Source organism: Phodopus roborovskii, unplaced genomic scaffold, assembly GCF_943737965.1.
Source record: "Phodopus roborovskii unplaced genomic scaffold, PHOROB, whole genome shotgun sequence".
NCBI lineage: Eukaryota > Metazoa > Chordata > Mammalia > Rodentia > Cricetidae > Phodopus > Phodopus roborovskii.
The window spans coordinates 2,600,092-2,722,320 of NW_026126433.1; the positions used below are offsets into that span (position 1 = coordinate 2,600,092).

A 122,229-nucleotide genomic window follows, 5' to 3' on the forward strand; every position below is an offset into this window, starting at 1 on the left:
GTATCTCTCCCTGCTTCAAGGAGGCCAGAGGAAGCCCCTGGGCCTGGGCATGGTGGTCTGGGGAGGCATGGAAGGTTGGATCTAATATGCTTCATGAGATATGTAATTGAAGAGTGTCTGTATTGCTCTTACAATTTAGGAATTTGAGAACCATGACCATGAGACATTGATGGTATGTATAGTTGAGTCAAAACAAAAGTCTCAAAAAACATCTGTTGATGGGAGATGTCATTCTGTATATGTTTCTCATACTGGTTAATGAATAAATCACTGTTGGCCAATAGGAAAGGAAGATAGGAGGGACTAGGAGACAAGGAGGAAATAGGAAGGAGGAAGGAGGAGTCAGTAAGAAGGAGCCAAGATGGAGAGTCGGGAGAAAGCAGTATGCCGGCCGGCTCCCTGGTAAGAGAAATACATAGATCAGCAGAAATGGGTTAATAATTAAGGCAGAGCTAGCCGATAAGAAACAAGTAACCGGGTCAACAGAATTATATCTAATACAGAGTCTCAGTGTGTTAATTGGGGCAGGCGCGACGGAGGGACAAGACCAGGCGGCGGGCAGAAAAACCATACTCGTTACAATCTGTAGTTTCACCCACAGGAGGAGCCTGCTTTCTGGTGCTATGCTCGAGCCTTCTGAGGACTGGGGACTGACCACAGGGTAACCTGTCCCAGCAGAGCAGCCCATCCAGAGTCTGCCTGAACCCTAGTCCCACCTTCACCCACTGGAAGAGGAGAACCACTGGAACTTTGGACCTGTTTGCATCCATCAAACGAGAACCGTGGCCCTATGCCCACCAGGAGAGGGAGAGACCCCACCAGTACACACTGGAAGAAGGGATGAGTGGATGACAGTATAAGAACACAGTCAACAACAGAAAAGTCAATATGATGCCATCACAGACTAGGGACTCCACACCAGCAAGACCTCAACATTCCAACACAGATGAAGCAGAAGAGAACAACCCTAAAAACAACTTTATGATGATGACAGAGACCCACAAAGAGGTAATGAGAAAATCCCTTAAGGAAATGGAAGAAAAAAATTTCAAGAAATGGAAGAAAAGACAAACTAAAAATTCAAAGAAACAATTCAAACATTGCAAGGTTTGAAAGATGAAATAGAGACAATTAATAAAACACAAGTCTGAGGGAAGAAAACTTTCCCAGCCTTACGAAGGACATGCCAATGAAAGCACAAGAAGCTTACAGAACACCAAATAGAGTAGACCACGAAAAAGAGTGCCCTTGCATCATAATAATCAAAACACCAAACATACATACAGATAAAGAATATTAAGAGAAGCAAAGGAGAACTCCCTGGGTTGGCCCCTGATCCTGCTGCTCCTGTCTCCTGTCCCATCGAGAGCACCCTTGGAGCTCTGATACACCCCCACCCATCCCCACCGCCAGCTTACTCCCCCCTACCCTGTGCCCTACCATACCCACGGTCCTGCCACTCTGGTTGAGCACCGGGACAGAGGGTGGAGCCAACAGTCCACCCTACTTCGGAGACTTCTTGGAGCAACTCTGAACAAAGGAGACCTGACTATCCACGCGGGACCACCCGTAATTTCTACCTGCTTGGTCTCTGACCCCGCCTCCAGTCCTCTGCTGGAGTCCCGGGCCCCTCCCAGAGATCCGCCTATCTCTGCGGGTCCACTCGGAGTTCCTGTGGGCAAGATCATTGACCCCCAAATCCTGGCCTCTGCCAAAGAACAAAGTCTCAGCTGGAGAGCACCAGTTTCCAGTGAGATCCCACTACCCAGCAAAACCTTCTCAAGTTCCAGCTCAGCCCTAGTCCTCTTCCGCCAGCTATTGGCCAGAGCTATTGGCCAGAGCTATTGCCCAGAGGACCACTGTGAGTACCTGCTGGCATCTTCTTCTGGATCCTCATCCTTGACCCCAACCCTGGATCCCTGTCTGCGGAGAAACCTCCTAGAAAGCTTGGACCACAGAGAGCTACAGATATTGAATCTCAGACCCACATAAGCCCATCGGGGAAGTACCATAGAGAGAGGGGGGAAACTCCACCAACATCTACTGGAAGAAACTATGGGAAGAAGGCAATACAAGAGAACACCTAACAACAGAAAGACAAACATGACACCACCAGAATCTAGGGAATCTACACCAACTAGAATGGAACACAACAACAAAGCAGAGGAAGCAGAAGGGTACGACTTAAAAATTACCATCATAAAAATGATAGAGGCCCTCAAAGAAGATGTGAGAAAATCCCTTAAAGAAATGGAGGAAAAAACAAACAAAAAAGTGGAAGAAATGAACAAATTCCTTAAGGAAAGTACAGAAAGCCAAGAAAATAAAATTAACCAGGTGAAGGAAACATTTCAAGACTTGAAAACTGAAATTGAGAAAATAAAGGCAACACAAACTGAAGGAATGCTGGAAATTGAAAAGCTGGGCAAAAAATTGGCAACTACGGACACAAGCATAACCAATAGAATTCAAGAGATGGAAGAGAGAATCTCAGGCACAGAAGATAAACTAGAAGAAATAGTTTCATCGACCAAAGAAAATCATAATTCCAACAAATCCTTAACACAATACATCCAGGAAATGTGGGACACCATGAAAAGGCCAAACCTAAGAATAATAGGCATAGAGGAAGGTGAGGAAGCCCAGCTCAAAGGTGCCGAAAACATATTCAACAAAATCATTGAGGAAAACTTTCCAAATCTGAAGAAGGACATGCCCATGAAAGTACAAGAAGCATACCGAACCCCAAATAGGCTGGACCGAAGAAAAAAGACCCCTTGACATATAATAATCAAAACACCTAGCATACAGAATAAAGAAAGAATATTAAGAGCAGCGAAGGAAAAAGGACAGGTAACATATAAAGGCAGACCTATCAAAATTACACTGGACTTCTCCATGGAAACCCTCAAGGCCAGAAGGTCCTGGATAGATGTTCTAAAAGTATTAAGAGAACACGGATGCCAGCCTAGGCTACTATATCCAGCAAAACTCTCAATTAATATAGATGGAGAGAACAAGATATTTAATGACAAAACCAGATTTTCCCAATACGTATCTACAAATCCAGCCCTACAGAAAGTATTGGAAGGAAAACTCCAACCCAAGGAAGGTAACTACGCCCACAAAAATGTAGGCAACAGATAATCCAACTACACCAGAAACCTAGGGTGAAGCAGAACAAATATATTCACAATACCACTGCCAACAACAAACCTAAAACAAACAAGCATCAACAATCAATGGTCCTTACTCACCCTCAACATTGATGGTCTTAACTTACCTATAAAAAGACACAGGCTAACAGAATGGATATGGAGACAGAATCCATCCTTCTGCTGCATACAAGAAACACATCTTAGCTTCAAAGATAGACATTACCTCAGGGTAAAGGGTTGGGAAAAGATTTTCCAATCAAATGGAAATAAGAAGCAAGCAGGCGTAGCTATCCTAATATCTAACAAGTTAGACTTCAAACCAAAATTAGTCAAAAGAGATGAAGACGGTTATTTCATATTCATCTCAGGAGAAATCCATCAACACAAAGTCTCAGTTCTGAACATTTATGACCCTAATACAAAGGCACCCACATTTGTAAAAGAAACACTACTAAAACTCAAAGCTCATATAAAACCTCACACACTTATAGTGGGAGACTTCAATACACCACTCTCAACACTAGACAGGACCACAAATCAGAAACTCAACAAAGAAACAAAAGAATTAACAGAAGTTATGTCTCAACTGGGGTTAACAGACATCTATAGAACATTCCATCCAAAGATAAAAGAATATACCTTCTTCTCTGCTTCACATGGAACCTTCTCTAAAATCGACCACATACTAGGTGACATAACAAACCTCAACAGATACAAGAGGATAGGAATAGTCCCCTGTACCTTATCGGATCACCATGCTTTAAAATTGGAATTCAACAACAACACAAATAGCAGAAAACCTGCAAACTCATGGAAACTGAACAATGTGCAATTGCACCACTCCTGGGTCAAAGAAGAAGTAAAGAAAGAAATTAAAGACTTTCTAATATTCAACGAGAATGACGATACAACATACACGAACTTATGGGACACCTTGAAAGCAGTCCTACGAGGGAAGTTCATTGCACTAAGTTCCCATATGAAGAAAACAGAGGATAGTCACATAAGAGAATTAACAGCCCAAATGAAAACCTTAGAACAGAGAGAAGCGAATTCACCCCGCAGGAGTAGACACCAGGAAACAATCAACTTGAGGGCTGAAATCAACAAAATAGAAACCAGGAAAACAATACAAAAAATCAGTGCAACAAAGAGTTGGTTTTTTTAAGAAAATCAACAAGATAGACAAACCTTTATCCAAATTAACGAAAAAGCAGAGACAGGACATGCAAATTAACAAAATCAGAAACGAAATGGGGAGCATAATAACAGACACAGAGGAAATCCAGACAATTTTCAGGTCATACTTTGAAAATCTGTATTCCACAAAAATTGAAAATTCAAAGGAAATGGACAAGTTTCTGGATAACTATCACTTACCAAAATTAAATCAAGAACAGACAAACAACTTAAATAGACCTATAACCCGCAATGAAATAGAAGCAGTCATCGAAAGCCTTCCAACGAAAAAAAAGTCCAGGGCCAGATGGATTCAGTGCAGAATTCTACCAGACATTCAAGGAAGAACTAATACCACTACTCCTCAAACTGTTCCACAAGATAGAAACAGAAGGTTCATTGCCAAACTCTTTTTATGAGGCCACAATAACTTTGGTACCCAAACCTCACAAAGACACAACTAAGAAAGAAAACTACAGACCAATATCCCTGATGAACATCGATGCAAAAATACTCAATAAAATACTGGCAAACCGAATTCAAGAATACATCAGAGAAATCATCCACCATGACCAAGTAGGCTTCATCCCTGGAATGCAGGGATGGTTTAACATACGAAAATCTATCAACGTGATCCACCATATAAACAGAAAAAGAAAAACCATATGATCATCTCCCTAGATGCGGAAAAAGCCTTCAACAAAATTCAGCACCCTTTCATGATAAAGGTATTAGAGAGGTCAGGGATAACAGGAACATATCTAAACATAATAAGAGCAATATACAGCAAACCAACTGCCAACATCAAACTGAATGGAGAGAAACTTAAGCCAATTCCTCTAAAATCAGGAACAAGACAAGGCTGTCCTCTCTCTCCATATCTCTTCAATATCGTACTAGAAGTTCTAGCTAATGCTATAAGACAACAAAAGGAGATCAAGGGGATCCAAATTGGAAAGGAAGAAGTCAAACTGTCTCTATTTGCAGATGATATGATAGTTTACATAAGTGACCCAATAAACTCTACCAGGGAACTCCTACAGCTGATAAACACCTTCAGCAAACTAGCAGGATACAAAATAAACTCAAAAAAATCAGTAGCCCTATTTTTTTCAGATGACAAAGAGGCAGAGAAAGAAATCAGAGAAACATCACCCTTTACAATAGCCACAAGCAACATAAAGTATCTTGGTGTAACGCTTACCAAACAAGTAAAAGACCTATATAATAAGAACTTTGTGACTATAAAGAAAGAAATTAAAGAAGACACCAGAAAATGGAAAGATCTCCCATGCTCTTGGTTAGGTAGGATTAACATAGTAAAAATGGCAATCTTACCAAAAGCAATCTACAGATTCAATGCAATCCCCATTAAAATCCCACCACAATTCTTCACCGACATTGAAAGGATAATAATCAACTTTATATGGAAAAACAAAAGACCCAGGATAGCCAAAACAACCCTATACAATAAAATAACTTCAGGAGGCATCACCATTCCTGACTGCTCTACTACAGAGCTATAGTTCTGAAAACAGCCTGGTATTGGCATAAAAATAGACAGGTAGACCAATGGAATCGAATTGAAAATCCTTATATTAATCCACGCACCTGAACACCTGATTTTCGACAAAACAGCTAAAAGTACACAATGGGGGGGTGGGAGGAAACCATCTTCAACAAACGGTACTGGCACAATTGGATGAGGGTGTGTAGAAGACTGCAGATAGACCCATGTCTGTCCTGTCGCCAAGCACAAAACACATGTCCAAATGGATCAAAGACCTCAACATCAATCCAGCCACATTGAACCTCTTAGAAGACAAATTGGTATAGGAGACCGCTTCTTGAACATAACTCCAGGGGCACAGACACTGAAAGAAACAATTAATAAATGGGACCTCTTCAAACATAAAAGCTTCTGTAAGGCAAAGGACACAGTTGACAAGACCAAACGGCAGCCCACAGACTGGGAAGAGATTTTCACCAATCCTACATCTGACAAAGGGCTGATCTCCAAAATACACAAAGAACTCGGGAAACTAGTCAACAAAACACCAAATAACCCTATTTAAAAATGGGGTACAGAACTGAAGAAAGAATTCTCAATGGAGGAAATCAAAAAGGCTGAAAGACACTTAAGAAAATGCTCCACATCCTTAGCTATCAGGGAAATGCAAATCAAAACAACTTTGAGATACCATCTTACCCCTGCCAGAATGGCTAAAATTAGAAACACCAGTGATGACTTATGTTGGAGAGGATGTGGAGAAAGTGGAACACTCCTCCACTGCTGGTGGGAGTGCAAACTCATACAGCCATTTTGGAGATCAGTATGGCGGTTCCTCAGGAAAATGGAAATTAGTTTACCACAGGACCCGGCAATCCCCCTCTTAGGCATATACCCAAAGGATTCACATCCATGCAACAAAGACATCTGTTCAACTATGTTCATAGCAGCACTATCTGTAATAGCAAGAAACTGGAAGCAACCTAGATGCCCCTCAATTGAAGAATGGTTAATGAAGATGTGGCATATCTACACAATGGAATACTACTCTGCAGAAAAAAATAATGGTATCTTGAAATTCGCAGGCAAGTGGATGGCACTTGAAGAAACCATCCTGAATGAGGTAACCCAGTCACAAAAAGAGGAACACAGTATGTACTCACTCATATATGGATTTTAGACCTAGATCAAATGATCACCAGCCTATAATTCACATCACCAGACGAACTAGGATACAAGGTGTATTCTAAGGGATTCATATAAAGTCCCTCACAGAACTGGGAAGGGAAAAGTCCCCCAGAGCTCAGGTGAATTGGGGGAGGACAGTGAATGGAGAGAGAAGTAGGAGAAAATGAGGGGGAGGAGAGGAAGGCATGTGCGACCAGGAGGATTGAGCCTGGTTAGGAATGGAAGATAGGAAAGAGAGAGAGAGAGACAGAGACAGAGAGAGAGAACATAAAAGAGGGAGCCAATATTGGTTTGAAGATAAAATTGAACACAAAGAAAGGTCGAGAGAACTACAAGACTGCTCCCAACTAACAATCTCAGCTTCCGTGGAAAGGCTATCATAAATGCCCTTCCCGGATAGTGAGATCAACAACTAACTTCTCCATGGAGCTCTCAACTAATGCCTGTTGAAAATAGGAGCAAACACCCATACATAAACACTGAGTCGAACTAGAACCCAGAAACAGATGGAGAGGACAAGACCATGTGGCAGAAGCACATAGAGACAGCATACCTGAACAAGGAGGAGCTAAGGGCCACTAGACTGATAGCTGGGAAGCCAGCATGGGACTGACTCGGGCCCCCCTGAATATGGGTCTCAGCCAGAAGGACTGAGCAGTCTAAGAGACCTCAGACAGTGGAGCCAGGATGTATCCCTGGTGCACAAAAGGACTTTGCAAACATATCCCCCATGGAGGGATAACTGCCTTAATCTAGAGACAGGAGAGAAGCCCTAGTCCCTACTTCACAGGACCTGTCAGATCTACATGACCCCAACTGGATGGCATTCCCCTACATATGGAATTGGGGTGGGGGGGATGGGAGGGGAGGGTGTTTAGAGTGCATGTGAGAGGGCAGAGAGGGTAAAAGTGAGGGAAGGAGGGAGGGAGCGTTGGGGGGAGGGAGGAAGGGAGGGAGGGCCGGGGGAAGGGAGGTAGAGGGAACTGGGATCGACATGTAAAATAATAAATTAAAAAAAATGCTTTGACTCCAAAATTTAAGTTGAAGGACAAGTTACTGGGGAAAAGGATTTCTAGTTTTGTTTCCACAGAAAATGAAAAGATGTGGATTCCTCCCCGACTAATGTGGTTTGATCACGCCAGACCGCCTGAAACAGAGTACAAGCTGATCCTACATTCAAAACAGCTGGACAAAACAGCCCTACAGACTACAGCCAGGATATCTGAATCTTCTTCGAATCCCCCAAGACAGCGCCCCTTACCAGCAGGAAGTAGTTTGGAAAGAACGACGCCCAAATTCCCAAATATTGTGTATAAATATTTGTTTTCATTTAATTGGACTTTGTTATATAAAATTAAATTTAAAAAAGAGAAGCAAAGGAAAAAGCTAGAATTAACTGAGAAGAGGAACCTCAATTGAGAAAATACCTCCATCAGATTGTTTGTAGGCCAGAGGTGATGGATGGTTCCACAAAAAGGTTGTCTTACAAACACAACAGGACTGATATATGTCTGAGCAAAGATTGCAGCAATGCATGCAAGGCCTACAAAAATTCAAGCCAGATGGAATATCAGCACTGAGAGGGGGAGCAGACACAGGCTCCCACACCTAACCAAGAAGCTATCAGCAAGCAATACTCACTTGTAAAGGAAAAATCATTTTTATCTAATAACATCTCACTGAATATATTAATCACATTTCATGGTGTGTCTCGTGCCCAGAACTAGTTGGTCAACACAAAATGAAATTGTTTTAAATAGAGAGAAAAAGAACATAAAATTGGGTAGGTAGGGACTGACATCTGGGGAACCTGCATGGGACCAAACTAGACCCTTTGAAAGTGGGTGACAGTTATGTGACTTGATCTGTTGTGCTGTGGGTGGGTGAGGGGCGGGGGAGTGCTGGCAATGGCACCAGGACCTATCCCAAGAGCATGAACAGGCTTTTTGGAGCCCATTCCCTTGCTCTGTCTTGACATAGGAGGAGGGGTTCAGGCCTGTCTCAACTTGGTATGCAAGACTCCCCAAGGAAGGCCATACCACCTCTGAGGAGTGGATGAGGAGAGGCAGAGGATGGGAGAAGGATCAGAAGAGGGAACTGGGATTGGCATGTAAAATGAAAAATAACATTTTTTTAAATAAAAAAAAATGGTAGGGTAGGAAGATGCAGATCTTGAAGAAATTCTGGGAGGGAAAACATGATCAAGATTTATGAAAAAACTGATTTCAATTAAACTGAACAAAATGAAACAATATTTAGTAGTAAATTTAATGAAGGACAAAGCTTCCTACATATCACTAATAAATTTATGTATCATAAAAAAGAGAGACTGGTTTTTTAAAGATATTTTCTATACTATAAAGAAACTTGTAAGGAGTAGGTTTTTCCTCCTGCTGCTAATCTTGTCCCGCCGCCACGCCTGCCCCCATTAACACACAGAGACTCTGTATTTGATATAATGCTGTTGGCCAGGCACTAGTTTCTTATTGGCTAGCTCTGTCTTAAGTATTAACCCATTTTTGTTAATCTATGTATTTTCACGTGCTTTCATCTTACCGGGGAATGGGGCCTGCGTCTGGTCTCCCCAGTCTCTCCATGCTGACTCCTCCTTACTACTTTCTCTTTCCTCCTTGTCTCCTAGTTCTGCCTATCTTGCTTTCTTATTGGCCAACAGTGCTTTATTCATTAACCAGTATGAGAAACATATTTACAGAATGAAATCTCCCATTAGAGACTAAATGTCTCAGGGTTTTCACTGCTGTGATAAAATACCATGACCAAAAGCACTTTAAGGAGGAAAGGATTTATTCCATACTTACTCCATCTCCCAGGAAAGTCAGGGCAGGAAGTTAAGGTAGGATCCTCTAGGCAGGAACTGATGCAGAGGCTATGGATGCTGCTTACTGGCTTGTCCAATTCTCATTCTATCCAGAGCCACCTGCCCTTGGGAGCATGACCTCCTATGAGCTGGAACCACCCACATCAGTCAACCATCCAGAAAATGCCTCACAGGCTTAAATACAGACCTATCTTGGGAAGGCATTTTCTCAATTGTAGTTCTCTCTTCTCACATAATTCTAACTTGTGTCAAGTTGAAAAAAACAACTCTAGATTTCACTAATATTTCTCTTGGTGTTACTGTTTTCATATCTAATTTTATTTTAATGGATCTTTACCTCTTTTAATTTGATAAAGGCTTTCTCAATCTTTTTTCCTCAAAGAACCAAATCTATGTTTTGTTTGACCCTTTGATATTGTTCTTTTCATTTCCATTACATTAATTTCTGCCCTAATCTTTACTGCTTTCTTTCTGCTAGCTTGTTTTTCCTTAGGGTTCTTCTGATGCTTGTTTCCTTGTTGTTTTTGATGCAGCCTCTCACATAGCTCAGCTTGGCTTCAAAATCACTACATAATCAAGGAAAGGATAGCCTTGAACACTTGGTTCTCTTGCTTGTGCCTTACAAGTGTTGTCTTGTGTTTGTAAGATCTGCTGATGCTGCCATCCTCTAACATTCCCTCATGTTATAGAGGCACCCAACCACAAAAGTATTTTCATTGCTACTTCATAACTATAATTTTGCTATTGTTATGAGTTTATAATGTAAATATCTGTGTTTTCTGATGATCGTAGGTGATTCCTATGAAAGGGTCATCATTCAACCCCCAAAGAGGTCTCAACCCACAGGTTTAAAACCACTGACCTGGAAATGTGACTTTTTTCCCCAATATGGGCAATCACAGCTATGAGCTGACTTAGAATTGACTTTTCTATGTCAACTTCTGTTTTCATTAAATTTAACTCTAGAATTTTCTCGAAGACCTACTATTTATTCTGAATATATTGTTCTGGTTCATGTTTTCAAGTTTCTGTAGCTAATATTGTTGCTAATTTCTAGATGTATTCCATTATATCTTGCCAAAAATGGAATTATTTCAATTAGTTTGTTTTTGTTTAAAAAAAAATCACACTAAGAATCTAGCAAAGAACACTCATACCACTTGGCGCTAAAAAAGTTAATAATCTAACAAATTCACACACAAAACTCAAGTAAACACAGAATTTTCACAAATTTCCTATATTTAATCTTCTCGCAACACAGGAAGCAACAATCATCAAGGACCACAGGACAAACCTTGCCTGGGACTCCCAGAAGCCTCTGCAACCAACCGTATCCCCGGGGTCCCATCCCCCCTTCCCCCAGCCATTACAGGACCGTTGAACCTTCCTGGCAGGAGGACAAGGCTAGAGACCACTTTTGGCTCTTGTATTTTTGGTGAGAAGATGAGAAGTATGGGATGCTATATGGTTTTGGAAAAACTTATAAAGTGCGCTGAAATGAATTCAAAGTTGTGATTTTGTAAGTGACTCTAAAATCCAGATGTATTCGTTTAACCATTGTTCATACTCCAGGGAAATGGGAGGATTTTATTTATGTGAATCAAAAAGTGAAGTTTAGTCAACCATGAGATCCAAAGGACCAACGGTGCCCTTAACTTGGATTATACGATGAGTGTTTGTAGGTGTGTGTGTAAACAGCTAAAAACGTACCCGTCTGGGAATTTCTTTGGGGTGAGGGAGAAAGTGAACTTGCACAAATTGCCTATTTTATTGTTACTTTATTTTTAAAATATTTTCAAGATTCTGTGATGAGGATTCTACTCAGTGGGTAAAGTGTTTGCTTCTCAAACATAAAGACCCGAGTTTGGGTTCCCAGAACTCGGATGAAAATGCCAGGCATGGGGTTGTTGTCGTCCCAGCGCTAGAAGGCTTAGGCAGGAGGACCTTAGACTTTTAAGTCTAGCCATGGTGCACTCCAGGTTCAGGAGACAGTGTCTTTAAAAATAGTGAAAGGTTCAGCAAGATCAGCAGTTAGGAGCGCTCAGTGCTGTTGCCACAGAGAACCAGGCTTTGGTTCCCAGCATTCACTTGTTGGTTCACAACTGCCTGTAACTCCAGCTTCAGCAGAGTTACAGTTACAACACTCTGTTATCTCCAGGCCACCAAGCATGCACGTGGTACAAAGACCTCCATCCAGGCATTCACACTGCATGTAAGATTTAAAAATAGAGAGCTGATGTGGTGTTAACAGCACTTGCTCTTCCAGGAGGCACACATTGGGTTCTCAGCACTGACATGGTCATTCACAATCATCCTTAACTCCAGTTCCAGAGAATTCGACACCTTCTTCTGTTTCTGCAGGCACCAGGCACACGTAATGCCTACACTACATACAGGTGAAACACGCATACACATACACAAAATAAATTTTTTAAGCGATTAAGGTAGGGAACAATATATAAAAACATCAGGCTGACCTTTAACCTTTACATGTGCTCATACATGTGTATACACCACATGTATACATGGACACACAGATATCTGCAAGATACAAAAATTATCCATTTTAACAAGAAATGGAATGATAGATCACATGGATTCATCTGCCGTTATATGACTTAGACACAGTTGGGGCTACTACATCCACAGCATATCATGAAACATATGCTGTGGAGTCAGAATTCCTGGGTTGAAATTCTCATTTAGCCACTGATCCACTGAGTGGCTTGGGTAAGTGATCTGGGCTCTTTAATTTTTTATTGCACTGATTGATTGGGAGGGGGCATGAGCTTGCCACATACCACATGTATGGAGTTCTTGGTGCTTCAACTCAGGTCCTCAGTTTGGCAGCAAGTGAGTGCATTTACATGCTAAGCCATCTTGCTAGCCCAGGACCCCAGGAATTTTTCTAATTTCTTTCTTCATAATGTAACTAGTGTTACCTATCTCACAGTTCTTTGAGGAGTGAAATGAACTCAACATATGCCCAGTGCTTAGGATAATACATAATAATTGCATAGCAGGTCCTGAGAAAGCCAACTATCAGTTAAAAAAAAAAGTTTCCCTTGCATAAGATTTAAGTAATATTTTCCAAATTGAGTTGAATCCTCATAAAAGCTTATTTTTTATTAAAAATGACAATAACAACAAAATACTTGATTTATGTCTAGTGAAGGTAACGTTCTTTTCCTCTTACTTATACTGAAAGTTTTATCTAAATTAGTTATATTATTAGTAATGCTAGCCTTTATCCCTCAATGTTGCTCTTTCTATTACAGGCATATAACCCTTGCATTGTTTTTCAGTAGTTTGTAAATATTACCAATGGAGCAAATAAACAAATCAGCCTTTTATGGAGTTACTTTTAAATGGTTTGCAAACTTTATGAACAAGATAAATAACAAATGTGATTTTATATAAAGTGATACAGGTACAGACACGCTTCTGTTTTACAGATTTACTCTTAAAAGGATTTTACACTTTGGGGATCCAAAAGGGCAACATTGAAGGCAACAGTGTACGCTGCTGTAACAATAACAAAGAAATATTTCATTACAATACTTTATAAAGTGCAAAGTCATGCATTCTTTTTTTCAAATAAAGGGAAGCTTCCATGGATGTGGAAGGCAAAGAAGAAAAGGGAGGATAAAAAAATTGTAGATTAGATGAATATATATATATATATGTATATATATATGCATATTATGGAAATGCCATGATTAGCCCCTTTATTTTATATTGCTAATATACACTAATATAATAATATTAAAAGATACATTATAAAAGATAAAGTAAAAATAGAGAACCTTGTTATGTGAAGTCCTTTAACTTTTAAAATGAGATTGAGAAACATTGTCACATGGGTAGTTTCCTTCTGTCTAGTCATCAGTTCTTTTCAGTAATCCCTGTGCTTCTAATTATATAAAAGAATGGACATTCACTTCTTCTGTACTGATACCATGTGGTAAAAATATTGCATTGAGTTCATGTGACTTATTTTAAAGGTCAAAAGGAAAACCCACCTGCTATGGAAGATTTTGATGACTTAACTCAGTCATCTGAAACATCCTCAGAGTATGGCAAGTTTCCTTGCCCTAATTATGAAGCTATATTAAAGCTCATTGAACATCTTAGCCTGGAATGCAAAGGTAAGCCCACTGGGTGCAGAAGAGCGGCAGCTGTACCCATTGCTCAGCACTGCACCCCAGAGCACTGCTGTGTCTTAGTGCATGGCATGCTATATAATTTAAGGTGGATGGGAATCATACACAGTTAGCCAAAAGTTTCATTATTCCTGCTGTATTTTCCTTAGTGTGATTACTATGCTTGCATTTTTAAAGACACTATTTTTCTCTTGAGTGTTTGCAATGATTAGGTCAGGTTATCTTTGACTCTACCTGGAAAACCTTGGAAAGCTTTGGAATTGTTTCTCTGCTAACCTCTCCCATTCTTAAAACCATGATCTACTTCACAACCCTAATCATAAATTGTTACTGATTAAAGTACAATCATGTCAACTTCTTGCTTAAGATCCAGCAATTACTCCAATTTCATTATACTGCAAGTCTGTATGTTCATCCTGTGCCTTAGAAGTTTGTTCTTGTAATGGAGCTTTTTGTTTTCTATAGATTTAGTGATATATACATGTATATATCTACATAAATATTTGATGTATATAGAGCTGCATATATGCAAAGTATATCATTTGAGAAGTTAAGACACATTGTTAAACATGTTAAACACATGTGTAGTCACCATATCAAGATAGTAACAAATCCACCACTTACAAACCTTTTCACGTGCTTCCTTTATAATCACTTAAGAGATTACAAAATTGTCTCCATGTTTGTACCATCTTGCATCCCCTCCCTTCACAAGTATAGATACTGTCAGCTGATTTTAAATTTTGCCATGGATTTTAATTCATGTAACACAAATTACACATAATACAAATCAATATCAATGCTTATTTTCATTTGTATGTTTTCTTTGGGAAACCCATCCCGTCCTTAAAAATCTAGATTGTTTGTTTGGTTTTTAGGTTTGTTGCATATGCTCTTGACACCTTTCCTTCATCAGCTGTGCTTTTTGGTGGACCCACACAGTCTAGGCAAGCATTCTAACATTGAACTACATTCTTCAACTTAGTAAGATATTTTGAAAGAGCAAGAGTTTAAATTTATAAAATTCAATTTGTGTTTTGTTCAGTTATAAATTTTGATTTGGGATCATATGTAATAAGTTATCTAGGCCAGTCTTTGAAGTTTTAGGTCCATTTTGAGTTTATTTTCATACCAAGTTCATTTTGTGGCTGTGGGTATCGTGTTGTTCTTGGTCCACATATAGGAAAGTCTGTCCTTTCTCCCCAGTACTCTTGTTGAGCCCTTCCAAAGTCGCTTGATTTTTCTTTTAAATTTTCAATCTATTCCTGTAGGTTCTATTGTTCTTCAAGGATATATTTGGCTTTCTTTATATTGGTGTCACACTGTTTTGATTACTACATGTTTGTTATATTTTAAATGAACCCTGTTCTTGTTGTTTTTCAGGGTAATTTTTTATGTCTAGATCTTTTGCATTTCCATGTAGTTTTTTGGTTGATTGATTTTATTTGCATTTGGTTTTGTATAATGGTAAGGATTAAATACAAGCCTTTGAACATATTCCTTCGATCCCCAGCTATTGATGTTGATGTGGATTTTAAAATCATCCTGTTGATTAAAAATAATTGACAATTTTAATTAAAATAAAAAAACCCACTTTGTGGTCTGGCTGATCATTAGACTGCCAAGCATTAACATCTTAGCAGATCTTCAAACTACTAGGCAATCAATTGCATTTATTTTCATGGGTAACATTTTATATTTTCATGTTATTAATATTTCCATGTCTTTGTGTAATATGTATATATATATGTATATATTACGCACACACACACACACACACATATATATATATATACATGTATATATATATATATATAAAAATAAAATTGTGGCCTATCTATCTCTACCATCACTCTCTATATATGTATGTGTCCATGAGTGTAGATATTTCTATATTTTTCAGTTTTATCTGTATTTTAGATATTGTGATAAAATAATATTCACCTTGTAAAATAGCATTTTATTTTAACTAATAGGAAAGTATCTTTACTTATATTTTCGGGGCTCACATAGCATTTTAATACACATGCACAATGTATAATTATCAAAACATTGCTTTTATATATCTATGACTTCAAGCATTTGTCACTTTTTTGCTGTCTGAACAGTGAAATTTCTCTCTACTGGCTATTTTGAAATAGTTAAAATTAGGCATTGTTATTCTATTGTGCTATGTGAGCACAAAAGTGACCCTTTTCATTCAGCTGCTTCATGCCCCTTTATATGCCTTTATATTTGTTCAGCGTAAGAATGAGTGAATGTGAAAACCATATACAAAATGTACTCATCTACATTTCCATATTGGTTTTCCCCTTGATTCAGATTCTGAAAGCTTATTGAAAATCCAAGATACAATTCATTCATATAAAAGGCTAATACAATTTAAAAATAGTCACTGCAAAGCACTGGTAGGAAAACTTAGAACTATGGAAAATGAAGTGACTGGACTACATAAGAAGCTCTCAGAAGCAGAACATGAAAAAATAAAGCAGGAACAAGAGCTCTGCAATCTAAGGTATGGCATCTCAATGTTAAAGATGTCTGAGGGCATAAAGCAAAAGACACTCAGCCTACAATCCATAATCCCAGAGAAGTTAGAAAACTCTCCCAGAAACAGATCTAAGCAGATGCAGAAATCCACAAATAACCAATGGGCCAAGCTCCTGGAGTACAATCAAAGTGAGGGAGGAACGATAACATGAACAAAGGAGTCAGGACCATGATGAGGAAATCCTCAGAATCAGCTGACCCAAGCTAGTGAGAGATCACTGACTCAGATCTGACAAATGCGGAACCTGCATATGACTGAACTAGACACCCTTAATATAGGTGACAATGGTGCAGCTGGGATAATATATGAGGCCACTGGCAGTTGGTCCAAGATCTAACGCTAATGCACAAACTGACTTAGTGGAGTCCATTCTATTCAGAGAGATACCTTGCCCAGCCTAGACACAGAGATATGGGGATGGAGAGGTGCCCTGGTCCTGCCTCAACTAGATGATGGGACTGACTTAGTAGACTTCCTAGGGGAGGTCTTACCCTCTCTGAGGAGCAGATGGGAGGTGGATTGAGGGGAATAGGGGAAGCAGGAGGAGAGGAGGGAGGGGAAACTGGGATTGGAATGCAAAAATTCAATTAATAAAATGTCTGAGGGTTAGGGGATACAGCTTAGTGGGAGAATACTTTGCCTAACATACGTAAGGCCTTAATTTTTTTTACCCATGGCTGCAGCTGGGGGGACTATAGCAGAGGAGACTACAATAGGGGGGAATCAAATTTGAGCTGTAGGGTGTGTAATCCCAGCACTTGGGGGAGCAGAGGAAGTCAATCTCAAATTCAAGGCCAAAGGTAGTCTGGGCTACAAAGGGAAATACTGTTGAAGAAGATGAGGAAGAGAAGAAAGGTGGGGGGGAGGGAGAGGAGGAGGAGGAAAGCAAGGAGGGGAGAGGAAAAGAAAGAAGAAAAAAAGCAGCAGAGTCAGCTCTCTCACTCAGTCTTGTGAAATACAAAATTTTTGCATTGACAATCACCTCAAAGGGAGTTTAATCTGGAGCCAGTGTAAGTAGGCATGACCCAAAATACCAACATGATCACAATTTTGTGGACTTTTTAGAGTAAAAGGAAAGAGAAAGTCATAAATTAAAGTATTTTATTTATTCTCTTTTCATGCAACACATCCAGACTGCAGCCACCCCTCCCTCCACTCCCCGCAGTTCTCCCTCAATTTCTCTCCCCCTGACCCATCAGAAAAGAACAGGTCTAGGCACAAACTCTCATATTAAGGCTGGACAAGACAACTCACTAGGAGGAAAGGGATCCTAAGAGCAGGTAAAAGAGTAGGGACACTCCACCCAATTGGTGGGGGACACTAAATATCTAGATATGTAAAGCATAGAAGTGTCTGCTATAGACTAAGATGCTATCTGCTAACATACTTAGCCTTTGGATTAAAGTCCACGGGTACCTTTTGAAAAGGATCTCATCTGATAGTCAGGGATGTTCACTCAAACAGATGGACAATACATGACTGACAAGGAAGTAGAAGCACACTACCTCCAACCTCTCCACAATTGCAGACTTATAAGTCAGTCAGATGTGGTTTGGGGTGGGAGACTTCAGGTCATAGTTCAACTTTTGGACAAGAATCACATTTTGTGTTAAATATGCAAATATTGTATATTTCACTATACTTGGAAGGTTCATTCCTAGGATCTTTTATAGAAAAGGCTGAATTAAGAGAAAGGCAATGAGAGAGAGTCAGAGACAGAGAGACAGAGGCAGAGAGACAGAGAGAGAGAGTTAAGACATTAAAGAAGAAATCCCTGAGTTATAACACATAAGGTAGCCATGGTGATTCTGATTATTTCTTCTCTTCTTTGTTTTTGTCTTCTGTATCTAACATAGCATATGGCATATAATGAGAGTATCATACTCAAAGTTAAAACCAAGAACACAGTATGGCCCCACAAAGTAAAGACAGATGAGAGAAACAGGAATTTAAACTAACCAAAATTACATTTATTTAGATCAATCATATGTTTCCCCTGTATATAGTTACCTGTACTTTATGAAATGTTTATTTGATATTTAGTGTATTTGAAATGCTTTTTAATTTTTTAATTTTTGTTTGTCTTTTATCCAGTTTGATTTTGTAGTTATAATTTCATGAGTAGTGGCTATTTTTACTTTTAGAAAATACTGATCTTTGATATATAAATTATTATAATTTGACCTATCCAATTATTTAGGTGAAGTAGATTTCAGTTTGTGAATGTACATGGAAAGTTCAATCCCCAGAACTCTCATGAGGGAAGAAAAGAACTAAGCAATGTGAATTCCTCTGAATTCCACACACATGATATAGCACATGAGCCCACACATACACAAAATAAGTAACTAAAAATGTTTGAACATATAAAAGGAGCAAAAAAAGTAATAGTGGAAAGGTTGTTAGAGAAGTTTTGAGTTTAGTCATTTGGGATGCTCTGTTGTCAATGTAGAAAAGACTCACGTAGTTTTGCTGAAGTGCTGGTGGACAAGCCTTTAGAAGTTGAGATGTTTGAGGTGAGAAACTAAGAGTTTGAGGTGAGAAATTCACCTCTTCACGGTCTGTATCAAAGAGGTGGTTAGAGATCTTAAGTAGAGAACCCCTGAGCTGAACATAATGGAGTCTTTGTTTGATGTTTCCCCCCAATTGATGAAATAATCTGGTTTTAGTTCTTATTTCTCTGGTTATCCAACTCCTATGAGCTCACTGTGGAAACTCGGTACCCAATTCTGAATTTTTTAGTAAACATGTTTATAACAATGTGTACTGTCTCCCTTAGCAGATGGCTCATATACCTCATTTTTCATTTCATTCATTATTATTGTGGGGTACATGTGTGTATGTTTGTATGTGCACACAGGTTTGCATGGCCCTCCCCCATGTGTATAGGCATGTGTTGCAACAGCTGTAGAGATCCCAGGACACCTTCAAGTAATTGTTCTCTCCCCCCCATTGTAAGTTCTGTGAAACAAATTCAGCCATCTAATTTACTTGGCAAAACTCACCTGTCCACCTCACTATAACTAGTTATTCAGTAATTTTTTTCTTTCAATTCTAACATAAAACATACAATAAGTTTTATTGGCTCATCATATTCTGGGATTCACAATAATAAGATCTTACAATTTCCAGGTTTGAATTTTTTATTTTACTTTTTTTGGCCTAAATATCAGTCATTTATTAGTTGAAATTAATCCTTTTCATTTTTATATATTACCTAATTGGGTTAAAATCTATGAAGCTACAGCTAGTAAAGCCAGCACTCTGATATTTGTGGCATTTCCAATTTGGTAATGTTCCTTCTTTGGAAGCAAGAAGTCAATGCAATGTGACCTCATTTGGAAGTGTTCCAAGTTCCCATCTGTGCACTTTGTTACAGACATTAGGTTTCCTTGGTGATGATCTGAGGAATTAGTCCAGAGGCTCTAGTCTGCTCCCTGGATGAGAGAACATTGATCTGGTCCATTCCTTTACAGCTTCACGTGTGAGAGTCCCTGTTATCTTGCTCTCGAAGAACTCTGTGACCCAGAGCTGACTTTAATTTTTCAAAAATTATTTACTTTTAAAAGTTGTCGGAGATGCTCCTGAACTTTTTTCTCACCAACTCACCACATTTTTTTTTACTTGTTCACTGGGGCTCAACAGTCTAAAAATGCTTGGTACAGGGCCTTAACATTACATTCCTTAAAATTAATATAGTATAGTCAGGTGATGATGGTGCACATCTTTAATCCTGGCACTTGGGAGGCAGAGGCAGGAGGACCTCTGAGATTAAGACCAGCCTGGTCTACAGAGCAAGTTAACAGCCAGGGCTGTTACACAGAGAAATCCTGTCTCAAAAAAATTAATATAGTATAAGAGGTAAACAATATTTCACTCAGGGCTCTAAGTCTTTGAATTTTGAGCTTCTGACAGAATTTTCTCATTTCTATAGCTTTTAAATATGGTACAATTATAGATACTTTGTGCAACTATAATATAAAGCAGCACCGTTTTTTTCTTTTAGTTTTTGAGATTGTCATATATGAATACAGTATTTTCCTCCTCCCTCTCCTTCCTCCAAACCCCCTATGCCCCACTTCTCAAATACATAGCCTCTATTCTTTATTATTGTTATACACACACCCATATATACACATACATATACATACATACATACATACATACATACATACATACATAGTTTCACACACATAAACTTGTTTGGTCCCTTTATATGTGCATTTTGTGTGGACTACTTGAGATTTGATAGTCTACCAGCGGTATCATCCCTGAAGTATTCTAGTTCTTTTACTAAGGGTGAGACCTTGTGGCACTTCCCCCATCCATGGTGCCATGCCAACTGGTGATATTATTATGTGGGTCTTGTTTAGGCAACCCTGTTATTGAGACTTCATGGGTGCAGTCTCTCTGTCATATAAAGAGGATATTATCTCACAGTAGACTTTCTGGCCAAACATTTTATGCCCCTTTCCTATGATGTACCCTATACCTTCATTATAGGAATTGTGTTGAAGATATATCAATTGGGGATAGGCACCCCCGTGGTTCTCTGCATTTTGACCAGTGGTGGATTTTGTGATGGCCTCATCTGCTACAAAAAGAAGTTTCTTTGGTGAAAGTTATACTTATCTGTGGATAAAAGGATAAGTATTTAGAATGAAGATAGAAATTATATTGGTTTAGAGAACTTCCTGGCTAGTCTCATGTTTCCTTGATAAAAGCTAGAGTCAGCAGGGAAGAGGGACCTTCAGTTGAGAGAATGGTTCCATAAGATCAGGCTGTAGGCAGTTTGTTGACTCGTCATGGGAGCAGTGGACTGGGAATGGGCTGGTTGGGGGGGAGAGGGTGTGAGAGGGCATGGGAGGACGGGTGTATGTAAAATGTAAAATGAAATTCAATAAAACAGATAGATAGATAGACAGACAGACAGATTGGTCTGTAGGCAAGCCTGTGGGAGATTTTTTTTTTAATTAGATATTGATGTGAGAGAACTCATCCCATTATGGGAGTACATAATATCCTGCACTTGACTTTGGGTAAAACCCGCAGTCTGGCTTCCACCTGGCTCATCTCCACATTAGGATGGTGTGGTATCCTCCACCGTGACCCACACAGCACTTTCCACTCCTACTGTGAAACCACCCCTCATTCCCAAGGACCACTTGCAGAAGTGAAGGATTTTCCACAAACCTGTGAAGATACAAAGTGAAAAATCTAACCCTAAAGAAAGTTTACTCTTAAGTACAGAAGTTCCATATTTACCTAGCTGTTTTGGGAACACCTCTGGCATTCCATTTGCACATAGCACAGAGTACCCTCAATACTGAACTTCAAGCATCATTCAGATTATTGGTAACAGGACGAGTTACCAATCCAAACAATCAACAAAGGCAAGGCCTGGTACCCACACCAAGAAACACTAACAATGGCCTGACTCCAGAAACCTAGCTCTCATCACCCCCCCAAAAAGAATATGAACAACAAAAATAATATATGTGTCCTCTAGAAATTAGAACCTTCATTGCACTCCAATGATTTCAAAACTGCAATTACAAATATGTACAATGAAAGTACAGTGGTTTGTGTGTTCATGATCTCCTTCTCTGTGTATTTGTTGTTGATGTATAGAAAAGCTATCAATTTGTGCAAAATGACTCTTTATCCTATCACATTGCTGAATTTATTTATTGTTTCTAGAAAATTTCTGGTAGAATCATTCAGATCTCTAGCAGTATAGTATCATATCATCTGCAACTAAGGATACTTTGACTTCTCTCTGTTTTGTGGCCCTTTAGTTTCTTTCCTTCTCTTGCCTCATTGCTCCAGCTAGAACTTCAAGAATAACATTGAAAAGGAGTGGGATAGTGCACATTCCTGTCTCATTCCTGACTGCAGTATTGCTTCAAACTTTTATCCATTTAGGATGACGTTGAATGTGTGTTTCTCATATGAAGATTTTATTATGTATGTTCCCTCTAGTCCTACACTCTCTAAGACTTTTATGATGAAGAGATGTTGGATTTTGTCAAAGGCTTTTTCTGTATATATTGAGATGGTCATATGATTTTTGTAAGAGTCTATTTACGTGGTTCATAACATTTAGTGACCTGTGTATGTTAAACCATACTTGCATTTCAGGCATAAAGGCAACTTGTTCATTGTGCATAATATTTTGATGTACACCTTTCTTCTGTATGAAAGTATTTTACTAAACAATTTTGAGTTTAGCATAAAATCAGGGATATTGGCCTACAATCTTTTTTGCTGTGTCTTTACATGGTTTGGATAATGGATCAATACTGGCTTCATAGAGGGCTTTTGGGAGTGTTCCTTCTGTTTTTTTATTGTGAATAGTTTAAGAAGGACTGTTGGTAGATCTTTGAATACCTGGTAGAAGTCTATTGTGAATGCATCTGTTTCTGAACTGTTATTAGCTGGAAGACATTTATAATTATTTCAGTTTCTTCATTTGTTAAGGGCCTGTTTAGATTTTTGCCTTCTTTTTTATTGAATTTTGGTGATTTTTATCATTTCTTTTAGATTTTCTAGCTTCGTGGAATACAGGTTTAAAAAATATTCACATATAAAATAGTCTGAATTTCTTTGTGTCTGTTGTAATGTTTCCATGTTCATTTCTGAGTGTTAATTTGTGTCTTCTCTTCCTTTTTGGTTATTTGGGCCAAGAGTGTCAGTTTTGTTTATCTTCCCAAAGAACCAGCTCTTAGATTTGTTGGTTCTTTATATTGTTTTCTTTGTTTTATTTCATTAATTTCAGCTCTGGTTCTTGTTACTTCTTGCAATGCACTAGGTTTGGACTTGGTTTGTTCTTGGTTTTCCATTTCCTTTTGTTACACCACTAAGTTTTTTATTTGTGCTCTTTCTGATTTTCTAATGTAGGCACTTAGAGTTATAAATTTTCCTTGTATGGCTGTTTTTAAGGTGTCCCTGAGGTTTACATTTTCCCTCAGTTCCAGAAAGGATTTTTGATTTCTTTTCTGATTTCTTCTTTGCAACATTCATTATTTCATGATGAATGTTATAATATCCATGGGGTTGTGTATTTACTAAAGGTGTTTTGTTTTCCTTTTGTTTTTGCTGTCATCTCTAAGATTGTTGCACTGTGGGAAGATAGGACACACGCAGTGATTCCGATTTTTTTTTGAATATGTAAATATTTGTTCTGTATCCTAGTTTGCAGTCTGTTTTATAACAGCTTCCATGTACTGCTGGGGAGAATGAGAATTCTTTGGTGTTTGGATAGAATATGCTGTAGATATCTGTTATGTCCTTCTGATGTATGAAGTCAATTAATTTTTATGTTTTTCTGGGTTTTTGTTTTTTCCAGGTTACCTGTATATTGGAGAAAGTGGAATGTTGAAACAATTATTAATGGATCGATGTTTATCTGTGTCTTTGATTCCAGTTGTAGATTTTTTTTTTCTGAGATTGGGCACTTCTTGAGTTTGGTGCATATATATTTAGAATAGTAATGTCTTTATGCTTATTGGTTCCATTGATTTGAATAAAGTTTCTGTAATCTTTACCTCTTCTTATTGGTTTCATTTGAAGTTCATTTTGTCAGGTATTAGGATAGTGACATCTACTTGTTTCCCAATCTCATTTGATTGGAATACGTTGGTCCAGTCTTTTATGCCATCTTTAAAGGCAATGGCTGCCTTTAAAACTAAGACATGTTTCTTATAGGCAGAAGGTAGGTGGGTTTTGTTTCTTCATGCATTCAGTCAGTCTGTGTCTTTTGACTGGAGAATTAATACCATTGACATTTCAAGTTAATAATGAAATGTGTGTGTGTTAGTTGTGATCATGTTGATTTTTGGTCTTGTTCTTTGTATTCTCAGCAGTTTTTGTTTTAGCAATTATGGCTTTGTATTCCTTCCCACAGTGTCTCTCCTATGTTCATCCTCTTCAGCCTGAAATAGTGCTTCCTCTATTTTCTTCAGGTTTGGTTTGTTGGGTATACATTTATAGGCTGTTTATCTCATGGAAAGTTTTCTTTCTCTTCCATTCATGGTAGATTTGATAAATATATTAGTCTAGGTTTTTTTGTCATTGTTTTTTTAAGACTTGGTGTGCATTGCTCTAGACTCTTTTGGCTTTCAAAGTTTTCATAAAGAAAATGGCTGTATTCTAATGGGTATAATTTATGTGTGACTTGCATTTTTTCTCTTGTACACTTCAGTACACTTTCTTTGTTCTTTAATGTTTTAACAATGACATGCTGTCGAAATTTTTTTTCTGGCCTTGTCTATTTTGTGTTCTGAGTGCTTCTTATATTCATGAGGGTGTGTGTCTTCTTAGTTTGGGGACATTTTCTTCTATGAGCTTGTTGAAGATATGGTCTATGCCATTGACTTGGGAGTCTTCTCCCTCAATTGTGCCTGTTATTCGAAGGGTTTTTTAATGGTACCCCACATTTCCTGTTGTGTTCCTTTTCTGTGTTTTTAAACTTTTTTCATGTATGTTGCTTATTTGGTTTAGAACCTGTATTTTATTTTCCAAACTTGATGTCTGTCTTCTGATTGATTCATTCTGTTTATAAACTCTCCTTTGAGTCTTCTAGTAGGGCTATTTGGTTTTCAATCCCATCTTCATTTCAGCTCGTGTTATCTTCAGTTTTTCTATTTCTTTACTTAATTACATTTTCACATCCTGGATTGCCCTGTCATTTCCACCAGCCTTTTATGTTTGTGTTTTCTTGGGCATCATTCAGGTGTTTATCCTCAAGTTCTTTCTCCCTGAATTCATTGAATTAATCCTTTGTGTTTCCCTAAAATGCTTGCATTCTCTGAGGAGGTTCATAATTTTTCTTTTAATGTCTGTGTCCTGGAGTTCATCTAGGTAATTCTCATGGGCAATCATTTCTAAAGGACAGATAAATTTTGGAGAGAAGATACAAGTCTGATCTTTCATACTCTTAGTGGTCCTTAGGTGAGATCTGAAAACATATACTTCCTTTCTTTGTTTTAAGTTTGTTCCAGATGGAACAGGGTTGGGGAGAGAGAAGATATTGGAGGCAGGTAGGGTCTAGAGATTGGAAATGGCAGCCAGGTGGGTAGAGGAGACTGACCTGGTATACAGTATATATTACTTGTTCCAAGCTGTGAGTGTGGGGATAGATCGGTCTGAGTAAGAAGCTTAGCCATGACTTGGGAAAGTTTTGTTGTGTGGCAGATAGGTATAGAGGATACTGGACCAAGTCTAGAGCTCCACTGCCTTGAAAACAGGCCAGACATGACTAGGTTGGTGCACTCTTTCTGGAAGCAAGGCTAAATCTAGTAGACTGTAGGAAAGGTGTGGGTGAGGAGGTGAGGGGTGCTCACAAGGATAGACTCTGGAGGAGGACATGGGTAGTCTGCATGTGGAATGAGGTTATGAAGGCTGCATGAAGGGTCCAGAGGTGGATGATGGTAGAGTGGGTCTTGGTGGAAATCTAGATGTCGGCTTTAGTACAGGAGGTAGTGCACTAGGAGCTCAGGGATTGGGGACCCTGCGGAACCCTAGAGTTCTATACTACCAGGCATGGACCATCAGATTTGGCTAGGGCACTGACTGTAGGACCAAGGCTATATGGCTATATCTGAGAGGATGTGGAAAACAAGTATTGGATGGTCTCATAAGGCTAGAGTAGGAGGAGGATGTGGGAAATCTAGACATGGAGTGAGGTTGTGTAGGCAGTGCAAAGGTTTCTGGGAGTGGATCTGAATAGTCGTTTTCCTTTTACCTATCCTGCGGTTTTATTTATTAAGTAATTAATGCTGTTACTTACTATATGCTTGTATTATTCATTCTTTGTTGCTGTGACAATATAGAGCATGCCATGAGGGATTTCTACCATTTATTATATGGAACATAGCTACTTTCTTCTATAGGCATTCTTTTGCAATGGCAGTAATCTCTGTCGGGAATGGATTACTCCTTAGCTCTTCTTGAGGACACATGAACTTTACTTCTGGCCTGCTTTGCTGTTCTCTTTTTCTTTATCACAGTCAAGGGACAGCCTGACCCAGGGTAGGAAATAGGAGGAAAGACTGAGACATGTGTCTGAGTGGGAAAGCCAGTTCATCTCCAAAGCAGGCTTCTTGGTGAGCTTTAACATGTATGTAGGCAGAGTTTTCCCACAGTTATCCAGTAAGAATTATAGTTACTATATCTAGTCTATTTGTAATTGGTAAAATTAGGGAAAATACTATATTTTGTGACTGTAAAGTTTTACATCTAATTTACCTATTTATCTTAATTAAGGAAAACTATAATTATAGCTATCTAGTCTTTAACTCCTTCAAAGAACCCATAAGGGTGAAATGTTACCTTATGACAGGGACATCAGGCTACCTGGATGTGTGTGTGTGTGTGTGTGTGTGTGTGTGTGTGTGTGTGTGTGTGTGATTTGCTTTTGTGTAGAACTAAACTCAGCAGTTTACATTGGACAGGAAGCTTGCTGTGGAGTCCAGTGAAAACTGACAGGGACCAAAGCACTTCTTCCTTATGACCTACATAAAGTTGTTCAAATGAGCCATGTATTCTGAGTTGTGCATTGTGAAAAGGCTAACAAGGGACAGAAATCACCTCCCCACCCCTTTTTTTGATGACCTACAGGAGACAGAACACCTGATTTAGAGTCCTCTCTGATTTCTTTAAATTTTGTAAGGTGGCAAGTGTGTTCCAGTCTATACTCAAGGTAAGCAAGTCACCATCATCAAGGTGACAACACTATCTGCTTTTGCTGGTGTCTAACTTGATATTCTACCTTACTAGCCTTGGGGTGACCAATTGCTTAAAAACCAGTGTCTAGTTTGCGTGTGTTTGAAAATGGAGGAGTGACATCAGAAGGGGCAGCAATAAGTCAGAGTGCTTCAGAGGGGTGTTAAAACCCCTCTATAACAAAGGCATGCCAGCATTAAAAACTCAACATGTGACAAGCCCAGCAATATGAACTTCCTAACAAAATGCATTCCAAACATAAGCATTCTTAAACTGCAGATTTGTTTTAAAACAAGAAGAGGAGAAGAGAAAAAATGCTGACTGGGTTTATGAAAAAATTAAGGAGCAGCTAAGAGAAAAAGAAGAGCAATATAATAAAGAAGTTAAAATGAAACAAAAACTTGAAATCCGTGTTAGGGAACTGGATTTGGAATTGAAGACTGCAAGGAATAATATTAATAAAGTAAGTTAATCATACATTTAAGATTATATCTTTTTATTTTGCTTTTATTTTATCAATTTTGCTTATCACTTTGAATATACTAAATATAAACATACACAATCATATGTTACATACACAATCATATGGGGTCATAATCTGAGAAATATGCTTGGCATATTGATCTACAATCATCAAAGTGTACACTCACACAAGTGTAGCACACCTAACTCATCACTCATAAGGCAATGCAATCTTATCCTTATGGTGTCTTTGAGTGGAATGGAGACTTTGTTGACTCTCTTTTTATGCTTACTAAGGAGGCTTGGGTCATGCACACTCAGTTGTGTTCAAAGCCACCCCGAGCCAACAGCTTCCAGGTTCTTCGTTTCATGTCCACAAAGAATAAGAAAATGTGGACACAGAAAAATAAGGGAAATGCAGGTTCATTGAGGAAAATTGAGAATGAATTCACAAGAATATGACAGGCTCCAAAAGAGAAATACTCTTGTGTTTCTCTGACCATTTGTGTTACCCCTTCTATGATAGCGTTATAGAGAGATTCAATTGAGCCTGAGGTAGGCTCTATAAGGATTGGTCATTTTTGTGCACATAATGTACCCAGTTAGGGAGAAGTCTAAATGCCCTATGTATGATGTCTTTGTTCTACCAAAGAGCTTTTCATCCATTCAGGGAAGGTGGTCACATGTAGTACATGACTATCTGGTGATCCACCATGGGTCTTGCCCACACTCTTAAAGGGTAGCTAGCTCCTGTTTCATTATAGGACCACTGTGTGTTCTTATGTGGTCCATGACTAACTGTGTTGTTTAGGCTTTAAATAAAAATAGTGTTGTAAGAGTGCTGGTAGTTATCTAGGGAATAGCAAGTTCATTTCCTGAGATGAACAAAGAATTGAGTGATCATCTAGGAAAAAGCAAAAGGCCAAGAAATAGAGAAAGCAAGAAAGAAAAGGCAACCCCTTGGGGTGGGAGGGGAACTAAGGCTGGGAGTGTGCTAAATAAGCTCTGGACTGGATATTCTACAGGGCCTTTAAGTCTTCCCTGCCCCTTATTTGTTATACAAGGTCCAAGTAGAAGGTGTAGTAAGACTAACAAAATAATGTTACTTATCTAGGACTTAAATGGCTATTTTATGAAGTACTTGCAGCCTGAGGATCTCTTTTGGGTCCATGCAGAGCTAAGTTTGCATCTTTCTTGCTTCAATATCATCTTCAAGTATTTTACTTGAGACTGACATTCTTGAACTCACCATGAAGCCTAAAATGACCTTGAATCCTAATCCCTCTGCCTCTACCCTCTGAGTTCTTGTAACACCAGCATGTGCCACAATTCCCAACTTTACAATGTATTCTGGATGGAACCCAGGGCCTCATGCCAGCACTCTACCAACTGAGCTATATTCCCAGCACCAAGGTTTTGTTTTTATTGTTGAAAGGCTGAGTATCATTCAATTAAATGCTGTGTAATTCATGAGAGAGGCAGGTTCTTGTGGGTTTTATCTGTTCTTTGAAAATTATCTTGAAGTTTGTCTCAATATGGTTTATTCTTCCCCCTTATCTTACCAAGTGATATAAGAATAAAACCTTTTCTAAATGTGTCTAGGCTATAGAGGAACGAAATGGCATTGAGAGGCAGCTTTTGCAAGAACAGAATGCCAGAATCTTACAGGATGGGATTCTGGCGAATCAGCTTCACAAACAAAAGGAACTAAAAATGGCACAAGAGAAAATTAGCTCTCAGGTATTTTCTTTAGTCACTTTCAAGTCTCTATGTATGTATTTGTATGTTACATGATTTTTAAAAACAACTAAAGGGCTCATGAAGAATACAAAGCACTTTTTCAAAATCCTATGTGGATACACTTACTATGCATACTTTGATGTGGGAATGGATTTTTTTTTTAGTAAGTTGAATAAAGTAATGTTAATTCAAGTCCAGTTGTCTTACAAGATACTAATGACATCCACAGTGGCTTCATCCAAATGTTCATTGACGTCCAATTTTAGACATCATGGAGTAATGTCTTTCAAGGTGGCCCTCATCTGAAGAAGGGGTTTTAGTATTTCCCATAAGAATTCATTTTTATATGGTCACAAAAGCCTTGCTGGTAACAATGTATCCTCTGCTTTGGGACTATGACATCTCCCTGTCCATATGCTAATGGAGAGATTTGCTTATTTGTTCCAACATTTAGTAAAGGGGTAAAGCACAGTCAGCAGAGATCATAGTTTAGATGTCACTTCCTTCTTTTCCATAAGAGAAACAATTCTCTTCAATTCTTTATTTTAGGACAAAGATCTTTTGACTGCAATGATACATTGTAATGTAGATAGAGAACCATGGTACTGCTGTTTAACTCAGAACAAAGGCTTTTGTTTCCGTGCTGTGACTTTATAGTGTGGTGGTTAGAGTCAAGGTGCTTGCTGTATGTACAGTTTCTCTCACAGTGAAGCATATCCCTAACCTCAGAACTGGACATATTTATTTCATATACACATTTCAAGATAACTCTATGGAAATGCCATTATATCCCAGCAATTGGGAGGCAGAGGCAGGTGTATCTCTGTGAGTTCGAGGCCAGCCTGGTCTATAGAGTGAGTTCCAGGACAGGCTCCAAAGTTACTTGGAGAAACCCTGTTTTGAAACACCAAATCAAAACAAATAAAAATGCCACTATACATTTTTCAAAATACACTTAAAGTATTTGAAAGATGAGGCATTTCCTTTTCATTTTAGGTATATTTTAAAGCACAGAAATAGTAGGAACAGGTATACTACTTATATGCAAAGTAAATAAATGAGAATATTATATAGATCTTTTATGGGAGTGTTAAGAAGCAACTTTATTTAGATATTTAGATATAACAAACATACTAAATGGTTTATACATTTAACATAAAGAATTCACTGTTTCTTAATATACACATAGAGTTTCATAACCATTTCCAGCACCACAGGCAATTTTAAAATATTTTCATTACTTTGAAAAATAAACCATACACATTTATCTGGGAAACCCCTAGTAACTACTCCCTCTCTCTTCTGTTCTACAAACTCGCCAATCTGTTCCTTGTCTCTTTAGTTACACATTTCTTGGCAAATAGAGTCCTTTGGGTGGTTCATTTCTCTTAAAATAATGTAACTTGTGTTAATGCAAGTGTCAGTCCCTTCTTCCTTCTGTTTACTGTGTTTCTGGACCACTTATTCATTCACCAGCTGATAGATGTAAAGGTACCACTTGCTGACTGTCTTTTGCTGGGAAGAGGCACTATGACTGAGGCAACTTACAGAAGGAAGACTTTATTGGGGCTTACAGCTTCAGAGGCCGAGTCCACAACCAACCTGTTGGGGAGCACAGTTGCAGACATGGTGCTGAAGTAATAGCTGAGAACTTAATCGCTATCCACAAGAAGAAGGGGGAGAGGGTAGGGAGGAGAGAGAACACTGACAGTAATGTTTTGCCTAATCCTTCCCAAACAGTTCTGCCAACTGGGGACCAGGCATATGAGTCCCTGGCTATTACTGAAAATGCTGCCAGGAACTCACCTTTATAAAGTATAACATTTATATCTCCCTACTCAGGGATTTTATTCTCAGAGTTTCCAAGGCTGGTTTTACTTTTCACTTCTTTTGATCTTGCTGACCTATTATGTTTTTTGCTTGCTTGAGAGCACTAGGGTCTCAGCCAAGATAGATCTGAAACTCAATATATAGGTTGAGTAGGCCTGGAACTTGTGGTGATTCTCCTGCCCCTTCCTCCCAAATGCTTGAACTCCAGGCATAAGCCACCACAAAAAGGGGATGTGTCATTGTTAAATACATTGTAAACATGTGCTCTTTTTTATTTATTTATTTATTTTTTAAATTTAATTTTATATAACAAAGTCCAATTAAATGAAAACAAATATTTATACACAATATTTGGGAATTTGGGCGTCGTTCTTTCCAAACTACTTCCTGCTGGTAAGGGGCGCTGTCTTGGGGGATTCGAAGAAGATTCAGATATCCTGGCTGTAGTCTGTAGGGCTGTTTTGTCCAGCTGTTTGGAATGTTGGATCAGCTTGTACTCTGTTTCAGGCAGTCTGGTGTGATCAAACCACATTAGTCTGGAAGGAATCCACATCTTTTCATTTTCTGTGGAAACAAAAATAGAAATACTTTTCCCCAGTAACTTGTTCTTCAACTTAAATTTTGGAGTCAAAGCGTTTTTTTTTTTTTTTTTTTTAAATTTATTATTTTACATGTCGATCCCAGTTCCCTCTCCCTCCCTCTCTCCCTCCCCTCCAGCCCTCCCTCCCTCCTTCCCTCACTTTTGCCCTCTCTGCCCTCTACCATGCACTCTAAACACCCTCCCCTCCCAACCCCCCACCACAATTCCATATGTAGGGGAATGCCATCCAGTTGGGGTCATGTAGATCTGACAGGTCCTGTGAAGTAGGGACTAGGGCTTCTCTCCTATCTCTAGAATAAGGCAGTTATCCCTCCATGGGGGATATGTTTGCAAAGTCCTTTTGTGCACCAGGGATACATCCTGGCTCCACTGTCTGAAGTCTCTTAGACTGCTCAGACCTTCTGGCTGAGACCCATATTCAGGGGGGTCCGAGTCAGTCCCCTGTTGGCTTCCCAGCTATCAGTCTACTGGCCCTTAGCTCCTCCTTGTTCAGGTAAGCTGTCTCTATGTACTTCTACCGCATGGTCTTGTCCTCTCCATCTGCTTCTGGGTTCTAGTTCAACTCAGTGTTTATGTATGGGTGTTTGCTCCTGTTTTCAACAGGCATTAGTTGAGGACTCCATGGAGAAGTTAGTTGTTGATCTCACTCTCCGGGAAGGGCATTTATGATAGCCTTTCCACGGAAGCTGAGATTGTTAGTTGGGAGCAGTCTTGTAGTTCCCTCGACCTTTCTTTGTGTTCAACTTTATCTTCAAACCAATTTTGGCTCCCTCTTTTATGTTCTCTCTCTCTGTCTCTGTCTCTCTCTCTCTCTTTCCTATTTTCCGTTCCTAACCAGGCTCAATCCTCCTGGTCGCACATGCCTTCCTCTCCTCCCTCTCATTTTCTCCTACTTCTCTCTCCATTAGCTGTCCTCCCCCACGTAAACATGTGCTCTTAACGGTTGTTAGGATAAGATAAACTCTTCTTATCTAAATCAGCAGACTACACAGAAGCCTGCACAGCCATATTTACTGTGGCATTATTCACAGCAGTCAACTTAAGGAGCCAACTTAGATGTTCATCAACAGATCAATGGATAAAAGGAAAATGGCATGTTACACACTGGAATTTTATTATACCATAAAAGAACAAAATTATATATATATATATATATATATATATATATATATATATATATATTAATGTGGTGCCTATGTGGGGAAATGAAGGAAATAGTCTAACCTAAAAGGGAAACAGAAAGATAGAAAAGGATGGTGTTGTCTGAGGTTAATATTGTGAAAGCATATAGTATATACAGATAAACATGTATTTTTGAAAGTCATCACTATACATAGTGAAAACATGCTAATAAATAAAAGAAAAATGAAAAATAATATTCATACTATAGCAATAATTTATTTAAGACACTGGCATAATAAGGCTCTCATTTAATTTTGTATTTTTTAATTTAATTTAATTTAATTTTGATCCCAGTTCCCTCTCCCTCCCTCTTTCACTCTCTCTCCCCTCACATGCACCCCAACCACCTTCCCTTCCAACCCCCCCCACTCCACATGTAGGGTGATGCCCTCTAGGAGGGGTCATCTAAATCTGTCAAGTCATTTGAAGTAGGGACTAGGACTTCTTTCCTGTCTCTAGGTTAAGGCAGTATCCCTCCATGGGGGATGTGTCTGCAAGGTCCTTTTGTGCACCAGGAATACATCCTGGTTCCACTGTCTGAGGTCCCTTAGACTGCTCAGTCCTTCTAGCTGAGACCCATGTTCAGGGGATCTGAGTCAGTCCCATGCTGGATTCCCAGCTATCAGTCTGGGGGCCCGTTAGCGCCTCTTTGTTCAGGTCAGCTGTCTCTATGTGTTTCTGCAGCATGGCCTTTTCCTCCTTCTCTGCATCTGGATTTTAGTTCGGCTCAGTGTTTAGTTGTGGGTGTTTGCTTCTGTTTCCAACAGGTACTAGATGAGGGCTCCATGATGGTGGATAAGTTAGTTGTTGATCTCATTATCAGGGAAGGGCTTTCCACTGTTGCTCAAATTGTTAGTTGGAGTCAGTTTTGTAGGTCTCTGGACATTTCTTTAGGTTCAGTTTTCTCTTCAATCCTATAATGGCTCCCTCTCTTATTCTCTCTCTCTCTCTCTCTCTCTCTCTCTCTCTCTCTCTCTCTCTCTCTCTCTCTCCTGTCTTCTATTCTTCCCCTGACTTAATCTTCCTAGTCCCACATGCATTCCTCTCCCCCCCTTCTCTTTCTCCTAGTTCCCTCTCCCATCACTACTCACACCCCCCCCACTTCCCATGTGCTCTAGAGAACTTGTCCCTTCCCCCTTCTGTGAGGGACCTTTTATGAATCTCTTAGAATCCACCTTGTATCCTAGTTCCTCTGGTGGTGTGAATTATAGGCTGGTGATCTTTTGCTCTAGGTCTAAAACCATATATGAGCGAGTACATACCATGTTCCTCTTTTTTGTGACTGGGTTACCTCATTCAGGATGGTTTCTTCAAGTTCCATCCACTTGCCTGCAAATTTCAAGATTCCATTGTTTTTTTTTTACCCAGAGTAGTATTCCATTGTGTAGATGTGCCACATCTTCTTTATCCATTCTTCAGTTGTGGGGCATCTAGGTTGCTTCCAGGTTCTTGCTATTACAAATAATGCTGCTATGAACATAGTTGAGCATATGTTTTTGTTGCATGGATGAGGATCATTTGGGTATATACCTAAGAGGGGGATTGCCGGGTCCTGTGGTAAACTAATTCCCATTTTCCCGAGGAACCTCCATACTGATCTCCAAAATGGCTGTATGAGTTTGCACTCCCACCAGCAGTGTAGGAGTGTTCCCCTTTCTCCACATCCTCTCCAGCATAATTTGTCATTGGTGTTTCTAATATTAGCCATTCCAGCAGGAGTAAGATGGTATCTTAAAATTATTTTGATTTGCATTTCCCTGATAGCTAAGGATGTTGAGTACTTTCTTAAGTGTCTTTTAGCCTTTTTGATATCCTCTATTGAGAATTCTCTCTTCAGTCCTGTACCCCATTTTAATAGAGTTATTTGGTGTTTCGGTGACTAGTTGAGTATATTTTGGAGATCATCCCTTTGTCAGATGTAGGATTGGTGAAAATCTCTTCCCAGTCTGTGGGCTGCCATGTGGTCTTGTCCACTGTGTCCTTTGCCTTACAGAAGCTTCTCAGTTTGAGGAGGTCCCATTTATTAATTGTCGATCTCAGTGTCTGTGCTTCTAGTGTTATGTTCAGGAAACGGTCTCCTGTACCAATTTGTTCAAGGGTACTTCCCACTTTCTCTTCTAAGAGTTTCAGTGTGGCTGGATTTATGTTGAGGTCTTTGATACATTTGGACTTGAGTTTTGTGCATGGCGACAGACATGGGTCTCTCTGCAGTCTTCTACACACCATCATCCAATTGTGCCAGCACTGTTTGTTGAAGATGCTTCCCCCCCCCATTGTGTACTTTTAGTTGTTTTGTCAAAAATCAGGTGTTCATAGGTGTGTGGATTAATATAAGGATTTTCAATTTGATTCCATTGGTCTACCTGTCTATTTTTGTGCCAATACCAGGCTGTTTTCATGACTATAGCTCTGTAGTAGAGCTTAAAGTCAGGAATGGTGATGCCTCCTGCAGTTCTAAATATAGAACTAAATATAAAATTAGTAGCACTTACTTTAACAATGAAGAATTGTTTGCATTTTTCTTACTGTGAATAAAGAATGAGAGTCACCATTTTTGTTCATTATTTAACTGGAGCTGGGATTTATAGCTGTATAGTAATTTACTGACTAAAATGTTCTGGACACAGCTTTTCTGATATGCCATCATTCTGTATAATCTTCAGTATTCATCAGAGTGCACGCTAAAGCGTCCCAGGATTAACAGTGACTGGGAATGAATTGATTGCAGTCCAACATTTTTAGGCCATTGGCTCTAGCCTGCCTCTGACAGTCCTGCCCCTTGCATGCTACCTGTCCCCAGAGGAAGCATTTGCATTGTGTTTCATCATCACTGCCCACCACAGAGCCCCAAGAACAAATGGGTTGTAAATAATGAAAAGTGGATGAAGGCACTGTTGGTCAGTGATGTTAGTGGCTTCATGGAGTATTAAAAATGCATCTGGGCATTTTGCCCGATGTGTTGCACCCTCTAGAAGGAAAGAATGACCCGGCCACATCACATAGCTTAATTCTTCCCCTGTTATGGCACTTACCTAGAATATCAAGTTTTAATGAACATAGAGTAATAATAATACCAATGATGGTATAATTTATACTATTGATCTATTTAAGTTCTTTTTGTATACCCTATAATTTACTCTTCCATACAGATACTGAATCTATCATTTAAATTACTACCATCATTGGAACCACTATAGTCATTTACATAAGTATGGACATTTCAGATCACACTTGAGGTAGCCCTTGGAATACAACTATTTAAATTTTCACCATGGGGAATTGTTTTCCTCTACTTTATCAGTTTCATTGTTTTCAGTTGTTATTATGGCTTGAATACAAAAATGTCTCCCATTGGCTCATGTGTTTAAATACTTGGTCTGTTGTGGTAAGTGAGGAAGTGAGGTCTGGATGAAAGATGTGGGCTACAAGGAGATAGGTCTTGAGGTATATGGGCTGGCCCTGCTTCATTGCCAGTCTCTGCTTCCTGAGGTGTACAAGCATATAGCAAGCTGTGCTGCGAGTTCTTGCACCAGGTACTGAGCCCTGATGCTATGCTTTCCCCACCATAAAACTGACAATAATTAAATTTTTCTTCTCTTGAGTCACTTCTTGGCAGGTTTGATATCATGGCAATTAGGAAACACTAGCGCTGGAAAATGGAACCCCAAAGTGGGGCTATGGCTGTAACAAACCTGCTCATGTGGTTCACGGGCCTTTGGAACTGGTTTGCTTGAAGAATATGGCAGAATTTGCAGGTCAGGGTTAAAGAAGCCTTAGAATGTTGTAAATAGGGTTTCTTTTTGCAGCAGATGATGACATTTAATACAGAGATGCACAGCCAGTCAAATGCAGCGTGTAAGGGATTGTGGGTGTTCAGCTATAAATGGGACATCTATGTCACATTCCTTCCTCAAAGGTTCAGAATTCACTGCAGAAAGGGAGACCGAAAAACTGTAAGAGCAAAGGTAAAAAGCGCCTGCTGCAAAACATTGTTTTCCAGACATGATGGAATGTATTCCTCAAACATTTCACGAGCCAGAATTAATCTTCATTATTTCAATAAGCATTCTGCTACAGTGACATGAAAAGTAACTGATATGACAATATATAAGTCAAAAACAATATTTCTTTGCAGTCCTACTACAGGTTCAACAAGTGTTTTAAAGGACGCCTAGCATCATTTAGGCTCTGTGAACCTTAAGATCCTTGTGTTTTGTTGTGAGAAATTCTTTCAGATTTGCCTGTAAAAATTTGGATAATTTCTCAGTTTTAACAATTGAGCTTCACTGTCTTCAGGTGAAGGACTACTGTGTCCACTGAAATTTTAGCACAAATCCCAGAAAGGGCATATTTACACCTGATGATTAGTAAAGGATGTTTTCCTTTATTTTAGTTTCAAGAACTGGACCAATACAAAGAGCCTACAGAATGCGTTAAGAAGATGCAAGACTGCATACAGAAGTACACAGCAGCATGCAAAATGGCTTGAGTATTTTCAAAGCAAATAAGTAGTGTGCTTCCTGACTTATAGCAATTATGACTGTCCATGAGATTTGTTCTCAATTTACCTGAAATGCACAATTGAGGCTTGGGGTGCAGTTCAGCAGCATGATAATTTTTGCACATTTTACCTAAATATCTCATGTTACCTACAAAATATAGCTAAAACAATATATTTATTTTACTTTTTTGTTTTGTTTTGTTTTTTTTTTTTGTTTTTTTTTTTTTTTGATTGGTTTTGGTTTTTTGAGAAAGGGTTTCTCTATGTAATTGTCCTGGCTGCCCTGGAAAGTAGACCAGGCTGGCCTCAAACTCATAGAGATCTGACTGCCTCTGCCTCCCGTACTTTTTAATTTTTTAAGAATTTAAATAATTGTTGTGCAAGATTTGTTGAGAAATTATGAGATGTTTCTAAAATTGGCACGTGACTAACTATTTTAAAATGTACATTATAATAGACTGGAACTTGAAAATTGCAAATTAAAAGCTACAGCAAGAAAGCAAGCAGAGAAAATTGAACACTTAAAAGAAAACATACTGAGTGAAATATTGGTAAGTTATCCTCTTATTTCTTGTTATAATGAAAAGAAAATTCTATTTCTTTAGTATTCAGAATATATTAGGTACTAGGACATTTACATTGATAAACACTTGTATTCATACAAGTACTTATAACTACATTAGTAACAAAAATAGTACTACTTTATAAAATTAATTATCTAGGTAGTAAATTTTAAGTAAAATGTTGTGAGAATCTAAAGCTTAAATTTTTAGCCACTCACCCATGAAGGACATGTAGTTGTCTTCCATGTTTTGATTACTGTGAATAATGCTGCTTTTACCAGATTGTTTTGTAAATACTATGTAAAGTTTAGGTATAATGTACAAAAAAAGAAATACATTTCTTTTTAGTGTAGCTATTATTGCTATGACTATTATATTTTTTGTAGCACATGGATTGAACTTGGGACCTGGCAGATGTAAAGCAAGCATTCTAAGTATGTGGTTAAATCTCTACTTGGATTTTAGAAGAACTTTTAAATTATAATACAGTAATTATTTGATCTAGAATTTGTATATCTATTTTAATTTAATCCTTTCCCAGAAGATATTGGATTTCTTATAACTTACATATCTCACCAGGAATGAGTACTAGGTCATTATAAAAACATTTTTTTTCCTAGAGGGCAATGGTTTGATCTTTGGATTTCAGAAGAGATTTTTTTATATTTATCTGTGATCATTAGCCAAAGACTTAACTGTCTAATCTTTGGGGGGGTGTTTCTCAGTATGTCAATATAATCATACATGTTAAAACTCTATAAAATAGTTTCCTGAGTAGAACAAAATCCTGTCATTCGTGGTCTCCCTTATAGAACTTTTAAGATTGTAAATTTGCAAATATAATCACTAAATTGGAACAATGAAGTTGTTGTTCTCAGTAGATTTTGTTAAGTCACAACTACTAAATTTTTACAATTCTATTATAAAACTACAGTTTATCACAGTGGGTTTTGTTGTTGTTGTTTTGGTTTTTTGGCTATAGAGTTTTCTTTTCTTTCTTTTTCTTATTTTACATGTCGATCTCAGTTCCCTCTCTGTCCCTCCCTCCCTCACTTCCACCCTCCCATGCCCCCTGACCACCCTCTAATCCACACACACCACAGAGAGGGTGATGACTTCCTGGAGGGGACATCTAAATCTGTCAAGTCATTTGGAGTAGGGACTAGACCTTTCCTCCTGCTTCTAGGTTAAGAGAGTATACCTCCATGGGGAATGTGCTCCCAAAGTCCTTTTGTGCACCAGCAATACATCCTGGTTCCACTGTCAGAGGTCCCATAGACTGCTCAGGCCTTCTAGCTGAGACCCATGTTCAGGGGGTCTGAGTCATTTCCATGCTGGATTCCCAACTATCAGTCTGGGGGCCCATTAGCTCCTCCTTGTTCAGGTCAGCTGTCTCTGTGGGTTTCTGTAACCTAGTCTTGTCCTCCCTCTCTGCATTTGGATTCCAGTTCGGCTCAGTGTTTAGTTGTATGTGTCTGCTTCTGTTTCCATCAGCTACTAGACGAGGGCTCTATGATAGTGGATAAGTTAGTCATCAATCTCATTATAAGGTAAGGGCATTTATGGTAGCCTTTCCAATGTTGCTCAAATTGTTGGTTGGAGTCAGGCTTGTAAGTCTCTGGACATTTCTCTGAAGTCAGTTTTCTCTTGAAACCTATAATTGCTCCCTCTTTTATGGTCTCTCTGTCTCTGTCTCTCTCTCTCCCTCTCTCTCTCTTTTCTGTCCCCTGACTCAATCTTCCTAGTCCCACATGCTTTCCTCTCCTCCCCTTCTCATTCTCCTAGCTCCCTCTCCACTCACTGCCTCCCCTACTCCCAATATGCTCAGGAGATCTTTTTCCTTTCCCTTTCTGTGTGGGACCTTGTATGAATCTCTTAGAATCCTCTTCGTATCTCTTCGTATCCTAGTTTCTCTGGTAGTGTGAATTATAGGCTGGTGATCCTTTGCTCTGTGTCTAAAATCCATATATGAGTTAACACATATCATGTTCCTCTTTTGCAACTGGTTTACCTCATTCACTATGCTTTCTTCAAGTTCTATCCATTTGCCTGCAAATTTCAAGATTCCATTGTCCCCCCCCCCCCTTGCAGAGTAGTATTCCATTGTGTAAATGTGCCACATCTTCTTTATCCATTCTTCTGTTGAGGGGCATCTAGGTTGCTTCCAGGTTCTTGCTATTCCAAATAATGCTGCTACAAACATTGAACAGATGTCTTTGTTGCATGGATACCTAAGAGGGGGATTGCCCGGTCTTGTAGTAGACTGATTCCCATTTTCCTGAGGAACTGCCATACTGACCTCCAAAATGGCTGCACAAGTTTGCACTTCCACCAGCAGTGTAGGAGTGTTCCCCTTTCTCCACATCCTCTCCAGCATAAGTTGTCATTGGTGTTCCTAATTTTAGACATTCTGGCAGGGGTAAGATGGTATCTCAGAGTTGTTTTAATTTGCATTTCCATGATAGCTAAGGATGTTGAACATTTTCTTAAAAGTCTTTCAGCCCTTTTGATATCCTCTATTGAGAATTTTCCAGTCCTGTACCCCAGTTTTTAATAGGGTTATTTGATGTTTTGGTGACTAGTTTGACTACTTCCTTTTCAATTTGTATCCCCTTGATCTCCTTTTGTTGTCTTATTGCTTTAGCTAGAACTTCAAGTACAATATTGAAGAGATATGGAGAGAGAGAGGGCAGCCTTATCTTGTTCCTGATTTTAGAGGAATCACCTTAAGCTTCTCTCCATTCAGTTTGATGTTGGCTGTTGGTTTACTGTATATTGCTTTTATTATATTTAGGTATGTTCCTGTTATTCCTGATCTATCCAAGACCTTTGTCATGAAAGGGTGTTGAATTTTGTCAATTGTTTTCTTAACATCTAGGGAGATGATCGTGTGGTTTTTCTTTTTCAGTTTGCTGATGGACTGCATTGATAGATTTTCATATGTTGAACCATCCCTGCAACCCAGGGATGAAGCATACTTGGTCATAGTGGATGATTTCTCTGATGTGTTCTTGGATTCGATTTGCCAGTATTTTATTGAGTATTTTTGCATCAATGTTCATGAGGGATATTGGTGTGTAGTTCTCTTTCTTAGTTGTGTCTTTGTGTGCCTTGGGTACCATGGTAATTATGGCCTCATAAAAAGAGTTTGCTAATGAACCTTCTGCTTCTATTGTGTGGAACAATTTGAGGAGTATTGGTATTAGCTCTTCTTTGAATTTCTGGTAGAACTCTGCACTGAAGCTGTTTGGCCCTGAGCTTTTTTTTTTTTTCTTTTTTTTTCTTTTTTTTGGGGAGGCTTTTGATGAGTGCCTCTATTTCATTAGCGGTTATATGTCTATTTAGATTGCTTATCTGTTCTTGATTTAATTTTTGTAAGTGTTATTTATCCAGAAATTTGTTCATTTCCTTTGAATTTTCAAATTTTGTGGAGTACAGGTTTTCAAAGCATGACCTGAAAATCGTCTGGATTTCTTTAGTGTCGGTTGTTATGTCCCCTTTTCATTTCTAATTTTGTTAATTTGCGTGTTCTCTCTCTGCTTTTTGGTTAGTGTGGATAAAGGTTTGTCCGTTCTGTTGATTTTCTCAAAAAACCAACTCTTTGTTGCATTATTTTTTTTGTATTGTTTTCCTGGTTTCTACTTTGTTGATTTCAGCCCTCAAATTATTTAACACCATATAATATCCTTATGTCTTTTTTAATGGGACTATAGATGGCACAGGAGGTTTCCTTCTGAGGGATAACTTCATGTTAAGACAAAAGTATAGAAAGATAACATTTTGTAACAAAATAATGAACATGAAAGCCATGTTTTTGTGACTTTGGTGAATTTTTCCTTGTTGACTTTCTGAGTAGCAACCATATTGTAAGAATCAATGAGAAATATACTTTGTTGCAACTAAAATTATGTCAGATTTTACTTTTTCTGTTAAACTAGTTTCAGCTAGCTTTTCTCAGAACCAAAGTATATGATTTTATATCTGCAGAATGATGATGTTGCTGCAAAATTGGAAACTGCATCTTCCAAATGTCTACATCTACATAAAGAAAACCAGCTGCTTCAGCAGGAGTTACTGTCTATGAAAACCATACAAAAGAAATGTGAAAAATTAAAGAAGCATAAAAAGAAGTTAGAACAAGAAATAGTTAACCTCAAAAGTCATATGGAAAAGAATATGATAGAATGTGGTGAAATAGAACAGTATAAACTGGAAATTGAAGAGAAAACAAAGCAGGCCTTAGTGGAAAAATTAAAACAAGTCAACCTATTTTTGCAGGTTAATTACATACAATATGTCTTAATTCTTTTCACTGAAAATTATAGTTTGGGCATATATGTTGTATGTGTCACTTCTACTTCTTTTGTAGTAATCATTTTCAAAGTAAATTTTAAGAACTAGTGGGAAAGGCTAGAGATTATGGAGGACCAGATTGAAACAGTATCTTCTGGATACAACCAGATGACTGAACCTAGAAACTCACAGCAGAAGACGTGGACAAGATGGAGCCAGTCTTCATTTAGCAAGAAGTTGGATGGGCATCATGAGCTCCTTTTCTAAATAAGGAACTGTGGACAGTCAATGGCTTCTAGGGAAGAAAGAGTACGTTTTTAGAGGGTATATTCCCGTAAGTCAACCATGCCCCAGTGTATAGCCCCACACCCAGGAGTGTAGGAATAGCACAAATGGGTACGTTATTATTTTTAAGAAGAAAGATAACAAGAAATTAGATGTAAGGGGACTTGAAAGGAGGAGAGGGGATGAACATGATAAAGAAAAAATATGTTAAAATATATTCTATGAAACTCTCAAAGTATACACATTATATTAGAAAGTTTGTAAGGCAGATATTTTCCCTTGAAATAGTTCCACCAGCATAATTGAACTGACCACAAAAAAACTGTTTTTCTTAGGGAATCATTTGATATTTAAGAGTAGCTGGCGTAAAACATGACTTAGGAAGAAAAAAATTAAAATATGGTACTGAAATTGCACTTTGAATTGTGCTTCTTACCTTGTTAAACTTTTAAAATTGTTAAACTGTGAGAGTATGAACATAGAATAACATTGATGTAAGGCTGTAGTTCATTGTTAGGGCACATGTAGTCAACACTCGGCACAAAAATTATAATGTAACAAATAAATTAATTTCATTTTAAATTTCACATTTACTGTAATGCATATTAATGAAAATAATTGTAATTTAGCATCATTTTACACATTTAAAGTGTGTCTTGAAATAATTGGTCAAAGCTAAAGGAAACATGTATAATAACTGTTTGAGCTATAGTTATTTTTAGATCATTTCCTTTCCATTTGCTGTAGACACAAGCAGCGTATGAAGACAAGCTAGAGAAGTTAAGGCATGAACAGACCGCTTCAGTTCGAACTGAGATGGAGCTCAGAATAAGGGACCTGGAATCTGAATTCTCTAAAATGAAGAGTCAAGTAGATTGCAATCAAATAGAAATGGAAAACTATAAGCAGCTCTACCTAGAAGAGGTCAAAATTAGAAAATTATTATCAAATAAACTAAGCATGTAAGTTAGAACATCACAGAAGACAAATCAAGCTGGCTAACTTGTCCCTAGGACATGTGTAGGATGGGGAAAGTTAACTCTAGGTTGTAAATTTGTAAGCTGGTGGTGCTGCCTAATCAGAGTACAGTTCTAGCACGTGCAGTTCCCCTCCCCCACAAAAGTTACAAAGGAAAAGAAAACAACATCTTATAAAATAAAATCTACAACCTAAGTTGTCCTTAACGGTCCAGAGAGATGGCTCCATGTCTAAGAAGGCATTCTGCACAGCACCCAAGGTCAGTTTCCAGCATCCTCACCAGGCAACTCACATCACCTGTAATTCCAGCTCCAGGGGATCTAATGCTCAGACTGCCAGCACCTGCAGTCATATGAGCACACACATGCTCCATTTATTTATTTATTTATTTATTTATTTATTTATTTATTTATTTATTTATTTATAATAGCCTAGTCCATGTCAACTTCTATCTCCTCCTCTTCTTTCTCCATGGCTTTTTATCCTGCTTTATGCTCTCCTGTAGTTAACCTGGTATAGTCTAAAACTGTGAGTTCCATACACTCTTGTTAACAAAAAGAAACATTGACAAGGTTGGAAAATTACAGTTTAAGCCCATGGGTCATGGGGTACTATTGTGGTTGTACTGGGTACATTCTAGCCACTGGGAAAATAGGTTTCATTGATTAGTTTCTTCCTATTACCACTTGAAGGTTCCTAGACACAGATCGTTCTTTAGAGTTTTCTATTGTGCCTAAAAGCATGGCTTGTCACAGGAAAACATTAACATAAAACTTAAGTACAGAATAATTTGGAATACGAGAAGACATAATTTCTGATTCAGTGTAGGGTTGAGTGGACATAGAAAGGGCAGAACCAACTCTTTAGGTCTATGTAAGTGTGTAATGAATGCTTCGTCTTTCAAGGTGTTTGAGCTGTTTGGGGTCTCTGTGTCAGCCATCTCTTCTCTTTCTAAAAGTTATTTCTCTGAGTTATTTTTCACTGTCACACACTTAAAGTGGGCAGAATGTATATATGATGATAGAAAAATGCCTTTAAATGGTAGTTTTTAAAAATCCTTATATTGATTTGCTAAATACATATATTTCTAACTTTCTCAGTCTTACTCTCAATATTCTTACAAAGCAGATTGGTGGTTAAAGCCAGGCAAACTACCATATTCATCACTTCACAATTTCCCTTTCATGTATTTTTAGTGACATCAGGAATCATATGCATAGGGCTTTTCCAGACATCTGTAGTGTTGCTCCTTGAGCCATGTGTCATGACAGACATCTCTCTCTTCTACGCTGTTTGAATTGCTTGCTAGTTAGAAATTCCCCTAGAAATGCATACACATCTTTAGAGCAGTTTAAACCCTGTGTTTAGATGCAATGCATATGCTCTGACACAGTTTGATTACTAAGATACTGCTTAATGAGGAATTTCACTAACTGTTTTAAAATGTAGATTATTTAGGATCCACTCAGGAAAATGAGGTGTGAGTAATTTGTCTTTGCACTCTTCATAGAACAGATGAAAGGCTAGCAAAAGTTAAGACCAAACTTCTCCTGGAGAGAAAACAGAACAGAGCTTCACAATACAGCACCATCGACACAAGATCTGTCCTGGAGTCCACTTGTCAGAGAGACCTTAGTAACAGATTTTTCATTCCAAGAAGTTTCTCTGGAGAAAACGTAATGGTTCCTACCTCAAATCTCTGGCATTCCATTGAGACCACGGAAAACTGCAAAACCAAGGTTGGTTTTATCTTTTCTTTAGATTCTGTTTCTGGTGTAATTCCTTTTCATTTCAGATAATGCTAAGTTGTTTAATTGGTTTGTACATATTGAGTGAATAACATAATGTATGCTCATAAAAAAAGAAAGCAGAAATTAGATCATTTTCTAAAGTTCAGAAGCTCTTGTTCACAAGCAACACTCACTTGTTAACTTTAATTTTCAGTTGTAACTAAGTGGTAGATTTTGCAGCTTCTTTAAAAGCTTATTAGTTCACTATTTTAGAAAATGAATGTGACAGCCCAAAACTAAAGTTTTGTTTTGAAATTCTTGCTTTGTAAATGATTTTACCTTGTGATTCTATATTAGTTTTAGTTTTTCCCTAGTTAAGTGAAAATACCATTTTAATTGTAATGGAATTGCATGCATTGGCTCATCATCTGCTTTCTATCACATGAACAAATTCACAACATTATTTATGATGTCCTATAAGCACTGTGACATCTTTTCAGCACCTATTGCCTCCACTAGCTGTTTTCTTTGCTTTTTTAAATGTTTCACTATAAACTTTCCACTGTCACCTTCCTTACCCACTCTACTTTTGTAGCACTCCCCGCCCCACACACTTTACTCATCCATAAAGTCCAATTTTAATGTCCATGTATTCATGAATGTGTAGTGTGGTGAATCTATCGGTGGTAACAACATTAAAGAAAACTTATCTTTCTCAACAGCCATCAACTGCAATATAAATAGTTTCTATTACAGGGATGGAACTTCATGCCCATCTACCACTGCCATGATGCTATTTCTTCTGGCTTGAGAGTGCACAAAGCTTGTGTATGCTGTCACAACCACTGTCATTTAATATGTGTAGCGGGCTGCTCTGTCTAGGAAATACTGGTTCCTTGTATTCATTCAACCCTTTTTCCTTTTACAGTCTTTATGCCCGTCTGCCATGATCCCTTAGCCTTGGCAGGAAAGGGTGCTGTATAAATGTGTCATTGAGGGCTGAGCATTCTGCAGGCTCTTATTCCCTGAACATTGGCTTGTTATGGGTTAATGTGTTAATCACTATCTGCAGCAAATAGAAAGCTTTTTTTGTGAGGGCTGAGGAGATGCATAATCTATGGATATAATGGTAAGTCTGTGGAAGTCAGTTTAACATGGTGTTCATTTATCAGAAAAATAATAGTAGGCTCTCTCCTAGGATCCAGGACAAGTCTAGCTACAGCTTCTTGGACCAATAATGGTGGTATATTTGGGTTTTATCTTGTTGAACATTACTTAAATCGAATTTTTAAAAAGTGGTTGGTTACCCCCATGTCTGTGCCATGATTGCACCAATGCATAATATCTTGTCAGTCTGATTACTATTGTACATCGAAGGTTTTCACAGTCAGGTAAGATTGATGACTACCTTGCTCTTCTAGTAGCATACAAAGCACATTCTAGCGCTATGAAAGCTAGCCAGTGTGAGTAGTTTCCTGGTCACTTGCAGCTTAGTTTCTCCGTGTTATATGACTGAAGTATGTGGTGTCTTCAGCATTAGAGTCTACCATCAAGTTCTGGGGATAACCAAGATCATTATCAAAACCCTTAATGTTAGGTTCTTTGGAAACTTAATGACCAACAACTCATAGAGAAGTAACCCATTCCTGGGACTGGGTTTTTATTTGTTAAACTGTGGTGTCAAGTAGGGCATTGTTGCCCTGTTACAGAATAACTCCCCATTTTGACTTTTTTCTGTACATGTATAGATACACTTTAGTATCTGCATTAGTAGGCTTCCATGTAACTTCTTTGAAGCCTTTAGTGTTATTTATCCTTCCCAATTTCTTTCTTTTATCCTACTTTGTTTCTTCACCCAAAATTAACCCCCTCCTGTCCCATAATCCCCTCTTAACCATTCATAAGCCTGAATTACATATCCCCTCTGTCGAAAGCCACTCCATGGGCCCTAGTAATTTTCTCACCTTGATGGGTATTCCAAATGAAACCCATATAGTGAAAGATTCAAGGTGACATCCATAAATAAGGGAAAACAACATGTGGTGTTTGTCTTTCTGGGCCTGGGTTACCTCACACAAGATGACTGCTCCATTTCCACCCACCTACCTATGAATTTCATTTGAAAAAAAGAAGCCAATAAAAAAGTCACACATTTTTAAAAGTTACATTTTTATCTTTCTTAATAGCTGATTCATATTAATTATGTAAATTATGTACATTTTCATTATTCACACATCACCCAATGGGCAACTTGGCAGTTTCCATATCCTGGCTATTGTGAATAGAGCAACAGTGAACATGAACACATGAATATCTCCGGAGAATATATGTTCTGGAGACGTCTAGCTGGGCTATGTGGTAGATCTATTTTCAGCTTTTTGAACAACCCCCACATTCATTTATATACCAATTGCATCAATTTGCACTCTGAACAACTGTGAATAATTGTTCCCATTTCACTACATCCATCCCACCATTTATTAACATTTGGGTTTGGGGTCTTAGCCATTCAATATTTCCCTGATGGCTAAGGATATTAACTATTTTAAGTGTTGCTTGGCCATTTGTGTTTTATCTTTTAAGAAGTTAGCCTATCATTTTCCCTTTCTGTTTAGTCTTTGTTTTTGATAGGACTATTATTCTTCCTTCATTAGAAAATGGAAATGTTTTCTCATTTATTCTTTTGTGAAATAATTTGAGGAATGTTGGTATTAATGCACAGGGATACAGCAGGTGTGATAATAGGTGTGATGGCTGGAGACATAAGCTGAGAGCTCACATCATGAATTGTGAGCAGGAAACAGAGAGAGTGAACTAGAAATGGTAAGAGTCTTTGAAACTTCAAAGCTCACTCCCAGTGACATACTTCCTCTAACAAGGCCATACCTCCAAACAATGTCACCAACTTGAGACCAAGGATTCATATGCCCAAGACTATGAAGATAGCTCATTCAATCTGTCACAAGGTCTAATAGTAGCACTTATATCCTAGGAGTAATATCAATGGTCCTCTAATTGGACTTTAAGGTCCACAAAATAGGAGAAAATTCATGTTTGATAATGGAAACCTAGCCCACTACTCATGGATGATGACGTTTAGTTTTTAAGTGCATTCTAAACCCTTATATCTATAGATACATGTAGCTCTTACTGCTTCATCAAAGAAGATTCATTTTTCAGCAGAGACCATTGTAGAAACTCACACCTGTAGAGAATAACTGACCTCCAGCACAAATCTCTACATCAACGCCTCAGGGATCATAACAGAAGAGAGAGCAAAGATTCTAAGAGCCAGGGAACAGGGGCATCCATTGTGAGGCCATCTTCTCCATGAAATCTCAACAGTATGGTTGCCTAAACAAGTTCCGAAAAGGGATACCAGTTAGAATGCCAATGAGGCTATGGAAAATTTCACAAGGCCTTAACTCTAGCTAAAGAGCTATAGGTAATTAAAGGCTGAGGAAAGGAAGAAAGAATGTTTTCCAGGGACAAGCCTCCTGTTAAGCAAGCCAAGTCTAAGTGGTCAGCTCTAAACACACACACACACACACACACACACACACACACACACACACACACACACGAGCAACAGTAAAGGAATCCAACAGATTGTGTTTATAAATTTATGTGTAAATATATATGTAAAAATAATAAAGAATAACAAGCCATGAATTCAAGAGAAAAGGGGAGTTGGAATGAGGAGAAAGATGGAGGAAATACATAATTATTTTAAATATGTGTGGCATATTTGTCACTTTTGAATAAATTTTGGCTTGAAGACTATTTTATCAGCCACAATTATAGATGCTCCCATTAGTTTGGGGTTTACATTTCTTTGGTTTACATCTTTACACATTTACTCTAATTCTTTACTCTCAGCCTGTCTTTGCCAGAAAGATGTTTTTCTTGTAGACAACAGTTAAAAGAGTTTTTGAACCAATAATACTGTGTATATAATTGATGGGTTAAGACCATTCACACTCAAGATTATTACTGAAAGAGGCTTTTCTTGATTCCTGTAATATTATGCTTTCATTAATTGGTTTGATGTTTCGGGGTTTGTTGTTGTTGATCAGTCCCATATTGCTATCAAGAGTTTTCTGGCTTAATATATGTGGTAATTTGAGTAAGAATGTCCCCATAGGCTCATATATTTGAATGCTTAGTCACTAGGGAGTAGTACCATTTGAAAGGATTAGGAGTTGTTGTAGTGAGATAGTCCTTCTGTGGCACTGACCATGTCCATTGGGGGGTGGAGCCATGGGCTGAAGTGACCTGTGGAAGGAGGTCGGAGGAAGAGCAGGGAAAAGCTCTCTTGCTGGCGGGACTCGGACAGGAGAGCGTCCGGTGGAATTTGCTGGTGTTCATCTGTCTAGGTTGTAAGTTATTTCTCCCTGAATAAACATCTATTCGGCCTATTTGTTTATCCTGATCCTTATTTAACCGCATTAAGTTGTAACCTTGTTAGAGGAAGTGTGTCACTGGGGGAGCCATGTTCTATCCCCAGCAAGCAGCAGAACTTGGCAGCTTCTGCAATGTGATTCTAGGTTTAGAGTCAAGATACAGGAAAGGGTTTTGGAATCTTCCACCACAATTAAAGAAAGCTTGTGAGGTCAGGTGTGTATCAGGGGTGTCCCTACATGGAAGCTCAGAGAGACCATTTGTGAAGCTATGATGGTGAAGCCTGGATTGTATTGGAGACACCAAGATATTGAAGATGCCAGCATCATGGGATACCTGTCAAGGAACGCTGCAGACTAGGTGTAGAAACAACCCAACAGACAGAAGTGTGTTGTGGTCAACAAAGCTGAAAGGTGTTGAAGATCTGAAGAGCACTTAGACATCAGACATGGAGTTGGAGTTTGCCCAACTAGTTTCATGTCTTGTTTGACCCAGTATTTCCTCACTGTGCTCCATTTAGAATAGTAATGTATGTTCTGTGCCATTGTATGTTGGAAGCATATGACTTGCATTATGATTTTGATTTTTACAAGATTTTACAGTTAAGAAATTGCTGTGAGTCACCAAAGAGACCTTGGACTTTAGACTTGTAAACAGTATTGAGACTGTGAAAGGCTATGGGGACTTTTGAAGTTGGGCTGAATGCATGGGGGGAAGGGGTTAAAACAGGGTTTCTCTGTGTAGAGCTGGCTGTCCTAGAACTTGCTCTATAGACCAGACTGGCCTCAAACTCACGAAGGTCCACCTGCCTCTGCCTCAAGTGCTGAGATTAAAGGCATGTGCTACCAGAGCCCAGCTAGGCTGAATGCATTTTTGCATTATGATATGGCTACAAGATTCTGGGGGCCAGGAGGTGGAATGTGATGGTCTGAATAGGAATGGCCCCCATAAATTCATATATTTGAATGCTTAGTCACCAGGGAGTGATACTATTTGAAAGGATTATAAGGATTAGGAAGCATGTTGTAGGAAGCTTGTTGTAGGAAGCATGTCACTGGGGTGGGCTTTGAGGTTTTAAAAGCCTATATCAGCCTTCCTCTCTCTCCCTCCCTCCCTCCGTGTGTGTGTGTGTGTGTGTGTGTGTGTGTGTGTGTGTGTGTGTGTGTCTATGGATCAGGATATAGCTCTCAGCTACTGCTTCAGCACCTTCCTGCTGGCAATCATGCTTCCCACATGATGACAATGGATCACACCTCTGAAACGGTAAACAAGGCCCCTGTTAAGTGCTTTCTCTTACAAGAGTTTCCTTGGTCATAGTGTCTCTTCACAGCAATAGAACATTGATCTATTCTTCTCATGAAATTTTATTCTTTCCTATGCTCTCATGATCAATACAGTCTTTCTCCCCATGTGTCTAAAATATTTTTAAATATATTCTGCAGCACTGGCTTGGTGGTCATGAATCACCTTACTTTGTATTTGTCTTTAAATATCTTTTTTTTCTGTGAATTTCCTATTCTTCTGGCTATATTGACCTTAATTAGCAATTGTTTACTTATTTTATGATTAATTGAATTTCCATTTACATAATTTTTGAAAATATTTCATTGATGAATTTTTCAACCATGTTATTGTCTTTTCTACTTCGTTATTTTCTTTTCTACATCTCAATTTCCTTACTTCATCCCATTGCTTGTATGTTTCCTCTTAGAAGTCACTAGTCATTTTTAAATATACGCTTGGAACATTAGAGACCTCTAAAAGTTAAGTCTTCCAAACTTGGGGTGTGTAGAGAAACTGGAGATTCTTATATTTTCTCACATCTAGGCTTATGTTGACCCCAAAATATCAAGTGTCAGACATCTGTCAGACCAACCTTTCTTTTATGAGCTTCTGTGCTTTCCAAAAGCCTGTGCTGAGCACCCATCACTTTGGAGATTGAGTAGGGTCTCTCATACTCTTGAGATTTCTTGGTTGATAGTTGTGAGGATGGCTAGAATCCTAGATGGTGGGAAGTGTTGGATTGTCTCAAAATCATTGTGAGTGGGAGCATCAAGAAACCCAGATCTGTACCAAAACACTGGTCACCATGCTTTCAAACCCCACTCAGCATTAAATACTGCTGTTAAGACAAGACTGTTGGGTCCTTGTATAGCCTCAAGTCAGGGACTTGACCTGACTAGGAGTAGTTAAGAAATGAAAAAAGACATACAAATAAACACCCAGACAGACAGAATAGCTGGGGTAGGGTGGACTTGGTTCTCTGTTGGAGAAATTGAAGCTCCCTGGAAACTCAGCCTGTTTATTACATAGAGTTGAACAGAAAGGCAGTGTTATTTCAAACAGCTAAACATGAACACATGGTTGTTGCATACTTACAAACAAGGAGGCAGGGTTTATGGTATATGACTGGGTAAAGGGGATAAGCTTAGGTAGGAACAATCTCTGTAGGGAAGCAGTCTAACAGCCATCATTATTCAGAAGGAGAAAGCTATGGTGGACATTTTCTGTACACACTGGCAACACTCACACTAAGCCCTCCAAGGAAGGCTTTCATCCCTCTGAATCTGCAGGTATGGAGTCCTTGACATGTTAATAGCACACATTCTTTCAGGAATCATTCACTCAGGACTCCCCACCCTCCACCCCATTCCCCACACAAAACAGCAAGCAGAGCTTCGATTCCACTGAAACTTCAGAGTTTTCAGTTGGACCACCTATGAATCTCAAGTGATAGGTGGAAGATCTTATGACCTCAGGCTTCACTGATGAGACTCTGTAGACACTTTCAAATGGCAGGCTTGTCTCAGCCTCAGAGAGCATGTCAGAGTCCTACCCAGATTGTCTCCATGACTGCCTCCTGCAGCTGTATCTTACATTTTGGCTGTGGTAGGTTGGCTCTGGGATTCTGCACATGTAATTATACCCTTATACAAGAACCCCAGGAAATTTCAGTCTTAAAAAAATTATATTCCCTCTCAAAATGATGGCTTACCCCAGCTCTCTTAGACTTGGGAATAACAAATAGACCTCTTCTTGACTGATGAACAAACATATGAAGACTGATTGTCTCTTCTAAACTTTTTAAGGGCAAAAACACTAAAGTAAAAAACAGGTTAAACATTCTTCTTTTTTTAAGAGTAACATTTTGGTAAGAGTCACAAAGTAATGCAATCAGCCTAAAAAGTGAGTTGATTTGTTTAACCTTTGTATTAAAAACACAACTTTTGAGCCAGGTGGTGGTGGCCCATGCCTATAATCCCAGCGTTTGAGAAGCAGAGGCAGGCCTGATCTACAGATCAAGTGCCAGGATAGGCTCCAAAGCTACATAGAGAAACCCTGTCTCAAAAAACCAAAGGGGGTGGTGGAAAAGAGTCACCCCCCAAAAGAACAAAAACATAACTCTTTTGAAATATGGATATGAGCTAGCTGAAGAGTTGAAGTGTGAATCTAATTAATCTTAATGAATAAAAAAAATCTCCTTCCTCTATCCAAAATCTGAGATCCTGTCTCCATCCTACCTTATAATTTCCTATCCCTACCTCCCAAGTGCTGGGATTGGAGGTGTGTGCCACCACTGCCCAGTTTCTATGGTTAAGTAGTGGCTAGCTCTGCCCTCTGATCTCCAGGCAAGCTTTATAGTTAGAACACAAACAAAATATCACACAACCAAGAGTAATAATTATACAATAGTTAAGCATGTAGTCCCTATTACTTAATTCGGAACAATGAAATTTTCTTCTAGCTAAGTATACCTCTAAAAGTCTTAATTAAGTGTAATGTTTTCCTTTTGTTTCATTATAAACATTTTAAAATTAATGAATGAGTGATACATAGTGTAATTACTTTTTATTTAAAGACAGAGTTTCACTATGTAATCAATTGACCTTTGTATTCTTATGAATTCCAGGTTTCATGGCTCCCTCTTACATTAGCCTCCTCTAAGTAGGGATTGCAGGCATCTGTTATTACAATCCTTAAAAGCCACCTGTTAATGGTATATAATCCCCATCATAATTTCTCTTATTTAATTTAAATATTACAAATAATATTTGACTGATTTCAGGTGCTGCAGGAGTGGGAACAAAGTATAACTAGAGAATTAAGACAAGGTAGGTGTCAAATTTTATCATTTAATATGGATTAATTAACTGATTCCTGCAATAAGCACACATAGCTAATATTTTGTCTTTCATTGGTAGTTACTACATTGCTACTTGTTCTTACAAAATCAAGGGAAAGGTATGAAAAACACAAGCATTCCTAGTGAGAAGTGCATTTATCCATTGTTTATTCCTTCCCTATCACTTTAAATTCTTCAAAGTCTCTGTAGCTCACCACCTGGTTCCCACTCTCTTCACTTCTCCCATCCTGTGAAACAATGGCATAGCTCCCAAGACCCTTGGGGTTACAGACAGCTAAGGAATTCTGAGAGCAGGAGAGGATTCTGCCCCAGGGAAAAGCACACCAATTGGTTATCCAATGCCAAATGGTCAGCCCTGCAGACATACATACAAGTAACATCATACATGAGGAGCAGGTTGTATTTAAGTATTTAGTAGTGTGTGTGTATGCGTAACAATAATTAATTAAAAAGTGGCCATGAATTTGAAAAAGAGTGGTTAGGGGTGTGTGGGGTAGGTTTGGAGAGAGGAAGGGGGAGGGAGAAATAACACAATCATATTACAATATAAAAACAACAAAAAATTTAAAAATAAAACTGCAATGGCATGGTAATTTTCCTCAATTTATAACCAAGAAACCAAGGTTTGTTTACTAAAATTTAGTCAAAAAACAAACAAAACAAAAAGCCCCACACTTCATAAATTCTCACTTGACAAGTGCCATTTCAAATCTCTCAGAATTTATTCCCTTATTTGTCTACCTTCCATCCTCAGAGAAAGCTTAAATTTCCTTAACATGAACTGAAAATACCCGTCTCCCTTATTCTCCGCGGAATCTCAGACTTGTCTCTGCACAGGGTCCTGCTCTGCCTGTTTGCTCTTACAATCTAGCCAAGCCAGTCTGCTCACACTTCCACTTCCTCACCTGCTTCCAGGGATTTGACTCATTCTGCTGTGCTCACTTTCTTCTTATCCTTCAGATCTCAACTCTTTCACCTCCACCAAGAGCCAAACTGACAGAAAAGGGTGCAAGTTCCCTCTTTGTTCTAGAAGCGTTCTGTTTTGTACCTGTCAGCGTATCTGTGACTCCGTGGAAATTGTAGACTCACCTATTTTTGTTTTTTTTTTTTTTCTTGTTTGCTTGTTTGTTTTTTGCATTATATTGTAGAAGAATGGACTATATAACCCTCACCTGTCTCACCAGTGCTTGTCACAAAACCTTACTAAATGGCTCTTGAAAAATCCATGAGGGCTGGGAAAAACAGATGTACTGATATTTAATCACACAGACAATTAACTGTGTTACTACTGTGTTATGAGCATGTTTTCCCACCAGCCTAGTCCCACAGCTGCACCAGCCCCAAATAACACACAGAGCCGCAGAATTAGATATAAAGCTGTTGGCCTGTTATTAGCATTTCTTATTGGCTAGCTCTGTCTTAAATATTAACCCATTTTGATTAATCTAAATGTTTCCACGTGGTCTTATCTTACTGGAGAGAGGGTCCAGAATTCTGCTCTCTCGGGCCTCATCTTGAATATTCCTACTACCTCTCCCTGAATTCTCCTGGTCTCCTAGTCCCACCTATCTTGCTTTTCTATTGACCAACAGTGCTTTATTCATTAACCAATAAAAGAAACATATTTACAGAATGACATCTCCCATCACTACTGCCAAATTATATTTAATAGTTTGTACTGTACTATTTTTTAATTTTTCTTTATTCTTGAGAATTTCATACAGATATATAAGAAATATAATATATACACTTTATTCCCCCTTTTATCTAACCACTGGAGCCTAAGACTCCTACTAGTGACTACATTCTCCCAATGAATGGTTCTTCTCCTTCTGCAGCTATTAACTGTTAGTTGGGGTGGAGTCTAGGAAACCATCAGCCCCAACTGGGCTGGATGCTGCTGTTGTGTGTGTCTTGTGCAGGTGACCACATATGCTGTGAGATCATGAGCATTATAGGCATTTAATGTCCATAAGACAGTTTTACTCTCCATCCTCTCATTTTTATATTCTTTCTACCTCATTTTCTGCATAATTCCCCAAGTCTTGGCTGGGTAACTGTCCTGTTTAGAGCTGAGCACTCAGTCTTATTCTCAGCACTCTGACCAGATCTGCATTTCCATTGACTCCTGCCCACTGCAAAAAGAAACTTCTCTGATGAATGCTGAGGCCAGCCCAGGTCTGTGGGTACAAACATAATTATTTAGAAGGTGATAAAGATCATGATAATAGAAGGTTCTGTCCTCCAGGCTATTACCTACCTAGCTGTGACACAGAGAAGGAATCATCAATTGAGAAAATGCTTCTATAAGATCAGGCTTTATGCAAGCCTGTAGGGAATTTTCTTAGTTAGTGATTGACAAGAGAGGGCCTAGCCCATTGTGGGTGGTGTCAATGACAGGCTGGTGGTCTGGGTTTTCTATAGGAAATATAAGATTAAAACATGGGGAGCAAGCCAGTAATTACCATTCCTCTATGTCCTCTGCATCAGCTCCTGCCTCTGCTTTTCTGCCCTGTTTGAGTTCCTTCCCTGACTTCTTTCAATGATAAACAGTGATATGGAAGCATAAGACAAGATGCTGTGGTCATGATGTCATCACAGCAATAGTAAACAATAGCAAGCTACCAACCAAAGGCTTTTGACCAGGTAGAATTTCTGCCTATGGACAGGCCTCAGGCCAATCAGAAAGCAGCTAGTTACTCCATAGCAGCCATGCCAGTATGGCACCAATGGGACATAATAGTTCTCTCTTCATTAACATTGATGTTTTTTTAAATTTTAAAGGCTAATTCATTGTTGATTTATAGTATTTGACGTTGAAATTTTTTTCTTTGCAGCTACTGCTGAATCTGGACTTCATAAAACATCTTCTCTAGAATTTACTCATATGTGAAGTTAGAGTCTTCCTAAAGGACCTACCAGAAGAGTGTGTAGAGATTTTAATAAATATATGTGTACACACACACACACACACACACACACACACACACACACACACACATCTAATTTGAAATATAGCATTTTACCTTTAATAAATTATTTGGCATTTCTTTTGTTTTGTTTTTGAGACAGGGTTTCTCTGTATTGCTTTGGAACCTGTCTTGGAACTAGCTCTGAAGACCAGGCTGGCCTTAAACTCACAGAGATCTGACTGTCTCTGCCTCCTGAGTACTTGGATTAAAGGCTTGTGTCACCAACACCCAGCCTATTTGGCAGTTCTTATAACATTTGGGCTATTTTCCAATATGTGCAAAACATTAAAGAATATTTTGTATCAGAGATTAGTAGTAAAAATTAAATATTTTAAATTATTTTGGGGATCTGTAGCTATTTTTTAAGTAAACATTGCAAGTTAACACATGTATCATGGATTTTTATGCACTCAAACTTCTTCAATGTTAGTTGTTACAGTAGTACACAAAGAGTCACCTTAGTGATGCTTATTTGCCAATTTTTATCAATCCATGGATATACTAATGTTTAAATATCATTTTGATATACTGGTATCATAGCCATTGCCAACACATTTTAATCCAATTTAACAAAATTAAGGATAAAAAGGCAGACATTTCAGCATACACTGTAAAAATTCAGACAGTCATAATGACATGATTTTAAAATCTTTATCCCACTGAACCAGAGCATCTAACAGAAACTGATTGATTACTAGAGATCTATGGGATACCAAAGCTAAATCAAGATGAAAAGTAATAATTAAATAGATCCAATAGACATAATACCCAACTAAAAAATGCCCAGGGCCTGATGGATTCAGCACAAAATTACACTACATATTCAAAATCGAATTAACACTAACAATCCTTAAGGTATTCCATAAAGCAGAAAATTAGAAGCATTTCCAACTTCTTTTTGTAAAAGCTAGCATTATTCCAATAACAAAATGAAAAATTTTAGTTTGCAGAGCAAAGATGTGGGAAAGAGGCAAGAGAATAATTCTTGCAAGCAGAATATAGAAAATCATAAAGAATGGATGTTGACATGGGAAGAAAAGACAGAAATTATGAGAACAAGAAAGGTTACTGTGGTGATGGGGCTAGTGGTCATGCTAGGCTGATCTTATTAAATAGGGCTAGTTACTAAATCATCAAACCTCTGTGGAATAACTGAAGGCTCTAAATGTACAGCCAAGAGAAAGCCAGAGTACGAAAAAAGTTTCTCACAGGTCTTGGCCCACAACAAGGAAATAGGCCCCAACCCCAACCCTGTTTGGGTCACTCCTGGCCAAAGGACAGTCTGGGGACTTTCCAAGCCATTCTATGGTTTATCCTTATAGAAACAGGGCATACCTGGGTGATCTCTCAAACATGAGATCATACTTTGTAATCAATCACCTTGTGCCCCATGCATGTATGCTGACTGCGGTCTTTCTCTATAAAAAGACCTTTGAGGTGTGTGCAGCTTTCCCCGAGATTGCTGTCACCTGAGTGCACTCGTTCAATAAACGCCTCTTGCTTGTTGCATCTCCTGGTTTTGGTGTTTGTGTCACAGGGCTCTCCCATAGGCCCATCAGGACCCCAGAATTAGGGTCTAACAAAACCAGACAAACACCCTACCAAAAAAAAGAAGAAAGAGAAAAAGAAAATTATGGACTAATATCTTTAATGAACATGGATGCAAGAGTTTTCAATAAGGTTTGGGTCGTCCAAGTCCCACACCTACTGGTTAAGGACCACAACTTCCTCTCAATAGTCAGTCTTCCTGACTTTCAAATTCACCCCATCCCAGTCTGCTTGCTGCCAGGGAGCCTCTAGCTATCACAATTAGTGCACACCCAGTTAGGCTGCCTCTGCTCTCTTTCTCTAGCCGCCCCTTGCCAGTTACCTGACTATGTGACTGCTTGCCCGGTACCACACCATGGCCTCCTTTGGGGTACTTCCCCTTTGGGATCAGCCTGATGAACCTGTCCACTACCAGGGACACTCTAGTTCCTACACTTGGCATGGACCCAGCCTACCTCACCTCCTGTCACAGATCCCCTGTATGAGAAGGGACAGCCACCTCCTATGTCTTAGCCCACTCCCCTTCTGAGCACCACTGCTGGAAAAAGAAAGTAACTTGAACAAAGAAGAGAGAAAAATTCAACCAACAAACTAAAGTTGTGTAAATCCCAAAACAAATAAACACAAGAAAAATATATCACTTCTAAAAATGCAGGTTCCATATGAAAAAGCATATCACCTCTAAAATATAGGCCCTATAGTAATGGCCAGAATGAAAATGGCATGAAAGAACTTTCAGACAAAGAATTCAAAAAAATTATGACCATGGCCAAATAATTCAAATATGACAAAAGAGCAAAATGAAGTAAGTTAATCCAATACATGAAAATAAAGTTTGAATTATTAATGAAAACTGAAACTGTTACAAATCTAATACTCAATAAACCAATTACAGACCTCAGTGGAAAGCCTTACCAAGAAAACTGATCATATCATAAACAGAGAGTTGGGAGTGGAAGACAAAATTGAGGAATTGGCCCATTCTGTAAAGGTCAGTGTGAAACGTTTAAAACCATATGATTGGAACATGGGAGGGCCTGTAAACACCAGGAAAAGGCAGGAGACTCTTAGTCCTGCCAACTGTCTGGGCTACTGGCACAGAAGAATAACAAGGAAAGCATCACGAAGGCATACCCAGAGAAAGAGATGCCCATCCACGTGCAGGAAGCCTACAGAACACCAAACAGACACTGCCAGAAAGAAACTCTCACAGCACACTGTATTTTAAACATTAAAAACACAGGATAATGAAAGGGAATTGGAAGCTACAGGGAGAAAGGTCAAGACTTTTAATGTCAGGACTATTTCAACTAACACCTGGTTATTTGGAAGAAAACTTTAAAGCCAGAAGGGTCGGGAAAGATTCAGCCCAAGTTGTTAAAGACCACACTATTAGTCACCCCAGACTATTATACTCAGCAAAACTATCTCTGAAAATTGAAGGGGAAATAAAAAGTTAAGAACAGATAAGGAATTTTCCACTGCTAACCCAATCTATGTAAGGTACCAGAAGGAACACTTCAGTCTGAAGAGAAGGGTAAATACCCAAGAGGTCACAGAAATGAAAGGAACAATGCCACCACAAGGAATCAAAGAGAGACCAGAAAACACCGCAAAATAACAAAATTACAGAAATTGACTTTTATTTTTCAACGACTATGAATGTCAATTCCCTAATAAAATGACAGGTAAGAAAGCAAGATCCCTTTTGTTTCCCTGCCTCTAAGAAGCATACCTCACATTAAAGCAGACATCATCTTGGAGTAAAAGATGTAAACAATATCCAAACCAAATGTAACTAAAAACAAAAATATTCCAACAGCTGACAAAAAAACAAAACAGAACAAACAAACAAAAAAACCCACTTCAATCAAAATTAATCAAAAGAGATAAGATGAATACTTCACTCTTGTTAAAGAAAAAAAGAAAAAACAAAAAAAAAATTACCAACAGGATACTTTGAGAGGCCAGGCAGGCAAGCCTAAGGCCATTTTAGGCAGTACACTGCTGCTGACTGGACCCTGAATCCAGTTCCTGGGAACCCCACAAATAGCTAAAAATTGCTCCAGGTCCCTCCCCCCCCCCCCACCCCACGTCCTGCTGAATCAGCCTGACACTGAGGAAACAGACAACTTAACCACGGTTACCAGATGCTCTAAGGCAAATTTTTCCAAATGCTTACTGAACCCTGCCCCTGTCAGTTGGCAGAATGCACTCAAGCAGGACCCTGGTCAGCCCAGGGTTCCATGATGTCAGAGTCTGCATGCAGGTGCAAAGGACCCTTTTAAAAGACAGACCTCCGCCCACTTCCCAGCTCCTCCTCTCTTCCTTGCTCTCTTTGCCCGCTCCTGCCCCCTTCTCTTTCCAGCTGTTCCCCTGGGGTAGACAGGATTTTTCCTGTCACCCTCTTCTGTCCTCTATGTGTCTCTTTACCTCTTTTCTCTTTTTCCTTCCTTCCCCTTTCCCTCCCTTTCTAATAAAACTTCTCAATTAAACTTGCCTGTGTGGCCTGTTTGTCCTCCACCTTGGTCACCCTTGCCTGCCATGGACTCTTGGTTTTATGATAACAAACCCCAGGGCCAATCGACCCAGGAAGCATCACCCCTGAACCAATCAGAAGACGCCAAGGCTTGCACTCCCCTAGCCTGTGGTTTTCCCCTGAATAAGCCCACTCCTTTGCTGGTTCAGGGCCTCTCCTCTCACCCACTACCTCTGAATGCTGCTGGACCACCTGTGTGTTTGCCTTGGTACTTGGCTCCACGGTCGTACTGGGGGGGGGGGATCCCATGTCCTGGGCATAACAACTACAATTCAAAACACACACAAAACACAAAGGCACCCCACTGCATAAAAGAAAGACTACTAGTAGATTTAAACCACAGAGTGATCCCAAAACAGTGAAAGCAGATGGGTGATTCCAACACCCCTTTCTCACCAATAGACATGTGCAGTGGTTTGTATAAGAAATGTGCCCCATAGTCCTCAGTATTTTGTTTCCCAGTTGGTGGCACTGTTTGGGGGGGGGGGGGAGGTTTAGTAAGGGTCAAGAGTTTCATGTCTCTTCCACGTTTGGATTTGCATGCAGGATTTTCCCTGGAATGCTCTGTTTATTTGATGTCGCCTGGGTTGGGAAGGGTATCCAGTCTTCCTCTGCTAACTGTCTTCCATTCTCTATGCTGCTGTCTCCAGTACCTACTTACTCACTTGTCACAGTGTCTCAGTCTTCCTGGGTGAATTGAATTTCTGCTTAGGCATTAGTGGGGCTCAACCCTTTATTATACAGTCCCAGCTGGCAGCACAGGGCACTGGCTCAGAATGGTTTCCATGTGGCCAGTTGCTGTCTTCTCTGTGTGCTGAGTGTCAAGAAATAAATTGGTAGGTTAAATTATAAATTGACAATTTTATAAACACTGTTGCCAGGCAGTGGTGGCACACGCCTTTAATCCCAGCAGTCCAGAGGCAGAGGCAGGGGGATATCTGTGAGTTCTAGGCCAGCCTGGTCTACAGAGTGAGTTCCAGGATAGCTACAGAGAAAAATCCTGTCTCAACCCCTACTCCCACCCCACCCCACCCCAAAGAAAGCCCCAAACCAACACCAACAAAACCTACAGTGTCAAAATACTGAAAGCTCCTGGAAAGAAGCTGTGTCTGCAGGGACTGATTAGAATTTCAATACTGTGAAGTGTTATGGGCCCTGAGGCTAATGACCTTATTTTTGGGCTAGCTTCAGTTCTCAGGTGAGCCATTCCTTGTCCACTTCTGTGTGAGAACTAACATCTTGTGGCTAACACAAAAGCTTTTGGAATCTATTGGTTTAGCAGATGTACTACTGGCTCCCACCAACCCAAACACAAGAATGTCATCGCAGAGCATTTTAGGCCTATACTAAAGCCTCCCCAACTCTTGCTGTAGCCCTCTCTGATGTATCCAGCAGTTCATTTTAAACTGTGTTGGTTTATGACTTTTTGTGTGTGTGCTGTAAAACTATAAAACCGCTTCCATGTCAGAACATGGCATTGGGGGTAGTCTAAACCTGTGTCCCAGGCCATGCTAACTCAAATGGCTCAAGAATAAACTTACCCTCTTTGGGATGACAGCTCTGTGTTTTCTGTTCACAGTACTCTACGGTGAGCATGTCATTTTTACTTGCATCAGTAAAATGTAGTGGTTGCACGACTCTCAGTAATTTCACTGTGTTGAACTGCTTTTCCGTATTTGTTAGTCTAAGGTGCAGAATGGTATCTGAACTATGGTTTCAACCATACTTCTCTCAGTTGGTGTAAGGTTAACTGCTTTTCATGCGTATTTACTATGAGGTCACTGAAAAGAAAATACAGACAAAGAAATGAGTGACTGTAACAGCACAGGTTTAAATTGGAGCTGGGGGCACTGCGAAGGGGACATCTTTAATTTTAAAAAAGCAAACAAACCAGAGAGTTTGCTGTCTGCTTATAGGCTTGTATAATTAATTATAGGGGACAATGTCAGAAGGTGAAAGGGAGATGAAACGCTTCCTTTTTTGTCTCTAGGTTGACCATGCTAGGGCTCATGAGGTAATGGTGAGTTAAAAAATGGAAGGTGATCTATAAACATTTCCAATCTGTACTTTTCATATTTCACCTTTTTCTCTTGCTTTATACATTTTTTCCCCTTAGTGCGTCTGAGGTTCTTTATATATTAAGGAAAGTATATAATTGCATTTGTTGTTTTTCACTGCTGTGTTAAAATGCTGTGACCAAGACAGTTTATAGAGGAAAGTGTTTACTTGGCCTTATGGTTCCTTGGGGATTAGAGTCCATCAAGGTAGAGAATCATGGCAGCAGGTGGCAGAGAGCTGAGAGCTCACTCTTGAATAGCAAGCAGGAAGCAGAGAAACCTAAAAGATCCCAAAGCCCAGCCCAGTGACATACTTGTTTCACAGTGTCACACCTACCTCAACCTTAACCTCCTTAAACTTTGCCAGCAACTGCGACCATGTGCTCAAGTGAGTGAGATGTACAGGTGGCTTCTCTTTCACACAACCTCAATAATCATATGTCTGTGAGAAAACTTAAAACATTATTCATAGTTTGCTTTTCATTTTTCTCTACTCATTTATTTTATGTATGAATTTTAAAACTGTTTTGAATCGTCACTATGTTTGATGCTGAGGCTGATACCTTGAGGTCAGCCGAGTCTTCCACTGCAACATCCTGGGTAACTGAGTGTACAGCACATACCATCACACTGGCTCTAACATCTTTATACAGTTTAAATTAGTGTTCTCTCTCTCTCTCTCTCTCTCTCTCTCTCTCTCTCTCTCTCTCTCTCTCCCTCTCTCTTCTGTTATGGTATAATAATCCGCACAAGAAAGATACAGACAACCATGCTGATTAACCCAATGAAAAGTATGAGTTTTTTTTTTTTATTATACAGCAACCAGAAGCAGGCTTACACCTCAGATTCTTTTTTTAATATTTAATCTTTTCTCGTTTTACATACCAATCCCAGTACCCACTCCCTCCCCTTTCCTGCTCTCCCCACCTTCCTCCCACTCCACCCCACCCCATCCACTCCTTAGAGAGGGTAAGGTTTCCCAAGGGGAGTCAACGATGTCTTTGAGGCAGGGCCAAACTCCTCCCCCTGTATCTAGGGGAGCAAGGTATCCCTCCAAAGAGAACGGGCTCCAAAAAGCCAGTTCACACACTAGAGATAAATCCTGGTCCCACTGCCAGTGGCCTCAAAGACTGCCCAAGTCACACAACTGTCACCCACATTCAGAGGGCCCAGTTCGGTCCCATGCAGGTTCCCCAGCTGTCAGTTGGAAGTCAGTGAGTTCCCATTTGCTCAGGTGAGCTGTTTCTGTGGGTATCCCCAAAATGGTCTTGACCCCTTTGCTCATATTATTGCCCCTCCCTCTCTTCGACTATTCTATTGGTGCTGAAGCTCAGGGGTACAGAAGTTCTTGCCTTTAAAGGCCATAATTTACATTAACATTAGAGAACAGTCAAATTAACCTTGAAATATTTATTTCTGGCAGAGTATAGTATTTATTCCAGACATAACATGGTAATTATTTTTGACTTATACCTTCTTTGGTTGTTTTAGTTTATACCAATTATTTTGGTTAGAAATCTCAAATTCATTGCCAAAATAGGTGTGATTGTTGGGAGTGTAGAGGGCTGAGAGGTAAACATGAAATGGAGTTAGGATAAGATAGCATCACTATATTCAACCTTTTGATTGCTGTGATGCATTTACAAAATCCCTGTTTTATTTCCCATAACACCTTTCTAGAACTTTACAATGTTATACATGGGAGGAACCGAGAAGCATGGAGGGAGGGGAAACTGTCCAGAATTATAGAAAAGAATCTGGTTCAATAAGGCAGAAAGAGAAAAAAGAATGTGGAAGACACCAAGAAAACAAGGCCTTCTAAACCAACAGGATCAAAGCTCATGTGAACTCACAGAGACTGAGGCAGCATGCACAGAGCCTTCAGGCATTATATATATATTTCAAGTTTAGTGTTTTTACAGGATTCCTGAATGTACAAATGAATAGGTTTTTGGTTTTTGTGCCTTCTCTTGGGCTCTTTTCTTTCAGTTTGTTTTGTGCAATTCCAACATGTTAGTTCTTGTTTTAACTTATTATCTTTTATTATTATCTCTTAGAAGCCCATTTGTTTTCTGATGAGAAACAAAAAGGAAATGGATCTCGATGGGAAGGGAAGTAAGGAGGAACTAGGAGGAGGAAAAGGAGGGGGAACGGCAATCAGGATATATTACATAAGGAAAAAAAGTCTATTTTCAATAAAAGGACAAAAAAGGAACAACCCATGTTCTGATGTTTTTATTTTGTTGTAGAAAAATTATGGGACTCTTCACGACCAAAGCAGCATAAAAGTAAATAAGTAAATTAGAACCTGAGGAGCTATGAGCAACAAGGAACTCAATAAATAGAGGGTTTGTTGTTGTTATTATTGTTGTTTTATATTTATTTATTTAGACAAAGTTTCTCTGTGTAGCTGTGGCTGTCCTGGAGCTTACTCTGTAGAACAGGTGGGCCTTGAACTCACAGAGAACCATTTGCCTCTGCCTCCCGGAGTATTGAGATTAAAGGTGTGCGCCACCACTGCCAGGCCATAAATATAATTTTTATAACTCTGTAGGAAAAGAAAATGGTATTCAGCCACATGCAACAGGCAATTGCACAGTACTCCCAGTGAAGTTTTGGAATTATTTGATGATTCTACTGATAAAAGTTTAAACTTACTTAACAAAAGATGCCCTTCCACTCTTCTTTCTGAAGTAAGAAATTCATTAGTGATGAATCACAGTGGAATGGGTTTTCTTGTGCTGGCCAATGGGCCTGATCTCTAGGAACATTCTCAAAAACATAGGCAAGGCAGTTTATGTCCTTGAGCTTCTAAAAGTTCAAAACTTTCAATACAGCATCTTACATTTTAAAGCAGGCTATGGCATAGCCCAGGCTGGCCTCAGACTTGCTGTGTGGGTGAGGATCACCTTGATGAACTCCTGATCCTCCTGCCTCCATTGGGCCCCCTTTATTTCTGATTAACTGTTTTCTTATGTGTTTTCTGAGTTCCTGATGTTAAAACCACTATCACAGTTTAAAGCCAAATTTGAAGCGAGCTTCAATGAAATACTGGCCAGGTTGATGGACTCTCTGGCCAGGTCCAGCTCCAGTTTCCCAGAAATATATGTCAGATCATGGATTGCAGGGCCATAATTATTTCCATCAGGTCCAATCAGGTGCATTCATACATCCTGATATATTTCCTGACTGTGAGCTTTCGGCCCACATGTGATCAAGCACATCTAGTGTAGGGTCTATTCTCCCATAAATAGTAGCCTCCAGCATTTCAGGAACTATCTGTCCTTGGGCAAGGGGCTTACCAGATCAGAGGCCTTTTTGTTTCATGGCTCTCTTAAGCATAGTAATTAAATCTCAAAATGTAATTAACTCTCACACTGGATTTATTAGTCCAAAGGTATTACTTCTCTGAATCCATTAATTTATTTGTCTCTACTTTGTTTTCCCGCTGCACTTATGTTTACTTTTTATATTGTATTTATTTTGTCTTTTGAGGGAGGATCTCATTGCACTGCTCAGGCTGGCCGGAACTCACTGTCTGGTCAATCCTCCAATTCACTACACTCCTTCTGCTTCTTTAGTTCTGGGTTTGCAAATATTTGCCACTATGCCAATTCTTTTTTGTAATTGTAACCCTTCATTCAACTGGCTGCTTTACTATGTTTTTTTCCTCACGAACCCTGCCCCAGCTGTCTCCAATAATCATCTACAGATAATTTTACTATGTCTGTTTTCTAAATATTCTGCGACTCAGTTTCGACTTCCCCTTGCTCCTGTTGTTCAGTGAGAATGCTTGGTTTTTGAGCAGAAAGCCTGGGTGTCTTCTGCTTTCCCTTGGTGCCCTCTGTGGAAGGTAAGCGTGCTGGCTCCGCCTCCAGAGCAGGGCAGATGGAGCTCCGCCCCCACAATCCACCGCCCCCACCCACTACTCTGGTCCCAGCACATGGTCCAGTCAGCCAATCGGTGGTTTTGACATGCCCAGCTCTGTGATTGGCTCTTGCGGAGACGCCCACCGATTCTTTGCTGCAACGGTGGCCGACGGGGGACAAGAGGCTTGCGAGGCGAGGGACGCTTTCACGAAGACGCAGGACAGCTTTTGGTGTCCGACCCGGCTGCTGTGCGGAGATGGCAGCAGCGGCGTTGCTGGCTGTGGTAGATAGGAACCAGTTGCGGCGGGTTCCTATCCTGCTGCTGCAGCCGAGGTAACGGTGGGGGCGGCGGGTTGCGGGGCGCTCAGTCACGTGAGCGGCCCTTTAAGTATCTCTGGTTTTGGTGGGCCCTGGTCCACTTCAGCCTGTTTGCTCTCCCCCGGTTCTCATGTCACTGGCTTGTTTCTGCTCTGAGGATGGCAGGGGGCGCTCTGAGCTTGCCGGGTTTGGCACCCAGCACGCTAAGCCTACCGGAGTGCACAGATGGAGGGGCCCCCTTCCCAAAGTTCCTTTCATCTTAGCTTCCCCATCTGAGTGCAGTTCACTGAAGGGTTCCCATTGCTAGAAAGAATCAAATTAATATGAGAGCTTCTTCGCCGAGGACTGAGGAGTTTTGTCGAAAGCTGTTCACAAGTAACAAAGCTGACAGAGGACTAACTTGTATCCCAGGCCCCTTTGGCGACGAAGCTCCACGCTTTGGGGACAGTAACTTCTGCAGTGAAAACCCCCCGAGTCGTGAAGGGGGATTGCTTCACGATTTCCTTCACCTTCCCACATTCCGGAAAGGCAGCCGCTTAGTACCCGCCCGAGGGCAAGATTGCCCTGCGTGCAGAAGGCTCGGTCCCCTCATAGCAGCTCACTGCATAGTTGACTTTGGCCAAGTTACCTAATATCTTTGCTTCAGTTTCTTCTAGGAGTAGGTGATGGTGCTCATATCTAGCACAGATAATATTAATATAATACTAGTCCTCTTTTTTTGTTCAAATTAACTAGTGAATAAAAATTTAGCCAGGTAAGGTCTATATGATTTAGTCAATAAACACTTTGAAGAATCAACGCGCTTATCTTCAACAAACAGTGGTAGATACCTAAACTATCTGTGAATTCTTAGACTCACCCCTGATTTTAAATAAGAAAGATGGTGTAGCTAGTGTTAATGCTATTATTTTCCCTTTCTCTGCAAAGTTTGCTTATTGTCTCTAGAAAAATCTTTGGTAGTTGCCATACTGTTAATAGTTTCTAGAATTAAAAATCTTACGGGCATGGGATTTTCTTTTTTCTTTTTTCTTTTTTTTTTTTATAAAGCCAGTCATGATTCCCCAATATCTCAGAGAAAAAGAATCCTTAGTATTAAGATTCTAGGCATGAGTATGGAAGCTATCTTAATCAGTGTAATTATCTCATGGCAGCAACTTGCTTGGTTAAATGTTTTAAGATGTAGCAAAAAATAACTGTAAAAAATAGAATAGAGCAATCATACCTTTGTCAGGATAGAGGATTACAGCTAAGGGATATGTCTGTCCGTCTCAGCCTTCACTAGTTGGAAGAAAAAAGGATTTGAGCTGTCAGTGGCCCCATTACAAAGTTGCCATTTCATAGGCACAACTGCCTGGAAAGGCCTTAAACCTTAACTTACCTGAAGAGGTCAAAGGGAAGTCAGTGCTCCAAGCTGGAAAATGTCTCATAAAGAGTAGGAAAGATGTCTTCCTCCTTGAAGATCAAGAATGTGAGGTGGGCTGAATTGGAAAGATTTAAGACAGCACCAGTCTCCTGGGGAAATAATCTGCAGAGCTCTCACACCAAAGATGTAGGTCTTCCCAATAAGCTTCAAGACTGACAACATCTGGTTAAGTGTGCCTCCCAGGATAGTGAGTGTATAGTGTGCCTCAAGTGACCCTTGGCAAATACTAGTCTTGATGGTTGCATAGTTACATGCAAAGTGTATATGTATATCATTGCAGTTGTATAATATCTAACAAACAGTGTGATCTTTGTGCTTTATGAAGGAAGTAAGCTCATCATTCTATATACATCTATGGTTTTGCTTGGAAAAAAAGGTGTATACTTTAAAACTGAGAAGTATCTTCAAGATTGCCTCTTACAGAATGGGAACTGTAGGTTAAGCACTTGTCTAGCATGTTTGTGGCTCTATAAGACTCAAATTCATCTATTTGTAAAGTGTATTCCTTTCTATGTAAAGTTTTATCATTGGGAGGGATTAATGAAAACAAGATTGAGAAACTCCAGTGGAGAGTGATCTGACTGTGGGCACAGTATTAAAGAGTAAGTTGCAGGTGGGGACTAGGACATAACCAACATTTCTTATTTCCGTTATCCTTGTTCAGCTTCCTTCCTTTAATGTCTTTGACTTAATGTCAGAACTGTCTTATCAGAGGTTTGCATTCAATTTGTATTTTCAAACTGTAGTTTGGTTAGCATATTTGATTTAATAAAGTAGAACAGATAACATCAAGATGCAGAGTGAGTAATCTTCCTCAACAATTCCAATAGTGTGTGTGCTGAGTGGTTTGTAACTATTACTTACAGTCCAACAGAAGGCTTTTACAAAGGCTTTAAAGCACCTTTGCCTTTAATTGTCTCTCTGGACAAATGCCAGCTTCAGATATGAAACAGGGTAGGTGACTCATTCAAAGATCAACACAAAGGGAAACTGGCCAGAGCTGAGCCTCCCAGGTTCTAGACAGGTTTTCTTTCTATGGAGAGTCTTACTAAATCACTTTGCTAATGGGATTAAAGTTAACCTTTTGCTGTATCTGATTTTTTTTGAAAGAGCAGTAGCTGCTCTGGTGTATTTTGATTAATTATAATTCCATTTGGACTTATTTTATAGGGAATGGGCTTGGAAGCAGAGAACCATGAAGTATGGAACAACCCCAGGTACCGGCAGACTCTGTTTAGCATTGGTTTAGAATGTGAGCCAAGAAAGAGAAATGTTTAATCTTTAATTTGTATACACTAGAATTAGCTCTCATAAACCTCCATACTCTTGTATTTTCATGATAATTTTTTTATTAATTACTAAGTCACCAATTTTGCTTTTTATATACAATCCTTTTTGCTATTGAGTGTGAATTTTGATGTATAATGATGGAGAACATTTTAAATTTTTTGTTTGTTCAAGACAGGCTCTCCATAAATAGCCCTGTTTGTCTGGGAACTCAGTCTATAGATAAAGCTGGTCTTGAACTCACGGAGATCCTCCTGCCTCTGCCTTCTGGAGTGCTAGGATTAAAGGTGTATACCTCCACCTCCTGGCCAAAAACAACTTATATTTTAAAGAAACCCCTTATTTTAAACTGTCAGCATTTATCTTATGTGTGATGGTAGAAATGTTTATTATATTCTTTTTCTAGGTCAGACAATTTTATTACCATGGTTGAAACAAAAGGCAGTAGTGACCCTCTTAGGCACTCAGTATTAAATATCTGTCACTAAGTGATAGTGTAGGAAACAGTGTAGGGATCATTGCCTGCTATACTGTGTCATTTCTTTATAAAATATGATTACATAAATGCTTATCATATGGATGCCAGCTTTATCAAAGTGAGCCCTTAAGATCTGACTTATAACATATTTTAATTTCTCATTTCCCAATAGCACTTGTGTATTACATCATTGTGTCTTAACAGGAAGAGGCATTGCCAAGGTTCTCGTTGCAAACAGAGGAGAAATTGCTTGCAGGGTGATACGAACAGCCAAAAGAATGGGCATACAGTCTGTGGCTGTTTACAGTGAGGCCGACAGGAATTCCATGCATGTAGACATGGTATGTTGATGTTAAAAGTTGGAAACAAAATCTTGTTAGCAATTGCATGTACTTGATTTTGTGTCCAGGGTCTTTTTTTTTTTTTTTTTTAATGTGCATTAGTGTTTTGTCATGGGAAATTTTGGGTCTCTGAAACTGGAGTTATAGACAGTTGTGAGCTGCCATGTGGGTGCTGGGAGTTGAACCTGGGTCCTCTGGAAGACCAGCCAGTGCTCTTAACCTCTGAGCCATCTCTCCGTCCCCCAGTTTAGTTCTTTACAAAGACATGTGATGCTTGCAAGTGTTAACAAGGTTTTTGTAAGTAGGTTCCCGCTACACACTGAGCATATCTTGGAGACACTTTTAATATGTAACAGTGGTTAAACCAGTGTGCTCAGTCAGATGCTTATTTATGGGCAAGGTACTATAGCTCATCAAAGATTGCTTAATTACAGATCCCTAATATGCAAGGACAAAAAGATCAAGACAACTGTTGTTAGCAGTTGTCACCTTAGACAAGTCACTTGATGTTTCTGAACTTTAGTTCACCAGTAAGATCCAAGCGAAAAACTCCCAGCTCCTTTGAACTCCTTTGAAGTTTGTGTTTTCTTTGTTGTTGTTGGTTTTTCCAGACAGGGTTTCTCTGTGTAACAGCTCTGGCTGTAGATCAGGCTGGTTTCGAACTCACAAATATCCTCCTGCTTCTGCCTCCTGAGTGCTGGGATTAAAGGTGTGTACCACTACTGCCTGGTGTTTCGGTTATAACTAGTTCTTATCTGCCAGACAGTACTCCAGCAGAGATGAGGTTGGCTGTTGACTGTCTTTAGCCCCAGCAAGACTATATGCATTAGTTTGAGTTTTTGGACCCGCCTCAATGGCCTTTCTTTAAAACCATAGCAAACTACTCCCTCTTGTTAGAAATAAATTTTCCTCCTGCCTTTCAGGTCTCTGAACCTTGTGTCCTTCCTCCGTGTCCTTTCTGGACCCCACTTAACCTGTATGAATTCAACCATTAGTGTTGATGTTCTGACAGCAAGACTTGTTCTTGACCCTCCTCCTCCTTTCTCACTGCTTTCTTTTATTCTAGACCATCTGACCTGCCCCTTTGACTTCACGGCAAACTCCCAAATTTCTGTCTGCAGCTCAGTCTTCCTTTTGAACAGGGATGTTCAAGGACACACAGTTGCCCATTTGTCAGACACCAAACCAGTATGTCCTGACACTGAACACTCTAGCTATTTCATCTATACTCAACCTGATGTTCTCAGATACTTCCCTTCCCAGGTGACAACATCTTTGCTGGTAAAAATGGTGATGCAGAGACCTGGGTATGTTTAAATGTCTCCCCCACCCCCTTCCCATTTTATATATGACATCCCTCCCTTATTTAGAGAGCACCAAGGGCTGCTACTTGTGATTTGCAGACACTCCTCCCACTTCCTCCTGCTCTCTTGTACCTGCACCAGAAGTCAGGTCACTGCCTTGTCCTGCCTGGAGAGTGCCATTGACTTCTGAGCCTTCTTCCAGTTCCCTCCTGGTCCTCTAAGGATCTCTTTCTTGCATTTCAGCCAGACCAAGTTCTGAACCAAAGTTTGTTCATATAGTTTAATTGCTTTGAGACAGACAGGTAATATTTGGTGTTGATGGAGATGTTCATTAGTGATGAATGAAGGACTTTAAAATGTAAATATTTGTCAACCTGTCCAGCAAACATTCTGCTAGATCCGTGACCCCAATATAGGGGTCACATTCACATATAAATGCCCATAGAGGTATATAAAGAATGTTTCAGCCTTGCCTGTGTCTAGCTCTATGCCTCTACTACCCAAATTCAAGTGAAGAGGCTTGGGATTAAATGAGCTGTGATACCTCCATTCTGTACAACTGTTCTACACAGCTGTGCATGTGTATGCTAGCAAAGAAGCACCCCAAAATAATCAGAAGACAGGCAAATAGTGTGATTCTATTTGTATAGAACTAAGACTACATGTTTATATGAACATAAAATACATGTTTATATGATCCATAAAAATATGGATATCTGTAATAAAGAAATGTACCCAAGGCACATTTTCCATTTCCATTTCTGTGTGTAAGGATTCAGGCATTCTGCTGGTCTGCCCGTCACCTGGCAGAATGCACTCAGGCAGTGCTCTGGTCAGCCCAGGTGCAAAGGACCCCTTTAAAAGAAAGATCCCTTCCCACTTAAGCTCTATTTCCTGCTCTTTTCCCTTCTCGTTCCTGCAGTCTTGTCTCCCTCTTCTGTTTTCTCACTGTCTGTGTCTCTTTTCTATTTCCTCCTCCCTCCCTCCCCTTTCTAATAAAAGTTCTCATTTAAGCTCCATCTGCCTGGCATTTTGTTCCCCGCCTCGGTCACCCTCGTGCACGCACTTTATAACACCACATTTTTCAGAATGGAAATGGACTTGTGTTTTGTGAAGTTAAAATATAATTTTTGGCTTTTTTGTTTTTGTTTTTTGTATTTTTTCCTCAGATCTCGTTATGAGTTCAAATAGGAAAAAAATCCAAATATTTTTACTTTCTAGAGGCCCCATGCAATCTGTGTTTTCACTGGTCTCTTGACTGCTCACTTACTGTATATAACCCAACCATGCGAGCTACCCTCGGTTGCTTCCACAGACAGGTTCCTGGCCATCTCTGGACCTTCACATATATGTGTTCTCTCCATGAAGGCTCTCCAGTCCCTTTCCTAAGCCCACTTTCTCCATCCATGCTCAGGCCAAGTCCTTACCAACCCCAAGGAGCCTGCCCTGACTGCCCCTGCTAGCTCATCCTGGACACCCTCAGACCAGAGCCAGTCTCTCTGCTACTTGCCTTCTCCTTTAGGACCTTTGTCACAGTTCCCATTTGTGTGTGAGTGCTTAATGGTTGTCTCCCCTCTGTAACAACTGCAAGCCTGGCACACAGTAGGCATTCAGCGCATGGACACGGATGAATACATGCCTTCCATTTGGTCTGCTTCAAAGCGTGCTTTGATTGGATGAAAAGTGTAAAGGACAGTTTAGAATAAAGTACAGATTATGAGAGAGTCTATAAACTTTAATGAATTCTTGCTGCATTTTGCCTAGTTAAGCAAATATCCCACAACAAGTAACTGAGCTGATGTGTTTCTATATACAAGTGCAAACTAGCCATGCCTTCTTTAACAGGCAGATGAAGCACATTCCATCGGCCCTGCTCCATCTCAGCAGAGCTACCTTGCAATGGAGAAAATCATTCAGGTGGCCAAGAGCTCTGCAGCACAGGTAAGAACTGTGAAAAACTTTACAATGCAAAGCAAATAAATTTTGTAGTTTATGCAAAATTACTTCTTTGCAGACATTGTCTCTTTTGAGCCAGATTTTACACATGATTATTGAATTATCTTTGTAAACTGTGTACATTCTTTCTCCTTCCTTAGTCTTTTTTACTGGGTGCTCTGCACTTAAAATCTTTCGAAAAGTAGGTGGAGGGAGACTCTAAACTATAAATTAGAACCAAGAGAGAATTGAGTTCTTCTACCTCAAAATTCAAGTGCTTGGAACATGAGATGTTTGAGTTTAGCCCAGTTTTGCACAGAAACAGTAAACAAGTCCTTCTTCCCAGGCTACAGTTCTTTGCTGTCCTTAATGTCTTTAAAAAAGAAAAGTATGTCTTAATTATGTTTTTAAATTTAATTTATAGTAAGCAATTTTAAAGTTCAATTGTTAAAAATTTTAAAAAGTTTGTGTAAAGGTAATTTCTTTTAATGTGTCTGTAAAGATAAATTGTTCTAGAGAGACCATACATTTTGTTAATTCTGCTTTAAAGTTTTATTTATGTGTATGTGTGTGTGCATGTGTGTATATGTATGTGTGTTTGTGTACATGTCTGTTTGAAATTTGTGTGTGTGTGTATGTGTATCTGTGTCTGCTTGTGTATATCTGTGCATGTGTGATGCATGTGTGCATGTGGGATGTGTGTGTGTGTGTGTATGATGTAGGGGTTGGGAAATCCTGAACATGGAGATCAGAGAACAACTTTGTGAAGTCAGTTTTCTCCTTCTACCTTTTCATAGTTTCCAGAATCAAACTCAAGTTGTCTGGCTTTCTGCAGATACTTTATCTTCTGGAATATCTCACTACTCTATTGATTGTACTTCTAGGTATATATCAAAGAACTTATACCAGGGCTCATACTTGTAGGCCAAGGACTTATATGCCAGGGTTCACAGTCACATTATTTATAGATGATAATAAAAAAGTAGAGAAAACTCACATATCTGTAAACAGATTAGTGAATGAACAAATGTGGAATATATATATATATATATATATATATATATATATATAGTGAAATATGAGCTTAAAAATGAATGAAGTTCTCATACAAGTTGCCACCTGTTGAATTTGAAAACATGCTAAGTTAAATAGAAGCCATAGACAGACAAGTATTACATAATTCCATCAATAGGAGACATCTAGACTGGTAAATTCAGAGGAAAGGAAAGAGAAATAGAGGCTGCTTGGTCTTAGGGATTATGTCTGGGATAGTGATAACATTTTGGAGGTAGGTGCTGATGTCAATAAGTGAATATTATCAGTGCAAACTGTGCTTAAAATTGCTTGAACTGGTGCCTTATAGGCTTTGTATATATTACTACACTAAAACATGTGAGGCTGAGGGTATATCTCCATGGTAGACAACTTGCCTAGCATATGTAAGGCAGCATCAAGTGAAAAGAAAAAATGAAGTAGATTTTTCTGGTGTAAAACCGACTTTAAAATTTCAACATGAATGTCCTAAACATCTATTTAGGAGCCTGTTATGACAAAGACCTTGATGTCTTGTCAGCCATATCTGGAGAGGTCTCCATGGAGGTGGGCATATTCAGCACCAAAGGTTGCCAGCTGAGAGCTAGCTAGTAAGTTAGTTGTTCTTTTTCTCCTTTATAGGCCATCCATCCAGGATATGGTTTTCTTTCAGAAAATATGGAATTTGCTGAACTTTGTAAGCAAGAAGGAATTATTTTTATAGGCCCTCCTTCATCTGCAATTAGAGATATGGGTATAAAGAGGTAAGCATTATAAGACAAATTGAAGTTAGTTTATTTTATTACAACAGGTAGTTTTTAAATTATTAGGTGTGTGCACGCACATATACATGCATGCCCACATGCAGGCATTCCCCCTTTATGTGGGTTCTGAGAACCAAACTCAAGGTTTGCTGGGCAAACACCTTACCCAATGAGACATCTTGCCAGCCCCATTAATAGGCGTTCTAAATTATACTTTTGTTGATATTCTTCTGGCATGTAGGAAAATTCTACTGAATTATGGTAAATATGCATGTAATTAGTATTTCTAAGGTATACATTAGCTGTCTGGGATTAGAAGATGGTGGGATGAGCTGCACATGAAGTAAGGGCAAGTGTGTAACAAGGAATTTTAGTGTGTGCTATGATATTGGTCCCAGATTGGAGTTCTTCCTTTACTTGTGCAATGACTGTTTTAAACAGTTGTGATTTATCGATATCACAGAATTGGGGCATCTTGGTGTTTTTACTCTAAAGCACATCCAAGTCCATCATGGCTGCTGCTGGAGTTCCAGTTGTGGAAGGTTACCATGGCAAGGACCAGTCTGACCAGTGCCTGAAAGAACATGCTGGGAAAATTGGGTACCCTGTTATGATCAAAGCCGTGCGTGGTGGAGGAGGAAAAGTAAGGATGTGGGTACCCGTCCTTGCCATTTCTGGCTAGAGGTCTGCGTTTATGTTGTGGTCACACAATTCTTTTTTTCCTTAGGGCATGAGGATCATTAGATCTGAAAAAGAATTCCAAGAGCAGTTAGAGTCAGCCCGCAGGGAAGCTAAGAAATCTTTCAATGATGATGCTATGCTGATCGAGAAGTTCGTGGACACACCAAGGTTGACTGCTGGTTTTTTGGCTTTGTGTGTGTGTGTGTGTGTATGTGTGTGTTTAAGTAATGCATGTACATTCTGTAAGCTATGGTTTTCTAATACTATATATTCTTAAAGTTCCCCAGTTGTACATACATAGGCATAGGTTAGAGGACAGTATACTTGCATCTAAATATTTTCTTCTCTGATAATAGAAAATTTGTGCATAAACACATAAGAAACAAAATATGCCCAAAGGAACAGTGGACAGAATAATTTATAACATTATAATGTTATTCAATTATATTTTACTGCAGGCATCTTTCCATATCAGTGAACAATTACTCTTAGTACCTCTGTTCAAGGCAGAATGGTCCTGTAGACGTGATGTCCCAGAGTCCTTTGTTACTGGTGGCACTTAAGATTTTCTTCCAGTAGAAATACGTTCTTCTAAGAATCAGATATTCTTATAGAGCTCAAAGCATTAGTTGAAGGATTCAGAAGAATGGGACTTGCTAGTTAACTGGAGTCAACAATGAAGATTTTTGTGATCATTTTGTGTTAACAGGTAGTAGCCTTCCTAGCTAACACTAATCATGTGCTAGATTCTGTTTATGTAGTCTGGGTAATCTTACCGTCCTAATTCTAACAACCCCCTCCCCCTAGGTATGTACTCTTACTTTCAGTTTGTGTGGCAAGGCACCAAGCAGTAGAGTGACTGTTGCTGCCTATGGTTACCCAACTACTAAGCTGCAAATCTGGAATTTGAGTGCAGGCAATTTGACTCCAGAGTTTACATTCTAAACCACTTGACGAGGGTGCATCTTTAGATATCACCATGGAGTACCATAAAGATTCCCAGCTTTCCCTGTTTTTAAAAATAAGATAGTGATTGTAAAATTTCCTATGTCCTAGATGTGTGTGTGTGTGTGTGTGTAACATATATATATGTTATTATAGCGTGTGTGTGTGTATATAAAACCTTTAAGTAATGTTGAAAGAACAATTCATTTATGAAACCTGCATAGAAAGGCTTTGCCTTACAGGCAAACAACTTGAAGCACTAAGTTCTTTTCCTTAAAAGATAGTCCAGGAAGGACTCTCTTCAATCTTATCTTCTCTTAATGGAGGGCATTGAGTTATTTTTTGGTTTTGTTTTACACCTTATAAAAGGTGGACCTGATGGACTGGAGGGAGATGTCTCAGCAGTCGGCAGGTAAGTGCGCTGGCTGCTCTTACAGAAGACCTAGTTTTAATTCCCAGCATTTACATGGCAGCTCACAACCATGTGTAACTCCAGTTACAGAGGATCCAGGACCTCTTCTGGCTTCTGTGTGCCAGGCACCAGGCATGTGTGTGGTGCATAGACATACATGCAGGCAAAACACCCATACACATAAAACAAAAATAAGTTCATCTTTAAAAAAGAATATTGGAAATGTACCTGAGAATAACACAATAAATGAGATAGAATTGCAGTTTGGCAGTTAAAAAATAAGTAACTCAAAACGGGTCAACAATTAGGAGAGCGCAGCACATGACATGCTTCCTGTTAGTGGGAAGTAAGACAGAAGTGAAGGAGGTTCTAGGGATTTCCTTCAGTAATACCTTTCAAAAGAAAACAGAAGAATCCAAGTCAGTGTCCTCTTATGTGAGAACTGCAGGAGCACTTATTGGATATCCCAGAGAGTGTGACTCAATACAGGAAACACTGATCATTTGAGATGGGGCCTCACCGTGCAGCCCTGCTCATGTGTGTTTTTATAACCTGCTGAATAGAGGTCCAGAGAACTCATAGCAGTGCTTACAAAGCTGATCACAATCACTGTTCATCTAAGAGGCTGGGATAGGAAATATCTCCAAAGTGTATTTTAGAGAGAAAAAACCAGACTCCATCTTCATTTATATCCAACACCTATTCTAGATGGCTTAAAAGCATACATAAGAAAATAACATTTTTGGTGCTCTTGGACACTATCCTGACATTCCTGTACTATCCAGCAGTGTGTATTTCTCTCTTTTCTAGCCAGACTGCACATTGGTTGAATTGGAGCCACTGGTCTGATGCATCTCTACACTGGCTCTAGAACCTCTGTGTTAGCACAAGGGAAGCTCACTGAGAAGACAAGAGCAACCCGGTGACCACAGAAACCATTAACAGAGCCTGAGTCTTAGTGGGCTGCCCTTATACCAAACAGTACCAAAGGAAAGATATTTCCCTCTTCTGGGACTCAGAGAAGAGCTGCTGTGCATGGTGCAGACCCACCTGTCCCTTCATAACCTGGAGTCCCTACGAAGAGTGTCTCCTTCCACAGAGCAATGAAAACATGAGAGTCAATGGACTTGACCAACACATTCCATCTCTGTTGTGTAAAGCGGTTGGATATCCAGGAAAGCAGGAGAAAACAAAAACTGAACAACATGAAAGATGGTGACATTTAGACTCATCAAAGAAGTGAAGACCACCCTGAAGTCTGGACAGGACTGTGAGCACAAGTTGCCACTGAGATCCCCTTCCCTGCAGCTGCAGCTGCTGAAGCCCTAAGACTTTGTAGGAATTTCCACGAGTGTCTGGTGACTTAAGTATCAACCAGCTTGAAAGAGAAGCTCCGCTTGGAGTATATGCACCAACTTTCATGGAAAATCCAAGTCTACCTTATGATTTGGAGGAATGGAAGGGAAAAGTATTTTATAAAAGGCCTAAAATAATCTATTCTCTTTAATAAATGAATTTTCCCAGGGAACCATGCTCAAATCTTAACAGGGAGGGAGGTGCCATCTAGTTCTCTGTTTCAACTAAGGGGAAAAAAAAAGAACAAAGGAGACACACGTGAAGGTCACAGCGGAATCATGGGCTGTGGAATAACCGATTTAATTTCAATGTTATAGTAACTTTCTGTCATGTAGCTATGACCAAAATGTATCTATAAAACTGAACAGCCAGAATGACCACAAAATCTTGGTTGCAGCTTGGTGGTAGAGCATTTACCTGCCATTTGCAAGGCTTTGGGTTCAACCCCCAGAACTAAGAAAGCATTTTAAAGAGATTGGAGTCCTGTGGGTGTGTTAGGTAGGTCATGAGGGTTTTGTCCTGGGTGGAATTAGTGTCATTTAGAAGGGCTTCGGGGAACATGTCTCCTTATCTCTCCACTATATAAAGACACCGCAGTAAGACACCATCTATGAAGAGCAGACTCTTTGAATCTGAAGTTGTGTTCATCTTTACTTCTCACCATCTGGAGCTGTGAAAAATCAATTTCTGTTGTCTATAAATTTCTCAGCATAGAGTATTTTGTAATACTTTACAAAGTATTACAAGACTAGGCCATGTGTCCAGCCTCAGTGTAATGGCAGTGTGTTATCTTGGAGGGGCTGGCATACAGGTTCAGATGTAGAGCTTAGGAAACCCAAGGACAGTCAGGCAAGAACAGCAAAGGGACATGAGGACATGACGAAACAGAAGCTGTGGTGCCTGTGACTTTGACCATGATCTCTATCACGCCTGGGTTGATCTAAGACCTCAGCAAAATTCTACCTCAGAGCTATAGCCCGATGCATCATGTTCAATTTCTGACAAGAAAGAAAAAGAAAAAAGATTACAAGGCTAGAAAAAGCTTATTCTAAAGAAAGAAAGTAAGCAGCCCAACCAAACAGCTGTTTCTCAGTTTAAGCACTACCAAACAGGGAATTGAAAATAACTTATTAATTCTAATCTGACAAACGGAAAACATGGCAGAACAAATGAGAATGAGGAGCAGAGAGATATAGAAAGAGAGGAAGAAGAAAATGCTAAGAAGAAAACACAAATAGAAGTGAACATATTGGATGAGTTCTCAACACCTGGAAATAGGCAACAAAGGAAAGAACTACTGATATGAACATGTGCCAGTGGACACTCCCCAGGGACAAATGTCACAAGAAAAAACCTTAAAAACATAAAAACCACAACCGAGGTATTTTCAAGGTATTCTATGCTACTTGAATAGAGAAAGGGGGGGGGGGGAAGGAAGGAGTAATAATCTGAAGTAGTTATTGTTAAGGATTTTCGAAAATTAGTGAAAGTCAACAAACCATAGAAGTAGGGCAAATAACCAACTATCTGGATCAATAACTAAGTATCTACTCCTATGCTCATGAAATTTAACATGAAAGACACATAGAAGCCATGGGTGTGGAAAGCTGCTAGAATTCTTATCTGAAATGCCCTGCAAAGACCTGTGTGTGAAGGCTTAGTCTCCAGCTTGACATTTCCATGGAGGAAGAGGAGGCTTGTCTGAGACATTTCCATCCTGAAGGATGTGCCCTTGGAAGAGACAATGGGATCTACCCCTTACTTTCCTTTCTTAGCTTTGAGATGTGCTTGGTTCTGCCATGCCTTCCATCTTGGTGAGCTGTCAAAGGCCCAGGGCAGCAGGGCCAATTGATTATAGATTAAACCCAAGCAATCATGAAACACAAACAGTGACAATACTCTCTTTTTAATGTTTATTGCTTTTTTATTTATTATTTAGTATTTATCTTTAATTTTTTTATTATAACATTTTCCATTCCCTTTCCTCTCTCCAAACCCTTCTACATACCTTTCATACTCTTTCAAATTCATAGCCTCTTTTTCATTGTTATTACATGCATATATGTGTGTACATATATATGTACACACACACATATATATGTATATATATACATATATATACATATATATATATCCTACTTGTTCTGTATAATTTTATTTGTATATATGTTCTCAGGGCCAGCCATTTGGTATGGATAACCAATTGGTATGCCATTCCCCGGGAAAGATTATTTCTCCCTCTATCAGCATTCTTGAGTTGCCCATAATTATTTGTGTAGTTCGGGGCCTTGTGTCCTTTCTACCATCCCTTTGGCATGCCTGTTGTTGTTCTTGTTCAGCTCATGTTTAAGCAGTCATATTGGTGAGACTTTATGGGTATTGCTTCTGACTAAGAGATGCAATATCACAACAAACTCCTTATCCTCTGCCCCTTACAGTTGTCCCTCCCCTTCTTCTACAGTGTTCCCTGAGCCTTAGCTGCTGGGCTGATTTGTATATGTATCCATTTGGAATGGGCTCCACAAGTTTGTATTTTGGTTGGTTGTGGTTTTTTTGTAATGATCTCCATCTGTTGTTGCAAAGAGACGTTTTGTTGATGATAGGTGATCAACTTATCTGTGGATATGAAAGTAGATGTCTGGATTTTTGTTAGGGATTATGCTGGTTTAGTAAAGTGGTGCTTATAGGTTCTTCTCCAAGACCCATGTCTTGACTAGGCCTGGGTAGTTAATTAGAACCAAGTGATATATCAGCCTTCATTTGTATAGGTATTACATATGTTCACTTGTCAGAATTTTGCTAGTTTTTAAAAACTCAATATTAAAGTGCCTTTTTGGTTTTTCATGATCTAATGTCAATATACTCTTGAAATACTAATGAGCTACATTTATTTTTAATTATTTGACTTACTTTTTAACTCCTTTATAGATGAGACACTTCTATTTCATTCTTGTATTGTTTATAAAAATCTGACTGTAAAAGGTTTTTTGTTTTTGTTTTTTTAAAGCTGGTTATTACTGGCCTTTCATGACCTATAGTTTGTAATTACTTTTTGTAAACAATTTTATCAGTCTTTTACTTTTTTCTTTGTGATTAACCCCTATTTTAAGTCATCAATATTTTTCACTCTTCTTACATACCAATCATTTCAGAAACATAAATTTGTTTTCTCTAGTGTGTGTCATAGGAGAAGCCTTCTTACTTGGACTTTGCAAGATTGTAGCTATGTTTCTAAATCTGTAACCTCAACATGGAGTCCAGAATCATATCTTCCTCAGAGAAAATGGAGGAATTTTGGTCATTTTGGTCAACAATTTAGGTTGATAAATGTGAAATCTCTGAACCCTTAAAGAAGTATATTAACACATTGGTTTCTTTTTGAAATAGGCATGTGGAAGTCCAGGTGTTTGGCGATCATCATGGCAATGCAGTGTACTTGTTTGAAAGAGACTGTAGTGTGCAGAGGCGACATCAGAAGATCATTGAGGAGGCCCCAGCGGTAAGGAGCCTGAAAGGACGTTTCTGAGGTCCTCCTGAACATAAACCTTGTTCAACTTTATTTTCACATTTGATCTGTAAAACTAACATCTCCCATCCCTAGCATATGACCAGTAATGCAATGATAAGACTTTGGTGCAGAGCTGAGGACCCATGAGGGTTGGGGGATGGTGTGGGAGGGTGGTTATTGTTCTGGGGCTAGACACAGGTGAGCTGTTACTTCTGGTGCAACTATTTGACTAAGAGTGGACAGTGATGTTAGAGCACTCAGTTTAAACCTTAATTAAGTAGAATTAATTACATGAATAAAGTGGAATGATCTAGTTAGTTGGACATCTCTTTCATAGAGAAGACTATTGTTTTAACCATTGTTTCAGCATGTTCTCGAACTGTATTAGTCATCTTGCCCAATAGTTACATTGTGGAGAAAATGCAGTTACTATTTGACAACTTCCCCTTAATATTGTTTTTATTCCTTAGTTGGTTTAGGTTGCTGTGAGGGTCAAAGCAAGGGCTTCCTATTTTGGGGTTTGTATTTCTGTGGTGCTTACAGCTGCCATTGGTGAGATATGTGTTGTGGTATTTCTGAAACATCAAGGGTCTGAGGTTTTTAGTTAACTAGTTTGTTCTTACACTATTCAAAATAGAATTTTTGTTGCAGCATGGATTATATATTTGAAGTACCTGTGAACAACTTCAGTAAAACTTAATTTTTAAGCAGTGATTACTTAAATGTCTGTTAGTAGAACATTGTTTTAAACAGTGTGTGTAGAAGCAAGTGGCATCAGATTCCCCTGGGTTCCTCTACAGGTTGTGAGCTGTTGGATATGGGTTCTGGGAATCAAACTCTAACCCTTTTCAAGAGCAGTACATACTCTTAACGCTGACTTGGCTTTCCAGCTTAATGCTAGTCATTTTTGTTTTGTTTTGTTTTGGTTTGGTTTGGTTTTTTGAGACAGGGTTTCTCTGTATAGCTTTGGAACCTGTCCTGGAACTTGCTATGTAGACCAGGCTGGCCTCGAACTCACAGAGATCTGCCTGCCTCTGCCTCACAAGTGCTGGAACTATATATATACATATATTCATATACATACATACATACATACATACATACATATATATATATATATAGTTATGAAGGCTGTTATGCAAATACAAGGGATGAAGATGTGTAATTATATTGAGTAATATCTGTGGTTCATAGACATTACTAGCAGAAGCATTAGCTTTGGTATATTGACAAATTGGTATATTTGTAATGCACTTATTTAATACACACTATTACCTAATGTACATTTTAATTGTTTTTGCATTCTGGTGGAAATGTATAGAGATCAAGTACTAATGAAAATTATTTTTAATATCTTCCTGTAGCCTGGTATTAATCTAGAAGTAAGAAAAAGGCTGGGGGAGGCCGCAGTCAGAGCTGCTCAGGCTGTCAAGTATGTGGGAGCAGGTATGTTAAAACTTTCATGCAAAAATTATATTTGTTTCATGAGATAAGAGGGACATACATCAGACTCCCTAGATGTTTTTACTGTAACTACAATAAGAAATACACTCTTAAGGAACAAGTATTTCCTAATCAGATCTTAGCCTAATCAGATATGTGGAAGTTTGGTATTCCTATTCTATTTCAGAATAAATTGTTTTTCTCTTTTAAAATGATTAAACTATATTTTTAGAGATAGTTTTTGTTTTTGTTTGTTTGTAGAGCTAAGAATTGCCCCCAAGGCCTCACATATGCCAGGAAATTGCTTAACCATAGAGATACATTCCAAAGTCTTTCAGAGAAATTTTCAGACCACAGCAAAACTGAACAGAAAGCTGGAGTTGTACTTAATACATTAGTTGTCCCACCCTGCCTCCAGCTGTGTTAGCATCCCTGGACCAGAGTCATGTCTTGTTTTGGGAACCTGCATGGCTCACATCCTACCGTAGTCTGTGTGATTCACCCCAGTCCATAGTTTAGAGCAGTGGTTCTCAACCTTCCTAATGCTGTGACCCTTTAATACAGTTCCTCATGTTGTGGTGACCCCCCCAACCATAAATTATTTCATTGCTACTTCATAACTGCAATTTTACCATTGTTATAAGTCATAATGTAAATATCTGATATGCAGGATGTCTGATATGTGACCCCTATGAAAGGGCATTCTAACCCCAAAGGGGTCATGACCCACAGGTTGAGAACAGCTAGTTTAGGGCTTACCCTTAGTATTATACATCCTATGAGTTTTGACAAATGTGTAATGATATGTACCTACTCCTTCTTTAATAGTATAATACAGAATAGTTTCACTGACTTAAAAATCTTCTCTGTTCTTCCTCAGCCTTAAATACTGGCAGCCATTGATCTTTATATTGCCTTCATGGCTTACCTGTGTAAGAATTTATACAGTTGAAATCATACAGTGTGAAGCCTTTTCAGATGGCTCCTTCTTAGCAGCCTATATTTAACTTTCCTCTGTCATCTCAGTTTGATATGCATTTCTTATTGTTCTAAATAATATCCCATGTCTGTATAACTTAATCATTGATAAACTTGGTTGCTTCCAACTTTTGGCAATTACAGATAAAGTTACTATAAACATCCATACACAGAATTTGGTGTGGACATACTTTTTATTTCATTTATATAAACACATAGAATTGTAATTGTTAGATCATGTGGACAAATATGTTTATTTTGAAAGAAACTGTCAAACATGTCTTTTACATTCTCTGTTTACATTCCCATTAACAGTGAATGGTTTCTGCTCCAAATCCCCTGCTGCATTTTGTGTTGTCAGTTATACTGATCAGTTTTTGTCATCATGTCACAAACTAGAGGCACCTGGACAAAGGGACTCTTAGCAGAGGAATTGCCTCCATCAGATTGTCCTAAGGACATGTCTATGGAACATTATCTTGATTAATGATTGACATAGGATATTCTAGCCCACTGAGTGATACCACCCCAGAGCAGGTCATTTTGGGTTATGTAAGAAAGCAAGTTGGAAAGTCAGAAGTAAACATTTTCAGCCTTTGCTGAGCAGATCTTTAGTGACCTCTGGAGAGAGCACAACCCATTTGTTACTTGTTCTTTTCTTGAGTTTTGCTCACCTGCCAATCAAAGGGGCTGCTTTGTGAGGAGATCGGCTATTAATCACTCTGTGTTGCCCTGATAGTTTTTTTTTTCTATTCATCTTAAGGTAGAGCTGACTCCTCTGGTACCGTCTTTGAAGGTGTGGTGGTTTGAGTGAGAATGTCCCCCGTAGGCTCAGATGTTTGGTTACTTGGTCCCCGTTTGCTGGTGCTGTTTGGCTAGAAAATGTGGCCTTGCAGGAGGAGGTATATCACTGAGGGCGGACTTTCAAAGCTTTGTGCCATTCCAAGTGCATGCTCTGTTTCACACTTGTGGTTCTGGATGTGACCTGTCAGCTTCCTGCTCTCATCATCATACTTGCCACCTATCAGCCTCTGGGACCATAAGTCCTTTCTTCTATATGGTACCTTGGTCATGATGTTGGATCACAGCAACAGAAAAGTACTTAGTACAGATGAAGTAGGGGAGGGTGGGCTATGATGGTATTGGTCAGTCACCCATACTTGATAGAGTAGCGAGGGCTGTGCTAGATCTCACTAGGGCTCTAACTCCTCTCCGGTATTCCAAAATGTAGCTTCCGATTTTTATCCTGCAGCCACGTGCCCTCTTTCCCAACCTTTGTTTCTTACAATCCAGACCAGCTTTCCCCAGCACAGGGCTATCAGCAGTTTCACTTCAGATACTTCCCTGTTCTCAACCAGCTCTGAAGGCTGCTTCCCAGCATGTGTGCATAGCCTTTGCTGTGGGTTCCTTGCTACAGAAAAATGTTAGCACCTTTACCCTCAAGCCAGTAAGCTCAGACAAGGTATTCTCAAGACAGCACTAGTGATGCTGCACTGTGGAATTTTCCTGTCTCGGGCTGTTCTAGGTCTCAAGTGTACATTGGCTGCCTTTCCTCCCAGTGCTGGGGTGTGCTAACTGTGCTTTCTCGGTCCGACCTTCATTTTTCACCTTTACCCTAGCCTCAGATGCACCATGCCATGCGTGCTTGCCTGAAGTACCTTTCCCCAGCCTTTGCTCTCCAAAGCTTCTGGGTCTTGTCTAGTCAGTTGTTCACAACTAAACTTCAGCACCTTCCCAGAGTCACATCTCCAAAAAAATGGCTCTCTAGCTGTTTTGATTCTATTCCTTGAGAAGTGGGTGGTTATGTATTTCTAATCTCATTTCTATTTCTTAAGAATTGTTACGGAGTTATCTGTAGCCCAGAACATGGCCATTGTAAGTGACTAATCATTGTAAGTTTGAGACTTGTATTCTCAAACTTGTCCATAGATAAAAAATACCTATATGATTGATACTGCAGTTAAGTATATCCTTACTAATTATCTGCCTGATTAATCCTATAGAATATTATCATTTTTCAACTGCTGTGATGAATTGAATTCATCTATTTCTCCTTGTTCTCAGTTTTTCTCTCTCACACACACACACACACACACACATATCCATATGGTTTTTTTGAGACAAGGTTTCTCTTTTTACAGTCCTAGCTGTCCTGGAATTCGCTCTGTAGACCAGGCTGGCCTCAAACTCACAGAGATTCACCTGCCTCTGCCTCCCATGTGCTAAGATTAATAGGCGTGTACCACCACCACCCAGCTCGTCTTTATATTATTATTCATCCATGATAACATTCTTTGCTCTGGTGTGTGATCTGTCTAAAATAGCCAATCCTTCTTTCTTTATTGTTTGTAGTAAGTTTCTTTCTTCTACACTTTTCCTTTAAATCAGTTAAGTCTTCACATTAAAAATGAGTTTCTTATAGACAATATAAAGTTGGGCCTTTTTTATCTTTTACACACTTTTTTATTTGGTATGGAACTATTGAAGTTTAAAATGATTGCTGCTACTGTTCAAATAATGTTTGCCATGCTGGTCATTGTTTTCCATTTAACCCCTTTGTTCTTCATTCTTATTTTGTTGTCTTTTACTCATTTTCTTCCATTCATGTTTTTTTTTTTATTTTTATTTTTTCCTGCTCAGTTCTGTTACTTTCATGGTTTTAACTGAGCATTTTGTATGGTTCCCAATTTTTCCCTTAACATCAGTTAGTAGCCCTAAGATTCATAATAATATGTACTCAAATAATCCTAGCCCACTATCAAATGACAGGCTTGGGATAGTGAGATACACTTGTCATCCAGGCCTGACCATCTGAGCTCAATCCCCAGAATCCACAGTAGGAGAAAGGAGAGAACCGACTTCCAGAAGTTGTCCTCTGACCTCCTCATGTGTGCCATGTGTGTGTGTGCTCACTCACAGACACACACAGTGATAGACACGCTGTAAATATATTATCACTTATTTATCATTTCATCTCATAAGCACGGGTACAAGTGATATCTCTAATATCTCCTTCTTGTCCCTTCCATTATTGCTGCCATGCTCTTTGTTTCTATATAAGCACATATATGAAGACATACATAATCATGTTCACTGTTTCTGTTACTTTAAACTGTTAAATCAACTAGCAAGCAATTCAAGCAAATTAATCAGGAATTCATTCTACTTTAGCATATTTATTTTCTGATGGTATTCCTTTATATAAATTCACATTTCTTACAAGGCTAGTATATGATTGTATTTATTTGACAAAAATCACCCCCCACACTTAAAATAGTTAAAATATTATATAAAATTAAATCTAATAAAACTGAAAAATGTTTGCTGTCTCCAGTACTACAAAACAAAACAAAAACCCTAGGAGAACTTTGCAGATCTTAAGAGACTATTATTAAACTTGGATTGGCATGCCGCTAAGATACTAAACAGCTAAAAAGTCTTTCAGTATGTCTCTAACAAGGACTTTTGTAACACAAAAAGTAAAAGCTCCAGAGACAGATATTGGGGTTCAAGCTTCAAGCCGAAGATCAGAGAAGTATAGCGGCCAAGCCAGTAGATCTTACCTCTACCCAGCTGAAACGGCAATCCTGTCTTTACAAATCCTCAGAGGCAAAAGCTCTCAGATCTTGTCTCCTCTTCCTTATATTCCTTTTTCCACCCAGCCATATCACTCCTGTCTCTACCTCAGTAGTGCTGGGATTAAAGGCCTGTGATCCCAGGTGCTAAGATCACCTTTGTGTGAGCTGTTTCTTTCAGGACTGGATCAATTTCTTGTAGTCAGTGAGGCCTTGAACTAACAGAGATCCATCTACCTCTTAATCCTGAGTGCTGGGATTAAGGGTGTGTACCACCACTGCCTGGCTTCTATAGCTAGCTAATGTGACTGCTTTGTTATTTTGATCTCCACTGGTTTTAGTAAATCATAAACAACATATCACCACAGACTTTTCTTATTGGGAGTGGGGAGCAATACTTAGGGCCCAGTGTATCTGAGATAAAAGGTCTACCACGAAGTTACAGCCCATCCTCACAAGGACTTTAAGAGGGAAGCACAGGGATCAGGGGGAAGAGTTACTCTCTGTCCAGAGTTCAGGTGAAGTGGGATATCATGGTACGAGGTTCTGGGGTAGGTAAGGTGGGATAGTACCTCACAGTCAGATATGTTCTCATTTTCTGTAGCAGATAAGACTGGTGCATGATTTGGGCTTAGCATTTTCTCAGAATTCCAAAGATATGTTTCACTGCCACATTTCATACAGTTCTCTATTTTAAACTGAGATGCATTTGCTGCTGAAAAATAGGACCTTTTCTTCATGAAATACAAATCATAAACCATAAATGATGTATGCAGAGGTGAAAAACTCCAGTGCTGCATCATAGAAAATCTTTTTAGATGAATTTTTCAAATTCTATTTCTATTTTTCTATGTGCGTGGGTGTTTTGCCTGTGTGCATGCCTATTTACCATTCCTGTGGGGGACATAAAAGTGCCTCAGATATCTGTTAGTCAGCATGTGGGTGCTGGGAACTGAACCTGTGGAGGAGTCTAGCGCTCAGCTGCTGAGCACTCTCCACTCCCAACATAGGAAGTCATGATTTGTTGCTGATTATATACCACTGAAGTGTGACAAACAACTGTGTTTCATTTCTTAGGAACTGTGGAATTCATTATGGACTCAAAGCACAATTTTTATTTTATGGAGATGAATACAAGGCTACAAGTGGAACATCCTGTCACCGAAATGATCACCGGAACTGACTTGGTAGAATGGCAGTTCAGGGTAAGAATTTTTTCCTACTAAAGATCAGTGTCTTGGGCTATGGATGTAGCCTAGTGGTAGAGTGTTACATAGTACAAGTGATGCCTGAGTTTTTTCCTACTAAAGATCAGTGTCTTGGGCTATGGATGTAGCCTAGTGGTAGAGTGTTGTGTTACATAGTACAAGTGATGCCTGGGTTCAGTTCCCAGCACTACCAGAAATAAGATCAGTGTTGAGAATACATTATGTTGTAAACTCCTTTTGTGCTACTTTGGGTGTGACTCACCTTTGTGGTTGGCATAAGGACAGAAAAATGGAAGATTTAAAAAAACAAAAACAGCTAGTTCCAGGACAGGCTCCAAAGCAATACAGATTAGGATTCCTAATCTGTCAATTGCCTTCATCTCCCCATATGCCCTGGGCTACAGGCAGATGAGCTGTATCACTGCACCTTGTCCTGATCACATGGTCAATGGCCAATTTCAGGCCACCCATTCTGGATCATGCCACTGTTAGATTTTAGAGGTGAGACATGCTAGCCAAGATGAAATGACTTAAGGAGTTGGGAATGAAGAGCTAGGGGCATGGTCTTCTGGCAATAGAGTGATCCATGGAAAGTACGTTTGCAGACTGTTGTCAACCCAGGAGTAAGTGTTCATCTGTAGTAGGCATTCACAGCCAGTGTTTAGAAGACGTTATAGTTTTTGACACTGTTGATGTGTCTATTGCACACCACACACACACACACACACACACACACACACACACACACACACACGCATGTACACACATGCACAAACAAATAGATCTGTAACTGTACTAATAATATAGAAGTATTTAGTATGAATATTCTTGATTCTGTAGGATTCTGGGTGCATCTGTGTACAGAGTACAAGTTATTTTTTCCCATTCTTTGGTGATGAACTCATGACAAATGGATAATTTTGTCTTTTCAAAACTTCTGCGGGCAATATTGTCATGTTTCTTTGGTGAATGATTGGTGGATCAAATTGAACCAAAAGATTCTTAGGCTCTAGCATTGGAAACTGGAGAAAAGCATACACAGTGAGCTACTAAACATAAATAGTATCAGAGAAAACTACCAAAAGTATGTTTCTAGAAAAGGGATCCTCTCCCCCACCCCACCCCAGTAGTAACCACGTGATCCCATGAGCTGCTTGCAGCTGAAGACACTTATGAATGTGGTCCAACAAGAAATCATAATTACTTAAAACATGAGGTGGTGTTGGTTCTGCTGTTGTTTTTATTATAACTTCATTGCAAAGTTCTCAAGCATGAACTTTGTAGATGACACTATCATGTTGCTTTGTCAGAATGTTGGACACCCAATAGGACTTTAAAATCATGGAGGAATTGTGTTCCTAAGCATTTAGAAATGAGAAGGAAAAGCAAGGAGTTTTTTGTTTGTTTTTTTTTTGTTTTTGTTTTTTTTTTTTTATTTTTATTTTTTCTGAATCTCAGGAAATTGCAGGAGCTTCAGAAAAGGAAGTGAGCTTTCATCATCCAAGGACACATTCCAGAAATGAAGGGACTGGGTCTGACATGGGGCACAAGATGCTCTGGAGTCATGGCTGTGGGACCTTGACAGTTGATGAGTCCAGAGTCTGAGGTCCAGGCCTGCCTCCAGAATGAAACACTTCTTAAAAAGAGGGTTCAGGCTCTTGGCTCTCTTTTTTGTTGTCTTTCTCTCTCTTGCCCTTCTCTTGCTCCCCCCTCTTCTCATGATCAGATCCAGTCTGCTAGCCATGCTTAGTCTATTCCTTTCTCTCTCTGCTCTGGACTCTTCCAGGTACCTCTGACTGAACTCTTTCTCATATCTACAATAAAACCTTTCCCTCAACTGTAAAAGAAGAGGGTTCGGTGGTTCAAACAGCTGAGTTCAGGTTACAGTGTCAGGCCAGTAGGCCCCAAGGAAATCTTCAAGGCTTTCAGATGCTTAGTGTCTATCTGAGAGTGAAAGTAGTACAGAATTCCTAACCTGAAGTTGTAGTTAGGACCAGTCTCTCTTGGACTCAGATGGGAAGCCGTGTTAGAAACAAACAACAAACAAACAAACAGGCCAGTAAAGACAAGTCAGTTTGAAAATGGTCTGTATAATAAGAAATATGGTTATATCCTAGAACATGGGATGCACGGCCAGCACGTTCTTCTTTTGCATGTGAAGACAATTAGAACTCTACTCATATATCAAGAAGAGTCTCCTTTAGAAAGGATACCAATAAAGGTTTCTATGGTGTTTACTGTAGGCAGGCTCTGAGTACAAAAGCAAAGCTTGAGAAATTTCCCTGGGCAAGGGGAGTATGGAGACAAGGGAACCCAGAAGGTATGGGTGATGGGAGATGTCATTCTGTATATGTTTCTCATACTGGTTAATAATAAAGCACTGTTGGCCAATAGGAAAGGAAGATAGGAGGGACTAGGAGACAAGGAGGAAATAGGAAGTAGGAAAGAAGAGTCAAGATGGAGAGTCTGAAGGAAGCAGTATGCCACCGGCTCCCTGGTAAGAGAAATACATAGATCAGCAGAAATGGGTTAATAATTAAGACAGAGCTAGCCGATAAGAAACAAGTAACCGGGCCAACAGCATTGTATCAAATATAGAGTCTCTGTGTATTATTTGGGGCTGGCAGCGTGGCGGCGGGACAAGACCGGGCGGCGGCAGGCGAAAAAACCCATACACCTTACAAATGGCGCCCGAACGGGGCTGTGAAACACCATAAAGATATTTAATTTAGGTATTTCTACTTTGGTTCTGTGCTGTGGTTCCTGCACTTCCGTGTGCAGGTTTGGAGGGATGTCCTCACCTCTGCTATCTGCTTACCTTTTCAGTTCAGAATCCTGCTAAGTTAGTCTTTTCTCCTGTGTCTACGTGGCTTTTGTGATTCCTTATCATTATTTTTAATCTTGGGGAAAACTTAAAGAGAGGAAGTGTCCACATATCATCGATTACAGCAGTTTTCTGCCTGTGGGTCACAACCCTGTTGGCAAACCTCTGTCTCCAAAAATATTTACATTACGACTCATAACAGTAGCAAAATTACAACTATGGGGTAGCAATGAAAATAATTTTATGGTTGGGGAATCACCACAACATTAGGAACTGTATTAAAGGGCTGCAGGGTTAGGAAAGTTGAGAACCCGTGCACTATTAGCTTTTTTCAGTTCATACCAATTGAAGAGTAAAACTTGGTAAGTTGGTATATAAGGGCCAAGACAATAAGTATGATGGTAGCAATGACATAGCTCTACAGCTTGTGATCTGGGTCACACAAACATCTTGTTCTTCCTTTTGCCTTACCATGTCACTCACTTGCTGGTGACAATAGTGTAGACAGGCCATGCACAGCTTTCTTCATTGGTGTGAATGAAATCCCAGGCACCAAGTGAAAATAGATGATTGGGGAATTGAGTATTATATTGCGACTGTAAACAGTGTCTTACCAGTAAGAAAGCTAGGTTTTTGTGGTAATTAGCAGATTATCCTCAAGCTGACTATTTCTTGATATATCACTCAAGGGGATGGACAGCATCATTTTCATGTGGCTGCTTTATGGAACTCAGATATACATTTTGGCACGGTAGCAAGACCGCTGACCTGAGTCTGTTAGGAACTCTGATGTGCGTTTTCATGACAAGCACCATCTTGTTACCAGATTGCAGCAGGAGAGAAGATTCCCTTGAGCCAGGAAGAAATCCCTCTGCAGGGCCACGCCTTTGAGGCAAGAATATATGCCGAGGACCCTGACAATAACTTCATGCCAGGGGCCGGGCCATTGGTTCACCTCTCTACCCCTCAGGCAGACGTGTCCACCAGGATTGAAACTGGAGTACGGCAAGGTAACATTAAATGAGATCAGAGCTGTCGCTGTAATTAAACTCTCAGTGTTCTCTAAGATGAGGTCATACTGTGTTGCTCAGACTGAACTTAAACTCCTAGGCTCAAGTGAGTGTCCTGCCTCCACCTGCCAATGAGTTAGAACTATGGATCTCATCACTCATCACCATACCCAGATTTAACTGCATTATCATCGTGTGTGTGTGTGTGTGTGTGTGTGTGTGTGTGTGTGTGTGTGTGTGCGCGCGCGCGCGCGTGTGTGTGTTGTTGTTGTTGTTGTTTTACATTTATCTAATGAATTACTTTGTGGGGTTTGGTGGGTTGGTGGTGTATGTGTGCCAAGGTGTGAATGTGGAGACCCCAGGACAACATACAGAAATGGTCTCTCTTATCTTTTGGACCCAGGAGGTTAAAGGCTTGGAAGCTAAGAGTAGAAATAATTTTAATGTGAGAGGATAAGGCTTTGCCTTGACTTCCAAAGAGAGAAAGGAAAAGAGAGAGGCTGAAGAAAGCCACCCTGTGTGTCACTGAATCACATGATAAAGCCTGGTACTCTCTGTGGCTAATCCTTGTTAGATTTTGGACAAGTTTTTAAATCAACCTGAGCCTTGGTTTCCTGGGAAATGAAATTGTGCTAAGGGCACCTGCCGTAAAGGAGTTGGTGAGTATGAGTGTGAAATGATAGTAAGAATGTCTTGCTGTGCCCTACTTCACTCCTCAGAGTTGTGACATTGACACGTTATGGCATTTCTCGATTCTAGGAGATGAAGTCTCGGTGCATTATGACCCCATGATCGCAAAGCTCGTTGTATGGGCTGCAGATCGCCCGTCAGCTCTGTCGAAACTGAGGTACAGCCTTCATCAGTACAATGTGAGTGAGCCAAGGCTAGCACTGACACCCTTTGTCATCAGAGGCTTGTGTTATCACCTCATACCTGAATTCTAATATGTCAGGCACGAAACATTTCACAGAGCAAGTCCCTAAGGGCGAGTATGGACTAAGAGCATGTCCTTAATTTCAGTTGGGAAGAAAAGGACAGTAGGAAAAAAAGCTGTGAATGTCGGTACTACATTCTAGTGAATTGTAGTCATCAATAAGTCAAGCCAACTATAGGAGTAAGTGTAGTCTGTTTTCTTTAAAAAAAAAAAAAATGTAATCTTCATTTTCATCCATTTGACTGTTTTTCTGTATCACATGAATTTTCTTGGGGCAAAAGTCCCAACTTCCTTAATTTCACTTCATAGTAGGATTTAAAATTATCGTGTTATTAATCTGCATCAATTCCTGTGGCTCTCGGCATTAATTACACTTGCTCTCCCTTCAGTGCGCCAGTGTGGAGAAGTGTGTTTGCCTCCCCTGTAGAGTATCTTTACCTTGTGCTGATTGCTGACTGTCCTCCATCCTGCTCACTTCCTCACGCTTCATCTCCAGTTGTCCCATGTAGAGCAGGGCACTTGGATGTTCTCTGTCACCGTGGCCAGCCTCAGTCTCTGTCACAGCCTTTGGAAGGCAGGGCTGCATCTATTTTGTCTCTCACTGTCTTCAGAGCCTATGTCAGATCCTGGCACCTACAACTGCTCAGGAAGTGAAATACCTTTAACCCTTTGCTTACGTTTTTTGAGAGGAGGTGAATTAGGGTTGATGTTACTCCTTTTTATTTTTAAATCCGTGTGTAAACCTTGGATTTTAATGTTGGAAGGAAGCTCCTTTCAAGCTGTTATTCCTGTTCCCGCTCCAGTATCACAGTCCTGCCCTGCATTTGCAGTCACCCTGTTTTGTGGATCCTTCTGAATAACAGTCTTCAATCTCTTGAAAATAAATTTCATGCCTGTTTTTTAGCATTCATTGCTTTCCTAACCTGAGCTAATTAAATGTTTAACCTGAGCCAATTAACACCCCTGCTGTACCACATCCTATATCATGTTTCTCTTGTTAAGCTGGATTTTGAAGTGTAAGTCCAGATATGCATATTATAAGTCTGGTAACAGTGAGTGTGACCCTTCTCCACATGACACCTTAGGAGGTCATAGAGCAGATGCTTTTCTGAACATGTTTTCTACACTCAGCAGGACCCTGGGTTTGCTTCTCTTCCTAGATTGTTGGTTTGCACACCAATGTGGACTTCCTGCTCCGGCTGTCTGGCCACCCAGAGTTCGAAGCTGGGAATGTGCACACTGACTTCATTCCTCAGCACCACGAGGAACTGCTGCCCACCCACAGCGTCATAGCCAAGGAGGCTGTGTGCCAGGCAGCTCTGGGGCTCATCCTCAAAGAGAAAGATATGACCAGTGCTTTCAAGCTTCACACACAAGGTACAAAGCACACTTTTCTTCCCTCACCATGTCCTCTAAATAAGCAAGAAACAGTCTTCTCTTCGTGTGTGTCATTCTTGCCTTTTCTGCTTCCAGTGACCGACCCCATTATCTGCAGGTGCTTTTCAGTGTGGAAAAGAACTCTTCATATATCACAAGTGCATCCATAGGCATAAGTGCATATATGTACACATATTACAAGTGCATCCATAGGCATAAGTGCATATATGTACACATATTACAAGTGCATCCATAGGCATAAGTGCATATATGTACATGTATCACAAGTGCATCCATAGGCATAAGTGCATATATGTACACATATCACAAGTGCATCCATAGGCATAAGTGCATATATGTACACATATCACAAGTGCATCCATAGGCATAAGTGCATATATGTACACATATTACAAGTGCATCCATAGGCATAAGTGCATATATGTACATGTATCACAAGTGTATCCATAGGCATAAAAGTACATATATCATAAGTGCATACATGAGCACTATTGAATTCAGTAAATGCAGCTTGACTAATGACCTGACTTTGTAGAAATTGGTCTCTTTCTAGCCAAACACTATTTCTTTGTGTATCTTGTGCTAATCCCTATTGACTTTGTGCATTGTGGGTTGCTTCATTCTACCCACTGTACTTTCAGCAATGCCCTTGGTCACCCAGAGTCTAAAACAGAGCGCGGGAAATTCAGACTCCTTTGAGCTAGCCATGCTTCATTGTTGAGTTTCTTCTTCCTCTCTTTTTTTAACCCGTCCTGTAATTAAATTTCTATCTAGATAGAGAGGTCGGTCCTTCAGGGTGTCAGAAGTGCACTGTGGAAGGATCTGTCCTGGTTGCTACACATACTTTCCTCCTCCAGCATGCTCTAGATGGTTGCCCAACCTCTTCCTGGCAACTGGTTACCTCACAGGATGGCGTATGATAGCTTCATTTAGCTCTGCATTGAAAGGTCTCTGTCTCTTTCCCCTCCCCCTGAAACTAATACAAAATCTGTGCTCTCAAACTTGCCCCCAGTATTTACTCAGAATAATGCTAAACATTGGACTAAACATAATTTTAAGTCTATTTATCTTTTATTATTAGAATTACTATACTAATTTTTTGGGGGGGTTGGTTTATTTGTATTTATGTGTAGGAGTGTTTTGCCTGCATCTGGGACTGTGCTCCGTGTGTATGCAGTGCCCATCAAGGCCAGAAGAGGGCAGCAGATACCCTAGGACTGGAGATGGTTGGAAACCTCCATCTATCTGGGAATCTAGTCTGGTCCCTCTGGAAGAGCAGCTGCTGCTGCTGCTAACCACTGAGCTATCTCTTTAGCCCCAGTATCTTATATGTTCCTACCTTCTATAGGATTCTGATGTTAGCATCTTTGATTTTAGGTTTTTTCCAAGATCATTATATTGAAAGCTTAAAGAATGCATCTGTCTTTAGATTTTTTTGCTCTGTTCTCCCCTGTTCCTTTTACTCGTAAGTTTATAAGGATCACAGTTACAGGCTCCACACTAGACAACTCCAGTTTAGTTACCACCTCTGGGCTGTATCCAGCGGAGCACGTCCACCTCAGCACATAGAACTGGGCCAGTGACACAGACACCCAGGGAAAGGAAGACAGTGGACATCAGAGACTGGGACAGGGTGGGGACCTCTGTGCCACCAGAGGACAAGAGCTCACTTAGAGATTCTCAGATCCTTCCAGAGCAGCTGGGACCTCTCATAGGACAGGCTCAGATATAAGTCATAGTATCTACCTTAAATCTAAAATAGTAAGACCTGAGCTGCCAATTGAGGACCTTTGCTTTATGTTCACTTTTGTAAAGTACACATTTTTGGGAGCTTGATACTTGTAATTTTGTTGTTGCATTTTAAATTTTTTCTAGATCAATTCTCTCCGTTTTCATTCAGCAGTGGGAAAAGACTGAATATCTCTTACACCAGAAATATGACTCTGAGAAGTGGTAAAAGTGGTAAGTAATGTTTCATTATAAGATAAATGTAGAGTGAAGAAACACAGCACATTAAACCAAAATCTTCCAGCCCAGTCATGTTTAGTCAGCTATGAGTTTTTAAATGGCCAAGTTGGATTTAACTGGCTTGGTGTCATGGTTAATGGTGTACATTTTCTTCTCACTTCTGTGCTTTTAATTATTTTGAAAATATGCTGTAATACATAACCTAAAAATGACTGAAGTGAAATATGACAGTGTTAGTCAGGTGTGATCTGAGGCGAGGCCTGTATCCTGTGTGTGATCTGAGTTGAGGCCTGTCTCCAGTGTGTGATCTGAGTTGAGGCCTGTCTCCAGTGTGTGATCTGAGTTGAGGCCTGTCTCCAGTGTGTGATCTGAGGCGAGGCCTGTCTCCAGTGTGTGATCTGAGGCGAGGCCTGTCTCCAGTGTGTGATCTGAGGTGAGGCCTGTCTCCTGTGTGTGATCTGAGGTGAGGCCTGTCTTCTTGGCTCTTTGTACTTTTTATTGCTTTGCAGGTTTTCTGCTCTAAGAACACTGTTTTTAGATAAGAAAACTGTTTAAGACTGTTGGGGACAGAGGCCCACCCACTGTTCATGCAGTGCCTTGAGATCCATGTGAAATGGGTCAGTCACCAGAGAGCTGCCGTTTAGTGTATGTGTCATCATATGAGTGTTTAGTTTCATAACAACTTAATGAGGGGACCTAGGAAGTCACTGCTCGTGTGTGGATGCTGGAGCTCAGAAAGTAGGGTGGCCAGAGGCCAGTCAGGGCAAAGTGTCATGGATGCCCATTCCTGATACTGATGTCATGCTTTTTCTCACACTTTTGAGTTGGGTGGTTCTGTTTTTTGTTTTTATTTTTTTAACTGTGTACTGCTTTGAGAAGGCTCAAAGTAAAGACTAACTTACTTTAACTAAAGTTAGAAGACAGTAGCACCTAAGCCAGAATGCTTGGTTAATAAATCCTGACCAGGCAGGATACAGAGAATCATAATCCCATGATAGCCAGAACACCATCCCTTCTGCTACAGGACAGTCTACTTGAAAAGCCAGAATGTGTGAAGTATGTTAAGTGTCTTTGAACTATGACAGCTCTCATAAAAAGCAGGTTGCTAGCTAGAGTAGCTCCCTGCCAGCAGACCAGCCCCATCTTCTCTTGAGTAGAGCAGGACCTTTTGACTTTAGGTATCATAGACATCAATACTGTGTAGCAAATTCTTCTTTACAAAGTGATTGCATCGTGACCATTATGTCACCCACACCCTGGATGGACATTGTTAGAATTATACTGGGTGATCTCCAAGCCTTCACAAAGGAAGTTTGCAAACACTCCTCCACTCCATAGCATACCTGGTTACCTCTGAATTTTGGGCTGGAATGTTTATCCATATCATCCCATAAGGCAACCTCCAAAATCTGAGGAAGCCATGTTAGCAACTCCTGCATTCTGAATGCAGAAAATAATCAGGAAAACTGCAGTGGCCTTTCAGCCTAAATTAAATACACAAACCACATATTCCACTGTAATTCAGATGAGGCAACTGTGCTGTCTACTTCCACTTGAATTGTGCTGAATTTTACTAGAATTAATTTTTTTAATTTAAAAAAATGAATATGTAATTGAAAAGCCAACATGATTGCTGTTCACTATATACTTTTAGTGTATAGTGTAACTCACTGGAATGTTCTAAGGCATCTTTGAAAACTGCTAATGAGCGTCCCAGACAGGAAGTTCCAACATGTGTATGAGTCTAAAGAAGAAGCAATTTTCAATCTTAATGAAAATGACCAAGTTTATGATTTGAATTTCTGTTTATGACTTGAATTTTTATATATTCTTATGTTACTGTTGGCCATGTTTCACATGGCTCTCAAAAATAATAATAGTAAGTTCAGATTTATTGAATGTTTTCAGATACAGTATTAAAACTTTTCCAGAGATTATCTCATTTCCATTTTTCAGAACAGGCCAATAAGATTCTGTTATGAGTAAGGTTTTTCCACCGGCCTGGGCCCCCTGCTGCACCAGCCCCAATTAACACACAGAGACTCTGTATTAGATATAATTCTGTTGGCCAGTTAGTTACTAGTTTCTTATGGACTAGCTCTGTCTTAATTATTAACCCATTTCTATTAATCTAAGTATTTCCACGTGGTCTCATCTTACCAGAGAGAGGGGCTGCATTCTCTCTGTCAGTCCACCATCTTGAATCCCCTCCCTACAACTTCCTCTCTCCTCCTAGTCTCCTAGTCCTGCCTATCTTTCCTATTGGCCAACAGTGCTTTATTCATTAACCAATAAGAGAAGCATATTTACAGAATGATATCTCCCATCAAGATTCACTCTGTTTTTTGTGCCACCTTTATTATCAACAACTAATCTTTCTCAGCCAAGGACAAAGCTCAGGTGTCAGTAATTTTCCAAAGGTTATACAAAAATAATTCAAGCCAGGGTTCAGCCCCACACCCTGAAGAGTGTATGCTTACATAACACTACTCCCTGCTAAATTGTCATGCCGTATTACATGTATAACACCCCGTTTAAGAATAAACTGGGAGAGGGAATAAAGTTTCACTCTGTGAAATGAGAATCAAACCTTTACTATAATTCTGCTTGCATTCATGTCACTTAAACATTTAATGTTTTGTAATGGGAATAAAATTGATCTGGTGTAATTGGAGGCATTTTCTCCTAAAAAAAAAAAAATGTTCATAATATGTAGGGTAGAGAATATTCACCCACCCAGTGTAAAGCTTTTGAAAAGTTATGCTGATGATGAGAAGAGTAAAGCAGTTTTTGTGCCATGTGGTGTGTGTGTGTGTGTGTGTGTGTGTGTGTGTGTGTCTAGGATTCTGCCATTAGGAAGTATGGTTGTTGGAGTGTGGGTATTGTAGTATTTGAAGGTGTAGGTCATAGGATTAATGGACTTTATTTGTGAGCAGTTTCAGTTTTGCAGTTTTTTTTTTTTTTAAGAAAATTTTCTTATAGGTTGGGATGAAGAGACAATCCTAACTGTTTTATAGGTAGAAGTCTATTAATGTTCAAAAGAGTGAGTTCACAGATCCAGACAGACACTCCCCAAAAGCCTCAAACCTGGTGTAAATAAGTTTACATCACTGTGGTGTGAGGAGTATGGGGAAGGAGCAGCCATGAGCAAAGAGGCATATGGGAATAGCAACTGGTCTGTTCCCATTTGCTTGGAGCTGAGCCACACAGGGGATAGGTAGAAAACAAAGTTAAGAGTTTTGGGCCCTACATATTATGCACATGCTTTAAATTTTTTTTAGGAGAAAGTGCCTCCAATTACACCAGATCAATTTTATTTCCATTACAGAGCATTAAGAGTAATTAAGTGACATTGATGGAAGTAGAATTTGAAATTGTAATTCCCTCCCCAGTTATTTATGTTTGTCAGCAGAGACTCTTAAACAGCTTGTTATACATTTAATAAGGCATGACAATTTAGCAGAGTATAGTACTATGTAAGGATGCATTCCTCAGGGTGTGGGGTTGAACCCTGGCTTGAATTATTTTTGTAATTCAAAGTTCTTATAATTGCAAATTACCAGGACAGTAATGTGAATACGGAAATGAAAGGGTTGCGATGGGAAACAAGGAGGGTTCAGAAGATGTCTTCAAAGCCCATCAGCCCAACGTCAGGCAGAACGTCAGGAAGGCAAGAAAGAGACTCATAGGACTCATAGGAAAGAGCTTGAAAGCCAGATGCTGCCCACTGGACACAGAAGACATAGTGGAAGGCAAGGTTGAAAGGCTTCAGACCAGATGACAATAGATTAGCTGTGTCAGTCTGGAGCTCATAAGTCAGGAGGGGACAATGATGGGCCTAAATGTTCATTTCAAGGTGTCAGGAGTACTCAGTTTGGCGTAACTAATCCAGGTTCTGGAGAAGATCAAGATTGAAAATGTCCAAGCTGGAAGCATCTGACAATGGCCATGACTTCCATAGTCCATGAAACGATGTTAACATGTACAGCTCTGGTCACAGAAATGTTTGTTGGTGGGATTGAACCCAGGCCTTCTAGATACTATACCAAAACACCTACACAAAACTGATTTCCAACTTGAAGAACAGTTTTCACTCAATTCCATATTCATGTAGAGCATGGATAATTTCTTATTATAAGGACCTGTTACAGTTCTAAAGCACTTTCACATTTATTTAGTCATTGTTAACATTCCCATACCAATTTAATGGCTGCACAATAAAGGAACATAGAAAGAGTGACTTAGCGAAGACTAAGTCTTCACTAGTTGATTCTTTTTGCTAGTTGATTGCATTTCCTGCACTATTACTGTAGCTTTCATGTGCAGGTGAAAATATGTAAAATATTAAAAGTCCATTTTCAAAAGAGAGAAGCTTGCCAATCCACCAATGCTGAACCAGGTCAGAGTCTTTGCTAAGGAAAACATTGTCTGGAGTTAGGATGTTGCCTTTTCTTGGATAACATAGAGTTGAAAGGGAGAATTCCATCATCTCCATTGTTTACATAATGTTTTCTCTCTTTTTTTTTTTTTTCCTCCAATGTTTCCCTTGTTCCATAAAGATGTAGTCATAGCTGTGACGTATAACCATGATGGGTCATATGACATGCAGGTAAGCATTGTTGGTTCTGGTCTAACGCTCAGAGCCAAATCCTGTCTTTCTCATACTAAGTAGGGTTGATTTTCCTTCTCAAGTTTCCCTTAATCCTTTGACTATTGTAACTGTAATGAGAATGCCATATGCTTTTATTTCAGAGCAGTTTGAGGGAATCACCTTTGTATTGTTTCTGACTTGTTTACTTAGTTTGGCTATGGTTTCCTTAAGCATAAAAACTTAGCAAAAAGAATAGCCTTGAATTAAACAGCTAATAAGACCCTCAAATATGTGCACACATTTCACTAAAACAACAGTGCTCAGATTTTTTGGCTTATGAACCCTATATACCTTAAAAATTATTGGGAGGTCAGATGTGCAAAGATCTATTAGAAAACTTAAGAAAAGCAGGTGTACAACTTAGTGCCACAGATAACATTCACATTGTTGTGTAACCATTGCCACCACCTACCAACAGAGAGAACAAAAACTTCCCTCTTTTTCCTGGTTTTTTTTTTTTTTTTTGACAATTTCATTAATAAATACAGTGTATTTGAACACCTCTTCCAATGACTTCTCTTCTTCCTCCCCCACCCCCAACACTTTCTTATCACAGCTAGTCCCCTCCGACTATTATGACTTTATTTTAATCCACTTAGAGTTGCTTGTGCAAGCATGGGTAGAGAGCTTTTTGACCTAGTATAGGCAACTCACTGATGCTTACACCACTTAAGAAAATGATACCTGTCTTAGTTAGGGTTTACTGTTGCTATGAGGAGGACACCATGACCACAGCAACTCTTAAAAAGGAAACATTTAATTGAGGGAGCTTATTTACAGTTCAGAGGTTCAGCCCACCTACATCTTGTAGGCAACAGGAAGTCAACTGACTTGTCACACTGAGTAAAGCTTGAGAAAAGTCCTCAAAGCCCACCCCTACAGTGACACACTTCCATCAGAGGTGTGGCCAGGATGAAAGGTGTGCCCTCCAGCCTCCAGGTCATCCAACCTCCTCCAATAAGACCACATTTCTTCCATCAAGGCCACATGTTCTAATAGGCCACTCCCTATGAGCTTATGGGGGCCAAATGCAGACTATCACATTACCCCTTCCCCAGCTGTTGAGGAATATTCCTGTATGCTGTGGACATTATGTTCTAATTAGTTTAATAAAGAAGCTAACTGAACAATGGCCAGCCAGGATAAGGTTAGGCAGAAAAATCAAACTAGGGGGAAGGAAAGAAGGGAAGAGTCGGGGGAGATGCCATCGGGCCTCCCCTCCCCCAGGAAACAAGATGTGCTAGAGGACAGACAGCTAAAGCCACAAGCTACCTGGCAAAACATAGATGAGTAGAATGGGTTAATTTAAATATAAGAGCTAGTTAGTAACAAGCCCGAGTTGTCAGCCAAATATGTATAAATAATAGTAAGTCTCTGGGTGCTGGGACAGAAAGCAGGCAGTCAGGAGAGGAAAACTCTGCCTATATCTCCCCACCCCTGATCAAATGTCTTGTGCAGGCCTTGTGTAGGTATGGCTGCTAGGAACACAGGTAGTTCTTCAAAATCATTTAATTTTTTTTTTTTTTTTTTTTTGTCTGTGTGTCCAAAAGTATAGAATTGCTACCTCACACAGTAATTCTGTGTTTCATTTTTGAGGAGTTTCCGCACTGTTTCCTGTAGAAGCTGCAGCATTTTGCATTCTCACTTGTAGTACCCAGGACTTTTTTCTCCACCCTGGCCATAGTTCTTGTGGGGTTTTCTCCTCTTGTTCTTTAAGAACAACCATCCTAATGGGTATAAGTGGTCAGGCATTGAAGCTCTGATTTGTAAATGACTTCAGGATGGTGACTTTTTTTTCTTTTATATGCCAGCAGTATTTATTGTTATTCATAAGTGATCAAAAGACATACAAGGTTCATTATAACCACATGTATAAAATGTCACTTGGTGACAGAGTGAAAGAGAAGATATACATTTATATTAAACACACACACACAGACTTTCAAGTGTATGCCACACGGTGCTATGAAGGTGAGGTGTCAGGCTATAAAAGTTCTGATGTACATAACACATTAAAGAATCAAGCGTAAAAACCATACTCAAAGTTGCAAAAATAAAGTTTCCTTTTCTTCAAGTATTTTTATCTGGGCTCAAGCAAAGCAAGTAATGAATGATGATTTTTATAGGATTCTACATATGCTGAAGCTATCAATATACAAAAGTCAACACACAAAACAACATAAAAGGAAGCTATAGGAATGGACAATGCATTTTATCCAAGCTCTAAGACACTAAGAATCATAATTTATATTACTTGAAGGATGGTGGTTTGTTTGTTTGTTTGGTCTCTCCTTTGGAGAAATTGCTATTTGTAACCTTTGCCTATCTATATTTTAACCCAGTTATTTTGTTGTTGTTGGGTCTAGTGGGAAGACTAGAAAAAAACAAAATCTAGTATCACACAAGTACCCATTACATTAGCCATCATTAAGTGTGATATTCTCACAGGTCCAATGGCTTCTGGAGAATCCTACTCCATACTCATGAGGGGGGAATGTTTTAAAAGGCAGATAGCATCTTATGAAAACAGATTGATTTTGTAGTTTCTTTAAATGACTGTTCTTTAAATGAATCTAAGTCATTGTCACTCCAGTTGCTCCAGGGTAAAGCTTAGGCTAGCTCTTAATTAAAAGAAGTCTATTGGCAAAATGAAATGCTAAGAAAGTTCTTTTGTTATTTATTCATTTGTGGGGTCTCACTCATGAATCTACAGCTTGAGTGGAAGTCAGAGGACAATTCACAGGGGTAGGCTCTGTTTCCTGTGAGTTCTAGGGATCAAACATGGCACACAAGTCATCAGGCTTGGCAGCAGGCACCATTCGCTGGCCTATCTTGCCTAGCTCCTTAAAGAGGTATTAAAATGTAGACACTCTGCTACAAGTTCAGTAAATATATCATGTGTAATACAAACTGAAAGATTTCAAATTCTGAGGATTTATGAGTTCCATGTGTTAGATTTCCCAGCACTTGGAGACCTTCGGTTTTCTCTTCCACCCTTCAGATCAGTCATGGGAAGCCCCCATTTTGGATATGTGCACCTTGCTTCCCTCATATTGGAGCCTCTGGTTTGGGGACCCTTTCTTGTTCCTTGATGACTAGTAAATTGACAGTTGTCCTGGTTGGCTCATGGGAATAAATGTGCTTGTGTGAATTTTTAGACAAAATGTTTATACCCTGGGATTTCAAAAATATTCAAATAGCTGTTTTAGTAGCTTACAGGGTGGAGTAAATATCATGTTTAACATAAGTGGAGTAAATATCATGTTTAACATAAGGGAGATGAGAACAAATACAAATTTTGCCATGTAACCTACTTCTCTTTAGCCCAAACAGCATATTTGCAAATAATGACACAGACTCTATACAAATATAATGGGAATTGAAAAGAAAAACATAGATTTAAATGGATTTTCTGTGTGTGAGGGAAATTTTCTCGTGTGTATATAAAAACAAAAAACACTCTTATAAGTTGTCTTCTGACACAGCCTTTGAGAGCAATACAACTATGACTAGTTCCCACCTCATCTGTCCTTTCAAATCACAACCAAGGCGTACGGAGTCAGCCCTGTGCGCCGATGAGATAAAGGAAGTATCCTCTATGTGGGTCCAGCTTCGTTTCCTGTCATTGCTGAACTTGGCACAGGAAAACTGCATCTGACTTAAGAACTCAGAAATGAGTACCAGCATGAAATATAGCAGGGGAATTGAATAACTTTGTTTGGTTTCTGTTTATTTAATTGAATTTTGGGTGTGTAGAGGGTAGGATATGGGCAACTGGGTAAAGTTACGTGAAGAGAACAACAGAGGTCATCGGATCCCTAGAGCTGGAGTTACAGGCAACTGTGAGCTGCTTGACGTGGGTGGTGGGAAGAGCCACCCACCCTCGTCACTGCTGAGCCTTCTCAGTCCTTTGATGTGTACTTTTACTTGACATTTTTATGCTTTTCTTTACATTTTTCAATGAGCTTTCATGTGTGGTGTTATGCTGATGAGGATAACAACATACATAGTTTTTTTTCTTTTAATTATCTCACTGCTATTTGTCTCTAAATTGTTCTGGTTATGAATCTGGGGGTGGGGATTCTGCATGGTTCCTTGAAAAATACACCTTTGAAATTGCTAATGATTAAGACATTTTGACTTTATTAACTCTACATGGTCATATATTTTAAAGACTTCTTTTCTCCCCAGATTGGAAATAATACCTTCCGAGTCCTTGGCGATCTTTGCAGTGAGGGAGGCTGCACCTACCTGAAGTCTTCTGTTAACGGAGTAGCCAGTAAATCCAAGTTCATCATCCTGGACAACACCATCTACCTGTTTTCCATGGTGATGTCTCACTCTTGTCCTGTTTTGATGAAGTTTCAAGCTGGGCTAGAACTCATGGCAATCTCCTGCTGTAGTTTCCCAAGTGCTAGGATGGGGTGTAGGCTACCCTGTCTGGGTTGTGATGATAGCCCTTTTGGGGTTCGGAATGGAAGTGATTGACCAGAAACATGTCACTGAAAGGCCCACTTCCTCCAGCCACTGGGTCATGTTTCCCCAATTTCGCTCTCCGTTTTTCTTCGTCACATTCCCACCTTTCAAGATCTCTTCATCTGTTTCGTTCCCATGGCTTCTCATTGTTAGACATGGCAGTGTTCTCCTTTGAATTCAGAAATGAAGCTTGCACTCTCCTTGTGAGAGGCTCTGTTCTCAGTGGGGCCATTCTCTCCTGCTTTATCCAGACTCATCATCCCCTTGACACTTGAAATCCTGGGGTTGCAGAGGAGGTGACCACTGGAAAGCAGTCTGGACCAGATGCCTCTGGCAATAGAGAAGTGAATGGGAGGGAGTTAGTGGTGATGACTTGGCACTCAAGAGAGAGCCAGGGCAAGCTTGGCTTGGCTTTGATTTGGAGCCCTCAGCTTCTGGGTGATGGAGAGTACACTGTCCATCAGAGAGGTGGGGCCATATCAAGACAATAGTGTTTATGGTGAAATGGTATTCATGACTGAATTGCACCTAAAGTCAAGGGCATGCAGCTTCCCAGCTGCTCCCTTCTGTAGACAATGATGCTATAATGGTGCCATGCTGAAAGGCAGCCCATGGAAGGGCAAACAGCTCTGGAAGGTAAAGCTGTCCTGGGTCAAACCCTGGCCCTGCCACTCAGCAGCTACGTGACCTTCAGGTTTGCTTCTTCCATCTATAACCTTGACTAGTAAGCATACCTCCTTTATAGAACTGAGCCAATTAAGGCATAGTATTATGTATGTGAAATGTGAAGTTCTTATTGTATACTATGTTCTCCATAGTAAAGATGCCACTAAAAATCCCTTCTGGAAAGCAGGAATCATGTCATCTACAGTCCTCTTTTAATTCCCAATCCCTGGCCAGGCATCATACCATTACCTCTGTGTCATGGGAGCTGAGACTGAGCAAGGCTTAGTAGCCTGTTAAGATCACTAAGCTTCGTTAGAACCAGGTGTTAATGGCCACTAATGGTTACTAATAGCTTGAACATTACCAATCCCTTGGTTATGCTAATGGAAATAAAGAGATGAGACCTTGATTCTATGTTCACTGTTTTGTATAGGAAGGCAGAATTGAAATTGGCATTCCAGTACCCAAGTACTTGTCTTCAGTGAGCTCAGAAGGAACTCAGGGAGGTGCCATCGCTCCTATGACTGGAACCATTGAAAAGGTAATCAAGGGACATCTGTAAAATGATGCCAGCAATGGCTAGTAAATGCCTTTCTGAGTCTTTGCATATCCTTTCCTGCCTAAATTTTTGCTCATTGAAAAACACTCACTTCAAGAAAATAAGAAGGCTGAAATATAGTGATTTAATTGTTAATGTACATAACTACCTAATTTTTGGGGAGTTTGTGGGGGGGATGTGCTGCATGTGTGAGCCAGAGTTCAAACCCAGAGCCTCATACATATTGAGAACACACCTGAACTCCACCCCAAGACTGCTGAGGGAGGGTTGTTTGGTTTTTTTTTTTTTTTTTAATATTAATTTTATTTATGTGTGTGTGGGTGTTTTGCCTGCATGCCTGTCTGGGCACCATATGTGTGCAAGTGCCCACAGAGGCCAGAAAGAGGGTATTGGGGCCCCTGGAACTGGAGTCGGAGACTGTTGTGAGCTGCCATGTGGATGCTGGGAAGCAAACTGGGTCCTCTGGAAGAGTAGCCGGTGCACTAATCACTGAACCATCTCTGCAGCCCTGAGACTGCTATTTGAAGGGAAGTGTTTACTTCACAGTACAGTGTGTCTTGCCTGGTTCCTGAGCCTGTGATCTCAGCAACTTGGCGGATTGAGGGGTGAGGGTCACCTGAACTTGAGGCCAGCCTGGGCACCAAGGACAGCAAGACTCTGTCACAACAAAAGAAAAAAGTACAACAACAGCTGATCTAGGAGCATAGCTCAGTGGCAGAGCATGTGCTTAGCCTTCAATCCCCAGTGCCAAAGAAAAGAGAGACAAGGAGCTAGAAGGGTGAATTAAAGCACAAATGTTTCCCAGGCTGCGCTTGAATTCCTGAGCCAAAGGGATCCTCCTCCCTCAGCTTCTCAGGTGCCAACACACCTAACTCAGAATGTATTTGTAAGAATGAAAATAGAGTAGTCACCAAACATTATCTAAAAACTCAGAGTTTTAATGTGAAATTTAACAACATACAATGTTGCCATGAAATAATGAGAATTGCCTACATGTTAAAATGACTTTGGAAGGCTGGTATTGGGGACCCATGTGGCTGGCTCAGGGTGGAGTGCAGGTTGGAGAGGAAGTTGTTTGTTTTTGTGGTTTTGAAACAGGGTTTCATTATGTAGCCAGACTGATCTCAGACTAGAGCATTTGTCTTGCCCCATCCTTCAAGTGCGGAAATTACAAGCACACCCCTCCACACCCAGCAAGCCACGTGATCTCATACAGTCTACGATATAGTGTGGACATTCACTCTTTTAGTTTACTTGGCTGCTAGCACGGACTTTCTTTCATACGCTGAGGACTAGAAACTACATAAGTTTACTCTTTGTGGCTCTGGAGGTTGGGAAAATCTTGTCTCATGTAAATGGTGAGAAGTCTGTTTCTTTGTGTCACAGTAGACCAACCATCTCCTCCCAATGTCCCCACATGGTTGAAGGTCAAAGGACCTTTCTTGTGCTTTCTCTGTGAGGGTACAGATCCCTGGTGAGGTAATTAATTACCTTCAAACATCACCTTGGGTTTAATATTTCAACGTGAATTTCAGCAGGATACAGACATCCAAATGGTAGCACAAAACAAACTAATTTCTGTGGGGATAAATATCTGGTCTCCCCAGTACATTAGGTCATATCAATTCCCTTGTGGCTGGGAATATGGCTGTGATATAAAACCTTCCTCACATAGGATGAAGTCCTGGGTTCATTCACCAACACTGCAAAAAATAAAAAGTTCAGCTGTATATCTTTGGAACAACAAAAAGAGAAGAAAATAATTATTTAGTTTCCCACTGCTCTCCGCTGTGTGAGCTGACAGACTTGGCTTGGTCAATCTCAGTTACCACCAGCCTCCCACAGAGAGGGATGCCTGCAGAAAATATTCATCTTACATCTGAAGATGGGCACACAATGGCTGGGTGATCTTTGGAGCACCCACAGATGCCTGTTGCTTATGACTGTGAGAGCTAACTCTCCCAGAGATGCCTTTACAGACTGTTTGATAGCTGTTAACTAAGGAGACACTTGACCTATACCAGCTCATCAGTCTGGTAGAACTGGAGAGAGGGACGTCCTTTAGGTGTTGCTAAGTGTTTGGCTCTCATGTGGGGACTATTTACACACTTGTCACACAGACTCAACAGAGTTTGAAAGGCTATTGTAAGCAACCCCCCAAGCTAGGAAACTAGTTAAGTGTCTCATCCCCCACCCTGTATAGGCATTTCCCAGTATCAGTCCTTCCTGTGTTGTTTATATGTCTCCTTTTACCTGTATCAGAAGTCCAGGTCTGTCCTGAGTATATTCATGAAAGACAAAACAGCACCACATTGTGTAAATCATTCACATGAAGCAGGCAAAGCTAGCTCGTAACCTACAGAGGCAGCATATACAACCTCAGTGGTGCTAGCAGTGCTAGGTGGGCCTGCAGTCTCCAGTTTACCTGGCACATCTGTCCTCCGCAAATAGTACAGACGTGTAGGCATGTGCTTCTATTCTGCTTGCTCACATACCGACTCTGGAGAGCAGGAAGGACCTGTGTGTTAATGCACCCTCGATCTCTAGGTGTTTGTGAAAGCTGGAGACAGAGTAAAAACCGGAGACTCTCTGATGGTTATGATCGCCATGAAGATGGAGGTATGTGAAATCCCAAGGTCAGCCCAGTCTGATAGCTGGGAAACGAGCATAGGACTGACCCAGACCCCCTGAATGTGGGTGTTAGTTAGGAGGACTGGGCAGTCTATGGGGCCTCTGGTAGTGGATCAGTGTTTATCCCTAGTGTAGGAATGGACTTTGGGAGCCCATCCCACATAGAGGGATACTTTCACAGCCTAGAAACATGGGGGAGGGGCTAGGCCCTGCTCCAAATGATTGGCAGGCCATGGCAGGCCTCACCCTCCCTGGGGAGCAGAAGGGATAGGATGGGAGTTGGTGGGTGATAGGGGAGGAGGGGAAGGTGAGGAAACTGGGATTGACATGTAAAACAAGCTTGTTTCAAATTTAAATTTAAAAAATTATTAAAAAAAAAAAAAGAAGAAGAAGAAAAGAAATCCCAAAGTAGGTTGCCAAGTAAGCCTTGGGAACAACCCAGCCTAGTTGTTCTTTGCTTTATTTGATGAGTTAATAACATTTTAAATACTAAGAGTCATCAACTGGCTAAGTATTGCAAGAAGCTAAAGCAACCATCCTTCTGGAAAATACATTTTTATCTGGTGAAGCCATACCTGCCTTTCTGTACTTACTGAAATTATCAACAGCAATATCCCAGTTGAACAGTCACTGTTGCTATTTCCTAAAGCTGAATAAAGGATGACAAGCATTGGACTGTAGGCCAGTAGCTCCTGGCCGTAGGCAAATACTGCATTCGCTTTGGAAGCTTTGTAAACCTGCTTCCAGAGACAAGTTGAACTGGGGCCTCAGCAGGAAGGCCCAGTTGTGATGCTGGGATTGATCCCAGGGTTCTGTGCAGCTGGTGGGGTACACTGAATGGCACCCTGAGTCCTAGCACTTCATATAAGCTCCCCACATGAAAGTGTGATGTAAAACCTGGTTGAGATTGCTCTTAGACAAGAGCATCCCAGTCATGTCCTTGACAGTGTTCGTGCTTGGTATTGACTCTTCTCAACTGTGTTTCCATTTTCTCTATGGATGGAGATGTGTGTAAATATATGAGAAAGTACAGGGCATTGAAGGTGTTAGCTGGGTTTTTCTTTTTTTTTTTTTTTTTTTTTTTATTTTTTTCTCATTTTTGTCTGCTTCTCGTGGTTTGGTGTGTGCCTGGCCCTTGCTGGTATGACTACATTGTTGTTTATGTCCCTACAGCACACCATAAAAGCTCCAAAGGATGGCAGGATTAAAAAGGTGCTCTTCAGAGAAGGGGCCCAGGCCAACAGACATGCACCTTTAGTGGAGTTCGAGGAGGAGGAATCTGACTAATGCAAGTCAAAATGAACTGTGCCCATCAAAGAAATCCGGCTGCATAGCATCTTACCTGCCCGATACAGCAAGTGCCTCCTGAATCTCTACATCCCAGAAAGAGGAGCTTTATTCAAAAACAATGATGTGATGGTACTTAAAACCCTTTCATACTTAGAAATTATCTCAAAGGATTTAATAGAAATAAAACTGAGTTGTATTTTTTGTGGTGGGAGAGACTAATGTTTGCCTTAAATCTTATATGTTCACTCTTTTAGGACTAGGGCAGAGGGCAGCTTGATCAAGCGAGAAATTAAAAGGAAAAGTCATGCAAATGAATGGTTTTCTAGTTAACCCTGATGACAGTACAATAACATACTTCAGAGGCAGATGTCACAGAGCTGATCTCAACCGAGCGTAACTTAATTGAGTAGTTTAAGATATGAGAGTTACTTGTTTCTAGTCCTTGTGTTTGGAAAGTTTCTCTTTAGATTCTTCTGCCTTTATTGTACTTGCGGGGAGCCTGGGAAGCACCAAGTGAGTGAAGTCTTGACTGAATGTGTGCTGTTGACGTGGGCATGGCCCACGTCAAGGACCTCAGCCTTAGACCTGAAGAAAATGGCAAAGGCTTCCTTAGCCCCAATATTGCCATTGGGGAGTGAGGCTCAGAGGAATTTTGAGCAAAGCCTTCCACTGTTTCATGTGCAGATATTGGTATTGTATGCAAACATTGTCCATCATAGCCATCTACCCCTGGGATGTTTACAGCCTGCTCTCCTCCAGAGACCACTCCTTCCAAGATTAGCTAATCTATGGCCTCCATCCAACTGTATACCGTAAACCCTACCTCTTTGTTTACATGTATGCCATGATCTCACATGCTTGTTCACTTCTATGTAATAAACACTCTGCACATCCAAGGTGCTGTGATTTCTCCATCTGCGAGTCTAGTCCATGCAATCCCCAGTCTTGTCTTTATTCCCTTGCCACCCCAGTCAGGTGTGTCCCTGGAGCTGTGCTGGGCATGGTACTACTGTACTTGCTGAGTGTGTATTTTAAAGAATTATCATACTAGAATGTTATTTATCTTTAATTTGGATAAAGTAAAAGGATATAATTTTGCACAAAAGGGGAAAGGACAGAGGAGATGGCAGAGTGACTAACACAAAAGCTAGAGGACTAGAATTTTGATTCCTAGCATCCATGAAAATTCCAGGTAAGCATGCCAACTTGCCTACAGTCCCACCCTCAGAAGGTGGAGACTGGATCCTTGATCTGAGGCAGCTAGCAAGACTAGACATATCTGTGAGCTCTGAGTTTGGTTGAGAGACCCTACCTCACAATAAGGTTGGAGCACAATAGAAGATGATCCCAGATATAGACTTCAGGCCTCTCCACATATGGCTGACACAAAGGAACGGGGCTGGGCTAGAAAGGAGACTGAGAAGGCTTCAGGGGGAGAAGGAAGGCTAGAGTTGCAGCAAGCTACTGGCGAGTCCCTAGGGAATTGGGACTAGGGGGAGGAGAGGCACCTGCGGGTGGCCTCAGGTCTGGAGAGAGTGTAGTGGAGGGCAGGAGGGTGAGGATTGCCTGGTCAATAACTTAATTGGGGGTGAGCGTGGGCATAATCATGACAACATTTCCAAACTGTATGCCCTATGTGTCAAAGGAAGCCTTTCCAAAAGCAGTTATGATCCATTGTGTGTGGTTTTGTTGTGGTGACATATTGTTTATGATTTATTAAAGCCACTGGAGATGAAAATAGCAAAGCAGCCACACTACTTCGCTATAGAAGCTAAGAGGTGGTGGCACATACTCTAATCCCAGGACTCAGGATTAAGAGATAGCAATCCATTAGTTCAAGGCCACACTGAATACACAAAATTGATCCAGTCCTTTAAAAAAAAAAAAAACAAAACAAAAAACAAAAAACAGCTCACACAAAGGTGATCTCAGCACCTGGGATCACACACCTTTAATCCCCACATTAGGGCGGTATATAAGACAGGAGCAGGATCTCAGAGCTGGTATTCAGTGTCAGAATTAGTCTCCAGCCACGTTGAGCAGAACATAGCAGTCTGAGTGAATTGAGGAGCAGTATAGTCGGGAACAGTCTGAGGATCCTCTCTTTGGTCTGAGCTGAGGCACAGTAAGAGCTAGTGGCCGGCTGCGTTGCCTTTCTGATCTTCAGCTTGAATCTTGAACCCCAATATCAATTCTGGGTCTTTTATTTATCATGTTACAATATTTTGTTTATATTCTAACATAAAACTTGCTTGAAGATCAGAGCTCAGAGCTAGCCACACTAGCTAGCTGTAGAGGCCAGGCAGTGGTGGTACAAACCTTTAATCTCAGCACTCAGACAGGCAGGCACATCTCAGTGAGTTTAAGACCACCTGGGCTACATGAGATTGAATCTGTCTAAAAGAGAAACAGCACACACAAAGGTGATCCCACCACTTAGGATCACACACGTTTAATCCCAGCACTAGAAAGGTGGAGACAGGAGTGATTTGGCTAGGCAGAATATAAGATGGGATGAGACAAGAGAGAGATGCAGGCTGAGGATTGGTAGAGATAGATCCAGTCTAAGCAGTCAGTCTGAGGATGCATTCAGTCTGATGATCCCTAGAGACAGGATTGCCCCTGTGGTCTGAGGATTCAGTAGAGGTAACTCGTGGCTGGCTGATCTTTCAGCTACCCCGCCCCCCCCCCCCAATAACTGACTCAGGTATTTTTATTATTAATACCAATTAGAATTTGTGCTATAATCATACCAGAGAGTCAGGCATGTAGGTTTCCCACAGTCTGATTATATGTCCTAGTGAATATGTTCATTTATTCATCAAGGTAACATCTGGATGCTGACTAGTGTGGAAATGGTGTTTCAGTGAAAGTTTTGTGGGCAGATGTGACCAGGGTAAGATTCATTAAGGAAAATCCAGGGATGGAGGAGTTAGACCAAGAAGTGAGGCAGTGACAAGCCTGAGTGGCAATGAACCATTAGTGCCTGTTCCTGTGCAGATGTGCACAACTGGGGGAGAGATGGCAGGCTGGCCAGGCTGCATGAGAAACGTGGACAGTGGAGGCTGAGGAAAAGTCCTGCCATGAAGTGGGAAACCAATAAGGAGCGAGGGCTGCTTATACAGAATTACTTTTTTAGCAAAGAATTGAGGAACCTGCCTGACTCCATTGTGAAGGCTAGATACATCATGCTGTATTTTTTAAAAAATTAAGTTTTTATTTACTGTGCGAGTTGAGTTGCTCTCTGTTTCCTGGAACCTGACCTTCCCGAACCCATGACTTTGATATGTTATTGAGAATGTCCTTACCTTCCCTGTCACTCCCTCACCCCTTCCTAATATACATGATGAGTGACCACATGATTTTTTAAAATATTTATTTGTATTTCCTTATGTCCTGTTGTTTCCCTTCTGTAAAACTACTCATGATTTTACTCCATAAAAGGGGACCCAAGAGATGGATTCAAGGCTGTTATCTTTAACTGACTTAGGAGACGGTCACTGGCCATGTCTCGGGTGCACCCCAATAAAAATTAAGCTTGCTTCAAATTGTGGTAGTGGTTTTATCCTCACCATTGGGATTAACAGAACATAGTGACATCTGAGGGGGAAACCTGTCTGACATATAGAGCCTCTTTGAGAAACACAGACAGTGTTCACAAGATTACTTCCATTCCCTGTGATCTAATACTCTACTTCTAGAAAACTCCAAATACACTTGTGCACTAGGCATACTCACAGTAAACGGAAATTCATTGGTACAAGATTTGCCTAGTATGTGCAAGGTCAACACACACACACACACACACACATAGCCACACAAAAAAACAATTAGCAAGAAAGGGATTCCAGTTTGGGCACACATTGGACAATGCATAGCAACAAACTAAGCAAGTGGAGTCATTGCTTAGAGAAATAAGTCTGTCTGTGGAAACATGCAGTATATACTCAGACCCTCCCAAGTTGGCCACCTGAAAATACAGTGTTTAGCTCATCTAGAGAAGTAATAACACTGTATTCTTCCAAATGTAATAAAAAATGTCACAGCTGTAGACACACACACAGCCTGGGCTGGCTGAAGTGCATACAGACTGTAAATAGTCCAGTTTGGCTGGGTGGTTGTTTTGTTACTTTTGTTACACAATTATACTTCATAAGGAGTGGCATTAAACCTTTTATAAATCAAATGTTACATTAAGATGTACTTGAAGAAAAGGTATTTCACAGCAGCATCTGAGCTGGGAAGAAGGGAAAACTGCCAAGAGAGTAGCAAGCCAGTTAGAGAGTTAGTTATTCCTACAGATACACACACAGCATGAGGGGATAGCCTTCCTGACCATCGGAACCATGACTTTTCAAATGACAGTCTCATCAACAGATAACATTTCCACTTCAAACCAAACTTTCCCATTTAGTTGTGTATCTTTGGTGCTAGCAAGCAAACCCAGAGTGTTGCACCAGCAGGTAATTGCTCTGCACTGGGCTGAGCCTCCAGCCCCCAAATGTCGCTTCTCTGGAAGAAGGAAGTGCAAAGTTAATCTGATGGAAATTTCTAGTTGCTGTTTGCCCCCTTTCGAAGAATGCCATTTAGACCTTTCAGTGTAGCAAAGGAAGCTCTTTAAGTGAATGTGCATAGAAAAAAATTGAAGCCCAGCACTCCATTACCACTGTGTTGGTTTGAATAAGATGGCCCCATAGACTCACATATTTGAATGCTTGGTCATCAGAAAGTGGCATTCATTGAGAAGTATTGGGAGGTGTGGCCTTGTTGGAGTGGGTGTGGCCTTGTTGGAAGAAGTGTGTCACTGGGAATAGGCTTTGGGGTTTAAAAAGCTTCAGCCAGTCCCAGTGTTTTTCTCTGCTGACTGGATCCAGATGTGTAACTCTCCTCCTCTGGCACCATGTCTGCCTGCATGCTGCCACACTTCCCACCATAACGATAATGGACTGAACCTCTGAATTGTAAGCTAGTCCCAGTTAACTGCTTTCCCTTAAAAGTGTTGCAGTGGTCATAGTGTCTCTTCACAGCAATAGAACATTCACTAAGATACCAGCATATTGAAATTAATTCTTAGAATGATCACCAGTTGTGAATACACGAAGGCAGGCAGTGAGACTAGATCTACAAACAGTTGACATAATTTTCCCTGACTTGTCCTGTACAAGGGACATGGGGCAGAGACTCCCCTAGCCTCCATTTTCTGTCAGGACTTGGATAGCAGTGCACTAATCAGTGATGGGGAGGTTGGTGTGGTGGCACACAGCTATAATCCCAGCACTCTGAAGCAGGAGGATCGTGATTTGCAGGCCCAGCCCGGCTACACAGTGAGACCTTACGGCTTTTATTTTATGATGAAAGCCCAAGGATGTAATCTTTGGTCTTTGGTCTTCATGGTTAGGCAGTGAAGATTGGGTGTGTAACCCTGGGCTGTGATAAGATAGCCCTTCAGTGTGGAAACGTCCTCTGCTCATTCAAACCATTCATAACCCTGGCATCCAGCAAGATGGGCTTGGGGCAGGAGTCACTTATGCTCAACAGGCCCATGTGAGGTGAGCAGTCAGACTTGGTCTGGTAGCAAGCCGGGTTCCTTCATGTATGCACACGTGTCAGTTCTACAGACATCTGACATTTCCTTCTGTTCATGGAAATAAAGTGGGGAAAAATTACTTGTGTCCTGGCTCTGTCTAATGAAAGTGATGCAGACATACAGGAAAAAGGTAATAAATTGTAGTTAGAAGTACCTGGGCACTAGATGCTATGAGGACCAGGAGAGTAGAAAACATCCTGGAGATCGACAGAGAGGAAGGGAGTAACATTTTAGCTGAGCTTTAGAGGACAGCCATTTGCCTGACAGAGAAGAGAGATGGCAGGTAGTAGCAGGAGGCTTCAGGCATGGGCACTAGCATAGGCTAATAAGGAAGGAAAGCCACAGTATATTGGGGCAGAGTACTCTGTCATGGACTGGACAACAGACAGGGAAGTGGCAGCCCACAAAGGCAAAGCCTTTGTGTGCTTCAGTCTACCTGGAGACGGGGGCTGCTGGAGACTTCCCAAGAGCTTATGTTTTACAAGTTGTATAAAGTGCACACTCTTCAGTACTCCTTAGAGGATGTGGAGATTGTCCAGAGACTGATGCAGGGCCTAAGGTTGGGAGCTGACAAGGGAAGACAAACCTTGGTATATATAAATCTTAACTTCATTTTTCTCTTACGATAATATTTTTTTTATTTAAATTTGAAACAAGTTTGTTTTACATGTCAATCCCAGTTCCCTCACCTTTGACTCCTCCCCTCCTCCCTTACCATCCTCCAACTCCCATCCCATCCCCTTAAAGTCTGTCATGTCATTTGGAGCAGGGCCTAGGCCCTCCTCCATATGTCTAGGTTGAGGAGGTATCCCTCTATGTGGAATGGGCTCCCAAAGTCCATTCATATACTGGGGATAAATAATGATCCATTTCCAGAGGCCCCAGACTGCGCAGTCCAACAGATACCCATATTCAGGGGGTCCATGATCTCCCCCTTGTTCAGGTCAGCTGTTTCTGTGGGTTTCTCCAGGCTGGTCTTGACCCCTTTGCTCCTCACTCCTCCCTCTATGCAACTGAATTCCAGGAGTTTGGCTGAGTGTTTAGCTGCGGGTCTCTGCTTCTGCTTCCATCAGCTACTGGATGAAGGCTCTAGAATGGTACCTCATCAATCTCATTATCAGGGAAGGGGATTTAAGCTAGCCTCTCTACTATTGCTTAGATTGTTAGTTGGGGTCATCCTTGTAGACCTCTGGACATTTCCCTAGTGCCAGATTGCTCTTAGAACCTATGATGATTCCCTCTGTTACAGTATCTTTTTTCTTGCTCTTCTCTATTCTTTCCCTGACTCAATCTTCCAGAACCCTCATGTCTTCCTCTCCCCTCCTCTTTTCCCCTTCTCTTTCTCCTAACTCCTCCTCCCCCCCCCCCCGTCATGCTCCCAATTTGCTTGGGGAAGATCTTTTCCCTTTCCCCTTCTCCAGAGGACCCTGTATGTCCCTCTTAGGATCTTTCTTGTTTCCTAGATTTTCTGGTGATGTGGATTGTAGGCTGGTAATCCTTTTCTCTATGTCTAAAATCAATATATGAGTTAGTACATATTATGTTTGTCTTTTTGTTACTGGGTTATCTCACTCAGGTTGGTTTCTTGGACTTCCATCCATTTGCCTGAGAATTTCAAGATTCTATTGTTTTTTCTTTCTGATGAGTCTGATGAGTAGTACTCTATTGTGTAAATGTACCACATTGTCTCCATCCATTCTTCAGTTGAAGGGCATCTAGGTTGCTTCCAGGTTCTGGCTGTTACAAAAAAAATGCTGCTATGAACATAGTTGAATAGATATCCTTGTTGTATGAATGTGCATTTTTGGGTATATGCCTAAGAGTGGAATTGCTGGATCTTGTAGTAGACTGATTCCCATTTTCCTGAGGGACCATCATACTGATTTCCAAAGTGGCTGTATGAGTTTGCACTCCTACTAGCAGTGAAGGAGTGTTCCCCTTTCCCCACATCCTCTCCAGCATAAACTGTCATTGGTGTTTTTATTTTAGCCATTCTGACAGGGGTAACATGTTATCTCAGAGTTGTTTTGATTTGCATTTCCCTGATGGCCAAGGATGTTGAGCACTTTCGTAAGTTGCCTTTCAGCCAGTGTCTTATAGATTCCTCTATTGAGAATTCTCTATTTAGTTCTGTACCCCACTTTTTAACTGGATTATTCAGTGTTTTCATAACAAGCTTCTTGAGTTTTTGGTATATTTTGGAGATCAGCCCTCTGTCAGATGTGGGATTGGTAAAGATCTTTTCCCATTCTGTGAGCTGCCATTTTGTCTTGTTGACTGTGTCCTTGGTCTTACAGAAGCTTTTTAGTTTCAGGAGGTCCCATTTATTAATTGTTGATCTTGGTGTCTGTGCTACTGGTATTTTGTTCAAGAAGTGGTTTCCTGTACCGATTTGTTCAAGGGTATCCCCACTTTCTATTGTTAGAGGTTCAGTGTGGCTGGATTTATGTTGAAATCTTTGATAAATTTGGACTTCAGTTTTGTGCATGGCAATAGATATGGATCTATCTGCAGTCTTCTACATGCCAGCATTCAGGATGCCAGCGCCATTTGTTGAAGATGCTTTCTTTTTTTCCATTGTATAATTGTAGCTTCTTTGTCACAAATTGGGTGTTTGTAGGTAATTGGGTTAATATCAGGGTTTTCAATTTCATTCCATTGGTGTACCTGTCTATTTTTGTGCCAACACCAAGTTGTTTTCAGGACTATAGCTTTATAGTAGAGTTTGAAGTCAGGGATGGTAATGCCTCTGGAAGTTCTTTTATTGTACAGGGTTGTTTTGGTTATCCTGGGTTTTTTGTTTTTCCAAAACAAAGTTGAGTATTGTTCTTTCGAGGTCTGTGAAGAATTGTGCTGGGATTTTGATGGGGATTGCATTGAATCTGTAGATTGCTTTTGGCAAGATTGCCATTTTTACTGTGTTGATCCTTCTTATCCAAGAGCATGGGAGATCTTTCCATTTTCTGGTATCTTCTTTAATTTCTTTCTTTAAAGACACAAAGTTCTTATTATACAGGTCTTTTACTTGTTTGGTTAGCGTTACCCCAAGATATTTTATGTTGTCTTTTGACTATTCTAAATGATGTTTCTCTGTTTTATTTTCTTAGCCCCTTTATATAGTCTATAGTAGGGCTATTGATTTTTTTAGTTAATCTTGTATCCTGCCACTTTGATGAAGGTGTTTATCAGCTGTAAAAGTTCCCTGGTATAGGTTTTTTGGGTCACTTATGTAAACTCTCATTTCATCTGCAAATAGTGAAAGTTTGACTTCTTCCTTTCCAATTTGTATCCCCTTGATCTCCTTTTGTTTTCTTATTGCTCAAGCTAGTACTTCAAGTACAATATTTAAGAGATAAGGAGAGAGTGGACTGCCTTGTCTTGTTCCTGATTTTAGAGGAATCGCCTTAAGCTTCTCTCCATTCAGTTTGATGCTGGGTGTTGATTTGCTGCATATTGCTTTTATTATGTTTAGGTATGTTCCTGTTATACATGATCTCTCCAAGACCTTTTTCATGAAGGAGTGTTGGACTTTTGTCAAAGGCTTTTTTAGCATCTAGTGAAATGATCATGTGGTTTTTCTTTTTCAGTTTGTTTATATGGATTACACTGATAAATTTTCGTATGTTGAACCATCCCTGAATCCTTGGGATAAAGCCTACTTAGTCATGGTGGATGATTTCTCTGATGTGTCCTTGGATTTGATTTGCCAGTATTTTATTGAGTATTTGGGCATCAATGTTCATGCGGGATATTGGTCTGCAGTTACCTTTCTTAGTTGTGTCTTTGTGTGGTGTGGGTACCAAGGTAAGTGTAGCCTCATGAAAAGTGTTTGGAGTGACTCTTGTGCTTCCATTGTGTGGAACAATTTGAGGAGTATTTATTTGTATTAGTGGTAGAATTCTGCACTGAAACCATCTGGCCCTGGGCTTTGTTTTGGTTGGGAGACTTTTGATGACTTATTCTATTTCATTAGGGATTATATGTCTATTTAGATTGCTATTCTGTCTTGATTTAATTTTTTTAAGTGATAGCTATGCAGGAAATTGTCCATTTCCTTTAAATTTTTGAATTTTGTTGAGTACAGGTATAAGGATTCAGGCATTACGCTGGCCTGCCCCTGTCACCTGGCAGAATGCACTCAGGCAGTACCCTGGTCATCTTAGGGTTCCATGAGTACTGGTCTGCACTCAGGTATAGTGTGACCCTTTAAAAGTCAGACCCCTGCCCACTTATGTCCTC

General features: G+C 39.9%; 2 protein-coding genes across 2 annotated transcripts; both read left to right on the forward strand.

Moving 5' to 3' along the window:
* Positions 1-11,356: 11,356 nt before the first annotated feature.
* Positions 11,357-56,991, forward strand: LOC127223190 (ankyrin repeat domain-containing protein 26). The gene is made up of 12 exons (XM_051185704.1): positions 11,357-11,393; positions 13,879-14,022; positions 16,360-16,552; positions 27,593-27,776; positions 29,378-29,515; positions 37,522-37,589; positions 38,087-38,180; positions 42,180-42,470; positions 43,518-43,732; positions 45,259-45,487; positions 53,946-53,991; positions 56,861-56,991. The coding sequence occupies exons 2-12, from the start codon at positions 13,902-13,904 to the stop codon at positions 56,914-56,916; spliced, it is 1,635 nt and encodes a 544-aa protein (XP_051041661.1). The 5' UTR covers positions 11,357-11,393; positions 13,879-13,901; the 3' UTR covers positions 56,917-56,991.
* A 10,227-nt stretch (positions 56,992-67,218) lies between these two features.
* Positions 67,219-113,317, forward strand: Mccc1 (methylcrotonyl-CoA carboxylase subunit 1). Its single transcript, XM_051185808.1, has 19 exons — positions 67,219-67,341; positions 69,920-69,966; positions 70,719-70,855; positions 74,005-74,100; positions 75,769-75,890; positions 76,386-76,533; positions 76,618-76,739; positions 82,672-82,783; positions 84,157-84,238; positions 89,866-89,993; positions 93,647-93,830; positions 94,590-94,699; positions 95,925-96,141; positions 98,038-98,124; positions 102,690-102,739; positions 106,973-107,110; positions 108,357-108,464; positions 111,030-111,101; positions 112,287-113,317. The coding sequence occupies exons 1-19, from the start codon at positions 67,265-67,267 to the stop codon at positions 112,398-112,400; spliced, it is 2,151 nt and encodes a 716-aa protein (XP_051041765.1). The 5' UTR covers positions 67,219-67,264; the 3' UTR covers positions 112,401-113,317.
* Positions 113,318-122,229: the final 8,912 nt, after the last annotated feature.

What these genes read in the sequence shown, in the direction of transcription:
- Mccc1 (XM_051185808.1), top strand. Translation starts at nt 67,265, where the DNA reads ATGGCAGCAGCGGCGTTGCTGGCTGTGGTAGATAGGAACCAGTTGCGG. An exon ending in AAGTTCGTGGACACACCAAG is followed by an intron (nt 76,740 to 82,671) that starts GTTGACTGCTGG and finishes TTTTTGAAATAG; the next exon opens with GCATGTGGAAGTCCAGGTGT. An exon ending in TCATTGAGGAGGCCCCAGCG is followed by an intron (nt 82,784 to 84,156) that starts GTAAGGAGCCTG and finishes ATCTTCCTGTAG; the next exon opens with CCTGGTATTAATCTAGAAGT.
- LOC127223190 (XM_051185704.1), top strand. Translation starts at nt 13,902, where the DNA reads ATGGAAGATTTTGATGACTTAACTCAGTCATCTGAAACATCCTCAGAG. An exon ending in CAAGGAATAATATTAATAAA is followed by an intron (nt 27,777 to 29,377) that starts GTAAGTTAATCA and finishes AAATGTGTCTAG; the next exon opens with GCTATAGAGGAACGAAATGG. An exon ending in CGGAAAACTGCAAAACCAAG is followed by an intron (nt 45,488 to 53,945) that starts GTTGGTTTTATC and finishes GACTGATTTCAG; the next exon opens with GTGCTGCAGGAGTGGGAACA.